This window comes from Oncorhynchus nerka, linkage group LG22 (assembly GCF_034236695.1).
Source record: "Oncorhynchus nerka isolate Pitt River linkage group LG22, Oner_Uvic_2.0, whole genome shotgun sequence".
NCBI lineage: Eukaryota > Metazoa > Chordata > Actinopteri > Salmoniformes > Salmonidae > Oncorhynchus > Oncorhynchus nerka.
Window position 1 is genome coordinate 70,063,654 of NC_088417.1, and position 144,179 is coordinate 70,207,832.

Below are 144,179 nucleotides of genomic sequence, written 5' to 3' on the forward strand. Positions count from 1 at the left end.
CCATGCTGACTGGCGGCTCTGGCTGCTCCATGCTGACTGGCGGCTTCTTACAGACTGGCAGCTCTGGCGGCTCCGTGCAGACTGGCAGCTCCTTGCAGACTGGCAGCTCCTTGCAGACTGGCAGCTCCGTGCAGACTGGCAGCTCCGTGCAGACTGGCAGCTCCGTGCAGACTGGCAGCTCTGGCTGCTCCTTGCAGACTGACAGCTCTGGCTGCTCCATGCAGACTGGCAGCTCTGGCTGCTCCATGCAGACTGACAGCTCTGGCTGCTCCATATAGACTGACAGCTCTGGCTGCTCCATGCAGACTGGCAGCTCTGGCTGCTTCATGCAGACTGACAGCTCTGGCTGCTCCATGCAGGCTGGCAGCTCTGGCTGCTCCATGTAGACTGACAGCTCTGGCTGCTCCATGCAGACTGACAGCTCTGGCTGCTCCATGCAGGCTGGCAGCTCTGGCTGCTCCATGCAGGCTGGCAGCTCTGGCTGCGCTGAACAGGCAGGAGACTCCAGCAGCGCTGTAGAGGAGGAAAGCTCTGGCAGCGCTGAACAGGCGGGAGACTCCAGCAGTGCAGGAGAGGAGAAAGGCTCCGGTAGCACTGAACAGGCGGGAGACTCCGACAGCGCAGGAGAGGAGGAAGGCTCTGGCAGCGCTGAAGAGGCAAGGCGCACTGTAGGCCTGATGCGTGGTGCTGGCACTGGTGGTACTGGACCGAGAACACGCACAGGAAGCCTGGTGCGGGGAGCTGCTACCGGAGGGCTGAGGTGTGGAGGTGGTACTGGATAGACCGGACCGTGCAGGCGCACTGGAGCTATTGAGCACCGAGCCTGCCCAACCTTACCCGGTTGAATGCTCTCGGTCACCCTGCCAGTGCGGCAAGGTGGAATAGCCTGCACTGGGCTATGCAGGTGAACCGGAGACACCGAGCGCAAGGCTGGTGCCATGTAAGCCGGCCCAAGGAGACGCACTGGGGACCAGATGCGTAGTGCCGGCTTCATGGCATTTGGCTCGATGAATATACCGCACCGGGCTATGCACCCGCACTGGGGACACCATGCGCACCACTGCATAACACGGTGCCTGCCTGGTCTCTCTAGCCCCCCGGTAAGCACAGGGAGTTTGCGCAGGTCTCCTACCTGGCATAGCCCTACTCCCTGTGAGCCTCCCCCAATACATTTTTGGGGCTGACTCTCGGGCTTCCATCCGCTTCGCCGTGCTGCCTCCTCATACCTGCGCCTCTCAGCTTTCGCCGCCTCCAGTTCTTCCTTGGGGCGACGATATTCTCCAGGCTGAGCCCAGGGTCCTTTACCGTCCAGTTCGTCCTCCCATGTCCATTTCTCCAAGTAATGCAGCCTCTCCCACTGCAGCTGCTGCTGCTCCTGCTGCTCCTGCTGCTGCTGCCTCGGTTGCCTCTCCTGCGGCTCTTGCCTGTTGACATGCTGCTTGGTCCGTTTGTGGTGGGTGATTCTGTCACGGTTCTCTTGTGGTGAAGGAGAGTTGGACCAAAATGCAGCGTGTAGATTGCGATCCATAATTTAATAAACAAACGTAACACGAATCTAAATACAAACACTACAAAAAACAATAAACGTAACGAAAACCGAAACAGCCTATACTTGTGTACACTAACACATAGACAGGAACAAGGACACTAAGGACAATCACCCACGACAAACTCAAAGAATATGGCTGCCTAAATATGGTTCCCAATCAGAGACAATGATAAACACCTGCCTCTGATTGAGAACCACTCCAGACAGCCATAGACTTTGCTAGATCACCCCACTAGCTACAATCCCAATATATACACACCACATACAAAAACCCATGCCACACCCTGGCCTGACCCAATACATGAAGATAAACACAAAATACTTCGACCAGGGCGTGACAAGAACGCTAAAACTGGTTCCATTATGCAGTTTACGGATAAAAGCTCTGAATAATAAAGGTCATGGATAAAGGCTTGCTCTGAGAAGTGTTTATAGTTTCTCTTTAGAATTATACATGGGTCAGGGTTTTTTAGCCTAGTATCTCTGATACATGCAATAGGGCAGTGGTCACTGATGTCATTAGCAAATAACCCACTAGCTATATATTTGTGAGATGTATTTGTTAAGATAAGGTCTATTAATGTAGATTTTTGGGGGGTTTTGGATTAGGACGGGTAGGTGTAGTTATTAGTTGAGTAAGATTTCGTTACAAATGTCTTTTAATTTAAACGATGCTGGCATCAGCCAGTCCAGATTGAGATCTCCAATAATCAATAATTCAGAGTTTGCATAATTAACTCAAACAATTTGCATAGAGCAGATACCGGAGCTGGGGGTGAGCGATAAACTCCCGCTAGCGTTAATAGTGCATTATGACCAAGGACCAATATTGGCACTCTCTACACTTGAGACAGACTAAGTGAAGGCGAACAAAATTAAACCTTGAATTTGGAGTTTTAAATATATCCCTCTGGTTGCCAGGTTAACCTATCTTAAGAAATGCCATTGGTTTGTGAAGAAAAGGTTTAATATCTTTGATAGGCCGACGCTGAATTTGTTACAGGAAATAATCACTGCCACCTGGTGAGATTGCATAGGGCTAATATGTGCCAGGTTATCTGATGGGACCAGCTACTGTACACAATGTAGCGTTCTATCACGTGCAAGTAAATTGACCATTTTAATTGGCTCAGACGCATTTTGAGACAGAGGTCCAGGTTAAATTTAAACTTTTTCTAATGTACACAAGTATGGCCCCAAAATGTCTAAACAAAATACACTCTAAACTGCCATCTCCTAAGATTAAGATATATTTATGAATCAATTGTACACAAGGTCCAACCCGAAATGTGACTTCTGCTTTATCCCAACCCCTCAGAAAGACACAGATACATGGTTGGAGATGTTTTTTTAATTAATTTTTTTATTTCACCTTTATTTAACCAGGTAGGCTAGTTGAGAACAAGTTCTCATTTGCAACTGCGACCTGGCCAAGATAAAGCATAGCAGTGTGAACAGACAACACAGAGTTACACATGGAGTAAACAATTAACAAGTCAATAACACAGTAGAAAAAAAAAGGGGAGTCTATATACATTGTGCATGAGGAGGTAGGCGAATAATTACAATTTTGCAGATTAACACTGGAGTGATAAATGATCAGATGGTCATGTACAGGTAGAGATATTGGTGTGCAAAAGAGCAGAAAAGTAAATAAATAAAAACAGTATGGGAATGAGGTAGGTAAAAATGGGTGGGCTATTTACCGATAGACTATGTACAGGTGCAGCGATCGGTTAGCTGCTCAGATAGCAGATGTTTGAAATTGGTTAGGGAGATAAAAGTCTCCAACTTCAGCGATTTTTGCAATTCGTTCCAGTCATGTTGGTGCAGGAGGCTGCCACACTGGGCACCCGTGGAGCAGTTGTTCTGGGGGGTTAAGTGCCTTGCTCAAGGGCACAACAGCAGGCAATGGCATCTAAGATTTGATACCAGCAACCCTCCAGTTGCCAGCTCACTTCCAGACAAGTGTTTCTTGTCAGACCCTGCATTCAAACTGGCAACCCTCTGTAACTGCTAGGCTACCTACTGCCTTGTAGGCCTATACTTTATCTCAATGAGAATAACCCGTATTACTTTCAATGAAAGAAAAGTGCTTGTCTTATATATTTGGGGTTCTATACAGTCTCAGAAAAACATTTATGTTAGGTAATTGTGTGCATTGTGTGGAATTCAAATGCCAAGAGTTTGTCAAAACATGTTGAGTGCAATATATTTAACTTGCACAAGATGGCGCCAGAGCACTTTCTTAGAGTGAAAGTTATGCATAGCGCACTGCACCAAAAACCAGCACAACTGTATTCATCACAACTAATTGGGAAGATCCCAACTTTCTTCTGAAGTTATTACCCTGACATATTTTCAACAGTGAATTAACCCTCTGACCCATTTCCGTGTCATTATACCCCTTTATCCACTCATGCCACTGTCACCATAGGTTGTCTTTTAGGGAATTATGCTTGGGCCTTTTGTTCAAAACATTATAAATCACGATGTGTGTCAAAGGCATCACTTAAACACATTTGAATGCATCATCCTATGTGTCATTATACATCCAGTCCCGCCAGCACAAGCACTTGGCGTATTAAAAAAAACACTGCTATCCACTACAGTAATAATCTGCTCTGAACCGTACAGTACGTTGTACGAACAGTACTGCTGCTTTGTCTTGTCTCCAGTAGCACTGACTGGATGTACAGTAGGCCTCAGTGAGCCTGTGAAGGACAGAGACATCTGTATATCCAACTATTCTGTTCCTACAAGCTGCTGCACACAGCGCATGGTAAGAGCACATCAAATGCACACACACACAAGCCACAAGTACGCGGCAAACCGTGTCCATCAAATAAAATAAAATGTTATTCGCCACATGCTTCGTAAACAGGTGTAGACTAACAGTGAAATGCTTACTTATGGGCCCTTCCCAACAATGCAGAGAGAAAGAATGTAGGGAAATATTAGAAAATTAAAACATGTAATATAGAAGTAATAATAAATACACAATGGGTAATGATAAATGTAACATATATTTGACATACAACTAGGAATAAGGGACAGATAATAAACAGTAGCAGCTGGTTACGTGATGAGTCAAAAACGTCAACACAGATAGTCTGACAGATTGTCTGGGTGGCTATTTGGTTAACCTCTATGGGACGGGATGGTTGAGTTAACATGCATTAATGTGATTAGCATGATGTTGTAAGCGACAAGAAAATATCGCAGATCATAGACATATCTTATATGGGCAGAAAGCTTACATTCGTGTTAATCTAACTGCACTATCCAATTTACAGTAGCTATTACAGTGAAACAATGCCATGCTATTGTTTGAGGAGAGTACACAACAACAACCTTTTATCACGGCATTTGGTTAAATCATGTAAATAATGTACTCAAATCATTAATCTTGCTCTGATTTGTCATCCTGAGGGTCCCATAGATAAAATGTAGCATAGTTTTGTTTGATAAAATCAAATTTTATTTTCAAATGTAGGAACTGGGTTCTACAGTTTGATCCCCTGCCAAGCAGTTGCCAATACAAGCGGTGATGCAGCCAGTCAAGATGCTCTCAATAGTGCATCTGTAAAACCTTTTGAGGATCTGGGGGCCCTTGCCAAATCTGTTCAGACTCCTGAAGGGGAAGGGGTGTTGTTGTGCACTCTTTGCAACTATGTTGGTGTGTGTGGACCATGATAGATCCTTAGTGATGTGGACACCGAGGAACTTGAAGCTCTCAACCCGCTCCACTATAACCCTATCGATGTAAATGGGGCTGTGCTCAGCCCTCCGTTTCATGTAGTCCATGATCAACTCCTTTGTCTTGCTGTCATTGAGTTGCAGAGGGAGGTATTCAGTCCCAGGGTCCTTGGCTTAGTGATGAGTTTAAAGGGCACTATGGTGTTGAACACTGAGCTGTAGTCAATGAACAGCATTCTCACATAGGTGTTCCTCTTGTCCAGTTGGGAAAGGGCAGTGTGGAGTGCAATAGAGATTGCATCATCTGTGGATCTGTGGGGCGGTATACGAATTGTAGTCATTTAGACAGATTATCTTTGTGTTCTTGGGCACAGGGACTATGGTGGTCTGCTTAAAACAGTGGAGGATCTTTAGAGGAGGAAGGGAAGGACCATCCTCAGTGAATTTCATAAAAATGTAAACAGTGAAACATTAAAAAAGTTATCCTTTTTAGATAACACTATATTAATATAATCACATCACCAAATAATTGATTAAAGCATACTGTTCAGCAAATAAGGTCTACAGTAGCCAACCTCTCTGGGATATGTGGGACGGTAGCGTCCTACCTTGCCAACAGCCAGTGAAATTGCAGGGCGCCAAATTCAAAACAACAGAAATCCCATAATTAACATTCCTCAAACATACAAGTATTTTACACCATTTTAAAGATAAACCTCTTGTAAATCCAGCCAGTGTCCGATTTCAAAAAGGCTTTATGGTGAAAGCACACCAAACGATTATGTTAGGTCAGCACCTAGTCACAGAAAAACATAAAGCCATTTTCCAGCCAAGGAGAGCCCTCACAGTCAGAAATAGCGACTAAATTAATAACTAACATTTGATGATCTTCATCAGATGGCACTCCCAGGACTCCATGTTACACAATAAATGTGTGTTTTGTTCGATAAAGTTAACAGCACTCTGTAGGGTAGCACCATGGTGTAGCCGGAGGACAGCTAGATTCCATCCTCTTCTGGGTACACTGACTTCAATACAAAACCTAGGAGGCTCATCGTTCTCACCCACATCCATTGACTTACACAGTAATTATGACAACTTCCGGAGGAAGTCCTCCAACCTATGAGAGCTCTTGCAGCCTGAACTGACATGTTGTCCACCCAATCAAAGGATCAGATAGTTAATATAGTACTGAAAGCATAAGCTACAGCTAGCTAGCACTCCAGTGCATAATATTTGGTGAGTATTTGACTCAAAGAGATGAAATACAATAGATGAACAGTTTGGAATAAATTAATCGATTTAAAAATTAAGGAGAAGCAAGAGAGCTAGCCGAGAGTGAGAATATTTTTTTATCTTTAATTTAGCTAGTGAATGCTGCTATCTAGTCCAATGCTCTAACCACCTGATTACATTGCACTCCACGAGGAGACTGCCTGTTACGCGAATGCAGTAAGAAGCCAAGGTAAGTTGCTAGCTAGCATTAAACTTATCTTATAAAAAACAATCAATCAATCATAATCCCTAGTTAACTACACATGGTTGATGATATTCCTAGTTTATCTAGCGAGTCCTGTGTTGCATATAATCGATGCGGTGCGTATTTGCGAAAAAGGACTGTCTTGCTCCAATTTGTACCGAACCATAAACATCAATGCCTTTCTTAAAATCAATACACAAGTATATATTTTTAAATCTGCATATTTAGTTAATATTGCCTGCTAACCTGGCTCGTTGCGAACTGTGTGACCTGGCTCGTTCCTAACAAAGACAGCCAACTTCGCCAAACGGGGGATGATTTAACAAAGCGCATTTGCGAAAAAAGCACAATCGTTGCACGACTGTACCTAACCATAAACATCAATGCCTTTCTTAAAATCAATACACAGAAGTATATATTTTTAAACCTGCATATTTAGCTAAAAGAAATCCAGGTTAGCAGGCAATATTAACCAGGTGAAATTGTGTCACTTCTCTTGTGTTCATTGCACGCCGAGTCAGTGTATATGCAACAGTTTGGGCCGCCTAATTTGCCAGAATTTTAGGTAATTATGACATAACATTGAATGTTGTGCAATGTAACAGGAATATTTAGACTTATGGATGCCACCCGTTAGATAAAATACTGGACGGTTCCGTATTTCACTAAAAGAACAAACGTCTTGTTTTCGAGGTGATAGTTTCCGGATTCGACCATATTAATGACCTACGGCTCGTATTTCTGTGTGTTATTATGGTATAATTAAGTCTATGATTTGATAGAACGGTTTGACTGAGCGATGGTAGGCACCAGCAGGCTCATAAGCATTCATTCAAACAGCACTTTCGTGCGTTTTGCCAGCAGCTCGTCGCTGTGCTTCAGGCATTGAGCTGTTTATGACTTCAAGCCTATCAACTCCCGAGATTAGGCTGGTGTAACCGATGTGAAATGGCTTGCTAGTTAGCGTGGTGCGCGCTAATAGCGTTTTAAATGTCACTCGCTCTGAGACTTGGAGTGGTTGTTCCCCTTGCTCTGCAAGGGCCGCGGCTTTTGTGGAGCGATGGGTAAAGCTGCTTCGAGGGTGGCTGTTGTCGATGTGTTCCTGGTTCGAGCCCAGGTAGGGGCAAGGAGAGGGACGGAAGCTATACTGTTACACTGGCAATAGTATAGTGCCTATAAGAACATCCAATAGTCTAAGGTATATTAAATACAAATCGTATAGAGAGAAATTGTCCTATAATTCCTATAATAACTACAACCTAAAGCTTCTTACCTGGGAATATCGAAGACTCCTGTTAAAAGGAACCACCAGCTTTCATATGTTCTCATGTTCTGAGCAAGGAACTTAAACGTTAGCTTTTTTACATGGCACATACTGCACTTTTACTTTCTTCTCCAACACTTTGTTTTTGCATTATTTAAACCAAATTGAACATGTTTCATTTTATTTGAGGCTAAATTGATATTATTGATGTATTATATTAAGTTAAAATAAATGTTAATTCAGTATTGTTGTAATTGTCATTATTACACATTTTTTTAATTAAATTGGCCGATTACATTTAACATTTACATTTAAGTCATTTAGCAGACGCTCTTATCCAGAGCGACTTACAAATTGGTGCATTCACCTTATGACATCCAGTGGAACAGTAGTGCATCTAAATCTTTTAAGGGGGATGAGAGGGATTACTTTATCCTATCCTAGGTATTCCTTAAAGAGGTGGGGTTTCAGGTGTCTCCGGAAGGTGGTGATTGACTCCGCTGTCCTGGCGTCGTGAGGGAGTTTGTTCCACCATTGGGGGGCCAGAGCAGCGAACAGTTTTGACTGGGCTGAGCGGGAACTGTACTTCCTCAGTGGTAGGGAGGCGAGCAGGCCAGAGGTGGATGAACGCAGTGCCCTTGTTTCGGTGTAGGGCCTGATCAGAGCCTGGAGGTACTGAGGTGCCGTTCCCCTCACAGCTCCGTAGGCAAGCACCATGGTCTTGTAGCGGATGCGAGCTTCAACTGGAAGCCAGTGGAGAGAGCGGAGGAGCGGGGTGACGTGAGAGAACTTGGGAAGGTTGAACACCAGACGGGCTGCGGCGTTCTGGATGAGTTGTAGGGTTTAATGGCACAGGCAGGGAGCCCAGCCAACAGCGAGTTGCAGTAATCCAGACGGGAGATGACAAGTGCCTGGATTAGGACCTGCGCCGCTTCCTGTGTGAGGCAGGGTCGTACTCTGCGGATGTTGTAGAGCATGAACCTACAGGAACGGGCCACCGCCTTGATGTTAGTTGAGAACGACAGGGTGTTGTCCAGGATCACGCCAAGGTTCTTAGCGCTCTGGGAGGAGGACACAATGGAGTTGTCAACCGTGATGGCGAGATCATGGAACGGGCAGTCCTTCCCGGGAGGAAGAGCAGCTCCGTCTTGCCGAGGTTCAGCTTGAGGTGGTGATCCGTCATCCACACTGATATGTCTGCCAGACATGCAGAGATGCGATTCGCCACCTGGTCATCAGAAGGGGAAAGGAGAAGATTAATTGTGTGTCGTCTGCATAGCAATGATAGGAGAGACCATGTGAGGTTATGACAGAGCCAAGTGACTTGGTGTATAGCGAGAATAGGAGAGGGCCTAGAACAGAGCCCTGGGGGACACCAGTGGTGAGAGCACGTGGTGTGGAGACGGATTCTCGCCACGCCACCTGGTAGGAGCGACCTGTCAGGTAGGACGCAATCAAGCGTGGGCCGCGCCGGAGATGCCCAACTCGGAGAGGGTGGAGAGGAGGATCTGATGGTTCACAGTATCGAAGGCAGCCGATAGGTCTAGAAGGATGAGAGCAGAGGAGAGAGAGTTAGCTTTAGCAGTGCGGAGCGCCTCCGTGATACAGAGAAGAGCAGTCTCAGTTGAATGACTAGTCTTGAAACCTGACTGATTTGGATCAAGCAGGTCATTCTGAGAGAGATAGCGGGAGAGCTGGCCAAGGACGGCACGTTCAAGAGTTTTGGAGAGAAAAGAAAGAAGGGATACTGATCTGTAGTTGTTGACATCGGAGGGATCGAGTGTAGGTTTTTTCAGAAGGGGTGCAACTCTCGCTCTCTTGAAGACGGAAGGGACGTAGCCAGCGGTCAGGGATGAGTTGATGAGCGAGGTGAGGTAAAGGAGAAGAGAGGAGGGGATAGAGTCAAGCGGGCAGGTTGTTGGGCAGCCGGCCGTCACAAGACGCAAGATTTCATCTGGAGAGAGAGGGGAGAAAGAGGTCAGAGCACAGGGTAGGGCAGTGTGAGCAGAACCAGCGGTGTCGTTTGACTTAGCAAACGAGGATCGGATGTCGTCGACCTTCTTTTCAAAATGGTTGACGAAGTCATCTGCAGAGAGGGGGAGGGGGGAGGGGGAGGAGGATTCAGGAGGGAGGAGAAGGTGGCAAAGAGCTTCCTAGGGTTAGAGGCAGATGCTTGGAATTTAGAGTGGTAGAGAGTGGCTTTAGCAGCAGAGAGAGAAGAGGAAAATGTAGAGAGGAGGGAGTGAAAGGATGCCAGGTCCGCAGGGAGGCGGAGTTTTCCTCCATTTCCGCTCGGCTGCCCGGAGCCCTGTTCTGTGAGCTCGCAATGAGTCGTCGAGCCACGGAGCGGGAGGGGAGGACCGAGCCGGCCTGGAGGATAGGGGACATAGAGAGTCAAAGGATGCAGAAAGGGAGGAGAGGAGGGTTGAGGAGGCAGAATCAGGAGATAGGTTGGAGAAGGTTTGAGCAGAGGGAAGAGATGATAGGATGGAAGAGGAGAGAGTAGCGGGGGAGAGAGAGCGAAGGTTGGGACGGCGCGATACCATCCGAGTAGGGGCAGTGTGGGAAGTGTTGGATGAGAGCGAGAGGGAAAAGGATACAAGGTAGTGGTCGGAGACTTGGAGGGGAGTTGCAATGAGGTTAGTGGAAGAACAGCATCTAGTAAAGATGAGGTCGAGCGTATTTCCTGCCTTGTGAGTAGGGGGGGAAGGTGAGAGGGTGAGGTCAAAAGAGGAGAGGAGTGGAAAGAAGGAGGCAGAGAGGAATGAGTCAAAGGTAGACGTGGGGAGGTTAAAGTCGCCCAGAACTGTGAGAGGTGAGCCGTCCTCAGGAAAGGAGCTTATCAAGGCATCAAGCTCATTGATGAACTCTCCGAGGGAACCTGGAGGGCGATAAATGATAAGGATGTTTAAGCTTGAAAGGGCTGGTAACTGTGACAGCATGGAATTCAAAGGAGGCGATAGACAGATGGGTAAGGGGAGAAAGAGAGAATGACCACTTGGGAGAGATGAGGATCCCGGTGCCACCACCCCACCCCGCTGACCAGAAGCTGTCGGGGTGTGCGAGAACACGTGGGCAGACGAAGAGAGAGCAGTAGGAGTAGCAGTGTTGTCTGTGGTGATCCATGTTTCCGTCAGTGCCAAGAAGTCGAGGGACTGGAGGCAGGCATAAGCTGAGATGAACTCTGCCTTGTTGGCCGCAGATCGGCAGTTCCAGAGGCTACCGGAGACCTGGAACTCCACGTGGGTCGTGCGCGCTGGGACCACCAGATTAGGGTGGCCGCGGCCACGCGGTGTGGAGCGTTTGTATGGTCTGTGCAGAGAGGAGAGAACAGGGATAGACAGACACATAGTTGACAGGCTACACAAGAGGCTACGCTAATGCAAAGGAGATTGGAATGACAAGTGGACTACACGTCTCGAGTGTTCAGAAAGTTAAGCTTACGTAGCAAGAATCTTATTGACTAAAATGATTAAAATGATACAGTACTGCTGAAGTAGGCTAGCTGGCAGAGGCTGCGTTGTTGACTATGCAGGCTAGCTGGCAGTGGCTGCGTTGTTGACACTACACTAATCAAGTCGTTCCGTTGAGTGTAATAGTTTCTACTGTGCTGCTATTCGGGGCTAGCTGGCTAGCTAGCAGTGTTGATTACGTTACGTTGCGTTAAAAGAACGACAATAGCTGGCTAGCTAACCTAGGAAATCGCTCTAGACTACACAATTATCTTTGATACAAAGACGGCTATGGTCGTCTTTGGTCCTCCAATAATCCTCCAAGTCCTCCAATCCTCCAAGTATGCAAGTATCCTCCAAGTATCGGTATCGGCGTTGAAAAAACATAATCGGTCACCTTCTAATTACCACTACACACAGTCTACATTGTTATCACCATATTAGCTAACGTCAAAGTCAACATAGCTTAAAGAACTAATGTGTTAGTAAACCTGATACAATCATGCAGAATAGTTAGCAAGCAGTTTAGCAGTTACAGAGGCAGGCTCCGGTGGTAGTAAATTAATAAAACCAAAAGCTTACCTTGACTTGGAAGAGTTCCAGTGTTGGATAGCCATCTAGTTAACACAACATCCCTTTATGTTTGAGCTGGTTGTTTGAGTAGGCTTAACTAGCTATTAACTGTAAGGTTGCAAGATTGAACCCCCGAGCTGACAAGGTAAAAATCTGTCATTCTGCCCCTGAACAAGGCAGTTAACCAACCGTTTCTAGGCTGTCATTGAAAATAAGAATGTGTACTTAACTTACTTGCCTTGTTAAATAAAGGATTTTTTAAAAAGGTGTACATTTTTTATTATTTTATTTAAAAAATCGGCCAAATCGGTGTCCAAAAATGTCCGATTGTTATGAAAACTTAAAATCGGCCCTAATTAATCGTCCTTTCCGATTAATCGGTCGACCTCTAGTAGTTATCATATGAATTTCTGGCTTGGAACGTTTCTTTTCCTCCTGGTCACAGACAGCTGTTTTGTTGTGTGCTGAAGTCCACAAGGGAAGGGAAAAGGTGAGAGGAGCAGAGCTCTTAGATGTGAGAAGAAATTATACAATGAGCAAAATGATCATGCTGTTTGTATGTGGCTGCTATGAAAGTGAACTTTGTTTGCGTTTGATCGGGGGTGTATTCATTCCGTTAACTCTGTTGAAAAACGTTTCTTCAACGGAAGCAAACAGAATAAAACAGGGATAAACATACCTGAATTTGTCCAATAGAATCTCTTGTTTACAACTTGTTGGACTAATGATTACCCCCTAGATCAGCTAAATGCATGTTAACCATCATTGTTATGTGAGCTGAGTTGCAGTTTTTTTTTTGTGTGTGAAATAAAGATTAATCGAAATGCTCTGTGTCTATGGCTTTGGTGCAGTTGGGGTACACGATAGAGCACAATATGTTTAATAAAGCCTCCTTTATTTCTTAAGTTGCGTTTTTAGATCATTAAAAGGTTACTTGTCTATGGTTGATGATCTCAGCAACCAAAGGTGTGGGATGCAGGAGGCCCGTTGGCTTAATTGTCCGCAACTTCAACTCCATTGAATTATGGTATGCAAAGTCAAAGGTAAAGTTGAATAGACCAGGGGTTGGTAGTGTTAATGTACTGTACTTTCAAACTGCTTGTTTGTGAGCATGCACACACACACACACACACACACACACGCACGCACGCACACAGACACACACACACACACACACACACACACACACACACACACACACACACACACACACACACACTGATCTTATCCCTCTCACGGTTATTTGCTTTGGCTGAGTTTTTCTTTTTAGCTTCATTTGTAACAGTGAGAAGCTTGTGTTTTGCCATGTGCAGATGATGTCTTGTTGTTTTTTTATGTGAGATCCCTTGTGGCCAAAACTTCAAGAGAACTGTCAGCAGATTCTGATAAAATGTACAAGCACGGTGTTTGCTTTACTCATCAGAAATCAGTCTCCTTTGTGTGGAGCAGGATTTGATTCCCCAGCCTGCTAGTACAGGAGGGTCTTTTGAGTTCAGAACAACATTTTAAAAAACAGACGGCAGAAGCCCTCTGTGAGCTCTCTCTCTCCCACCACGATTCAAAGGAATGAAAGAGCCCACCATCTTCAGTGGAGCGCCTAAACAGCTTGAAGAATAAGAGTTATTTGTTATTTACTGGCTGGTAATACTGTACAACTTCATTATTGTTACATACATACTTTGTAAGGTAGATTATAAAACAGCACCACTTTTCAACCTGTCATTATCTCCAGCACAATACCGTGTCTACATATGTGAAAATGGCACATTTCTATCTTTTGTAGAAAAAATATAAAGTTTAGAAGTTCTACCTGATGAGATAATCAAAGGATTAAACATTTTAAAAACTGATTTTCAAACACTATGAGGTTTATGGGGACGTGGGATCCAAGAAAATACCTGCCCACATCTGTAAATATGAATTAAATTGTTAAATTACGAGCCTAGTTGATTTAGCCAAGGAAAAAACAGGAACCATGATTGGCTGAGATAATGGATGGGCTGGACATGCAGGGAGATTCGTTTGGATTAGTCTGCCATGTAGCATGCTTCTGTTTATAACGTGAGCTGCTCAGTATGTATTGATAATCCTTCCTACCGCAGCTTTTTTTAAAGATGTAACGTTAGCCATCAAGAACTACAAAAGTTTTACAACTTTTCTTAACAACATTGATGCCCTGAATTTAGCAGTGGACGGGTCACAATTGTCTAGACATGTACACATGTTCAGGAAATACAATTAACGGCCATAATCTCCCCCAGACCCACCTGGCTAACTTGATGGGTCATGTAATCATCTGGCGAAGTGGAGTCTTTTGTTTAGACATATAGCTTGCTAGCTAAACACTGAACTTGCATAATTCCAACTCATACTACTACTATGAATCTGCATGTAGCTAAAGCTAACCAGCTGGGTTAGCTAGCTAGCTAACATTGAACCTAGTTGGTTAGCTTTATCTACATTTGGGCAGCCCAATTAAAAATCACATGCACAGCCTACTTATTGCCAATATAGGTCTCACTACACACTCATCCTTTACCCAGATGTAACACATTTGGGTAAACCACTAGGGCAACTTATGAAGCCCAACATTAACCCACATAAATTCCAACATGGCAACCACATGTGGGGCCAATGTGGATGTTGAGCACAAAACTTTGTGGGTCCCTGTTGGGTATCCCTCATAGGGCCCGTGGGACAGCCCTCCATTAACCCATATGGGCACCACATGGAAATGTTGGCTGGGATGTAGACGTTGGTATGGTGCTAGAGATAATGAATATGAGGTTGAAAAGTGACGGAATTGATCTTTAACAGTTCGTTCTGTACAATCAACTTTAGAGATATGCATTTCCTGTTATTCATGACTGATTTGATCACTCATGAAGAATAATTTGTTACCTCACTAGGTGATGTGTTCATGACACATTGAAGCATGTAGCCTATAAATGTGAAGATATGACTGCTTTGTGTCTTGTAATACTTACAAGGTCTTTATTGTTTTGTATGTAGTATATGAATACTTTAGTCAAATTTACTGTGGAACTGTGTATAAAGATGTTCCTCTGTGTATCTTAGAACATATCCACTGTACGCATGATATGAACAAGTAGAAGTTTATGATGCTTGAGATACTGTATATCTAAAGGATGTTTATGACAATTACTTTATATTCTTACTGAGATTCTTCTATAATCTAGGGTTAAAAAACACTCTTATCTTTCACCTCAGTAACAACACAATGCCCAGTGAGGGTGTGATCTGTGAGAAATGGTTAAATATTAGGAGTAATGGAGATGATGCTAGCAGCAGGCTCTGGTGGACTGGCTAAGCTCTGTGCTTTGTTCCCAGATGTATCACCCTGGGTGGCGGCGGAGGAGCGAGTGTTCCGAGCGATCAGAGTTGGAGAATTAGGATGCAGCTCCCATCGTCAGAGCCGAGGAGCTGTCTGCTGCCTTCCCAGCAGCCCCTGGGCCAGTGACAGGGAGATGGATGATATCTGCAGCCTGGCCGCACTGCTCCCTAAGCACAGTCTGGCCATGTGCGCGCACACGCGTGCGCACACACACACGCGTGCGCACACACACACGCACACACACACACACACACACACACACACACACACACACACACACACACACACACACACACACACACACACACACACACACACACACACACACACACACACACAATGAACCTAGGATATGTGTGCCTAATTCACCTCCACCAGGTGTTGCCTAGGCAACCAATGCACGCTCAGGGGATATACAACTTGAAGGGTTTCTTATACACTGAACAAAAAATATAAACGCAACATGTAAAGTGCTGGTCCCATGTTTCGCACAACAACAACAAAAAAAATCACAAATGTCATTAATTTTGTTCACAAATATGTTTACATCCCTGTTAGTGAGAATCTTATCCTTTGTCAAGATAATCCATCCACATGAAAGGTGTGGCATATCAAGAAGCTGATTACTCCATTACTCCAACTCCATGATCATTACAGAGGTGGACCTTATGCTAGGGACAATAAAAGGCCTGTCTAATATGTGCACTTTTGTCACACAACACAATGCCACAGATGTCTCAAGTTTTGAGGGAGCATGCAATTGGCATGCTGACTGCAGGAATGTCCACCAGAGCTGTTGCCAGAGAATTGAATGTTGATTTCTCTACCATAAGCCGCCTCCAGCGAATTTGGCAGTTCGTCCATCCAGCTTCACAACTGCAGACCACATGTAACCAGGCCAGCCCAGGGCCTCCACATCTGGCTTTTTCACCTGCGGGATTGTCAGGGGAAAAACTGTAGGTAAAAATACCTCCCAAGTGGGTGGGTCTACAGTTGAAGTCAGAAGTTTACATACACTTAGATTGGAGTCATTAAAACTCGTTTTTCAACCACTCCACACATTTCTTGTTAACAAACTATAGTTTTGGCAAATCGGGTTAGGACATCTACTTTGTGCACGACACAAGTAATTTTTCCAAAATTGTTTACAGACAGATTATTTAACTTATAATTCAATATATCACAAATCCAGTGGGTCAGAAATGTACATACGCTAAGTTGACTGTGCTTCAAACAGCTTGAAAAATTCCAGAAAGTTATGTCATGGCTTTAGAAGCTTCTGATAGGCTAATTGACATACTTTGAGTCAATTGGAGCTGTACTTGTGAATGTATTTCAAGGCCTACCTTCAAACTCAGTGCCTCTTTGCTTGACATCATTGGAAAATCAAAAGAAACAAGCATACTTCCAAAGTTGTGGCGAAATGGCTTAAGGACAACAAAATCAAGGTATTGGAGTGGCCATCACAAAGCCCTGACCTCAATCCCATAGAAAATTTGTGGGCAGAACTGAAAAAGCATGTACGAGCAAGGAGGCCTGCAAACCTGACTCAGTTACACCAGCTCTGTCAGGAGGAATGGGCCAAAATTCACCCAACTTATTGTGGGAAGCTTGTGGAAGGCTACACTAAATATTTGACACAAGTTAATCAATTTAAACAAACAATTGAGTGTATGTAAACTTCTGACTCACTGGGAATGTGATGAAAGAAATAAAAGCTGAAATAAATCATTCACTCTAATATTACTCTGACATTTCACATTCTTAAAATAAAGTGGTGATCCTAACTGACCTAAAACAGGCAATGTTTACTTGGATTAAATGTCAGGGATTGTGGAAAACTGAGTATAAATGTATTTGGCAAAGGTGTATGTAAACTTCCAACTTCAACTGTATGCCCTCCCAAGCCCACTAATGGCTGCTCCTCTTCCCAGTCATGTGAAATCCATAGATTATGGCCTAATGAATTTATTTCAATTGATGGATAATATAGAGTTGGCTGGGTTTTCCGTGCATGAGCAGGAGAGAACATCTATGTCTGGTAAGACGATGGGTGAGGGTGCGTGTCTACTTTTAAATAATAGCTGGTGCGCGATGTCTAGTTTTAAGGAAGTCTCAAGGTATTGCTCACCTGAGGTAGAGTACCTCACGATAAGTTGTAGACCACACTATCTACCAAGAGAGGTTTCATCAATATTTTTGTAGCTGTCTATTTACCACCACAAACTGATGTTGGCACTAAGACTGCACTCAACGAGCTGTATAAAGCCATAAGCAAGAAAATGCTCATCCAGAAGCAGGGCTCCTAGTGGCCAGGGACTTTAATGCAGGCAAACTTAAATACGTTTTACATCCTTTCTACCAGCATGTCACATATGCAACCAGAGGGAAAAAAACTTGAGAACACCTTTACTCCACACAAAAGAAAAGACGCATACAAAGCTCTCCCTTGACCATCTTTTGGCAAATTTGACCATAATTCTATCCTCCTGATTCCTGCTTACAACCAAAAACTAAAGCAGGAGGTACCACTGACTCGCACAATGCAGAAGTGGTCAGATGACAGGGATACTATGCTACAGGACTGTTTGACCAGCACAGACTGGAATATGTTCTGGGATTCATCCAATGGCATTGACAAGTATACCACCTCAGTCACCGATCATTAATCACATCGACTACATATTCCCCACAGTAACCATACGTACATATGCCAACCAGAAGCCATGGATTACAGGCAATATCCGCACCGAGCTAAAGGCTGGAGCTGCCGATTTCAAGGAGGGGGACACTAAATCCGCATACTTATAGGAAATCCCCATATGCCCTCAGAAGAACCATCGAACAAGCAAGGCGTCAATACAGGACTAAGATTGAATCCTACTACACCGGCTCTGACGCTCGTCGGATGTGACAAGGCTTGCAAACTATTACGGACTACAAAGGGAAACCCAGTCATGAACTGCCCAGTGATGCGAGCCTACCAGACAAGCTAAATTACTTTAATATTCGCTTTGAGACAAGCAACACTGAAGCATGCATGAGAGCGCCAGCTGTTCCGGACGACTGTGTGATCACAATCTCCGTAGCCGATGTAAGCAAGACCATTAAACAGGTCAACATTCACAAGGCCGCGGGGCAAGACGGATTGACAGGATGTGTACTCAGAGCATGCTTGGACCAACTGGCTCGTGTCTTCACTGACATTTTTTTTACCTCTCCCTGACCGAGTCTGTAATACCTAGATGTTTCAAGCAGACCACCATAGTCCCTGTGCCCAAGAAAGCGAAGGTAATCTGCCTAAATGACTACCTCCCCGGAGCACTCACGACGGTAGCCATGAAGTGCTTTGAAAGGCTGGTCATGACTCACATCAACACCATCATCCCGGAAACCCTTTACCCACTCAAATTCACACACCGCCCAAACAGATCCAAAGAGGATGCAATCTCAACTGCACTCCACACTACCCTGGCAAAGACCTGGCAGTGTGGTGCCAGGACAACAACCTCTCCCTCAACATGAGCAAGACAAAGGAGCTGATCATGGACTACAGGAAAAGGAGGGACGAACACGCCCCCATTCACATTGATGGAGCTGTAGTGGAGCGGGTCGAGAGTTTCAAGGTCCTTGGTGTCCACATCACCAACCAACTATCATGGTCCAAACACACCAAGACAGTCGTGAAGAGGGCATGACAACACCTTTTCCCTTTATGGAGACTGAAAAGATTTGGCATGGGTCACCAGATCCTCAAAAAGATTTACAGCTGCACTATCGAGAGCATCCTGACCGGTTGCATCACTGCTTGTTATGTCAACTGCTTGGTATCCGACCGTAAGGCACAACAGAGGAGGCCAAGCGTCCTGCCATCCAGGACCAATATACTAGGCGGTGTCAGAGGAAAGACCAAAAATTGTCGAAGACTCCAGTCACCCAAGTTATAGACAGTTCTCTCTGCTTCCTCTCAGCAAGTGGTACTGGGGTGCCAAGTATAGGTCCAACAGGCTCCTTAACAGCTTCTACTCCAAGCTATAAGACTGCTGAACAATTAATCAAATGGCCACCCGGATTATTTACATTGACCCCCCCCCCCTGTTTTTACACTGCTGCTACTCACTGTTTATTGTCTATGCATAGTCACTTTACCCCCACCTACATGTACAAATTACCTCGACTAACCTGTACCCCCACACATTGACTCAGTACCGGTACCCCCTGTATATAGCCTCATTATTGTTATTTTATTGTGTTATTTCTTAGTTTATTTAGTTAATATTTAGTTAACTCTTTTTCTTGAACTGCATTGCTTGTTAAGAGCTTGTAAGTTAGCAAGTTCATGGTAAGGTTGTATTTGGCGCAAGTGACAAATAATATTTGATTTGTTTTCCGTATATAAACTGTAATTCAGCAAAATCTTTGAAATCGTTGCATGTTACTTTGATATTTTTGTTCAGTATATATGACCAGGGTTGAAAATATACAGTAGGCTATAGAGATCCCTAGAAATACCAAAAGACACAGACAAATGTGTAATATTAATCTGTTTATTTTCACACAATTTGTAATGACATTTTACACTGTTTGCATTCAATCATTTGCTTTCTTTATAACACTATTCTCAAAAATGTAAAACAGTTATTTGAAGAAAAAAAACATGTTTACGTAACAACATAATACAATACAATATATTGGACAAAATCATATGCTGTAAAGCTCAAGATATAATATATGTATCTCAAGAAGCATTACATTATCACTATTTAGTCATAAAGACTCTTACAAAGAAAAAAGCCAAAAGTACCAAACATTACCCAAACTCCCCTTGTGTGTTTGTGAGAGAGAATACATTTGTTCTTGCTTTTTGGATACATGATGTGCGCTTGACATAAAGTGTCTAGTCGGGTGTTTTGGCATTAAAGGCCCAGTGCTCTTTGCGAAGAAGCAATTTTTTTCTTATTGACCATTATACTTAAAAAATAATCACAGTAAGGTACTTAACTGTTACCTACAAATTATATTTGATATTGAGAATAAAACAACTGCATTGGACCTTTAATACATATACAGCGCATTCGGAAAGTATTTCCGTTAGAGTTCCTCTGTGAGAGTTCCTCTGTGAGAGTTCCTCTGTGGAGATGGGAGAACCTTCCAGAAGGAAAACCATCTCTGCAGCACTCCACCAATCAGGCCGTTAGAGTAGCTAGATGGGTGCCACTTCTCAGTAAAAGCAACATAACAGTCCACTTGGAGTTTGCCAAAAGGCACCTAAAGACTATCAGACCATGAGAAACAACATTCTTTGGTCTGATGAAACCAAGATTGAACTCTTTGGCCTGAATGCAAAGAGTCACTTCTGGAGGAAACCTGGCACCAATCCTACGGTGAAGCATGGTGGTGGCAGCATCATTCTGTGGAAATGTTTTTTCAGTGGCAGGGACTGGGAGACTAATCAGGATCGGGGGAAAGATGAACAGAGCAAAGTACAGAGAGATCCTTGATGAAAACCTGCTTCAGAGCTCTCAGGACCTCAGACTGGGGTGAAGGTTCACCTTCCAACAGGACAAAGACCCTAATCACACAGCCAAGACAATGCAGGAGTGGCTTCGGAACAAGTTTCTGAATGTCCTTGAGTGGCCCAACAAGAGTCCAGACTTGAAAGTGATCAAACATTTCTGGAGAGACCTGATAATAGCTGTGCAGCGATGCTCCCCATCCAACCTGACAGAGCTTGAGAGGATCTGCAGAGAAGAATGGGAGAAACACCCCAAATACATGTGTGCCAAGCTTGTAGCGTCATACCCAGGAAGACTCAATGCTGTAATTGCTGCCAAAGGTGCTTCAACAAAGTACTGAATAAAGGGTCTGAATATTTCTGTAAAAGAGATATTTTTTACTCATTGTCTGCAAAAATGTCTAAAACCCTGTTTTTGCTTTGTCATTATGGGGTATTGTGTATAGATTGATAAGGGGAATTTAAAAAAAATGTAATCCATTATAGAATAAGGCTGTAACATAACAAAATGTGGAAAAAGTGAAGAGGTCTGAATACTTTCCGAATGCACTGTATACTTAGAAACAAAAAGCCAATGAACCCATTTAACCCACCTTTTTGTTTCTAAGTATACAGTGCATTCGGAAAGTATTCAGACCTCTTCACTTTTTCCACATTTTGTTATGTTACAGCCTTGATAAACTATTTTTGGTTCCAGGTAGAACCCGTTTGGGTTTCATGTAGAACCCTTTAAAAGAGTTTAGGTGTGTGTGTGTGTGTGTGTGTGTGTGTGTGTGTGTGTGTGTGTGTGTGTGTGTGTGTGTGTGTGTGTGTGTGTGTGTGTGTGTGTGTGTGTGTGTGTGTTAGTGTCTGGACAGTGTACGGAGTGCGAAGGGTCAGGGGGTGCCTCACCCCCAAAGCCCCTTGGGACATCTTGCCCTCCTTTCGCTTGTCCTCTTCTTCCCTCCTTCTCTCTTTCCCCCTTTCCTTTCTCTGCCTGTTCTCATTACCCTTACCTGCTGTCCTCCTCTCCTCTGTGTCGCTGACTTTTCTCTTGCAGTAAGTTCAGCCCGAACCCAGTGGCCCTGTCGCCTGGGGAACAGCCACTGCATACCAATGACAAGGGGAGAGGAGGAGAGAGCGTTCTGCTCTGCTCCGTCTGAGAATGCCGCCCTTCAGCCACCCCGTCCGTCCCTTACACCTTGGCTACCTACTTCTCTTCGTCCTGGGAAACAGAGGGAGACAGAGAACACAAGAGAGAGTGAAATAAAGAGTGAGAGGGAAAGAGAGGTAAATGAAAAAAAAATAGAAACAAGAAAAAAGAAAAAAGAAAAAAGAGAGAGAGGGTGATAGAGGCAGAGAGGGGGGACATACATCAGTGTTTTAAGTGACTGCAGTGGGACGGGGCAGACTAAAAGGTTGTCTGGTGTCTCCCTGTGCACAGTGGGCATCTAGATCTGCAGAGCCACATGCCCCAAACGACTCTGGCTAATTACCCAGCTCCAGGCTGTCTGTCTGGCAGAGCAGCAGCCAACACGCCTGACATTTCTACTGACTCATGGCGAGACAATGCGCAATGTGGACCAAAATGGAGGAAAGTATCATTAAAACACAGAGACTAATATAATTAAAACACAGAGACTAATGTCTCCAAATGTAAAATAATAATATGGCTGAACTGAGGGTAAGGTTCGAGATGTTAATGAAGTAAATAGTGTCCTTATTCTTGGCAGACCAGTCACTGTTTTACAGTGACTGTGATTTGGTCTCTTACCTGTGAGTGAGCATACACTGAGAGAGAAAGAGAGGGGGGGGGCTCCACAGTACCTAAACACGAAAGGATAATGACAGCAATTAGTGGGAGAAGGAAAACCAGGAAAAAAGGATGTTAACAATGACTGGAGGACGAACATTTCAGGACCATTCCGGGGAAAACAGTCATTTGGATTCATATATCTGAGTCACACAAACATTCAGGAAGAGTAATTCACATCATAACCATTCAGTGTGTGAAATATGAGTTTATTTTAAATATATATATGTATATTTTACCTTTATTTATTTAACTAGGAAAGTCAGTTAAAAACAAATTCTTATTTTCAATGACGGCCTAGGAACAGTGAGTTAACTGCCTTGTTCAGAGGCAGAATGACAGATTTTTACATTGTCAGCTAAGGGATTCTATCTTGCAACATTTTGGTTACTAGTCAAACACTCTAACCACTAACCACTAGACTACCTGCCGCCCATGCCGTGAAATATGAGTAAACAGATTGTGTGTCCATGTGACCAACTATGCATGGGTTGGGCAGTGCAGTGCACTCGAGAAAACACAAGGAACTTCCTCTGTCATCATTTCTTTGTAGTGACACAAAGGAAGCCAGAATGCAGGATTTGAGTGTGTGTGTGTGTATGAATGTGTGTTTGTGCAGGTCTGTGTGCAGTATCTCTGGGACTAAGTCTACAGTCTCTTTATTGACCACGTCCTTGCCGGGTAAAAGGTACATTCATTGGCCCAAGTGTCTGGTGGCCAACTAACCAACGGGTTAAAAGCATTTCTCTGTGGCGACACAGCCAAGCCAGCTGTAGGTCACATTCAAGTCCCAGAGTCTAATTATCCCAGCCAGTTGCGGTTCAATAACTCCAGCAAGCCTGCAGCAAGATACCGCGTTTCCGTGGCAACACCTCTGACGAAGTGAGAGGCAGGGAGGCAACCGTGGATGTGGGGAGGAGGGAGGGAATGGGGGGGTACCCAGCTAGAACACCATCATGGGCCGCACTTACATAGATAGAATGCACACATAACACATGCACATAGACATGCACTCAAACATGCACACACAGACACACACTCAGGCAAACGTAAAGTGCCATTGGACATGTTAGTGAACAACATTAGTTGTTAGTGAACAATAACCATATATTCAATACCACTGTCTAGACATCAGTGTCTCTATACTCCATCCCTATGCCTTTGGTTAAAACGATGTCTCAGTGCAGCCAGAGGTAGATACTGTCCATTCGATAGTGTGTTCACACACCAATGTTCAACTTACTGTAATGAACTTTATTCCTGGCCACCGCTGGCCTGAGCATAAAATGGAAAACTTGTCCCTTTGTGTTTTTGTGCCGTTGATTATGGTTATATTGTCTAAAGTGCTAAATGGTATATTGTCTTTAGCACTACATTCCCCCAAATGGATTATAACAGAAAATGACATTTGCTTTCATGGGGACGAACACCGGGGTGTGTGCGGGGAAGTGTCATTTGTGTGTTCAGGTGACTGGCTGGCTTCCTGCCGCAGTGTCTGGAAACTCAGACATAGTGCCCCCCCCACACCCCGTGCCTCAGTGGTCCGTCCCCTCCACCCCCCCTACTCACCATGCAATCATACACACCTGCTGTTCCCCCCCATCTACCTGAGATAAGAGATCCGCTGGGCTCCAGCTCCACAATGCCTGACAATCAAGGGTAGAAAACAAGACGATAATTCCTTTTAATCCATCTGATTTCTGTGTCAACTCTGTCCAATCAAAATGTGCCCTCTTTAGAATAGAATGCAATCTTTTTCTTCAACACACCCTTGGTCTGTCGGCGAACACTCTTTAATTTAGAATAATCTGGAACCAGGGTTTATCCACGGCTGGTCAGGGATGGAATCAATATTTTCTGCTGCAAGAAACTGATGACTAACAGAGACCATGGAACTACATATTGAAAGATATTTATGTAACAAATGCCTTGATGAATGTGGTTCGCAGTATATCACACATTTTTGCTGAGCCAGAGAATCTGAATGCTGTACAAAATGTCACACTGGTTGTTAAATGGAAATAGAAATGGATAGATGGTTGGAGTTTCACTGAATACATTTATTGTGTCAGAGGCATATTTGATCTCCTTTTTGTTAAACTACACTATCCAGGCCTCTTCCGAAATGTCTGAATGCACTAATATGTATCCTATATGTCCAATTCCAATCCATATTACTAGAGATTTATATGGTTTTAATTACTCTAAATCAGTGGTTCCCAACCTTTTTCGGTTACTGTAACACCAACTGAATTTTGCTCTGCCCGGAGTACCCCTGAAGTACCCCCTCATGTGCATTTTACCAGTAAGCCTATGGCGTCATGAGTCTTCGGTTGTCACTAGTTACCACAGCCACATAGTCAAAATTGGCAATATCTACAAAAGAAATGCATGATTTCTTAATTTAAGGTTAATGTTAGGCATAAGGTGTGGTTAGGGTTAGATTTAACATCAGATTTTAAGAAGATAAATTGTAGAAATAGGCAGGATTTAGCCCTATGTATGACTGTGTCTGTGATTGTGGTAACTAGTGATTACCTAACTGTCACGCCCTGATCTGTTTCACCTGTCCTTGTGCTTGTCTCTACCCTCCTCCAGGTGTCGTCCATCTTCCCCAATTATCCCCTGGGTATTTATAACTGTGTTTTCTGTCTGTCTGGGCCAGTTTGTCTTGTTTGTTCAAGTCAACCAGTAGTTTGTTTCAGCACCTGCTTTTCTCCAGTTGCTCTTTTTTGCATCCTGGTTTTGACCCTTGCCTGGCCTGGCCTGACCCTGAGGCTGCCCTGTGCCTTTGCCCTTACTCTGGATTACTGACCTCTGCCTTACCTGACCCTGAGCCTGCCTGCCGTCCTGTACCTTGGCCCCACTACTCTGGATTATCGACCACTGCCTGCCTTGACCTGTCGTTTGCCTGCCCCTGTTGCAATAAACATTGTTACTTCAACACAGTCTGCACTTGGGTCTTACCTGAAACCTGATACTAAGTCTTAGTACCCCTGGTTGGAAACCATTGCTCTATATGGCTAAATGGTAAGAGGGGATTTTGATACATGACATAACATAATGTAGAACTGCTGTTGCTGATGATCAATGGGAGAAATTACAAGACAGTATGTTTACCTCTTTAACTTGAGGACCCACCTCCACAGTGGTTCACGATATCTCATTACATAAAGTCAAAACCAGCTTCAGACAAGAGTTCTGTCCTACTGTACCTTCTGTCTATATTTGCTTCAAAGGAATGAATTAGCATACCTCTTTTTTTTTTTACATAAATAATATAAACAATTGAGAAAATTGCTGATGTCTAATGATACACATAAAATGCCATAAGGTATGAGGTGGTTTCTTATTTGTCAGCACTGATAGTTTTCCCCTGCTCATTTTCAATGTTTTCTTTGTTCATTTTCTTTTTGCAGAGTAAACAAACACTTCTCCATCAGAGGTCATCAACCTTCAACATATCAAAACGAGACGAGGGAGGGAGAGTTCATTGTTTGAATTGTGAATTGTCTAAATTTACAGGGATTTTACACTACATCTCAGAAACCTGCAATGTTTGAGCTATTCATTTATTTCAATGTGTCTGTCTTAAAATTCTATCTTTATCCCTCGTTCTTATTTGATGTTGTAGAATCCACTAAACAGAGGAAGACAATAAAGGAAGACCAAAGATATAATTTGCAACTTGTAGCCTGGAGATGACCAAAAGTCATATCCAGAATTTTATTTTACTCTATTTTTGGATTCTCTTCATGCTGTAGTACAGTATTTTAGCCTTTGAGGCTACTGTACTGCATTTCAATGCCAAATAAATCCATCTAATTTGCACCAGTTTCTAATTGTAAAATAACTTGAAATTTCACAAAAGTTTTCTAGGGCTAGGCTGTTCCCTATTGAACAGTGTTAAATGCTAAAGTCCTGAGGGTTGCTGAGATGATTTCACTGTGTAATATATTTATGTATTGACTCCTTCAGATGAGAATATGGGTTGAGAAGAGCAGGGCAGCCAGCCTGCTTTGTTAGTGTTGTGGGAGCTAGCAGCCTAGCGCTGAGTTGAAGATTTCATCAGTGGGTTTCCGATGAGTGCTAGCTGCCTCCGTGCCTGCCAGGCTTTGCCACGTGTCAGACACATCCTAATAAAACTGTCTAACTGTTTTGTGGGCACCAGCTCTGCACCCGCTGCGTCGTGTCTGACTGCTTGGTATTCATGGGGGCATGGCACTCACTCCTTTAGCTGTTGCTGGGGGCTCTGTGGCACAGACACAGACTGATTAGTTGGCATCAGCACTGTTCACTATGAACACCAAACAGGGAGTAGATAGGGAAAAAACATAATTAGTGAGTGTGTGTGTGAGGAAGAGAGAGAAGAGAGAGAGAGAGAGAGAGGGGGCATAGAGAGAAAATCAATTGTTTTTAAACTGCATTTCTAATGTGGGTAATTTAGCAGAAATTTGTTTTTTATAAAAGCAAGCTGCCTCGGGAAAAGCAGAAAGTTAAAAAATGAGGTCAGCTGTTAGGGTGAATTAATTTACACCTCTTTAACAGTGAGATCAGTGTTAAGGACAGGGGGAATTTGTATGAGTTTGTAATTGGATTGTCTTGGCCAAAAGTTATTTGATTTTGTATAACGACAAACAATGTGTTTGACATCCTAACTGAAATCTTTTCCATCTCCCTGAATTAAGATGAATTCCTGAGGGCCTTTCCTTTATTTCAAGGAAGTCGGTAATTTGACATGGAATAAGTTTAAAAAAAATCCTTTACACATGAATGAAACATGACTGAAATAAGTGAGGGCTCGGAATTCATCAACTATGCAATGCAAAATACTTCTTTTTGTATTTTTTATTATAATATATAGGTAAACTGCTTGAACATCACCTAGTTTCCATAATAATCTTGTAGATCTTTATATATAATGTTGGTAAATAAATAAAACCAATTTAGAAAACAATATGGTAAACTGTTTACATGGATAAACAATGTTATGTGCTGAACAAACATGTATTATAATTCCATATAGTGTATAATTTATAGTGCAAACACAGTCATTCATAAAAACTGTTTATTTAAAAAACAAATGCTTTGTCTCATACAGTTAACATTGATGATAGCAAATGTTTCCATTAGAAGAGTAATTGAAGAGTATTGTTATTCCTAACTTCAGGTTGGCTGGGTTGTGGTTCTTAACATGTAATTGAGTCTTCAGGGGAACTTATTTCTATCAATGTAGTTTCAAATCATAAAGCAGTTACAGGGATGGTCAAATTAAAGCATGCTTTCAGATGACTTCATAGAGCATTGAAAGATGAAGTTGAAGAAATATCTGTCTGCTATATAGTCAGGTCCATAATTATTGGCACAAGAGATAAAGATGAGCAAAAAAGACTGTATGAAATAAATAATACAAATACTGAGCTATAATGCATGCAAAAAAAGGGAAATTATATCATTTTTATACTAATACAACAAATAATAAAATACATCTCAAAAAGATAACGACACAAACTTTTTCAAAAAATGAGTTTTTTTGAACACATTTGGAGGGATCTTAGATCATCATCTTTCCAGATCCTTGATATCCTTCATCTACCCTTATGGACTGCCCTCATTTCACACCACAGGTTTTCAATGGGGTTCAAGTCCAGAGACTTAACATTTGGATTTTGTGGTCAATTAACCATTTCTTTGTGAATTTTGATGTGTGCTTGGGGTTTTTGTCTTGCTGGAATATCTGTCGGAGGCAACCAGGTTTTTGGCTGAAATGTCCTGGTACTTGGTAAAGTTCATGATGCCATTGACCTTAACAAGGGCCAACAGGACCAGTGGAAGCAAAATAGCCCCATAACAAAGATGCACCACCATATTTTACTGTATGTATGAGGTACTTTTCTGCATAATCTTCTGATTTTCGACACCAAACCCACCACTGGTGTGCGTGGCCAAGGGTTCTATTTTCATGTCATCTGACATGGTCAAGATCTTTGGCATCGAAAAACGAAGCATATGCAGAAAAGTTCTTCATGCACCTACGGTCAAATATGGTGGTGGATCTTTGATGTTATAGGACTATTTTGCTTCCACTGGTCCTGGGGCCCTAGTTAAGGTTAATGACGCCATGAACTTTACAAAGTACCAAGACATTTATTGCCTAAATAAACTAGTAATTTCATAAATAAAACAAATATATTGAATAGCTCTTGAAAATATGGGCAACCTTTTTCCCCTCCGTATCCACAATGTGCGTAAATGAGGCCCATACAGATGACTTGCCTGTAGTTTTTTCCTCCCTGTACTCTCTTTCATTCAGTTTCTTCTTCGCATCAGCAAAGAATGACAGTGTTTCAGAAACTCACTTTATATAGATTAGGGGCTATCACTCTTTCCCACTGCAGCATCCTCCTCTCCCGTAACAAGTAGCCTATTTTACTCTGCGTCATTTGCAGTGGCTAGTTTTCATAAAGCGAATACCATTATGCAGTTTTGTCACAAAATTATAATTTATTTTGACACATTATGTTCGATGAAAGGGCAGCCCCTGACAATCATTTAAGATAATAAAATATAGGCTACATTACAGTAGACAAACGGAAAACAAAGACAAAAATCTTTCTTCAATATAATAATTCAGAAGGTTAAACTCAGAAAACTGTCATCAACATGGTTTTATTTTGTAGTCTTACTGTAGGCCCGCCAGGCTGGAGTAGATGTGCTCAAAGATGCCCTCTGATGGTTCGCACAAGCATTAACGGCAACAGTGGCTGACAACAAAATACTATGACGTCACACACTGTAACGTGCAGTACCGTACCGTGGCATACCGCAGTGTATCGCCATATGACGCAACTACTAAGTGAGGACCCACTGTAAGGGCGATCATACATTGTACACATAGGGATGTAAGCGAGGGCTAAATCGTTAGTAATGCTCATCAAGAAAGAAACCTATGTTTTAATTTCACTACCAACAATGATCTCTTTCGGTCCCCCTTCCTCATCCCCCTTTTCGCTCTCTGTCTTCCCCTTCCCCCCTTTCCCCATACATCCTGATGTGTGTAACATTGATGTCAGCAGCTGTTCCGTCCCGACTCCACCCTTGGCAGGCACATTGGGTTGCTACTGTAGTCGCTCGTGCCCTCCGCCAGCGTCCCAAGAGCCTAACCCGTGATTTTTCATGAAGAGAGCTCACAAGTTAGGGTCTCAGGGAGCAGGAGAAGTACAACAGGGTCCTGGCACTGAGGAGCCGCACACAGTCAGTCAGTCGGACAGGGGTGTGAGCAGCATGGCACCCTTCTCTCACTACCACCACCCCTTGGTGCCTCCCTCCTGCCCCAAAACCACCTCCACGTGTATGTCTGGCCAGTGTCCTGTCCGGTCTGACCACTTGGGTAATGTGCTGAAAGGCTTCGTCAAACAACAGTCGCCTGCTGTGGAAGAAAAAAAGTCCCCATTTTTCCCCTCCTTCACTGCAGATAACTTATTCCTTCATTTCAGAGAGCTCGAGTAAAAGATAAGCTGAATGCTCCGCACACAAAGAAAGGCATAGACAGATGTATCAGAACACACAGACGCCACAAACACAATAAATTGTAACACCACAGAAACACGATAATAATAGCAGAGACAAAGATGAAGAAGGAGATATGAGAGAGGTCAAAGAGAGGAAAAGAGAGGAATAAGGTTCGCTGGAGACGATCAGAGTTACATTTTCCAAGTCGCAGGGCAGAGCCAGCCTCAGACAGGCGAGCAAGCACTCTCTGCTCTGCGCTAACTAGCCTTTGTGCTGGCAGAGGAAAGCCCCCCAGCCAGGCAGACAGTCTCGCCTCTTTGTCCTCAGAGCGTCGACATGCACGCGGATCATCAGTCTACATCTCCCTCTCCACCTAGGGATGGATGGCCCCAGTGCTGACCACTGCACCGGACCCTCCAACCCGTCGCCTACAGTGACCCCTGCACCGGACCCTCCAACCCGTCGCCTGCACTGACCACTGCTGATCACCACAGCCACCGCCAGGGAGGAGAGCTGACCACCTGACGGCCCCAGTCTGAGGGCTTCCATTAAGGGGGTGACCCGGAGACTCTAACCCCCCCCTCCATGGATAGCCTCAGTCATAAATGAAATAATGAGAAAATGTATCATTACGTGATGCCGCCACTCTCTTGGCTGACCAGCTTTTGCGGAAGTGGCAGGTAAAAAACTATACTAACCAGAGTAAGATAATAACAAAAGAAACACAGAGCAGCGCATCTTCCAGAACTCGTGCTCCCCCACTCCACGCCTCTAACTGCACCCCCCTCCCCCCTTCACACACACTGCTGTCTCTACTGCTAACAGTCTCCCCCTGCTTTCACCCAATCCCCCTCGCCCCACTGCCATGGTGGCGAGCTCTGCACGGTACAGAAATAAGTTGTCACCACCACAGAGCCGAACAAGAAGCCACATTCAGTCACAGAGCTTTCCTCTCATCACAAATACAGAGTTCAGACACACACAGAGTACAGACACAGGCGGTGGTAACCAGAGCCACACAATCATATTGCCATGAAAGAAACCAAACTGCCCTGTCATGAATCTTAACAAAGCACCGCAACCAAAACATTTACATGTCATTTTCACCCCTTGTTCACCCTATACAAACCCTCCTCACCCCTCCCCTCCCAACTCCTCCCACTAATAGTTAGATAGATGCCTTTCTCAGGGGAACGCGGAGCAAAGCGGACGTTTCCGGAAACGCAAGTGTTCTTTCTTGCGCCTCGCCTCACACACTCCTCCGTGTCTCTGCCGACTACGCCTCTGTCATCTATCTTTAAGCGAGGGATGAGGGGGGAAAGGACAGAAAAAGTAGCAGGGAAAAAATAAAAACAGAAAGGGAGATGCTGAGGAGTCCGGGGCTGAGCCAGACGCAGGTCAGTGAGGTGGGACACCTCTCCTCCCCCTCCTCCACCCCCCTCCCCCCTTCTCCCCCTCCCCTCACCACTTGCATCATCAGCTCCATCTCACCTCCCCCTTAGGCTCCAGGACCACCAGTCGTGTCACGACAGTGATCTACCCTGTTTTTCCCACGTAGGTCCAACACCAACACCACAGTGACAACAAGGCCATCAAAAGAAAATGGTGATGCCAAAACATTTTGTCTCCCAAAACACTGCCCACATGCTATTCCCATCACCCCCTCCTCCCCATCCCCAGGTCTCTACCTGTCTGCTCGTCTCTGTGACTCCCGTCTGTGGCTGCTCACTCGCCCAGAGTGGTACTACGCTACGGCAGCGGGAGTCTGCAGCTATAGCCCTCCCTCTCTCTCTCTCTTTCTCTCTCTCTCACTCCCATACAACCTCGGCTGGCGCACACATTCCACCTGTGCTGATGATCAATTCCAACGCCTGGCTGGTTGGCCAAGGAGCAGGATGCTCTAAGGTGGCTCATGCTGTCACACAACAGACACACAACACAAGGCACTGACATATAACACAGAGTACGGACGCCATCACAGACATGTAAACACAAAACTCAGACACAGTCGTCGACAAAACAGTAGTACACAGACAAATTGACAAGGACAACAGACCAAAAACTCCAAGAGATACTGTCACAGTCCCCCATTACACAAGATACAGACACCGACACACAATGACAGGGTCACCTAACACTGAAAACTGACACTGCCATAATATTATGACCTAAGCGCTGAAGCGTGCACACCGTCAGATGACAGTCTGACAGGACTGTATTTCATCAGTCAGACCATACAAAGTATACCATAATAGCTTTATAAAAATATTCAATAGATACTCAATTAACAGCATACACCTATAGAGATGCTGAATGACACACAAGCAGAGAAAAATCACAGAAATCACAGGACATGATTGTTTGTGAAATTCTCTGCTTGGATAGGTTTTGGACAGAAGTGGCTATCTGTTTCTCTCTTTCTAGAAGCTCGTCTATCTATGCCCTTAAGACTCCACACCACATCCACACTACAGTGCTGCAGTTAATAAAGGAGGACCTTTAGCAAAACCATTCCGTCATACTGTAGACGCCCTGCTGAATACTGATTAGTTAGAGACATATAGTCTCACGTAGGCTATCTGTACGTCTTTGTCCTGCACACTCCAACAGCGTTCAAGCTTCACTGTCCTCCCCATCCCAAACACTAAAATGATGAGACAGCAAATGGAACGAAGTCATAAGACAGAGCAAAACAAAGGAACAGACAACAAGTGTTTGTTTTTTTCTCTATCTGAATGAGATCTGCCCTTGGCGGCTCATCCTAAACTCAGAGCCCCCGATCTATCAACCTCAACACCCTGGATGGATTAGGGTTGTGACTCCGTACGACAAAGAGGGGAAAGGTAAAGGGGGCCTGCAAATATCATCATTGATTGGCTATTTGCTTTTATTCAAAACTGCGAAACCCCCACGTCATGGCTTTGCTGCAATGCAGAGATCCTTCAGAAAAATCACTCTGTTGCCTCACACACAGGCATCTGTATTTGAGCCCAGAACAAGGTCAAGACTAAGAACGTCAACAGTTTAAAAAACTATGGTATGTTACATTATCTTCCTTCTGTAGCCAACGTCACTACCATGGCAAGGTTGAAGTCTATATGCGAGTGGGTAAGGGTTAGCAGGCCTGGTGATGGCAATGGTGATGCTGGGGGTAGGGGTGTATGAGAGAGGGGAGAGAGAACAACGGGTGGGAGGAAGAAGGGGAGAGAGAATGAGGGGAGGAAGGGAGAGGGGAGAGAGGATTGGTGATCAATCAGCTTCATTATAGCCGTGTCACTGTAAAGTCTGGAACTACTGCTGCCCCGCCTCGCAACACACACACACACACATACACACACCACCGTGCTTCCTTAGACGCTCCAATCAGCGAAGAGCTAACCCCCCTCCAACACACACACGGCTAGACATCACGCTTTGACCCTCCTCTCCTTCCCCCTCCTCCTATTCCCTCTCCTCCCGTTTCCCCATATCCTCTCCATTTTTCTAGTCTAGACTGTATAGCGAATCTTGGAATACCACGGTTGGTCATTTTTTAACTGGCTGAGGAAACGTGTACAATGTCATAAACATGAATGACCCTGGGTTGTCTTTAATAAGTTAAAGTAAAAATCTAAAAGATGAAGGAATGAGAGTAGCAGGCTGGTACAATAAATACATCTCCTCATTCCTCTATGATGCAGCACTGATATAAAAGAGAATGTTGTCATGACAGGAGTACAATTATTTACACCACAGAAATAACCAGACTGTTCTATGTCTCAAAGAAACCCAAAAAGAACTTGCAGTGGAAGGCAGTGCAGACAATGACTTTGAGAACCATTATGCACTATCAAAACGCTATGACACCACCCATTTTACAATAAGTCTGAAATCAGATGGCAGTGTCTTAAGACACGCGTCAATCACAAAGGTTTCCAGGCAGGCAGGCAGGCAGGCAGGCGGCACCAGTGGTGGCGAACAGGGAATGTGAGTAGCACAGTGGGGGGCAGGAGAGGCCAGAGATTGAGATGCACAGCGCCTCCCTAGCCTTTCCCTCATATCATCAGCCAGCGGGACATTAATGACGATCATGTCTTGTCACACTAGCTGACTGGCAGTCGAGGCGGGCGGGCTGGTGGGACCCGTCAGAGGACCCTGCCCTTGCCCCTGCTCTTCTCGATCAATACCATTGATCTGTCCCAGGGGTCAAGGGGCAAGAGCATATCGATAGGGGAGAGTGGCTGACGCAGCAGCAGGCCGAGGAGAGAAGAGGAGGAAGAGAGGATAGGAGGGGGGGGCTGACGCAGCAGCAGGCCGAGGAGAGAAGAGGAGGATGAGAGGATAGGAGGGGGGGGGCTGAATGAATCCAGACAGATCAATGACACACCCGTCTGCCATGGATGTGTTATGGTTATTCATTTGCCATTAAACTAACCACATTAAGGGGATATCTCGTCTTAAGGAAAAATACTAGCAGCCATGCAGAGACCTCACCAAATCACAGTCTGCTACAGCCATATGAAGTGGGGAATTTGTAGAGAATTAGTAGCTACCTGTCTGGCCAGTGACACCAGTGGCAGTATCTAGTCCCTCATGTTTTTATTTTCTATCAACGTCTCTGGTGTTTACTGAGGGCAGAACCAGCAGACCAATGGCCTTGTTGAAAGGACCCTCACTCAGACAAAAGCATGAATTAATTTAATTTGCTTATGTATTATGTCCAACAATAGACTTACTGAAAATGCTCAAGATACACTTCTCTTAATAGGGTTGATTTTTTTACACATGCGTAGTGGCTAAAAAATATTCCACAACGATGACATCAAGAGCCTAACATTACTTTTGCTAATGCAGCTGGACCTGGCTTAAGCTAAGAGAGATTTGATATCCACACATTTAATTCCTGTGTACAGATGACATAAAATTGAGATTCCTCGCTATCTCAGTTCCTTGGGATGTCCCTACCACATTGAAGTTTACATTTAAAATCATTAAGGTAAGGATTAGAGCTAAGGTTAGGGTTAAGGTTAGGGCTTAGGGTAGGGACATCCCAAGGATCCCGGGATAGCACAGCAACAACCTTAAATTGATACAGTATGTGGCAAGAAATAAAGATAACTTGTTTTGATGGTAAGTTGCATTTCATTAGAAGACAATTACATGCCTCCTCCCTAATATAATTTGCTTGGAAAACATTTCATCTTTACAATTTTGCCTGGCATAACACAAATTAAGTAAATAAATGTTGCTAGCATGACCTAGGATGCAGGATAAATCCTTAATACAATGAAATCAGTCCAAGGATCTTGGAGCAACAGGCTTGTTTACAGAGCTCTCTCAGTCAGTGTGCTGTTCTGTTATTAAGGAGGCCTTGGTTGGTGCAGTGAAAGAATAATCTCTCTTTCTCCAAGTCTCTCCTCTCCTATCTAATCCCATGATTTATTTGTCCAACCTCCCATAAATGGAGGCGCAGCTGGAACCAATGACTCCTACCCTGCTTGGCCTGGCCGCTGAGCCAGCTGGACCAGGGAGTGCTGAGACAGCAGAATTCTCCAGGACCACGTCCTCTTCGCCTCGGCCCCACTAGTTAGATACATCTGGACGACCCATTCAGTTCAGAGGTGAGGAAAGATGGAGAAAAACTGAACTCTTAAAATAAACTCTGGGCTCCGGCCCAATGCAGCTTGGCTCCTCTAGTCTGTTTAATAACTGTGTGTGGAGGGTTGAGGAGGAACGGTATGAAGCCAACCAAGGCTTTTGAGTACCTGGCTGTAATTTGGAAGGCATATGTGTATAGGACATACTACAACATAATTATATTTGTTTCTGAAAAACTCAAGTGAAAAGTGAGAAGAGAGATCAACAATGTGTCTATAAATTGGGACTGGAATTAAGACATACAGTATTTCACGTTAGGTCTCTTCCAAAAATTCAGACATGGTTAATTGAACGTTCTCCACATCATTCAGAACATGAACCTAGATCCTTTCACTCAGTCTGAGCCCCAGAGGGCTAGACTGACTGAAGTGCAACACTATAGTGGTTGACTGGACAGAGCAGAGCAGTCACCACACAGAGATCCCACCCCAGCAGGAGAGTCAGCTAGGAGGCCCCATGCAGATAAAAGGCCCTTCCTCTTGGGGTTTCCAGGGTTTTAGCAGGATCAAGCTAAACAACACACTGTCAACCTGTTGGCATTGTGAGTCGTCCGGGGCTGAGGGGGGTCGTTGAGCCTACATGGAGAGGCCTCTCACGCTCTGCCATTGAACACCCATTAATATCACTCTACATTTGTTTGGCCCCTAATTGATAGCTGCTAAGTCCCTTTCACTGGGCAGCCTGTGTTGATAAGAGGCTCCATCAGCTGAGAGGCTCTCGGAGGCCCTATAGGCTAGCTGTTGAGATACTGCTGCAGGGTCCTTAGCTTAGTGATGAGCTTTTTGGGCACTAGGGTGTTGAACGCTGAGCAGTAGTCAATGAACAGCATTCTCACATAGGTGTTCCTTTTGTCCAGGTGGAAAAGGGCGGTGTGAAGTGTGATTGAGATTGCATCATCTGTGGATCTGTTGGGGCGGTATGCGAATTGGAGTGGGTCTATGGTATCCGGGATGATGCTGTTGAAGTGAGTCATGACCAGCCTTTCAAAGCACTTCATGGCTAACAACGTGAGTGCTACGGGCGGTAATCATTTAGGCAGGTTACCTTCACTTTCTTAGGCACAGGGACTCTGGTGGTCTGCTTGAAACATGTAGGTATTACTGACTCGGTCAGGGAGAGGTTGAAAATGTCAGTGAAGACACCTACCAGTTGGTTCACGCATGCTTTGAGTACACATCCTGGTAATCCGTCTGGCCCCACAGCTTTGTGAATGTTGACCTTTTAAAGGTCTTGCTCACATTGGCTACCGAGAGCGTTATCACACAGTCGTCCAGAACAGCTGGTGCTCTCATGCATGCTTCAGTGTTGCTTGCCTCGAAGCGAGCATAAAATGTATTTAGCTCGTCTGGTCGGCTCACACCATTGGCAGCTCATGACTGGGTTTCCCTTTGTAGTCCATAATAGTTTTCAAGTCCTGCCACATCCGACGAGCGTCAGAGCCGGTGTAGTAGGATTCAATCTTAATCCTGTATCGACGCTTTTCCTGTTTGATGGTTCGTCTGAGGGCGTAGCAGGATTTCTTATAAGCGTCTGGATTAGTGTCCCGCTTTCAGTACATTTCTAATTCAGTATGAAATGTACTGTAGACAAAGAAAATGGATCCACATATGCATTTTGTTCTCCTTTGTGGTGATCTGACTCATTTTACAAGCTGTGAATGACTGCCAGAAAGAAAGAGAGAGCCAGAATCAGAGCCCTGATCTTAGTAGACAGACCTTCCAAGGCTGGGGCAGGTTTAAACCACAGACCAGACCACATATCACTACTCCTCCCCATCGTCATTGTAGAGGACAAGGGCCCATAGATTATAACTAAGTCTCAGTGCATGGAAACATATAAACATACAGACTGTTCCCTCCCATGCTGAATAGTTTAAACATTACAGCAGTCTGTCTGTCTGCTGAAGCAGTTTGGGGAATGGCCTTGGTTCCAGGCAGGTAGTTAGGTGGGATAATCAAGCCACTAAACCCCTTGAGAAAGGCACTTAACCTGGTTGAACCTGGGAACTATATTCTGCAGTGCAAATGGATATGTAATAAAAGCTGTGGGCGATGTCAGTTGTTTTCTGGAACAAAAGCATCTGCTAAACAGAAAATCTCAGATTTATTATGATTATTACATTTCATACTTGATGTTTATGTCCAACCATCTGGGCCTCAAAGTGTGGCTGGGATTCGCCACTCAGCTCACAGGAGATTGGTTGTGATAATGTCAACCCACATGAACAAATACTTACTATAGAATTCTGTAGTATACTGTAAAATACTATACTACACTGTAGCATCCCTCGATCATGTGTAGTAATTACTATAGAACACTGTAGTATACTGTAGAATACTACAGTTAATACTACAGTATACTACAGTCTGCAAAGAACACTACAGTAATGTCTGAAATAAGTAGTTTTACTATAGTAATACTACAGTATTTAATTTGCATATACCCCCCATATCCCAATTTGTGCCGCCCATAAGTGAAAAACCTACAAGTATAGACCATATTTTGTTCCCTACGGGTTATAGAAAAGAGCAGAAGCTCTGAACTATCCATTCCGACCGCAGTCTTAGAGGTTATGGACAATTTGCTCTTTTAGAATTTGTCCAGTAGGTTCCCTCAAGGAGAAAGCCCCCCACTTATATGTCAAAGATAATAAAACAAAAACACTATGGTAAATAATACCGTTGCCTATACTACAGTCTGCAAAAACACTACAGTAATTATTATAGTATATGCTACAGGTTTTTTTACTATAGTAATACTACAATTATTGTATGCTACAATAATATCTGCAAAACACTAGAGTAAATACTACAGTATACTACAGTCCACAAAACACTACAGCTGCGTTCAAATACCCATACTAACATACTTACTATACTATACTACATACTATATACTGTACTATTATTTAATTTTATTATACTGTAAATGAACAGTCTCCTTTCAGTTGAGTGTACTAGTGCTTTGCCTGTCTACCGGATGCTGTTGCTATACAACTTCTTGCTAGTTTGTTAGCATAGCTAACAAATTACTAGCCAGACATCTTACGACTTATTTGACAGTGTCCATTGAGAACGCACAATGACTATACCACTTAGCTAAGCTAAGAATGACGTGAATAATCAAGTCAATAAACATTGGGTAGTTAGTTAGATAGCATATAGTTAATTTTGGCAAGTTGGATGTACAAGTAGCCAACTAACGTTAGAACTGTAGCTAGCTAACAAACCGGTTGTCACGCCCTGACCTTAGAGATCCTTATTTATTCTCTATGTTTGGTTAGGTCAGGGTGTGACTCGGGTGGGAGAATCTATGTTTTCTATTTCTTTGTTGTTTTTGCCTAGTGTGGTTCCCAATCAGAGGCAGCTGTCTATCGTTGTCTCTGATTGGGGATCGTTGTCTCTGATTGGGGATCATATACAAGTTATAATTTTCCGTTTGGGTTTTGTGGGGTGTTGTTTTCCGTTTTGTATCTGTGCCTGACGGAACTGTTCACTTTAGTTTTTGTATTCGTTATTTTTGTTTGAGTGATTCTTGACAATAAAGATCATGAACACTTTCCACACTGCTCTTTGGTCCACTCTTCCTTGCGACGACGAGCGTTACACCGGTACATAAAAGCAACTGCTGTAATGATATGCGGTTCATAAGGTTAGCGTAGCTAACAAATTGTCAGACAACATAACGTAACTTATTTGAAAAGGCATTACTTTATTACATTGCTGAACATTTTCTTAACAATTGTCATAATTAGTTAAAGCAATGAGTTTGGATCTGCTCGTCGGACTTCGGCTGCATTTTCTTCAAATCTGAAAATGTTGTGAAACCATGCCCATTTTCTGAAGAATTGCATTATGGGCCCCAAAAGCTCAGAAATAGTTTCCACTGCTTGTATACTTCATATTTTGGCGAATTCAGTACGACATTCGGGATCTTTTGGCATACTAAGTATACTATGACCAATAAGCATACTACATACTCAATTTATGTCACAAATAGTACAGATAGTGCTATAGTAAACTATAGTATATTGACCTAAACTATTTTACTGAGTTACAATTCACAAGGAAATCAGTCAATTGAAATACATTCATTGGGCCCTAATCTATGGATTTCACATGACTGGTAATACATATATGCATCTGTTGGTCACAGAAACCTTTATAAAAAAGGTAGGGGAGTGGATCATAAAACCAGTCAGTATTTGGTGTGACCACCATTTGACTCATGCAGCATGACACATCTCCTTCGCATAGAGTTGACCATGCTGTTGATTGTGGCCTGTGGAATATTGTCCCACTACTCTTCAATTGCTGTGCAAGGTTGCTCAATATTGGCGGGAACTGTAACACGCTGTCGTACACGGCGATCCAGCCTTTCCCAAACATGCTCAATGGGTGACATGTCTGGTGAGTATGCAGGCCATGAAAAAACTGGGACATTTTCAGCTTCCAGGAATTGTATACAGATCCTTGCGACATGGGGCCGTCCATTATCATGCTGAAACATGAGGTGATGGTGGCGGATGAGTGGCACGACAATGGCCTCAGGATCTTGTCACGGTATCTGTGTGTATTCAAATAGATTTAGTCCATCCACACCAGACGCAATCAGGACACGCAAGTTGAAATAGCTAAATTAACTCTGAACCAACTATATTAATTTGGGGACAGATCAAAACACATTAAACATTCATGGACATTCAGCTAGCTAGCTTGCTGTTGCTATCTAATTTGTCCTGGGATATAGACATTGGTTAGTTATTTTACCTGAAAAGCACCACGTCCTTTTTTCTTGTTGAATTTTTACCCATTTTGAGTCACCAAAATTGTGTGTTCTCTACTCCGATAATTCATCCACAGATAAGAGGAAACCTAGTTAGTTTCTAGTAATCTCTCCTCCTTCAGTCTTCTTCTGACTTTATATAGCGGTTGGCAACCAACTTTAAGGTGCATTACCGCCACCAACTGGAATGTGTGAACCTCAGATCATCTTTCAATCCCCCACGTGGGTACAGAATATACTGTACTCCTAAAAACCAATGAGGAGATGGGAGAGTCAAGACTTGCAGCGCATCAAGCATCAAAAATAGAACCAAGGTCTATTTTAGCGCCTGCTACGCAGACGCTCGAGCAGTTTGGATTAAATGATTGAATAACATGTATGTGTACATTTATATTGAAACACTCGCGCACGCATCGTGGGTGGTGTGGTCAGCATCTTATGGTAGAGAAATTAACATTAAATTCTCTGGCAACAGCTATGGTGGACATTCCTGCAGTCAGCTTGTCATTTGCACGCTCCCTCAAAACTTGAGACATCTGTGGCATTGTGTTGTGTGACAAAACTGCAGATCTTAGAGTGGCCTTTTATTGTCCCCAGCACAAGGCCCATCTGTGTGATGATCATGCTGTTTAATCAGCTTCTTGATATGCCACACTTGTCAGGTGGATGGATTATCTTGGCAAAGGATAAATGCTCACTAACAGGGATGTAAACAAATGAGTGCACAACATTTTAGAGAAATAAGCTTTTGTGCATATGGAAAATGTCTGGAATATTTTATTTCAGATCATAAAACATGGAACCAACACTTTACATGTTGCATTTATATTTTTGTTCAGTGTATTTTTTCATGTGGGAAGGCCCTGGCCTGCACTGGAGTCGCCTTGACTGACGGAGGCTACGAAAACACAGGAACACTCAAATGACTCAGGGAGCGATATGAAACCAGGGGAAACTGGTTGTGTGAAATAGGTTCCACCACAAAATGATGTCTTGGTGAGAAATTGAAATGGACCTTTAGCAATAACAGAATAGCTTGACAGTATTAGGATGTGAAACGTAACAGATTCCCTTGCTGCGAACTCCATCACCAGCAGTAAATGGTGAATTGCTGTTTTAACAAAATACAAATTATATTAGATCTATTACATAATGGCCTTACAAAAAACACATCCACACGATAGCAAGACACTATAATTAATTTTCAAAAGCATGAAGAATTGGGCATTCACTGTATTCCCTCTGCAGATAAATCAGTAATTCCTTTAATATGCTATATATTCATGGATAGTGAAAGAACAATTTTAAAAATCCTTTGTTTGCTGTGTGCTTTTTTTGTGCTTGGGGAGATACTATACAGTGGATGTCTAACATTACAGATCCCCTGTGTGATTGACGCAGTGTGGTCATTCCTCCCTCCCTACCAGAGTGGATGACAACCACTCTAAAAATACACAACTTTTCAACCTAACACTAACTGAAGGTTTTGTGCCCCTAAAGGCAGACTGACCGTGGGTCTACTGGCATGAAAGGTCAATTAGAAGCCTGTGTAGGGAAAGGAAAGGCTATGACACGATACCCATTGTCACCTCACAAAACACTCCAACAATTCATTCTAATGAGAGCATACAGATAAAACAAAGCAAATCTAATTGTGGATCATCATGAGACTTGATATTTGTGTTTTCTTCAAACAGCTGCACATTTAAAATAAGAAACAGACATAACTCTCTCTTTTCCCATTATGTAATACATTTAGGTAATTTACTTCCTATATTTATCATCTTTTATCATGCACACTTAAATTAAAATAGTGCACAGAGAAAAAACATTGACGGTGAGATTTTGACATCATGGCCCTCAAAAACAGTTGGCTAATGTAAACCAAGCCATGCTATGCTTTGAAAGACATGATGAGGGTCATCTCTTTGCTTGATGTCATGAGTGTGCTCCAAGGAAAGCTAGAAGGTTGTACAGTTAACTCCCAGGGTGTCATTCTAAACCATACAACCTACTACCTCAACCCGGATGCACACATTTTCAGTAGGCCTTCTTCTTGTCTTGTCCTCTACTTCCAAACCAAGAACAATAGTATCTTCTGAATTGTACTGTAGTCTCCTTTTCCATTCTGGAGGATAAGGTTGCGTCCATTAACATCAAAAGTTTGGAATTTGCTATTAAATAAAACTGAAACATTATGGTTCATGCTTTGTTAGAATAATCTAAATGTTCTATTCTGCCTGGAACTCCTTAACACCACATAGAACACCAAATATCTATTACCGAAGGATTAGTCATTTTATAAATTAAGGACATCAAAGAGACAAAAGTTACCATTAAAAAAATATGTTGTTCACACCACAATGACAGAGACCCACAGAGACGAGCTTGTGATGTCAGATTTGCCACAAGATCGGATCTACGGGTTTTTGCCAAGTGGTTAGTTGGAAAGTATCAAAATAAATATGTTAAATTACACAGAAAAATACAACATTACCCTATGCCACAAACCTGGGCCAAGCTGTGTCCAAAGATGTTACTTTATGTATGAGTCTACTGTAACAAGCCGTCAAATCAAAATAATGTTGTCGATAGGTTGATGTCCACCAATACCTCTGGTATGTCATCCTTACACTATCCTAATCAACAATAAAGTGAGTACAATAAACGCTCTCAACCTCTAAGTGGATCAATTCAGATAAATGTGTTGAATCGTATATATAAACATTGAATCTGAAGTGTTTTGAGCAGAGCAGAGAGCTGTTGGCTACAACACAGAATTAAGCTGGAACAGCACAATGGAAAGGACCAGAAAAGACCGCAAGGACGAATCTCCCAGAAACGATTTGAAAACATACTGTACCTGTCTAAACTAAGTAAGATCAAAATGAATATAGCTACAAAACCTAAATAACGTAAATGATATATTGATTGAATGTACAGATGAGACGGCAAAGATAAAGAATGACTCCACAGATTTTCGTCTGGCCTATAGACATGTCACAGAGACCATGTTGAGGAGGGGAACACAACACAATGTCTGTGCCACATCCAAGGCCCACAGTTAAAGAAAGTGCTGTTGGATATTTTGGTAAATCAGGATACACATAACACAATGTATTGCAGAGGATAACTTCTTTCTGAAGGTAACTTACCTTGTTGATTGTGTGCCTTACAGGGTATGGAGTAATCTCACTCTCTTCCCATCTGAAAACACAAAAGAAAATAACAACATTAATAGGCTTGAACAATACCGGCAGTTTCACACCCTACTGCACGGCCTCGTGGTTCCTGAAATGGCAGGATTAAAATCAATAGCAACAGTACAATAAATTACCTAACAAAATATTTGCAACTGAAAATACATGTTGGTGAATAATAAAGCAACGAAAGAAAAAGACAGAATGGCTTCACAAAAACCCTGATAGTACCGACAATTGTATTGCAACAGTCTTCTTTCCATTCTTATACTGGTAATGTCAAATCATATAAAAGCAGATTCCATTTACAGTTTCAGCCGCTCATAAAAGGAGCATCAAATGCTTCAGCAGTTCCCTCCCAGATAGAACATTTGCATGGAATTCCATTTTTCAGTGAGAATAATAATAATGGTGTGGAGGAGATTTATCTCCCCGTCTATAGTCCCCAGAGAGACACGCCAGGGAGTCCTGCTTTCCTCCTGGCCATCATGCAGCACTGAGGCGTAGGCTGTGGCAAGAAGATAGGATAGGTTAGCCCAACTAAGCCTAGATAGCAGCAGCAATCGAGAAAATCATGGCAAGGAGCTGAATAAATCTACCCGGGTGAACAGGATGCCATGGCGAATGGGATGCCAGTGTAATGGAGCATGCCATGGTCACCTAGGGTTAACGGTGCCAACTTCAGAGTTCCAAACACATCAGAATATTCCTGGCCGTGGCTGCATGGCCGCAGTGCGACAAAGCCAGGTATAGAAACGGAACAGTGCGAGTGTGCCAGTGCCAGTGCCACTTACCCCCAGATCTCTACTAACCATTTGGCATTCATCATCTCTATTTGGTTTGGATTGTTCTGACCTCTCTTTTGTACGCGGCCGGAGACAGACAGACAGGAAGCAGGCTTGAGCTTGAATCAAAAATAGATGAAACGTGGATGCTATGCAAAAAAGCATCCGCTTCTGATAAAATAAAAATCAAGCTATGGTTTTGTGCCCATCTCCATTGGCAAGTCGGGTTAATTTCAGCACCGCACCATCCGCCATTTTCTAAGCAAACACAAGAATGAAAGAAAGACAAAAAAAAGAAAGCATAACCCTTTGCTGGCATCGCATTCTCTCTTTCTCTTCCTCCTGGCACCATAACAAAACCTTGGCCGAGGGGGTCACATGGTTTCCTACCAGAAAGCCACAGCATTTCCATAAAGCATTCTGCTGACATTGTGAAGACATCTTTTGTCTAAATCAAAACCTTGGCCAGCCCAGCCTGCCCGAAAATTTGGCACCTTCAAGGGAGAGGGAGTGCAGAGGGAAGGGGTGGTGTTAGGAGTCATGGCAACCCCTACCTGGCAGGCTGCCCATCATCTCGAGGTGGGGAGTAGCCGGGTCTAATGTGGTGTCGAGCAGGAATGCCTGGAGCCTTCCAAAGTCAATTTAATGTTCATGTTGGGACCTTCCATTTCGCCTCATATACGGTACCAGTTGCCTTTTTGATAGAATAAATGAAAAGGGCTCCACAGATGACACCTTCTGTCCCTTGCGCACATGTGCGCAAACACACACACACACACACACACACACACACACACACACACACACACACACACAGCTTGGAATCTACAAGCCTTAACATTCATGTATAATATCATCTGTACTAGGTCTTCTCTGCTGTCTGTCTGGTATGTGTAACCGGGCATTGATCCTTCATACAGCTCTTCTCCTCATGTTCTCAGCTGTAAAATGACATTTCTACCATTTCTACTTCCAGCTATCACGACAAACAGCAAGCCTGCTGCTGTGGCTGGGAATGTACAGGGAATGTACAGATAAAGTCAAAACTATCCTATGTTGCTGTGTCTCTCCTGTAAAAGTTCCATGAATAAATAGCAGTGTGGAAAGTTTCTCCTTTTTTTCTCTCTCTCTCACACACATGCACACAGGGAGGCCTTGGTACAGTAGGAACACACACACAATTTGGCCATGGGGTCCTCCTTCGTACAGTACAGTAGAATTAAACACACACACACGCACACACACACACAAAGTCAGGCGGTTCAAGGCAATAACTCATGCATATGACATCTGACTCACACAGCGCCAGCCATCCACCAGGGAGGAGCTGTAATTTATGCCCCAAAAGCCTATTTTACATGTGTTTCCCTCACATAACGTAGCCTTAAATCAAAAGTGCTGAGCATCTGCCATGTTTCCTCACCTCCGGTAAAAAATAAATAAAACACATACGCTGAGAGCCTGAGACTGTCTGGGACTGACTGACTGACTGACTGACTGGCTGGCTGTGGTGGGAGGGAGAGAGGGAGTGCCAAAACCAAGCCAAAATGTTTTTTTCCCCTTTTATTTCAGGAGGTAAATGTATATGGCTTCATATCTCCCAGCCTGTCTAGAAACATGTAGGTACATGGTGATGATATCTCCCAGCCTGTCTAGTAACATGTAGTAACATGGTGATGATATCTCCCAGCCTGTCTAGTAACATGGTGATGATATCTCCCAGCCTGTCTAGTAACATGTAGTAACATGGTGATGATATCTCCCAGCCTGTCTAGTAACATGTAGTAACATGGTGATGATATCTCCCAGCCTGTCTAGTAACATGTAGTAACATGGTGATGATATCTCCCAGCCTGTCTAGTAACATGTAGTAACATGGTGATGATATCTCCCAGCCTGTCTAGTAACATGTAGTAACATGGTGATGATATCTCCCAGCCTGTCTAGTAACATGTAGTAACATGGTGATGATATCTCCCAGCCTGTCCAGTAACATGTAGTAACATGGTGATGATATCTCCCAGCCTGTCTAGTAACATGTAGTAACATGGTGATGATATATCCCAGCCTGTCTAGTAACATGTAGTAACATGGTGATGATATCTCCCAGCCTGTCCAGTAACATGTAGTAACATGGTGATGATATCTCCCAGCCTGTCTAGTAACATAGTAACATGGTGAGATAACATGGTGATGATATCTCCCAGCCTGTCTAGTAACATGTAGTAACATGGTGATGATATCTCCCAGCCTGTCTAGTAGCATGTAGTAACATGGTGATGATATCTCCCAGCCTGTCTAGTAACATGTAGTAACATGGTGATGATATCTCCCAGCCTGTCTAGTAACATGTAGTCACATGGTGATGATATCTCCCAGCCTGTCTAGTAACATGTAGTAACATGGTGATGATATCTCCCAGCCTGTCTAGTAGCATGTAGTAACATGGTGATGATATCTCCCAGCCTGTCTAGTAGCATGTAGTAACATGGTGATGATATCTCCCAGCCTGTCTAGTAACATGTAGTAACATGGTGATGATGTCTCCCAGCCTGTCTAGTAACATGTAGTAACATGGTGACGATGATTAAAAAAATGAATATCAAATAGGGCCGACACACACAAATGCATGAGTAGTGCCAACTCATAATACTGTTATTATTACCAGTGCTGCCGTATAGGCTAAGTATTTGACACTTAAATGTCAAGCACACAACTTTAACCAATGTATTACAATGGTTTATTACAGATTTAGAAACCATCTATAAACTAATAATTTTATCAATTAAAAAGCCATTGGGTCCAGGCTCTATCATTTCTAATGACTCCAGTCCATCACCTGATGGGTCAGTCAGTGTTGTGGCTGGGACCTTTAATAATAACCTCAGTATTAATAAGAACTGCAAACAAAGGGCCATGCAGGGCCCAGCCAGGGTCTCATCTGCTCTGAGCTCCGTTCCAAACAGACTAAGCTGAAACTGTCCAAAACATACCCCTCACCCCCCCACCATCGTGCCCCTCATCCCCACTGAGGGGGTCACCTCATATCCTGAGAGGCAGGAGGCCAGGATCAAAGTTCAAATGAGACCAGAGAGGAAAAAAAGGTTTCCCTTGGATGGAATATACCATCGCAAACCAGACAGGGGTGAAAAATCCGACGGACAGACAGTAATGTGAAACAGTTGAGCTTCAGGGCAGGGAAGAGGGTTGAAATGTGGGAAAGAGGCAGAGATGTAAAGTACTTAGGTAAAAATACTTCAAAGTACTACTTAAATCGTTTTTGGAGTATCTGTACTTTACTAATTATATTCTTGACAACTTCTACTTTACTACATTTCCCCCCCCCCCCCAAAAAATGACTATTTACTCCATACATTTTCCCTGAAACCCAAAAGTACATGTTACATTTTGAATGCTTAGCAGGACAGGAAATGGTCCAATTCACACACTTATCAAGAGAACATTCCTGGTCATCCCTATTGCCTCTGATCTGGCGGTCTCACTAAACACAAATGCTTTGTTTGTAAATGATGTCTGAGTGTGCCCCTGCTAATCCGTAAATTAAACAAACAAGAAAATTGTGCAGTCTGGTTTGCTTAATTTGAAATGACATACTTTGGATACTTAAGTATATTTTAGCAATTACATTTACTTTTGATACTTAAGTATATTAAAAAATATATATATTTTAGACTTACTCAAATAGTGTTTTACTGGGTGACTTTCCCTTTTACTTGAGTCATTTTCTATTAAGGTATCTTTACTTTTACTCAAGTATGACAATTGAGAACTTGTTCCACCACTGGAGAGAGGAAACCATTAGATGTGGATTTTGACATTCACTGCATTTCTCTAATTGTAATTCATTTGATGTGAACTACCAAAACAATATCACAAGATGACTAAAAGACGACTATGTTGATCAAACCTTATACATTATGTGAGTGAGCTTGTACTTGTACTTGTACAAAAAGCCTCTCTGGTGAAATACTAATTTACCCTTAACATATCAGCACATTTCTGAGGCATGCCATTTGGTGTGAGAGTGAAATGTCAAACATGATTTTTTACACGGTTTGTTAATCTTCACCACAAGCCAGCGCTTACAGGCAGCCTTCTCCAAAGGCTCACCATGGACAGTGTTATTTATGTCTCAAAGCAAAGCACCCTTATCACCACTAATTTAATGATGTCTCCAGCCATGACAGAAAACATACAGCCCACAGGTTAATCCAGATGAAGGTTCACACTGTCCTGTCCTGTACTCTGACTGGGTCAGGCTGAGGAGAGGACTGTACTGTATAATCATTCTCTATACAGAGGTCCACGTTGGTTTATGTGTGGTTAGCATAGGTTACAGCACAGGCAACAGGTCTGTTTTGTGCTCCCTCACCGTTAAAGCAAGAGGGAGAGGCTGCAGTGTAAAAAAACAAAACAAAAACAGCAATCAAATCCGTTCAAGCATTGAAAAAAAACAAATCTTCGGCCTTTCTCTTGAGCCTTTTTAGGGATTGACAGCTTATCAGGCAGAGAGAGAGAGAAAGAGAGAGACTGTCTGAGACAGAGAAAGAGGCTGAGGTTGTTTTCCCTGCAGAGGCCTTGCCTTGCTCTGGCCCCTCTTCTTAAATGCTAACAGAGGTTTGCCAGGCAGTCAGCCAAGACAATGACTTTGCCTGACCTGCCTGTCAGTCGATCCTGCTGCCTAGCGCCAGACTAAACACTGACACTTTCAACAAGCCTCATTGGCTGCAGCTGCCCTCTCTGGGGCCAATCAGCAGGGAGGGGAGGGATGAAGGACACGGACCAGGGTTCTGAGTGGTGGGGAGAGGAAGAGAGTTGTGCAGAGATAACAGACACACAAAAAATCCAACCAACCAACCTAGATAGGTACAGCCTCGAAAGAAGGAAATATCACACGACAGGAACAACAATCAATCTGGACTTTTTCTTCCTGACAGAATGACTTTCTGTTTCCTGCTATCAAGTTTTTTTCACTGAAATGAGACATTAATAATTCAGGGTAGGTTGTCTAACAATGAATTGGTCCGGGGCCACAGGGTGTCTCTAGTGGTAAATGTCCACTGATAGTCCCTATAAAATGACATTCACCTAAAACAAAGCCTAGTCTTTGGGGAAGGGATGGTATCCAATTAAGATACGCTATACAGTAGTAGCTTTGAGTTAAAGTCATTACACGGATGTAGAGATAGTGGATGCTTTTGCAAAGGCAGCAAATGTTGAAGGCAGCCAAACAATAACAAAATGAAAGGGCATCAGTCTTTGAATAGCACTGAATTGATTACCTGGCCTGGGCTGGGCAAGCCTTCAGATACGACCGCTATCAGACCTTGTGCTTTTATACAAGCGTTACTAAAAATGATCAATACCTAATGAATTCCAAACACCAGGAGTTTGGAAATCAAATATGTCCTACACGTGCGTGCACAAAGTCCTCTCAATGGATCGATGGATACGGCATAACACAAAGCTGGAGAAATGCATCGTCTTAATTGACCTGAGCCATTTCAAATTAATTCAAAAGACAATTCAAATTGATTGGATTTCTATTGCCCCTTTCATCCTGGGATCTCTGGGAGCTTTACATTGTGTCGCTGACTCCCCTCATGAACTGGCATTGCGTTTTAATTACCAAGGCTTCATATCACAACTCTCAGGCATTACAACATTAGAACAAGGACACTGGAAAATGCTAATCTTTACACATAGCCATTGGCTTAAAAACCCAGTGCAATCAAAAATATGATTTTCCTGTGTTTTATATATATTTTCATTCTATGAAGTTGGAATAATACTGTGAAATTGTGAAAATTATGAAAATGTCGTTTTGGTGTAAGAGCTTTAGTGTAAGAGCAAATAAATAGACCAATAATACATGAGTTCCAAACCTCTGCAAATAAGAGCATGTTTTTCCTTCCCACTCAGACCACTCCAAGACAGTCCTAGCTAAATTCTTGCTTGAGAAATTGCGCTTTGCTAAGAAGCTATTTGTTTCTTTTTACCATTTTAATGGAAAAAACACTTACAGTAAGGTACTTAATTGTTACACAGAATTGATTTGATATTGAGATAAAAACAGCTGCATTGGGCCTTTAACATTTAAAAAGTGGTAGGCCTGATTGAATTACGAAAGGATTGAGATAAAACTCCAGTATTGCCACCGTATGCAATGTAGTTACAAAGTTCCAGACTGATGGGCCAAAGTCTGCCCGGTAATATGGAGATATGGGAGATGCTGCTGCAGGATAAAGTGATGAAAGATTTACCAAGATGACTACAACTTCTTATGTCACAAAGAAATTGGGGCAGGCAATGTGGGGGGCACTTCCATATGGAACATTGGAAATAATTAATGAAATGGTACAAATCTGAGTTACATTTCTTATCACAAAAAGATTTCATCTTTAAAATCATACACTGTTACTAGAGCTATCCCATATCCTATAAGGTCCTATTGTGGTAGCGTTAAACAGGTGCTGTTTGTAAGAGTATGTCAATTATTTAAACCTATTGACTCCTTTCTGGAGTCCAGAGAAAAATGTTTAAAATATGTTTAAAACATCAAACAACGTTCGCTTCTTTATCCCACCAGATATTTTCCACAGGCCTCTCCAGACAGACAGACAGACAACGTTCGCTTCTTTATCCCACCAGATATTTTCCACAGGCCTCTCCAGACAGACAGACAGACAGACAACGTTCGCTTCTTTATCCCACCAGATATTTTCCACAGGCCTCTCCAGACAGACAGACAGACAGACAACGTTCACTTCTTTATCCCACCAGATATTTTCCACAGGCCTCTCCAGACAGACAGACAGACAGACAGACAGACAGACAGACAGACAGACAACGTTCACTTCTTTATCCCACCAGATATTTTCCACAGGCCTCTCCAGACAGACAGACAACGTTCACTTCTTTATCCCACCAGATATTTTCCACAGGCCTCTCCAGACAGACAGACAGACAACGAACAGGCTGTAATCTACTGTATTAAGGATAACTTTTCATTTGGCAAGCAGAGTAGGCCGTTTCCATAATGATACCTTCTCTCAGCTTGTCCTAACCAAATGCTTTCCCCAAAGATAATCCCCTTCACAACCTATCATTATCAAAGCAATTGACTGACAATGGAAAAAGGAGCACTGGAAATGACACAAATTAGTGTATGCCTTTGGAAAAAAATATTACCCATCTAAGACTGTAATTAGGCTCTTTGCAAAGCAATCAGACACAATTAGGAAGTACCAGTCAATAAGGTAAAACTCACAAGCCGAGGGGAGATTAATTAATATTTTATTGTTTTGAAATGACTATTTGTGCTATGAGATGCCTTTTCCCCAATCCCCTGTAATGCGAAGCCCATTGTTTAGGTAGGGCCTTAGTCTTTCCAGCTGCTGCAGTCAGTTTCTAGGCTAATTCTTCTCCCAAAACAAGTGGTAATGAGCAGCCAGCCAGGTGACTTGCAGGTGAATCAGCTGTATTGCCTCACAATGAGGAAAACCATTAGGCTGTAATTGGCAGTCTTAGTGCCTTCGACTGAGGACGTTCTGTAGGTATGATCAGAATGTTTAACATTACTGTGTTGCTGCTGGCACAATTTCTCAGGTTGCCAAATAACTATTACATGTACATTCCCATAGCCAGGTTTTGGTGTAGTCTACCTCCATAGCTTGATTTGAGAGTTGTTTCATTTCTCCAGGCCCAACACTTTATTTTTTACCGAAACTGTGGTGGGGTGGCAGCTTTGTTATTGTTTAAATTAAGGATTCTAGTTTTTAAATGCAAAAATAATTTGGACACACAAAAACAATAATTCACCGTCTACTGTCAAAAACATTGACCAAAATATGTACACTGTATATCGCAAGCTGCCTGAAAGTCTTACAAAACCCACAAATAATGTAGGTTACAGAGAGGATTGGATTCAGGTTTTTATTTCAGCACCAATCTTTCTGTGCTGTCTGAAAATACCACAATAATGTTGGATGTGAAAATAAAGCTCCTACCTCTAAATGCTCCCTGATTTGAATACTCATGCAATATGCATTACATCTCACAACTACTTCATGTTTTGATGGTCTACGTTAGGTTTCTCAATTCTTACACAACAGAATTTGGTATTTAGACATTTGTCAGATATTGCTGAACGTTTCCTTAACAAATAACTCCACACAACTCTCACTGTATGACAAATTCACATTGTTTCTGCACTGCAAAAAAATATATAATCATTCATGATAATAAAATCACAATGATTTTTATCCGCAAGATAAGTGGGAAATTGTTTTCCATAAGGGACAGGACCAATACTATTTCAGCTAATTGTTCAGGAATATAGTGTGGTAAACCATTGAGTTCAGGAATATAATGTGGTAAACCATAGTGTTCAGGAATATAATGTGGTAAACCATAGTGTTCAGGAATGTTTATCAGGAATGTATAAAGGAGAAATGTTTGTAAAACGAAAATGAGAGTAATTGAACTATTTCGAGAAATGTTGTTGCATCAACCAGCATAAAGTATATAACTTAATTCTACATGACGTGTTGCCGGGTAAAGACTAAACCCTAGGTTAACATGCTGTAGGAGGGGATCCATGCCGAGCATTGGCTTAAAGTTCACGTTTGTCCATTGGAATTAAAAAATGTGTCTTCCATTATCATCATCTCTCTGGCCTGGCTTTAGCCAAGGTGACTGACATCCATGCATGGCCTGGAGCTACTGGTATAGCAGGGGAGCAGTCAGAAATAAGTGTTCCTGCTTAAAACATAACATGTGGCTCCTCACCAAGAAAGCCATATACAGTAGCCTATGCAGGGAAGAAGAGACAGAAGGAGCAGAGCAGAGTAGCACGTGATTTAGTCAGTCAGTCAGTGTAGTCAGCCCAGGTCATGGACGATGATTCCAGGCCATTGAGGTTTAAAATAACTAGAGAATGAGTCCAAGATGGCCGACCGTTGCTTTCAACGTAATCTATTCATGTTCGCAAATGCCAATTCCTGGACCATCTATATCAGGGTTGCATTCGGTTTACTCGGCCCAACTTCACATGTGCACTAGCACTCAGTGCGCACAGGGAGCAGAGCGAGCAGCAATGACATCATCACTTCATCCAAAAGCATGGCAGACATTGGATGAATATAAAATATTTATACAGTATCTTCGGCTGTGAGTAAAAAATTATAATACAAAAATAAAATAAAAAAAGTTTGGCCTCAGCGATAATTAGTTGAATAATTCAATGGATGTTTTGTGCAAAGGTAATTACGATTGTCTTATTCTGAATTTTCTAATCTGACTTCTCTATGGGGCCATCTATGAGAATTGTCTTTCTGAGTCTGACTTTAAACTGCAGTATCGAAGCAAGACTGTAGGTGCAGTCGAAAGCGTGCTTCCAGACCAGAACCTGGCCCCTTGTTGAAGGCAAAGCAAACAGGATGGGACAGAGCAGAGGATTATACTGCAGCCCTGGTGCTTCTACTGGGGCCTCCCCTGCTGCGCAACATGTTCACAGCTCCTTTTGTCTGCTGTTAACCCGTTAAATCCCACGGAAGAGCCCATTCAGGCTGGTGTCACACACCCCGGGGGACCATTTGGCATGGAACAATGATCTTAAAGGGGTTACATAGTATTGCCACTGATTCCCCCCCCTCCTTTTTGTTTCCTGGGAGGCTTGTATATTCACTTGTTATTCTTATGAACTGCCTCAAGTCGTCGTAAATACCTCTTACAACAAACACACCCCTAAAGAAGGGAGTGTTCTCCTGGTAAGACAATAGGCACTCAATCAACACCCACAGTCATTGATAAGAACACACAGAGGGTATTCAGTGGTATCTCACAGTTGTCATGATTGTTCATGATTTGTTTTAGTGTGAGGGTTGGAGCATTGTAAGCTGTGCTCTGGGTAACTATGTACAAAACAGAATTACTGCAGTAGTGCCCTATGGAATTCTGTGTGTGAGTGTATGATCTGTGTATATGTGTGCTCTGCAAGAATGTGTCAACACCGCAGAATTACTCTCCAAGACATGATTGTGTGTGTGTGTGCTTGTAAGCAAAATGATGGACACTACAGGAAAAGTCTAATTTTAAAAGTCTAGTTTACTACTATCAAAGTGTGTGTGTGTGTGTGTGTGTGTGTGCCAAAGACAGAGAGCTGTGCATGGTGTTGTGGGTACAAAGTGACTGGTAGAAAGTGTAATTACTGCAGTAATGCCCTCCATGATTGATGATGTGGGCCCCTGCAACAGCCAAAACCCGTACATTGGGCCAATGGCAGATTTCCCTTTTTAAAAATAGCAGCTGATGTGAACAGGGCTGAGCACAAAATGTCTCCCAATCTGTATTTATATACAGTGTACAGAGCACATACGGGTAACGGCGGCCAATTAGTGCTTCCCCCTCAGCCACACACACCACAACAATATATGTGCTGTAATGTATGTCAATGTGTGGTTCTGTGTGAGTGTGTATATTTGTGTATATGCAAGTGTTTAAATGTCTGACTTATATGAATGTAAGTTAAATGATTGTTATGAGAATATAGCATAATTGAATATATACAAATGAATTTCAAAAGATTTTGGTATGAAGTTCTTCAAATGTGTCAGTCTGGACAAATTTGAGAGTAAAGAAATCTATTTTAATTATTGGAAGAACAATATAATTGTTCAACGATTCAAAACGCTAAGTATTTAAGTGTGAAATGATCTGAAGTGAAATATGATAGACTATTATAATGCAATGGCTGTGCAAATGTATTTGGCAGAACATATTTTAAAAAGTAATTGGTTAGCTCTGACAATTCCTTTGATTTTCACACTATTTTGTCATTTCGAGATAACCCATGTAATATTGTAAAATGGATGTACACAAAGAAACTAACTCTAATTGACCCAATATTTCTCAGTCAGAGGAGAAGAACAGCTTTGGCTTTAGAGGCCAGACTTGGACTACACAATACCATTGTGACTGATGCACTGCACTGCTCTGTGCAGAATTATTTGAAGGTATTTTGAAACATTCTTGAAATAAGTGAAGTTCACATTGCAAGTCAAATACTATTTACATTACTACACTGCAGTATGCATAACCAATTCTCTGCTTTGATCTCTACAATCATCCCCCCACCCACACACCAACCCCATTTTCAGTTGGAGTGCACTTGTCTCCAACCCAATGGCACCTTTTAACTACTATTGAACCAAATGCCTTTTCGCTGGCAACTGTGATGGACCTTTTTTTTGCGCATGGAACCTGGAATAGCAATCAGGGTCCTCTGTCTATCCAAGTCATTTTGTCTTAACTGCAGGGCCAGATCTAGCCATTTGGGAGCCCTAAGCAAGATTTGGTTGAGTCACCCCCCACCTCTCTGGCAAAACATCTTAGTGAACCCCCTTCTTGACGGTGGAGATAATTTTTTGTTCATTATAGTTAACTTTTATTCTAACAGGGAAGACATATCTTTTACAAATGCACCCTTTATTTACAACATAAATATACATATTATACTCAAACTATATTTAAATATACACATTATACCCAAACTATCAATATATATATATATAGTTTGGTACACACACACACACTACCGGTCAAAAATTTTAGAACACCTACTCATTCAAGGGTTTTTCTTTATTTTGACTATTATCTACAATGTATAATAATAGTGAAAACATCAAAATTATGAAATAACACATAGAATCATGTAGTAACCAAAAAAGTGTTAAACAAATCTAAATATATTTTATATTTGAGATTCTTCAAATAGCCACCCTTTGCCTTGAAGACAGCTTTGCACACTCTTGGCATTTTCTCAACCAGCTTCACCTGGAATGCTTTTCAACAGACTTGAAGGAGTTCCCACATATGCTGAGCCCTTGTTGGCTGCTTTTCCTTCACTCTTCACATCCCAAACTGTCTCAATTTAGTTGAGGTCAGGGGATTGTGGAGGCCAGGTCATCTGATGCAGCACTCCATCACTCTCCTTCTTGGTCAAATAGCCCTTGCATAGCCTGGAGGTGTGTTGGGACATTGTCCTGTTGAAAAATAAATTATAGTCCCACTAAGCCCAATCCTGGTGGGATGTCATATAGCTGCAGAATGCTGTGGTAGCCATGCTGGTTAAATGTTCCTTGAATTCTAAATAAATCAAAGACAGTGTTAACAGCAAAGCACCCTCACACCATAACTCCTCCTCCTCCATGCTTTACGGTGGGAAATACACATGCGATCATCTGTTCACCTACACCGTGTCTCACAATGACATCATTGCACGTGTTTCCTGGCCCAAGCAAATCTCTTCTTCTTATTGGTGTCCTTAAGTACTGGTTTCTTTGCAACAATTCGACCATGAAGGCCTGATTCACACAGTCTCCTCTGAATAGTTGATGTTGAGATGTGTCTGTTACTTGAACTCTGAAGCATTTACTTGGGCTGCCATTTCTGAAGCTGGTAACTCTAATGAACTTATCCTCTGTACCTGGGTCTTCCATTCCTGTGTCGATCCTCATGAGAGCCAGTTTCATCATAGTGCTTGATGGTTTTTGCGAATGCACTTGAATAAACTTGAAAAGTTCTTGAAATGTTCCGTATTGACTGATGTATTAAAGTAATGTTGGACTGTCGTTTCTCTTTGCTTATTTGACCGGTTCTTGCCATAATATGAATTTGGTCTTTCACCAAATAGGGCAATATTCTGTATACCTTCCGCCCCATCTTGTCACAACACAACTGATATGTCTCAAACGCATTAAGAAGGAAAGAAATTCCACAAATTAACTTTAAAAAGGCACACCTGTTAATTGAATTGCATTCTAGGTGACTACCTCATGAAGCTGGTTGAGAGAATGTGAGGAGTGTGCAAAGCTGTCATCAAGGCAAAGGGTGGCTATTTGAAGAATCTCAAATATAAAATATATTTTGATTTGTTTAACACTTTTTTGGTTACTACATGATTCCATGTGTTATTTCATAGTTTTGATGTCTTCACTAGTATTCTACAGTATAGAAAATAGTAAAAAATAAAGAAAAACCCTTGAATGAGTAGGTGTGTCCAAACTTTTGACTGGTACTGTATATATAAAAAATACAAAAACAGTAATGGGAAGCACAAATAAATCATCACATATCACCCTACTGGCCCTACAGTTATATTCCTCCACAATAAGTCCCAAATCAATACTTTAAATTGTCCGAATGGCACCAGAACATCAAGATGAAATGTATTTTGAATTTTGTTCCAGCAGTATGGTGCATTAAAACTAAAAGCAGATTTACCTAGCTCAGTGGAGACCCTAGGAACCTTAAGAGTTAACCAGTCATGTGAAGGGTTAGGAAACTCAGATGTCTATACTTCAACAGCAAAGTTAGTTATGAATGACGTTTATGAAGTAGGGCCTTGTAAACAATAAGTAATGTAGAGATCTATGGGTCGTTAGCGAAGTCCAGCCAACGTTTTGATACAGGATGCAGTGATGAGTATAGAAACTGTCACCTGTAACAAAATGAAGGGCACTATGGTAGATGGCATCCAAAGGTTTAAGAGTAGTAGCAGCTGCAGTTTGATAAATAATATCACCATAATCAAGAACAGATAAAAAGGTTGACTGAATAATTTGCTTCCTGCTGAGTAGAGAAAGGCACAATCTGTTTCTGTAGAAAAAGCCTACTTTCAAATCATAGCTTCTTAACCAGCTCATCTATATGTTTTTTAGAGATCATATCCAGATCAATCCAAATTCCTAAGTATTTATAAGCAGGAACATGTTCAATCAGAGAACCATTTAATGAGTGAACATGTAGTTCATCTGAAACATTCTTACGAGAGTTTGAAAACAGCATGTATTTCCTTTTGCTCGTATTAAGCAAAAGTTTTCAAATCAGCAAGGGATTCCTGCATAGCAATAAAATCTGACTGTATTTTTGACACAGTCAGATTAACAGGCGGGGCAATAGCATACATACTCTAATAGGGTCATCTGCATATATATGAAGTTAACAGTTTGGCCAATAGTGTTTATATAAATAGTGAAGAGAATATGTCCCAAAATCGACCCCTGTGGTACACCTTTATGTACATCAAGAAGACTTAACCCCATTAATCATGATGGCCTTAGTTCTGTCACTAAGATAACCAAGAAACCATGAACAGGCGTCAGAGCCCAGGTCTATCAAGGACAACTTGTGCAATAAAATCGCATGATCAACACTATCAAAAGCTTCTGACAAGTCCACAAACAAACAGCACATTTCATTTTAGTGTCTAAAGCATTGACAATATCAATAACAACTAAAGTGGTTGCTGTAATAGAGATAAAGTAATTTTAAATTTAAAGTAAATTTCCTGCAATTCTACATGTTTTGCCACAATATGTAGAGAAAAGGTTGCCATTTCAAAGTACGTTTTCTATAATTCTACACATGTCACCATGGGGCAGAGAGAAAATGTTGCAATTTTATAACACAATTTATGCAATTCTATTCATTTTTCCATGAGTCAGAGAAAAATAAATCTGTTTTACAGCAAATTTTCTGAAATTCTACCCATTTCGCCATGGGATGGAGATAATTTCAGTTTTAAAGAAAATTTTCTGCAATTCTATACAATTTGCTATGACTGATTTCAAGTGCTATCGGAAGCTCCTAGTTCCCAGTGGGAATTATTTTTGTTTTGTGTTTTGGGTCTTGGCCCCATAGCAGCCTGGGGCCCTAAGCGACCGCTTATGCCTGGAGCTGGCCCTGCTTAACCCGACATTTGGATATGAAGCCTGACCCAAAACCAAAGGGCTCAAGTATGCCAGAATATTCTACATGTAATTATTAACAGTGTGTTAACTGTCCAAACTATTTGTTTTAGTTAATGGAATGGATCCTGAAATGCCCAACAATTTTTCCACAAGTTTCCACAAATAGAAAATACCATGGAATGACTTGACAGAAATAGCTGATGTATAGGGCTACATGGAATTTTTAAAGTACTCTAATCATGCTTATTATATAGCACATAATTGTAAAATGTATGATTTTATTTGCCACTATATACCTCAATTAACATCAAATATTTTATTCTTTATGTTAAGATATACTGCTTACATCAACAAAATAAATAATATTTACTTCTCACATCTGTTTACACAGCCCTATCTATGCCCTCACAAACCACAATGTATCATGTCTAATATTTGATAAAGCCAAGTTGGTGTTCTCACGCAACCACTTCCAATGAAGGATTACAAAGAAAACATGCCAGAAGAGAAGTATATTGTACCTACGATAAGAAAAATGTCATGCAGCTCCACACAGTTACCATGCAAATCTAGCAAGTTAAAATATAATAATAATTCCAATATACTTAAATTATTTGTAAAGAAGATTGAGAGAAAATATTTCCCATGGATTACCAACACCACTTTAAGCAGCTCAAAACCAAACGCAGCATTAAGGTGTGCTCAGAGCCTAGCGTTGAGTCCCTTTCTCTACGTTAGTGTTCATTTCTCTCATTGGTATTTAATCCGGTCGCAGCTCCCTGAGCAGGTGAAGTCAGCCAAAGACTTTCCCACGGTCCGGGAGCAAATCCTTCGCCCAGAGCCCTTCCTCAGGGGCGGCCATCTGTCCGTTCTGTTTGGTGTGTGTTAGGGGGCAAGCATCAGCTGCATGACCAAATTCAACGTTCCAACACTCCCCCTGCCTGCCTGCCTGCCTCCCACTCTACCCCTATCCCCCTGCCCTCTAAAAGACATCAAACAAAACAAACTCAATGGTCACAGCCCAGGCCCTAAAAACCTAAAACAAACAAATGTGATTGCTATTTTTTAGGTATGTGACTTATCACTAAAAAATATTTTCACGTAAAAATGTATTTTATTACATAATTAGAGAAGGTTCAAATAAACAACTATACAGTGGCAAGAAAAAGTATGTGAACCCTTTGGAAATACCTGGATTTCTGCACAAATTGGTAGTAAAATTTGATCTGAACTTCATCTAGGTCAAAGCAATAGACAAACACAGTCTTATTAAACTAATAACACAAACAATTTGACATGTTCATGTCTTTTTTGAACACACCGTGTAAACATTCACAGTGCAGGGTGGAAATAGTATGTTAACCCTTGGATTTAATAACTGGTTGACCCTCCTTTGGCAGCAATAACCTCAATCAAACGTTTTCTGTAGTTGCGGATCAGACCTGCACAACGGTCAGGAGGAATTTTGGCCCATTCCTCTTTACAAAACTGTTTCAGTTCAGCAATATTCTTGGGATGTCTGGTGTGAACTGCTCTCTTGAGGTCATGCCACAGCATCTCAATCGGGTTGAGGTCAGTAGTCTGACTGGGCCACTCCAGAAGGCGTATTTTCTTCTGTTGAAGCCATTCTGTTGTTGATTTACTTCTGTGTTTTGGGTTGTTGTCCTGTTGCATCACCCAACTTCTGTTGAGCTTCAATTGGTTAACAGATAGCCTAACATTCTCCTGCAAAATGTCTTGATAAACTTGGGAATTCATTTTTCCATCGATGATAGCAAGCTGTCCAGGCCCTGAGGCAGCAAAGCAGCCCCAAACCACGATGCTCCCTCCACCATACTTTACAGTTGAGATGAGGTTTTGATGTTGGTGTGCTGTACCTTTTTTCCTCCACACATAGTGTTGTGTGTTCCTTCCAATCAACTCAACTGTAGTTTCATCTGTCCACAGAATATTTTGCCAGTAGCGCTGTGGAACATCCAGGTGCACTTTTGCAAACTTCAGACGTGCAGCAATGTTTTTCTGGGACAGCAGTGACTTCTTCCATGGTGTCCTCCCATGAACACTATTCTTGTTTAGTATTTTACGTATCGTAGACTCGTCAACAGAGATGTTAGCATGTTCCAGAGATTTCTGTAAGTCTTTAGCTGACGCTCTAGGATTCTTCTTAACCTCATTGAGCATTCTGCGCTGTGCTCTTGCAGTCATCTTTGCAGGACGGCCACTCCTAGGGAGAGTAGCAACAGTGCTGAACTTTCTCCATTTATAGACAATTTGTCTTACCGTGGACTGATGAACATCAAGGCTTTTAGCAATACTTTTGTAACCCTTTCCAGCTTTATGCAAGTCAACAATTCTTAATCTTAGGTCTTCTGAGATCTCTTTTGTTCTAGGCATGGTTCACATCAGGCAATGCTTCTTGTGAAGAGCAAACTCAAATTTTGTGGGTGTTTTTATAGGGCAAGGCAGCTCTACCCAACATCTCCAATCTCGTCTCATTGATTGGACTCCAGGTTAGCTGACTCCTGACTCCAATTAGCTTTTGAAGAAGTCATTAACCTAGGGGTTCACATACATATTCCAACCTACACTGTGAATGTTTAAATTATGTTTTCAATATAGACAAGAAAAATATAATAATTAATGTGTGTTATTAGTTTAAGCACACTATGTTTGTCTATTGTTGTGACTTAGATGAAGATCAGATCAAATTTGACCAGAAATCCAAGTAATTCCGAAGGGTTCACATACTTTTTCTTGCCATCTGGTTCAATAATACTGTTGTATTATACAATACAAATTTAAATATATATATAAAGTTGGTCATCCATTTTAGACAATAAAAAAATTAAACAATTAAAGAGTACAGCCAGTCCGCAGTCATTTGCTCACATTATGAATCTATTCATTGTATTTGACAAACTGAGGCTAAAACTTTTAAGTTAAAGGCTGGGGTGAATCCTCATTAAGAAGCTATCCCTGCCTTTCAAAAAAAGAGTTCACCACATAAACCTTGACCTTTGTTCTCTGGGAAGATAAATCATCTACGCTGCTGACTTACACAGAACAATACCCTTCCCGCAAACAAAAGCAAAGCCGCTTAAAAGCAATAAAAAAAAAATATTATATCTCACCTCCTCATCACAAAATATTTTACCTTGAATTTTGTTTCGCAGTGATCATGTGACGCACTTTCCTTTCCTCTCTACGACGCACCCCGCCGCCCCCATCCCCAAACGTATCCCCCTATTCCTATTTTTTCCTCAAACATGCCATGTGTTATAATTTTATTTACCACTCTGCTGCTGCTGTGGATATGGTCCTCGCCCCAGCCCGGCCCGCCCGTATTTTAAAATGCGTGACATTGCCTCAGAGGGAGCATGAGAACGGAGCTTCCTCAATAGCGGGGTTCCCATACCCGGCCCGTAACCATGGAAGCAGATGCCTGCCCTCCCGGCCCTCCTTACCTCCTGGCAGCCGTGGGCTTTGAGCTGCTCCGGCACTGAAAAGAAGGGCCCGCCTGGCTTTCTCCTCGCCCTGACCGAACTTGCACCGCTCCTCAAAAGGAGCCATTGAACAGGTCACTGGTCTAGACTTGTTTGCACGGTCCAGGGAGCAGCCTTGATGTAACCCTTGCTCTCCCCTCACTCTTTCTCTCTCCTCTCCTTCCACTCTGCCTGCCACACCAGCCGCCGAGCGACTGCAGACTGTGGAAGGGTGGCGGGGGGACATCGGAGACGTGGATTTGAAAAGGAGCCCGTCCGATTTTGCCATTGTGCCTTTTCATTCATCGATCGAATGAATATCGAACCTTCTGTCCATGCATGTGTGAAACAGATAGCTTAGCAAGCATTTTTTTTCTGCTCAGGTCTGGTTCGTGTTGTGGGCCAGATCAGTGTTTATTTTTCCGTTCTCTCTTATAAGACTAATTTTCCTTTCAATCTCTTTTTACTGATGCTCCAACAGAACCATTATTCAATCATTGACTAACCTTATTTTAGCTTGTAATTATCTAATAATTTCAGTACAACTCACTAGTATAATTTGTCCTCCACTATATCTATTGATCTTGTCAAATTTTGATATTGTGATTTTAATGCATTCCCCCACCATTAATTTAGATGAATAATTATGAATCCATGGTAAATAAAATGACTCATTAGCATCAGTTATTATCACTATGATGAAGTACAGAGAAATAGCTGGAATTGTATGTAGTTACAAAAAATATTTTACTGATAAAAATATATATATTTTTATGTCCTCAGTATTCATTAAAACATCATCATTTCTGAAAATATTTCTAACTTCACATTTTTACTCTTTAGCTTTCTTTCAAAATGGTCACATCAATTTAAAGTGATATTGTATCTCCTTTTCCTCCTTCATATTTTAAAAAGGTGAGTAAGTTAATGATTGCATATTCATACTGTGCATATGAAGATTTTTATTTTATTTTGTTTAATGTTTTATAAGTATTATTTGTTTGCATCATAAAAAATGTGGAAACAACGCTTAAATAATAACTATTTTCAGCTTTCCGCAATCAACAGTAAATCACAAATGGCAGTCTATCCCAACATAAAAGCCCAGACTAAAACAACAAGATAATGATGGTTTCAACACAAACAAAATTACATCTGACATTTATGTAGTTTGTGTTTTCAGTTAGACTAACCTCCTGCTGTGCGTATGTTTATGTGTGTGTTGGTGTCTGTGTGTCTGTGTGTGTGTGTGTGCATTAGGTGGATTAGCTCTCCCAAACTCACCAATAGCCTTAGCAAAAGAGTGAGAAGATCAATGTCAACATTTCACCGTTGCTCACTTGAGGATGTGTTCACAATGATCTGCAGCCCCATCAGCACAAGCTCTGCTTGCACATGTACTACATTTTTGCCACAACTTTTTACCTCTTATTTTTGACTCACTAATGAGTTTGCAGTAAAATGTAAAAAGTAGGAATAGACTTCTAGGCAAGAAAAATTATTGTAAAAGTGTGACTAGGGCCACAAAACCTCCACACATTCACATACAGTATATGCGCGCACGCACACGCACACACCCCCACACACACATACATAATTTGCTGCTGGCACTCTGTTCTTTATTTTTACTCTTTTTGTTGTTCTTCTTCTTATTATTATTATTTATCCTGATGCCTAGTCACTTTACCCTGTCTTCATGTACATACCTACCTCAAATACCTCGTACACCTGCACAGTGATCTGGTACTGGTAGTCCCTGTATATAGCTCCACAGTGATCTGGTACTGGTAATTCCTGTATATAGCTCCACAGTGATCTGGTACTGGTACACCCTGTAAATAGCTCCACAGTGATCTGGTACTGGTACTCCCTGTATATAGCTCCACAGTGATCTGGTACTGGTAATTCCTGTATATAGCTCCACAGTGATCTGGTACTGGTACTCCCTGTATATAGCTCCACAGTGATCTGGTACTGGTACTCCCTGTATATAGCTCCACAGTGATCTGGTACTGGTACTCCCTGTATATAGATCCACAGTGATCTGGTACTGGTACTCCCTGTATATAGCTCCACAGTGATCTGGTACTGGTACTCCCTGTATATAGCTCCACCGTGATCTGGTACTGGTAGTCCCTGTAAATAGCTTCACAGTGATCTGGTACTGGTACTCCCTGTATATAGCTCCACCGTGATCTGGTACTGGTAGTCCCTGTAAATAGCTCTACGGTGATCTGGTACTGGTAATTCCTGTATATAGCTCCACAGTGATCTGGTACTGGTACTCCCTGTATCTAGCTCCACAGTGATCTGGTCCTGGTACTCCCTGTATATAGCTCCATAGTCATCTGGTACTTGTGCTCCCTGTATATAGCTCCACAGTGATCTGGTACTGGTACTCCCTGTATATAGCTCCACCGTGATCTGGTACTGGTACTCCCTGTATATAGCTCCACAGTGATCTGGTACTGGTAACTCCTGTATATAGCTCCACAGTGATCTGGTACTGGTACTCCCTGTATATAGCTCCACAGTGATCTGGTACTGGTACTCCCTGTATATAGCTCCACAGTGATCTGGTACTGGTACTCCCTGTATATAGCTCCACAGTGATCTGGTACTGGTACTCCCTGTATATAGCTCCACAGTGATCTGGTACTGGTACTACCTGTATATAGCTCCACAGTGATCTGGTACTGGTAGTCCCTGTAAATAGCTCCACCGTGATCTGGTACTGGTAGTCCCTGTAAATAGCTCCACGGTGATCTGGTACTGGTAATTCCTGTATATAGCTCCACAATGATCTGGTACTTGTGCTCCCTGTATATAGCTCCACAATGATCTGGTACTGGTACTCCCTGTATATAGCTCCACAGTGATCTGGTACTGGTACTCCCTGTATATAGCTCCACAATGATCTGGTACTGGTAATTCCTGTATATAGCTCCACAGTGATCTGGTACTGGTAATTCCTGTATATAGCTCCACAATGATCTGGTACTGGTACTCCCTGTATATAGCTCCACAATGATCTGGTACTGGTACTCCCTGTATATAGCTCCACAATGATCTGGTACTGGTACTCCCTGTATATAGCTCCACAATGATCTGGTACTGGTACTCCCTGTATATAGCTCTGTATATAGCTCCACAATGATCTGGTACTGGTACTCCCTGTATATAGCTCCACAATGATCTGGTACTGGTACTCCCTGTATATAGCTCCACAGTGATCTGGTACTGGTACTCCCTGTATATAGCTCCACAGTGATCTGGTACTGGTACTCCCTGTATATAGCTCCACAGTGATCTGGTACTGGTACTCCCTGTATATAGCTCCACAGTGATCTGGTACTGGTACTACCTGTATATAGCTCCACAATGATCTGGTACTGGTAACTCCTGTATATAGCTCCACAGTGATCTGGTACTGGTACTTCCTGTATATAGCTCCACAGTGATCTGGTACTGGTAACTCCTGTATATAGCTCCACAGTGATCTGGTACTGGTAACTCCTGTATATAGCTCCACAGTGATCTGGTACTGGTAACTCCTGTATATAGCTCCACAGTGATCTGGTACTGGTAACTCCTGTATATAGCTCCACAGTGATCTGGTACTGGTAACTCCTGTATATAGCTCCACAGTGATCTGGTACTGGTAACTCCTGTATATAGCTCCACAGTGATCTGGTACTGGTAACTCCTGTATATAGCTCCACAGTGATCTGGTACTGGTAACTCCTGTATATAGCTCCATTCTTGTGTATTTTATTTTACTCCTCATGTTACAATTTGATTTATTTTTAGATCTAAATTGTTTAAAAATATTGGTTAATGATTTGTTTTCCTTAATTAATCAGTGACTTATTTTACATAGATTTTGTTTAGAAGCGAATGTGCAACAAAAATATAGATATTTTGCTATGTGAATATAATTGAGGACATTTATTGAGAAGTTCCTATTCCATTTACTCTATTGTCTTGAATATATTGGTATGCTACGCACGTTGTCAGGGATACAACTAAATACGTATGTAAATGTAACATATTTTTTAATGCCGAGTTAAACATACGACCCATGTCTATTGTCACTGGTAATGATGGCTTATTTTACACAACAAAATGTGATTACAATAGAACATAGAAAAATCTAATTCAGGAGAGAAAACATGCTAAACATAATGATGTTGATTTTTGTAGTTCTAAATTCTAGAGCCTTGCAATGAGAAGCAGGCGGAGGCAGGGCGTAAGCGGGACAAAACGGGGCAGAAAATGAGCAAATTCAAAGGCAGAAGAAGGAAAATAATGTGTGGAGTGAGAAGACAAAGGCATTGTGTCCTCAGGATCCCTAAAACAATCAAGGCCTCCATAATGAACACTAGCCTGCCTTGAAACACATTGCTACTGCTGCTGCCACCACTTCTACTGCTGCCACAGCCCACATCCACCACAGAGCAACACACAGTAAAGGAAACAGAGCATAAACACACAACCACATCACTTTAACAGACAGACTGAGAGGGCTGGTGTTGGGGTTATACCACAGAGATAGAAAAGAGAACAGATGCACTTCCTAAGCACTTTGTTCTGAGCTACAGAAAAAAACACACCCAGGCAATTATGTGAAACCTGGGTGAACATAAGCATCTAAATGCATATGATGAATACATGTAAATTGCTAAAATGGCATGTTGTGACAAGGAATAAATGGATGGTAGATTGTGGGTAAAATGGACTAATAGATTAGTATAATTGAAAACTTGAATCAAAATACAAAACGACAGAGCGCATACAACTATGACAATGGATTTAAAATATTAACATATAAATACACCATACTGACACGTACACATAACATCCGTTTAAGTATGATTTTAAATGTTTAGTTCAAATGTTTTTGGAAGCTGAGTTTAAGAAATTATATTATTTGAAGCCAACCTTTTGTATTTCTGTCATATTAATATTGTGATAATAATCTAGGCTACATTAGATATTATATAGTATTATAAACTCACATTGAATCGATTATTATGAATTAGTTGCAAATAATACCAATCAAACTAAAACAATTTAACCATTGTTTCTGTTACTTTTATGATTCAACTTGTGTGAAAACTAAACATCAGGTTATAAATTCATTAAAGTAGGTATTTCTTGGTCAAATAAAACCCCTTCAATATTCAGTATATGAGCTTCAGTCTGTAGGATAATTGCGGTTTGTGAGAATTTATAACCAAAAACTAGTTTGACTTTTATATGAAAATGTATGAATGTAAATAATAGATTTTTAACAAAGAAGTTGTACTTTGCTAATTCAATTTAACTGCTTGAACTAAAGCAAATGACATGCCTTATATGAGAGCATAACAACGTATGAACAATTTAAGTCTGAAGGGTGAAAGAGTGAGTTGTGAAAGATATGGTGAGACATCTGAGGAGACAAATGTGTATTGAAGTCTAGAGAAACTAAAAGAGAGAGTGGGCTGAAGATAGGGAGGTAGATAAGTGTGTGACTGGGGCTCATTGGCCAGGAGAGGACATAAGGACTGCCACACAGACAGTGCCCCTTCGGTGGGAACAATAGCCACCGAAGGGGCACTGGGTCACAGAGCGCGGAGGGTTCGAGTTTAAACCTCTCTGTGAAGATATGTGCCGCACCGACACGGAAAGAATGACAAAATCAGCCACTGTGTAGGGCAACATGAAGACAGGCACACTCAAACATGCTGGCACACACACATAAAACCCAATGATAAAATACAGCAAATACTTTATCTTGCATTCGTTATAGTATTATTAATAACATTGAATTCAGTTATTCTAAAAGCAATTCATGTATTATATTTACTCTCTGCAGTCTCAGTCTATTTAATGCATGGGATCTGCATGGGATAAAGTACTGCCATAATATAAAATATACCATTTTGTATAGAATTAAAAGCTATGAGTATCTTCTCCTAAAATAGTCAAGCCACAGCAAGTGCTGGAACAAATCAGTCATGTCATCATGATAAGACACAATTCAGTTCAATACAATTTTCAACTTAACCTTGGCCACCACTTATATTGAAAAGCTGAGCAGAATTAAAGCAAGCTTTCAGCATTGGACCAAGCGGGTCCAGCCTGATATTGCACATATTGTAAACCATCCATCACATTTGGCTCCTCACATTTGAATGACAGCAGAACAGAAATCGATTAAAAGGTAACGAGACATATTTTGATTTCCTCGGTGCAAGTCACTGTCTCGGGCCCTGTTACACCCCCCCCCCCCCCCCAGCTATCCTCATCAACAAGCCCATCTCTGATGGTCAGCCTGGCCCGTGACCTGAACGCAAAGAAGCAGCTCCGTCACCATGGCCCTGCCTAGAGACAGCAGCAGCATCAGCAAACTACACACTACAATACAATCTAGTGACGCAATGTCAGAGCAGCAGAGAGGTGACCCAAGAATCCTAGCACAGAGCCATTACACATCGTTAAGAGCAGAGAATGTCAATGAGCCACAAGGGAAACTTTAGACATTTTCAAAACTTGGAGAAATGCACAGTCCATTCAGTTGTCAGATAGATAACTCTGTCTGTCCCCTACGTTTTGGTCGTGTCTAGACCATTCTTGCCTTTTTGAACGGCGATTGGATGGGCAGCATACCATGTGACTCATAAGCTAACATGTGACATCTCTGCGTTGAAGTTTTGATCCCAGTACTGTGTGCTTTGGGGAGGGGACGCTCACTGACACTGTTGCTTTCCACCACCATTCCACGTACTATGGCACATACACGCCCCCCACCCCCACCCCACACACAGACTAGTTTAACACCGACACTGTCGCTCTCAATCCCTCTTCCCCTCTCAAACACCCACAAAGGCTTGTCACACCCTCTCTCAGGTCAAGCCTACAGGCACCCACACAAAGCATTGAGTGCATCATAATCTCCCCATCCTACGTAGTTAGGGCCCTCCAACACTAGCCTAAGGCATGCAGGCAGTCAGGCAACAGCAGAAAACATCATTAGTAATCTGGCTCGTGATGGTTGCCCAAAATTACCACAACATTTAAAAGTTCATTTAAAAAGAGAATCACACAAGCTGACAAATTACATTTAAATGGTTCATTTTAAAGCAAATAACATGAGCTGACATTGTCATATGAGTACATTTCCCTAAAATCCACAACTCTGCCAGAATACTGTATTACACACATACCATATTTGGCAGTGCTCAGAAATGTTTTCTATCATTTTATTGTTAACAAATTCTGGAGTTGACTGCAAAATAACATTTTTGTAACGACTCTCTCACAAACACAGAAGCTAGGATAATGACTGCGGTAGATTGGTACAGTTGTGTAGTACATACAAACACAGAAAAGCCTCTCATTTCAACAAATTTAGTTTGACAAATTAAACTGATATAACTCATGTATATCATTTGTAAGAGGATAGGTGAAGCAGTAGACTACTTTAGGATACAGAACCTATGCACCGTGTGAGAGATAATCACAAAAGCAGTGTGAAAGCCAGCCATACCCTGCTTCTGTCACCACAGAAAAACACTAGCTTTAGAAGATGCTGTTGTTGCCTCAGAACAAAGAAGCCAGTCCCATTACCACAACTCAGAAGGCCCTTTAATTAGGTGGAAAGCAACAAATCCTCCCTATTCACAGAGAAGAGGACACTTGTGGTGGTGGAGTGGATTGTCAGTGAAAGACACTCGTCCTCATAACGCCACCGAAGGAGCGTCCCTCTCACTAAGACACACACACCGCGCCGCCTTACAAATAGTCTGTGTGTGTTAACAAGCCCACCGTCTGCTTGTCCTGCTCAATTGTTGTTTAAATTAGGCCTAATGGAGAAACAAAACAGCAGCACACAGTCATTTAGGAGAGTGGTTGCTCTTTTAGTGATCACCACACTATGGTGTCTTTTACCTAATGCACTACACATCACTGCTAATGAGCTGATGACAGTCTTGAAAATGTCATAAAGAAAACGGTAAATATCAAGATCAAAATGATATGATTAAATGGTATACGGTCAGGGAACTGTATACTCCCATATTACTAAATACATCTGGCTAAATAAACATGCAAATTAACTAAATATATAAAAATAATATTACAATTTCATGGAAAAATTACACATGCTTTATCAGCCTATAGATTTCCGAAGGCAACACAAGGCAGACCATTTTCTCTCATTTTCTGAGCAGCCATAATTACTAAAACCTATATAATTTATGTAAACATGTTTTTAAATTAAGTTTCTCAGATGAAAAATAAATCAAAGTTATGTAAAAATGTGTGATTATTCTTTAATATGTAAAGATGATTTAGTTTGACACGTGGGGGGAATAGACTGCCAATTAATGTTTGAATAAAGAACATTTCTTTCAATGTGTGATTCCATATTTTTTAAATAACGAGCTATTAATTATTTTTAAGAAACAAATAAGTATATCTCTTTTTAAAATGTTTAAAATACGTAAGTGCACAAACATAGCACCCTGTCTGTATTTAACAATTTTGCAACACAGAGTAATATTAGCAGCCGATCGGGTGATAGCATTTAATCCTGTAGGACAAAAAACAGCATATCCACTGAGACAAATCTCATTATGGAACCTTGCTGATATAGTTCAGTCTGGAGATTACTATACTTTGTATGACAGGAACACATACAAGGAAATGCAATGTATTAAAGATGGAGGTCCTGAAATATGATTTAAATTCACATATAATAATACAAGGAGATAATCTAAAATGCAAATAAAAACACACTCTTTTGTTTACGAATTACCATGGAATTGAATTAAAGAACATTTGAGGTTATACATTGTGACTCATTCGTCTTTAGTCAGCCACAGTACGTTTTGGCAAGAAGCCTAGGATATTGAATGACCTTTTACACATAAAATATTGCTTAACCAAACTGAGTGCAATACACAATTTAAACAAAGATAATAACTAAAATGAATAACGCAAAATCTGAACAAATGTCAAATTTAATTGATCTAAGAGAAGAAAAAAGAAAGAACTTTGAAATTGGTCAGTATTTAATTGAGTAATATTGTTGGGTATTAAGGCAGAAAAAACTGCCTAGGTGGCTTAACAGTGAAAACTTTAAACCAATCAAAATGTAAATTGAAATGAAGGCCTCTTAGGATAGGGAAATACATCCGCTTAGTCAAGGAGAATCATGGTCATAGAGCCATATTAACAGTTTGGCTGGTCAACACATGAAAGAGAGAGCGTAAGGAGGGGAAAGGATACGAAATGACAGAAGAGGACGAATCTTGGGGCATGACTATCCGTCTACTGTATATTCATGTGTACCTAATTGTGCAAGTGTGTGTACATTATGAGAACGAGTTTCAGTGTCTGTTGGTGAGAGTGTGTGCGCGCACATATGTGTGTGAATGTATGAGTTTGAGTGTGTGTGAGTTCCAGAATGTGTGTGAGTGTGAGTGTGTATAGTGCTGTTGGAATGTGCTTTCCTTTCAGCTCTCTCCTGGTCCGGGAGCCGAAGGCCGCCAGCGGCATTAAAGCTGGAATCCGTAGTGGTGAAACTGCCACGTCCGTTTGCGATATTACACCAACAAAGTCATTACTTCAAACAACGAGCACTGTTTACTTTTCTTCTGATTGCACATCAGTGCATGAGTGATAGAACAGCAGAGGAGATTAGGCTTGGCCGGTATACAGTATACCGGGGTATTTGGAAATAGCCACAGGATGGTTTTTCAATACCGTCAATACCTTTGAAACATTTTATTTTTTTCGTTTTTCAATACATTTTAATATATTTGTAGCTACTTTTTAAGTAAATACATACAGTAAGCTTGTGCAATACATTAGGAGATAAAGCAGATTGCGTTCTTCATTTCACCTGTCACATTATTTTACATTATGAAGCTTACTGTAGTTCCCCAAAACAGTCGAGCCAGTCACATGATTGTTTGTAAATAGCAAAACGGGAGAAAGCGGGAGCAGGTGAGTCTAGCTGTCTATTGACAGGGTCACGTTTTATATTGGAAGTCAGTGTTTTTCTGCTTCAATAGAGTGATCAGGGACGTGCAACTATAGTTTTCCTTCACAGAAAATAAATTAGTGCCACACAATCTGCAGAAAATAGCTTCATTGTCATCCGATGACAACAGAGGTGCAACACTATTTGGCTGGCAGCCACACAACTAAATGAAAAAGCAAGGTATTTTTTTGCAAAAAAACGATGCATGGCCATCAAATTTCTAATGTTTATCATAGAAAGAATGTAACCAGCTACATTTCCTAATGTTTTACTTAAAGTTAATCTTGCATTTTACAGGAGAAAAGTAGGCAGGCTACATAAAGAAAAGAACCAGGGAAAAGTAGGCAGGCTACATAAAGAAAAGAACCAGAGAAAAGTAGGCAGGCTACATAAAGAAAAGAACCAGGGAAAAGTAGGCAGGCTACATAAAGAAAAGAAGCAGAGAAAAGTAGGCAGGCTACATAAAGAAAAGAACCAGGGAAAAGTAGGCAGGCTACATAAAGAAAAGAACCAGGGAAAAGTAGGCAGGCTACATAAAGAAAAGAACCAGAGAAAAGTAGGCAGGCTACATAAAGAAAAGAACCAGAGAAAAGTAGGCAGGCTACATAAAGAAAAGAACCAGGGAAAAGTAGGCAGGCTACATAAAGAAAAGAACCAGAGAAAAGTAGGCAGGCTACATAAAGAAAAGAACCAGAGGAAACTAGGCAGGCTACATAAAGAAAAGAACCAGAGAAAAGTAGGCAGGCTACATAAAGAAAAGAACCAGAGAAAAGTAGGCAGGCTACATAAAGAAAAGAATCAGGGAAAAGTAGGCAGGCTACATAAAGAAAAGAACCAGAGAAAAGTAGGCAGGCTACATAAAGAAAAGAACCAGAGAAAAGTAGGCAGGCTACATAAAGAAAAGAATCAGGGAAAAGTAGGCAGGCTACATAAAGAAAAGAACCAGAGAAAAGTAGGCAGGCTACATAAAGAAAAGAACCAGGGAAAAGTAGGCAGGCTACATAAAGAAAAGAACCAGAGAAAAGTAGGCAGGCTACATAAAGAAAAGAACCAGAGAAAAGTAGGCAGGCTACATAAAGAAAATAACCAGGGAAAAGTAGGCAGGCTACATAAAGAAAAGAACCAGAGAAAAGTAGGCAGGCTACATAAAGAAAAGAACCAGGGAAAAGTAGGCAGGCTACATAAAGAAAAGAACCAGAGGAAACTAGGCAGGCTACATAAAGAAAAGAACCATGGAAAAGTAGGCAGGCTACATAAAGAAAAGAACCATGGAAAAGTAGGCAGGCTACATAAAGAAAAGAACCAGAGAAAAGTAGGCAGGCTACATAAAGAAAATAACCAGGGAAAAGTAGGCAGGCTACATAAAGAAAAGAACCAGAGAAAAGTAGGCAGGCTACATAAAGAAAAGAACCAGGGAAAAGTAGGCATAAAGAAAAGAACCATGGAAAAGTAGGCAGGCTACATAAAGAAAAGAACTTGGGAAAAGTAGGCAGGCTACATAAAGAAAAGAACCAGAGGAAACTAGGCAGGCTACATAAAGAAAAGAACCAGAGAAAAGTAGGCAGGCTACATAAAGAAAATAACCAGGGAAAAGTAGGCAGGCTACATAAAGAAAAGAACCAGAGAAAAGTAGGCAGGCTACATAAAGAAAAGAACCAGAGAAAAGTAGGCAGGCTACATAAAGAAAAGAACCAGGGAAAAGTAGATACACAGCCTGTCTTTTGATAGAATGTCCATTTGTGAATTTTCATTGGAGTGGAGAAGTGCAACTGAAGCACAACATTTGTTTGAGCTGAAATTCAAATAAGAAGCATTTTAGATCTGTGTTTACAAAACACAGCAAGATTATTATTATTTTTATACCTATTTATGTATAACTTTATGAGCTGTATTGCCCGTCTTTGCAATTTTCGTTTGCTCTCGTTAGCATATTTAGCTAGCAGTCTCAATGGAAATGTACTATTACTTGTGCTCATTTTGTTTGCATTCTGGTAATAGACGCCCAATGGCCATTTTTGCATACTTTGTGTGCGCCCCCTTGTGTTCTAAATCGGTAATACCGTAAATCCCGGTGTGAGAGAAGGACGGTATGAGGAAATAACAATCTGGATACGCCCCAACCCTAGAGTAGATTTTTTTAATTTTATTGATGCTCGAGCTCCTCTCCAGGTTTTAAGAAACAAAACAAAAACAATAACAAATGTGCCTGTGGCGGTCAGTGGCACTGTTTCCCCTAATGCAGATCTCAGCTTTAAGCCAGCACTGGCTGCCATTCATTACCACATCAAGTTAATGTGAGAACCTACCCCCCATTTCCATATGAATGCTTAAGAAAACCGCAGGATCCCTAGAACAAGGAGGCGACGCAAGGAGGGAAAACACACATTTTCTCCCCTGGATAATGCATAGCTCACAGACCCCCTGCACCTCCCCAGCTCTCAGATCATGTGGATGACCCTGCCATATGCACGTCGTAAACAGCTAACACAGGCACACACACACGGACAGCCGTGCGTGCACTCACACACACAAAGGTCAACCCATTGTCAGCACAGCAGCTTGTGAATCAAAACACTAATGCATACGCACGTGTAGACTCATACACACACACTTAGAATTCCGCCCAAGCTGCACCCCAGCACCTCAGTAACAGAGTTCATCTAGACAAAGAGTGGAGCCAGAGTGACTCTACAGCGAGGAGCAGTAAGCAGCACTGCGACAACGCTAGCGACTCACACTGATATTTCAAACTGTCACACATGCCGGATAGACACAAACAAACCGAGAAAAAATCAGAACACCTTTGTTCTCACATATGTATACAAAAAAATGATTACGGACATACACTTGCAATAATAAATACATTCACAAACTTGGACTGGCCATAAGAAACGTGTGGTGATGTGCATAGCTCCTCCATGCAGACACAAGAGAGATTAGCCTGTATGGTTTATGACCACCACAGAGCACAGTGCAGAGCCACCGCCAGCCTACCTCCACCACTGGATCAGACCGCACAGTAAGAGTAGAACATCACACAAACACAGACACACACCACCTGATGTAGTGGATGATGAATCCTGGCTGGGAGACTTATTTTAAGTTAAACATCACAGTATCTAAAAGAAAAAAACAACTAATTTATTCAGGTCATCAACCACATTAAAGCTTGTGTGGAAACGACGACACTCTGCTCTCCTTGTCTGATGGAGGGGCTGTAGCGCAAGCCGCAAGCTGGCCTGTACCGCAGTAATCATAAACAATCAACACAGCGCAAAGCAAGCAGCACTCCACTATGATAATATCGCAGTATGATTTGGTTCAACACAAGCTGGGCGCTAGCTAATTGCATTCATATAAAACGGTAAATACTTGGCTGCGCTGAGCGCTTGGCGGGAGTGAAGCTCTCCTCCTCCATCTCTGTTATTTTTCTCTCTCACATCAGTGTTTTCCTGAGGAGGACTCAGAGCAGAGCAGAGCAGGCTTCAATCCACACGTGCCTAAGTCCCACGCACGCGCGCGCCCGAGAGAGAGTATCAGAAATATTTGTTGTTGTGCATCGTTGGCACACAGTGAGCATGGTGTGTGTTTTCTATTTAGAATGAGCCAATCAGGAGGCCAGGATATAGGCTCCTCATCCAGGGAGGACAGACAGCCTCCTTTCCTCTGGTGGTGGAGACACTGGCGTAGTGTGTCACTGATGGTAGGCTTTGTTACTTTGGTCCCAGCTCTCTTATGTCCCCCCCCGTGTGGTTCTGGGATTTTTGCTCACCGTTCTTGTGATAATTTTGACCCCACAGGGTGAGATCTTTCATGGAGCCCCAGATCGAGGGAGATTATCAGTGGTCTTGTATGTCTTCCATTTCCTAATAATTGCTCCCACAGTTGATTTCTTCAAACCAAGCTGCTTACCTATTGCAGATTCAGTCTTCCCAGCCTGGTGCAGTTCTACAATTTTGTTTCTGGTTTCTTTTGACAGCTCTTTGGTCTTGGCCATAGTGGAGTTTGGAGTGTGACTGTTTGAGGTTGTGGACAGGTGTTTTTTATACTGATAACAAGTTCAAACAGGTGCCATTAATACAGGTAACTAGTGGAGGACATAGGAGCCTCTTAAAGAAGAAGTTACAGGTCTGTGAGAGCCAGAAATCTTGCTTGTTTGGAGGTGAACAAATACTTATTTTACACCATCATTTGCAAATAAATTCATTACAAATCCTACAATGTGATTTTCTGGATTTTTTTTCTCATTTTGTCTGTCATAGTTGAAATGTACCTATGATGAGAATTACAGGCCTCTCTCATCTTCTTAAGTGGGAGAACTTGCCCAATTGGTGGCTGAATAAAAATGCTTTTTTGCCCCACTGTATGTAGATTTATTGAAGCACCAGTCAGGAGGTTAAAGCTTGGTCGCAAATGGGTCTTCCAAATGGACAATGACCCCAAGCATACTTTCAAAGTTGTGGCAAAATGGCATCAGGACAACAAAGTCAAGGTATTGGAGTGGCCATCACAAAGCCCTGACCTCAATCATATAGAACATTTGTGGGCAGAACTGAAAAAGCCTGTGCGAGCAAGGAGGACTACAAACCTGACTCAGTTACAAATTATGTCAATTAGCCTATCAGAAGACTCAGTTACACCAGCTCTGTCAGGAGGAATGGGACAAAATTCACCCAACTTATTGTGGGAAGCTTGTGGAAGGCTTCCCTAAGCATTTCACCTAAGTTTAATATTTTAAATGCAATGCTACTAAATACTAATTGAGTGTATGTAAACTTCTGACCCACTGGGAATGTAATAAAATTAATAAAAGCTGAAAAAATTATTCTCTACTGTTATTTAGACATTTCACATTCTTTAAATAAAGTGGTGATCCTAACTGACCTAAGAAGGAATTTTTACTAGGATTAAATGTCAGGAATTGTGAAAAAAAATGAGTTTAAATGTATTTGGCTAAGGTGTATGTAAACTTCCGACTTCAACTGTATTTTCAGGTCTCTCCAGAGATGTTTGATCGGGTTCAAATCCTAGCTCTGGACATTCAGAGACTCCTGCATTGTCTTGACTGTGCTTAGGGTCATTGGAAGGTGAACCCCAGTCTGAGGTCCTGAGCGCTCTGGAGCAGGTTTTCATCAAGGATCTCTTTGTACTTTGCTCCATTCATCTTTCCCTCGATCCCTACGAGTCTCCCAGTCACTGCCGCTGACAAACATACCCTCTTCATGATGCTGCCACCACCATGCTTTACCGTAGGGATGGTGCCAGGTGTCCTCCAGACGTGATGCTTGGCATTCAGCCAAAGAGTTCAATCTTGGTTACATCAGACCATAGAATCTTGTTTCTCATGGTCAGACAGTCCTTTAGGTGCCACGTTTTGGCAAACTCCAAGCGGGCTCTCATGTGCCTTTTACTGAAGAGTGGCTTCAGTCTGGCCACTCTACCATAAAGGTCTGATTGGTGGTGCTGCAGAGATGGTTGTCCTCCTGGAAGGTTCTCCCCTCTCCAAAGAGGAACTCTGGAGCTCTGTAGGAGTAGCCATCGGGTTCTTGGTCAGCTCCCTGACCAAGGCCCTTCTCCCCCTATGGCTCAGTTTGTCTGTGCAGCCAGCTCTCGCAAGAGTCTTGGTGGTTTCAAACTTCATCCATTTAAGAATGATGGGGGACACTGTGTTCTTGGGGACCTTCAATGTTGAAGAAATGTTTTGGTACCCTTCCGCAGATCTGTGCCTCAACACAATCCTGTCTCAGCACTCTATGGATAATTCCTTCGACCTCATGGCTTGCTTTTTGCTCTGACATGCGCTGTCAACTGTGGGACCTTATATAGACAGGTGTGGGCTCACACTGCCCTAACCTGTGCTCTGACCTCTTTCTCCCCTCTCTCTCCAGATGAAATCTCGCGTCTTGTGACGGTTGGCCGCCCAACAACCTGCCCACTTGACCCTATCCCCTCCTCTCTTCTCCAGACCATTTCCGGAGACCTTCTCCCTTACCTCACCTCGCTCATCAACTCATCCCTGACGACTGGCTACGTCCCTTCCGTCTTCAAGAGAGCGAGAGTTGCACCCCTTCTGAAAAAACCTACACTCGATCCCTCCGATGTCAACAACTACAGACCAGTATCCCTTCTTTCTTTTCTCTCCAAAACTCTTGAACGTGCCGTCCTTGGCCAGCTCTCCCGCTATCTCTCTCAGAATGACCTTCTTGATCCAAATCAGTCAGGTTTCAAGACTAGTCATTCAACTGAGACTGCTCTTCTCTGTATCACGGAGGCGCTCCGCACTGCTAAAGCTAACTCTCTCTCCTCTGCTCTCATCCTTCTAGACCTATCGGCTGCCTTCGATACTGTGAACCATCAGATCCTCCTCTCCACCCTCTCCGAGTTGGGCATCTCCGGCGCGGCCCACGCTTGGATTGCGTCCTACCTGACAGGTCGCTCCTACCAGGTGGCGTGGCGAGAATCTGTCTCCTCACCACGCGCTCTCACCACTGGTGTCCCCCAGGGCTCTGTTCTAGGCCCTCTCCTATTCTCGCTATACACCAAGTCACTTGGCTCTGTCATAACCTCACATGGTCTCTCCTATCATTGCTATGCAGACGACACACAATTAATCTTCTCCTTTCCCCCTTCTGATGACCAGGTGGCGAATCGCATCTCTGCATGTCTGGCAGACATATCAGTGTGGATGACAGATCACCACCTCAAGCTGAACCTCGGCAAGACGGAGCTGCTCTTCCTCCCGGGGAAGGACTGCCCGTTCCATGATCTCGCCATCACGGTTGACAACACCATTGTGTCCTCCTCCCAGAGCGCTAAGAACCTTGGCGTGGTCCTGGACAACACCCTGTCGTTCTCAACTAACATCAAGGCGGTGGCCCGTTCCTGTAGGTTCATGCTCTACAACATCCGCAGAGTACGACCCTGCCTCACACAGGAAGCGGCACAGGTCCTAATCCAGGCACTTGTCATCTCCCGTCTGGATTACTGCAACTCGCTGTTGGCTGGGCTCCCTGCCTGTGCCATTAAACCCCTACAACTCATCCAGAACGCCGCAGCCCGTCTGGTGTTCAACCTTCCCAAGTTCTCTCACGTCTCCCCGCTCCTCCGCTCTCTCCACTGGCTTCCAGTTGAAGCTCGCATCCGCTACAAGACCATGGTGCTTGCCTACGGAGCTGTGAGGGGAACGGCACCTCAGTACCTCCAGGCTCTGATCAGGCCCTACACCCAAACAAGGGCACTGCGTTCATCCACCTCTGGCCTGCTCGCCTCCCTACCACTGAGGAAGTACAGTTCCCGCTCAGCCCAGTCAAAACTGTTCGCTGCTCTGGCCCCCCAATGGTGGAACAAACTCCCTCACGACGCCAGGACAGCGGAGTCAATCACCACCTTCCGGAGACACCTGAAACCCCACCTCTTTAAGGAATACCTAGGATAGGATAAAGTAATCCTTCTCACCCCCCCTCCCCCTTAAAAGATTTAGATGCACTATTGTAAAGTGGCTGTTCCACTGGATGTCATAAGGTGAATGCACCAATTTGTAAGTCGCTCTGGATAAGAGCGTCTGCTAAATGAATTAAATGTAAATGTAATGTAAATGTGTGTGCCTTTCCAAATCATGTCCAATCAATTTTATTTTATTTTATTTCACCTTTATTTAACCAGGTAAGCAAGTTGAGAACAAGTTCTCATTTACAATTGCGACCTGGCCAAGATAAAGCAAAGCAGTTCGACACATACAACGACACAGAGTTACACATGGAGTAAAACAAACATACAGTCAATAATACAGTAAAAAAAAACAAGTCTATATACAATGTGAGCAAATTAGGTGAGAAGGGAGGTAAAGGCAAAAAAGGCCATGGTGGCAAAGTAAATACAATATAGCAAGTAAAACACTGTAATGGTAGTTTTGCAATGGAAGAATGTGCAAAGTAGAAATAAAAATAATGGGGTGCAAAGGAGCAAAATAAATAAATAAATTAAATACAGTTGGGAAAGAGGTAGTTGTTTGGGCTAAATTATAGGTGGGCTATGTACAGGTGCAGTAATCTGTAAGATGCTCTGACAGTTGGTGCTTAAAGCTAGTGAGGGAGATAAGTGTTTCCAATTTAAGAGATTTTTGTAGTTCGTTCCAGTCATTGGCAGCAGAGAACTGGAAGGAGAGGCGGCCAAAGAAAGAATTGGTTTTGGGGGTGACTAGAGAGATATACCTGCTGGAGCGTGTGCTACAGGTGGGAGATGCTATGGTGACCAGCGAGCTGAGATAAGGGGGACTTTACCTAGCAGGGTCTTGTAGATGACATGGAGCCAGTGGGTTTGGCGACGAGTATGAAGCGAGGGCCAGCCAACGAGAGCGTACAGGTCGCAATGGTGGGTAGTATATGGGGCTTTGGTGACAAAACGGATTGCACTGTGATAGACTGCATCCAATTTGTTGAGTAGGGTATTGGAGGCTATTTTGTAAATGACATCGCCAAAGTCGAGGATTGGTAGGATGGTCAATTTTACAAGGGTATGTTTGGCAGCATGAGTGAAGGATGCTTTGTTGCGAAATAGGAAGCCAATTCTAGATTTAACTTTGGATTGGAGATGTTTGATATGGGTCTGGAAGGAGAGTTTACAGTCTAACCAGACACCTAAGTATTTGTAGTTGTCCACGTATTCTAAGTCAGAGCCGTCCAGAGTAGTGATGTTGGACAGGCGGGTAGGTGCAGGTAGCGATCGGTTGAAGAGCATGCATTTAGTTTTACTTGTATTTAAGAGCAATTGGAGGCCACGGAAGGAGAGTTGTATGGCATTGAAGCTTGCCTGGAGGGTTGTTAACACAGTGTCCAAAGAAGGGCCGGAAGTATACAGAATGGTGTCGTCTGCGTAGAGGTGGATCAGAGACTCACCAGCAGCAAGAGCGACCTCATTGATGTATACAGAGAAGAGAGTCGGTCCAAGAATTGAACCCTGTGGCACCCCCATAGAGACTGCCAGAGGTCCGGACAGCAGACCCTCCGATTTGACACACTGAACTCTATCAGAGAAGTAGTTGGTGAACCAGGCGAGGCAATCATTTGAGAAACCAAGGCTGTCGAGTCTGCCGATGAGGATGCGGTGGTTGACAGAGTCGAAAGCCTTGGCCAGATCAATGAATACAGCTGCACAGTAATGTTTCTTATCGATGTCGGTTAAGATATCGTTTAGGACCTTGAGCGTGGCTGAGGTGCACCCATGACCAGCTCTGAAACCAGATTGCATAGCAGAGAAGGTATGGTGAGATTCGAAATGGTCGGTAATCTGTTTGTTGACTTGGCTTTCGAAGACCTTAGAAAGGCATGGTAGGATAGATATAGGTCTGTAACAGTTTGGGTCAAGAGTGTCCCCCCTTTGAAGAGGGGATGACCGCAGCTGCTTTCCAATCTTTGGGAATCTCAGATGACACGAAAGAGAGGTTGAACAGGCTAGTAATAGGGGTGGCAACAATTTCGGCAGATACTTTTAGAAAGAAAGGGTCCAGATTGTCTAGCCCGGCTGATTTGTAGGGGTCCAGATTTTTCAGCTCTTTCAGAACTTCAGCTGAATGGATTTGGGAGAAGGAGAAATGGGGAAGGCTTGGGCGAGTTGCTGTTGGGGGTGCAGTGCTGTTGACCGGGGTAGGAGTTGCCAGGTGGAAAGCATGGCCAGCCGTAGAAAAATGCTTATTGAAATTCTCAATTATGGTGGATTTATCAGTGGTGACAGTGTTTCCTATCTTCAGTGCAGTGGGCAGCTGGGAGGAGGTGTTCTTATTCTCCATGGACTTTACAGTGTCCCAGAACTTTTTGAGTTAGTGTTGCAGGAAGCAAATTTCTGCTTGAAAAAGCTAGCCTTGGCTTTTCTAACTGCCTGTGTATAACGGTTTCTAGCTTCCCTGAACAGCTGCATATCACGGGGCTGTTCGATGCTAATGCAGAACGCCATAGGATGTCTTTGTGTTGGTTAAGGGCAGTCAGGTCTGGGGAGAACCAAGGGCTATATCTGTTCCTGGTTCTAATTTTCTTGAATGGGGCATGTTTATTTAAGATTGTTAGGAAGGCATTTAAAAAAATATCCAGGCATCCTCTACTGACGGGATGAGATCAATATCCTTCCAGGACACCCCGGCCAGGTCGATTAGAAAGGCCTGCTCGCTGAAGTGTTTCAGGGAGCGTTTTACAGTGATGAGTGGAGGTCGTTTGACCGCTGACCCATTACGGATGCAGGCAATGAGGCAGTGATCGCTGAGATCTTGGTTGAAGACAGCAGAGGTGTATTTAGAGGGGAAGTTGGTTAGGATGATATCTATGAGGGTGCCCGTGTTTAAGGCTTTGGGGGTACCTGGTAGGTTCATTGATAATTTGTGTGAGATTGAGGGCATCAAGTTTAGATTGTAGGATGGCTGGGGTGTTAAGCATGTTCCAGTTTAGGTCGCCTAGCAGCACGAGCTCTGAAGATAGATGGGGGCAATCAGTTCACATATGGTGTCCAGAGCACAGCTGGGGGCAGAGGGTGGTCTATAGCAGGCGGCAACGGTGAGAGACTTGTTTTTAGAGAGGTGGATTTTTAAAAGTAGAAGTTCAAATTGTTTGGGTACAGACCTGGATAGTAGGACAGAACTCTGCAGGCTATCTTTGCAGTAGATTGCAACACCGCCCCTTTGGCAGTTCTATCTTGTCTGAAAATGTTGTAGTTTGGAATTAAAATTTCTGAATTTTTGGTGGTCTTCCTAAGCCAGGATTCAGACACAGCTAGAACATCCGGGTTGGCAGAGTGTGCTAAAGCAGTGAAAAGAACAAACTTAGGGAGGAGGCTTCTAATGTTAACATGCATGAAACCAAGGCTATTACGGTTACAGAAGTCATCAAAAGAGAGCGCCTGGGGAATAGGAGTGGAGCTAGGCACTGCAGGGCCTGGATTCACCTCTACATCGCCAGAGGAACATAGGAGGAGAAGAATAAGGGTACGGCTAAAAGCAATAAGAATTGGTCGTCTAGAACGTCTGGAACAGAGAGTAAAAGGAGGTTTCTGGGGGCGATAAAATAGCATCAAGGTATAATGTACAGACAAAGGTATGGTAGGATGTGAATACAGTGGAGGTAAACCTAGGTATTGAGTGATGAAGAGAGATATATTGTCTCTAGAAACATCATTGAAACCAGGAGATGTCATTGCATGTGTGGGTGGTGGAACTAATAAGTTGGATAAGGTATAGTGAGCAGGACTAGAGGCTCTACAGTGAAATAAGCCAATAAACACTAACCAGAACAGCAATGGACAAGACATATTGACATTAAGGAGAGGCATCCTTAGTCGAGTGATCAAAAGGGTCCAGGGAGTGGAGAGGTTGGTTTGGGGGTCACGGCGATTTAGACAGCTAGCCAGGACATCGGTAGCAAGCTAGCATAGGATGGAGGTCTGTTGTTAGCCACCTCTTGCGTTCCGTCAGTAGATTAGTGGAGTTCCGTGTTGTAGAGGGGATTAGTCCAAATCACACAACAAAAAAATAAAAACAATAGATATAGTTATAGAGGCCCAAGAAGAAACATAATAATAATAAAAATAAATAAATTGTCCGATTGTCTATTCTGAGAGCAGCCGGTAAGACAGCTAACGGTTAGCAGGCCGCAGATGGGCATTCAGGTAACGTCGCGACGGAGGAGCCAGCTGGATCTCCTTCGGGTAGATAACGTCGGCAGTCCAGTTGTGAAGGCCCGGTGGGGCTCGCGTAGGCAGTAAACGGGTCCGGATAGGTGACTGCAGCCCAGGAGTGATTGACGGAGCTCAGGAGTGATTGACGGAGCTGGCTAGCTCCGGAGTAATTGATGTTTGCTCGGAATCGACGAAAGCAGATAGACACACGGATAGCAGCCAGCTAGCTGTGAGATCCGGGAGTGAATGTCCAGAGAGCAGTTGAAATCCAGGGACATGGAGAGAAAAATCGGTCCGGTATGTTCCGTTCCGAGCCGCGCTGCGCCGTACAAAACTGGCGATAGATTTTCGAGTTAAAGGATAGCTGATGACCACAAACCGTGGTTAGCTGAATACTAACGAGTTGCCAGTAAAGAAGCTAACTAGCTTCTGATTAGCTCCTGGCTAGCTTCTGGCTAGCTTCTTGGAGTTTCTGGCTAGCTTCTGGCTAGCTTCTTGGAGGATTGCAGATTTGAGGTAAATAATACGTATTTATACATATCAATTGGTGAGGCAGGTTGCAGGAGAGTGTATTGAAGATGAGTTGATGGAAAATAAAAATAAAATGTATGTGAAAAAAGTTGTAAATATATATATATACACGACACGACAAGACGAGGACAAAAGACGTCTGAACTGCTATGCCATCTCGGGCAAGAGGGAATTGAATTAACCACAGGTGGACTGCAATCAAGTTGATGATCAATGGAAACAGGATGCACCTGAGCTCAATGTCGAGTCTCATAGCAAAGGGTCTGAATACTTATCTGTTTTTTATTTTATAGAAATTCGCAAAAAAAAAAAGTTTTCCCTTTGTCAGTATGGGATACTGTGTGTAGATTGATGAGGAAAAACATTTCTTTAATCCATTTTAGAAAAAGGCTGTAATGTAACAAAATGTGGAAAAAGTTTAGGGTCTGAATACTTTCCGAATGCACTGTACACTGCAATTATGACAACTTCTGGAGAATGTGTTCCAACCTATAGGAGTTCTTTCAGCATGAACTAACATGTCCACCCAATCAAAGGATCAGAGAAAGCATAAGCTACAGCCAGCTAGCAATGGAGTGCATAAAATGTGGTGAGTAGTTGACTCAAAGAGAAAGACAGACAATTGTTGAACAGTTTTGAACAAATTAATTTCTTCAAAAATGAAGGAGAAGCAAGAGAGAGAGATATTTAGTTGTATTTTTCTCACTTTCACTTTGAATTAGCTAGCGAATGCAGCTAGCTAGTTTAGCCTACTCAAACACGCCACTCAAACAGAGGGAGATGCTATGTTATCTAGCCGGCTATGGCCATCAAACTGGAAGTCTTCCAAGTCAAAGAAAGCTTTTGATTGTATTAATTTATTGGCACCTGGGCACGCCGTTGTAACTGCTAAATTGCTTGCTGTAGACTGTACATAGTACTGCATGATTGTACCGAGTTTACTAATGCTTTATTTCTAGGAGCTATGTTGAATATGACGTTAATATGGTGACAGCCATGTAGGTTGTGTGAAGCGGTTAGCGGTTATGATATGGAGGTTTGGCTTGGAAAGGTTTTTTCGCCTGGTCACAGACATCATGTGTGTTGTACACTGAAGTCCACAAGTGAAGGGAAAATGTGAGCGGAGGAGAGCACATAGATGTGAGAAGTAACTGTGCTTAAGTGTAATCAGCGGTGTATTAATTTAGCAGATTCTGTTGAAAAACGTTTCTTAAACGGAAGTAAACAGAACGAAACGGGAATAAACGTACCTGAATTTGTCCAATCGAAACTTTTGTTTGCAACTGTAAATCAAATCAAATTGTATTTGTCACATCTCTCCGAATGCAACAGATACCTTACCGTGAGAAGCTTACTTCCTTACTTACTTACTTAACCAACAATGCAGTTTCTAAATAAACTAAAGTAAAAAACAACAACAAGTAACACAAGAAATGTACATGCTGTAACAATAACGAGGCTATATACAGGGGGTACCGGTACAGAGTCAATATGCAGGGCTACAGGTTAGTTGAGGTAATTGGTAAAGTGACTATGCACAGATGATAAACAGCGAGTAGCAGCAGTGTAAAATCAAGGGGGGAGGGGTTGTCAATGTAAATAGTCCAGGTGGCCATATTACCATTTGTTCAGCATTCTACGGCTTTGGGGGAGAAGCTGTTCAGGAGCCTTTTTGCTCCTAGACTTGGCGCTCCGGTACCGCTTGCTGTGCGGTAGCAGAGAGAACAGCCTATGACTTGGGTGACTGGAGTTGTAGACAATTTTTAGAGCCTTCCTCTGACACCGCCTAGTATATAGGTCCTGGATGGCAGGAAGCTTGGACCCAGTGATGTACTGGCCAATACACACTACCCTCTGCGGCACCTTACGTTCAGATGCCGAGCAGTTGCCATACCAGGCGGTGATGGCATTGCTCTCAATGGTGCAGCTGTAGAACCTTTTGAGGATCTAGGGACTCATGCCAAATCTTTTCAGTCTCCTGAGGGGGAAAAGGTGTTGTCGTGCCCTCTTCATGGCTGTCTTGATGTGTTTGGATCATGATAGTTTGTTGGTGATGTGGACAACAGGGAACATGAAACTCGACCCGCTCCCATTCAGCCCCGTCGATGTTAATGGGGGACTGTTTGACCATTCTTTTGCAATAGTCCACACACAATCAGCTCCTTAGTCTTGCTCACATTGAGGGATAGGTTACTGTCCTGGCACCACACTGCCAGGTCTCTGACCTCCTCCCTATAGGCTGTCTCATTATTGTTGTTGATCAGGCCTACCACTGATGTGTTGTTAGCAAACTTAATGATGGTGTTGGAGTTGTGCTTGGCTACACAGTCGTGGGTGAAGAGGAAGTACAGGAGGGGACTAAGCACGCACGCTTGACGGGCCCCAGTGTTGAGGATCAGCGAAGCAGATGTGTTGTTGCTGACCCTTACCACCTGGGGGCAGCCCGTCAGGAAGTCCAGGATCCAGTTGCAGAGGGAGGTGTTTAATCCCAGGGTCCTTAGCTTAGTGATGAGCTTCGTGGGTACTATGGTGTTGAATGCTGAGCTGTAGTCAATGAACAACATTCTCACATAGGTGTTCTTTCTGTCCAGGTGGGAAAGGGCAATGTGGAGTGCGATTGAGATTGCATCATCCATGGATCTGTTGGGGCGGTATGCGAATTGGAGTGGGTCTAGGGTTTCTGGGATTATGGTGTTGATGTGAGTGATGACCAGCCTTTCAAAGCACTTCATGGTTACCGACCTGAGTGCTACAAGGCGGTAATAATTTAGGCAGGTAACCTTCGCTTTCTTGGGCACAGGGACTCTGGTGGTCTGTTTGAAACATGTAGGTATTACAGACTCGGTCAGGGAGAGGTTGAAAATGTCATTGAAGACACTTGCCAGTTGGTCTGTGCATTCTTTCAGTACACGTCCTGGGAATCCGTCTGGCGGCTTTGTGAATGTTGACCTGTTTAAAGGTCTTGCTCACATTGGCTACGGAGAGCATGATCACACAGTTGTCCAGAACAGTTGGTGCTCTCATAAATGCTTCAGTATTGCTTGCCTCGAAGCGAGCATAAAAGGCATTTAGCTCGTCTGGTAGGCTCGTGTCACTGGGCAGCTCGCGGCTGGATTTCCCTTTGTAGTCCATAATAGTTTTCAAGCCCTGCCACATTCGACGAGAGTCAGAGCCGGTGTAGTAGGATTCAATCTTAGTCCTTTATTGATGTTTTGCCTACTTGATGGTTCGTCTGAGGGCGTTAGTGTCCCGCTCCTTGAAAGCGGCAGCTCTAGCCTTTAGCTCAGTTGTGGATGTTGGCTGTATTGCATGGCATCTGGTTGGGCTATGTTTGTATGGTCACTCTGGGGACAATGTCGTCGATGCACTTAGTGACTGAGGTAGTATACTCCTCAATGCCATTGGTTGAATCCCGGAACATATTCCAATCTGTGCTAGCAAAACAGTCCTGTAGCGTAGCATCCGCGTCATCTGACCACTTCCATATTGAGTGAGTCACTGGTACTTCCTGCTTTAGTTTTTGCTTGTAAGCAGGAATCAGGTGGATATAATTATGGTCAGATTTGCCAAATTGATGTCGAGGAAGTGCTTTGTATGCATCTCTGTGTTTGGAGTAAAGGTGGTCTTGAGTTTTTCTTCTCCTCTGGTTGCACATTCTGGTATAAATTAAAGTCCCTGTCCACTAGGAGTGTTGCTTCTGGATGATAATTTTCTTGTTTGCTTATGGCCTTATACAGCTCGTTGAGTGTGGTCTTAGTGCCAGCATCGGTTTGTGGTGGTAAATAGACGGCTACGAATAATATAGATGAGAACTTTCTTGGTAGATAGTGTGGTCTACAGCTTATCATGGGGTATTCTACCTCAAGCGAGCAATACTTCGAGACTTCTTTAATTATTAGACATCGTGCACCAGCAGTTATTGACAAATAGACACACACCCCCGACCCTCATCTTACCTGACGTAGCTGATCTGTCCTGTCGATGCACGGAGAAGCCAGCTAGCTCCATATGATCTGTGTCGTTGTTTAGCCACGTCTCAGTGAAACATAAGATATTACAGTTTTTAATGTGCCGTTGGCAGGATATTCTTAATCGTAGATCGTCCAGTTTGTTTTCCAATTATTGCACGTTGGGCAATAATACAGAGGGTATTGGTGGTTTACCTACTCGTCTGCAAATTCTTCCCAGGCACCCCGCCCTCCTCCACCTTTTTCTCTGTCCTTTCTTCACGCGGAGGACGTGGATTTGGGACTTGTCTCGACAAAGCAGAATATCCTTCGCCTCGGACTCATTAAAGAAATAATCCTCTCCAGTTCAAGGTGAGTAATCGCTGTTCTGATGTCTAGAAGATCTTTTCGGTCATAAGAGACGGTAGGAGCAACATTATATAAAAAAGGAGTTACAAACAATGCAAAAAATAAATAAAAAATAACACAGTTGGTTAGGAGCCTGTGAAATAGCATCCATCCCCTCTGACAAATGATTACACCCTAGATCAGCTAGATGCAGGCAAGAGTATGCAAGGCCGTATTCAATGTGTCAGTGTCTGTCACCTTGATTACTTACATTTCTCTCAACCTGTGTACGTAAGTTTCATTCATAGGCTAGGTTGTAGTAACCTGATGATGGGTATAGGGAAAATTAGTATCATGTATTAGCCTAAACCTGTCGTTGCTACATTGAGCCGACTGAATGGAATATGAATGACAGTCATCCAATGTGCTGTAATAGAAATAAGGATGTGCTCATTAAAAAAAAAGTATTCCCTTAAATGGCACTGACCGCCACTGGTAAACACCTTAATCGGCATGTATTTGATTTACGCATGTGATAGCACCAGCTGAGCAGGCCAACAACTGAATGTATGTGCCTTAGAAGTAGGTTTCACATACAAACTTCATGTGTCCGAATGCCATCAGGTAACCTGATTTCAGATGTGTCCATGTAAACAGAATTATTAGGGAAATCGTTCATTTTGCAAAACATGTAAACGTTTTAATCAAACTATTATATTAATCTGACTATCCACAATAAATCGCATTATTGTGTGCACATACTCATTGTGATATTGTTATTTTTCTTTTATGATATTGATATGCTGTAACAAACTGGGATTCATGCCTTCTATTCTTCTAATTGTTCTTCTGTGACACTCATACACCAGAGGACGCTGGTGGGAGGAGCTATAGGAGGACATGCTCATTGTAATGGCTGGAATAGAATAAATGGAATGGAATCAAACACATTAAAATGTATGATACACAGTGATAAAGTCATATTGGATATTTGGGTCTCTGTCTGATTCCCTTCAGGCCCTCCCTGCCTGGCCAACTGTAGGCCAGTCTCTCTGCTGTATTTACACTGGGGTAATCAAACCGGGATCTCAACCAGATTGGGTGTCTTATCTACAAGGGTGCTCACTCTCGCCTGGATCAAAAAGCTGCCTGTCAGAAATATGAGCCAAGTCTGATAAAATCATCCAGTTTAAACAAACTCAGAGTTCAAATCATGTCAAACCCAATCAAAGGAAAAATACGATCCAACAAAGGCAACAAAAAAGTTGTTTGAAGTCATTTTTTTCTTCTTCTAATCGAGCCATAGAGTTTTGTGGTGAGAGAGTTACAAAACCCAAAAGAGAAAAAGGCCTGTGGTTTTTATCTTCTTGTTTGGATAGTGTCCTGATGGCCCAAACTGTGTGTGTCCTAACTGAGTCATAGAGTAAGTAAGGTCATCCACCGCCTCTCCCCAGCTGTACCAGCTAGACAAACACAGAGAGAACATGACATCATTCCTCTGTCATCCCAAAGATATGCTCAAGGCTTACAGTTCAGCAGGCTACGCACAAGAAAGCTAATGTTAACTCACTATGACAGATCCCTCATACTGTACGCACCATTTCTTCAACCAGCCGTCCCGCCACCGTCCCTCTCAAACAGACCTTGGCAGTCATCACAAGGAGATCGTGTTACTGCTTGGTCTGGGGCTTTGACCCCCCTCCCCCTAGCCGCACTCCTGACCCCCCACCACGCCAGACCCCCATATGTCTGGCGACAGAGAGCTTTAGACAGCTCACCCCCGCTGCGGACTGACCGGTCTGGACTGTAAGTGAGCAGCAACCGAGAACAGTCTCTTTTGGTCTCCCTCTTTTCTGCCGTCTGTCTGTCGGTCTGTCTCTAGCTCTCTCTCTCTGTGGGCCCAGTGACTAGGGCAGATGTTCTGTCTGTCTGTCTCGAGCTCTCTCTCTCTGAAAGTGAGACCAATCACAGCAGGAGTTTTATTGAACACACACATTTGAACACATGCACGCAGGCCCGCACAGTTAATGTCGCGCTGTTCATGGCGAACACCAGGAAATGATTTGGAAATAGTCTTCTATGGCAAACATGCGCTTCCCAATGTTTGAAACTTTGACAGTGAGTTTAGGGCAGGGTTCCCAAACTAACGTGCCAAATTTAGCACACGGGTGGTTTTATTTGGCCCCATAAGTTCTGAGCAAAAAAACCCACCCGGAAACCAGCTGCAAGTGATTTGAATTTTAGAAATCTGTTCCCAAATATTCCCCGACATAATAGAAAGTCACATCTGATAGTATACACATGTCAGCAAGGTTTGAAATGATTATGTCAGTCTACAAATTATTTGTAATTATGTTCCAGAAAACAGAATAAAACACTCATGAAAAAAACATCTAGTTGATGATCCCTGGTTTAGGGTGATTCCTCATGAAACTAGAACTAGAAAAATACCAGGATTTGTTGGATTTTCATTACATTTAATCCACATAAAAGTGTCCTATGTAGGAAGAATTGTTGACATATTTCATATTGAAATGAAGTTGGAACATTTGTGACATTTTGTCCTTACCTCATAATTACTCCATAATGTTTAATCTGTAGGTGCTACATAGCATGAATGTGTGTTATATGAAGCACTACAGCTTCCTTTAATATTAGTAGTATTTTGTTTTCTTACATTAATAAAAAACATATTTGGCTAATTTGTCTATATATTATTGAACATAGTATACTCTATGGGTATATCAAAGTTCCAGAGTGGGATCTCTGCTAATTTCAAAGGTATGGCCCATTTTACACAGAGAAATTGGCATAGTAGGCACTGTAACCAATCACAGCCCTCCTTTTACTTGTATCATTGCACATCCTGCAAATAACCAGCATAGGGCGACCATTTAAAAAAATTGGATCCTATCCGATCCTACCAATTTTACAAATTGGATCCTAACTGAAAGTAGCTGAGATCCCACTCTGGAACTTTGATATGCCCGTAGAGTATATTATGTTCAACAATCTATGGAACATATTGCCAAATCAAAAATAGTATTTTTTCAATATTTTCAATATTTATAAATTAATCTAAGATCATTGTTATTGAAATAAAAATAATACTCCTATTATAGAGCAAGCGGTAAAGCTTAATATGACACCAATGTTTGCTTTAGCGTCACAAATAAAACATTATGCTGTCATGAATCATAAAGTAGGCCTGAGTAAGGACAAAATGTCACAAATATTCCACATTTAATTATTTATCAATTATACTAGAAGATACAAATGTCAAACATATGGCAACAATACTTCCTCCAAAGCACCCTTTTGATTAAATGTCGTGAGGAATCACCCTTAACATACTATTATAGAAACACTATTTTAGTTCTCCTTAAAGAATGGTGGTCATAACCACTACATAAACATATCATGACCTATATGTTTTTTATTCACTCATCATAAAAGAATGAGGTTTCACCAGGTTTCTGGTTTTTACAGCTAAATATGTCCGGACAGATGGAGGGAAAAAGTGAGGGGAAAACAGCAGTCCTCCATTTGGCCCACCATCTATTCATTGGCTCTTTTATTTCTTTTGGGTGCGTAATCCTTTCACTTTTAATGGCAAATTTAACAGTCCCCAAGGCCCCCGCACCAGACTGGTCAATAGAAAACCAGACAACTAATTACTGCGCACACCACACTCCCTCACTCTCTTCCGTCTTCCCTCTTTCTATCCAGCAGCTGTAAGGTTCATGTACACAGAGCAACAGCCAAGCAGTGTTAGGTTTCCACTCCCCCAATCTTCTTTAAAAGCTTCTAAACCTGTCTCACTACAGCCCTTTAGTCACACATACGCAGAATAACACACATACACACACCTTCACTTGAAACATTTTAAAAATAGTAAATAGATATTTGTCCTGTACCTGATTTGAGTGGAATGTTCACATTTCTCTCGAATTAAAATGGTTCCTAAAATGTATATTCTTAAAATAAACCCGATTTATAGTAGATTTACATTTAGTAAAAAAATATGAGGAAGAATCTAAAAAAACAACAGCAAGAATGTTTTCTCCTCTAGCTTTACTAGCACATAATAACCACGTCATTGTCATGTTATGGTAAAGCATTTCATGTGGTAAAGTGTGTCGTTACTGAATAAATAGTTACTACCGTTGTTGTAAATGCTCAACTAAACTATCATCATTATGGGACAAACACTGCTGATTAGATCAGTAGATAACTGGATAATAAAACATTTGTTCAACCAAAAGTATGACAGTAATTTATACGTTAGGGTCATTTCTTTATGGTCTGACATAAGCATGATTTTTTTTGTCAGCAAGAATCAAGAATAATATTTTCTGATTTTGAATTTACAGTCAAAGCACCTTTTCTTTAGAGAACTGTATCCTTTAAAACGTGTACTATTCTAATTGTAACTGTGTAATATTATGTTGGCTTCCCTGGTCTGAGTAAATAGCCTGGCTATGATAATACCATAGTGAATATTCAGGCTCTGTGTTAACACAACCCCATGTTGTGTGGTGCTGTGTCTGACTGACTGCTGTCCAAACTACAGCCTTCCTCTCTCTCCCCATCTTCCAGGCTTTGACCATGACCCTACCCTACACCCCAGTGTCTCAGCACTCAGTTGCAGAGTCCCTAATTTGCCAGTGGGGTTTAAAACCTCCCTCAATTAAGATCACTAGTGTCAGACAATGGGACGAGTTAGCCCCCCGGTGACCTGCATAGGGCAGTCCTTTGTCTTACAGCCAATGTTTGCCTTAGCCTTTTGTGCCTGCATTATCCTCCACCTCTACCCCACCCCCTCTACACACACACACACACACACACACACACACACACACACACACACACACACACACACACACACACACACACACCCAAGATGGAGACAGAAAATATAATTATGGAAGCCATTTCCAAATATACCCCCTAAGTACGGCACGTCCACTCCTCCCCCTCTCAGTCCCCTCCCACTCACCCCCACCTTTGTCTGTCTGTCTGTATGACTGGCCCATCAAAAGGCTGGCCTGGAGCAGAGGTGGTTAAAATGGTCCAGAGGCTAGTGTCATGTGGCTCACACCAGTCAGCCCAACACAATACTCACAAGCCAATGAAACAAGCCTCCCTTGCAAGCACAGAGGATGAGCTCCTGTCAGCTCCAAAGGAGAGGAGACAAATTGCCCCATGATCTCTTGACCCTCAAACACAGGGTAACTGCCCAAAATAAACTGCTCTTAAACTGATGAAAAACAAAATTGGACAACTTAGTTCTGCACAATGGAAAATACTGTAAAACTTAAATTAATAGCCCAGGTGTTTATTTGTTTAAATTACTGAACACAACAGGTGCTTATTAGAGACAGGCTTCTATTTGAGCCTAATGTGTTATTTACACACTTTCACATTTCTTTTGTCTTAATATGCCTCCATAAAGAAAAATACAAAAATAACTTTTTCTTGACAGAATAATAATTCTCATCTTTGACTGTGAATGTTCAGCAGTTCACCACTAGAGGGAGATCATCCGATTTCTAGGAGTCTGTACTTCCAAAGTTTTTGACTGTTTTCGTGCTTGCCAGTAAACTAGCAGTTCTCAGCTGTTAGCAGCCAATGTCTAGTAGTTTCTTACTAGTGATAAAAATGGACGATTGACATAATTATTTACAGTCATTACTGAAATATTTAATGTAACAAATCAACACATTAAACCTCGTAAACAATTCATTTATACCTGGCATTTATTTGAAATGGGCATTTATCTGCTGAAATGTGTGCCATTGCCCGGCTATTAAAAGCGACAGGTGGCGATTTAAGAATCTGCATTTATTTGAAATTTTACAATACGTAAATTGGAAAGCAACCAGCCACAGAAGAAACATCAGCAATTTACATAAATAACGTGTTGGAATCGTTCAAGTTTGGGCAGAGTCTCTTAGTCTGGCCCTAATCTCTTTTATTAGTCGTGAATACATTTATCTATGTAAAGCTGGCTAAATAAAAAAGGGATACATTTGCTTGAGAATTGGGAATGGTGGTGGGTGGCATTGAGGGAGAAAATACAACCCCCCCCTTTCATTCTCTGTTTTGTGTCAGTCAGGACAGCTGGATAAGAAACGGATCAGTGGTGGAGGGACACACAGTCGCCATGGCAGACATGACATCATTCTCTGTACAACCAACCCGATGGGAACCAGTAGTGGGAGAGCTCTATCCTATGCAGGTCCAACACTACAAACACACACATGTGTGTCTGCATATGTGCTGAGTGTATTGCATATATTTGATTTGGATGTCCTATCAATTTAATTGACATAGACCTACTAACTGTACCAATTTCTTCCATAAGGAATATGGGCTTGTAACATTTCATATCTGATTTATACAAGGCCACAAATCAATGAGTGTGATAATGATATCAACGTTCACATCTGGTCATTTGTTCAAACCCCTTAACTATGGCTCAGGATCACGTGCGGCAAAAATGACAGAGTAAAAATAAAAATCAGTCCATACACAAAATAATTCATAATACATTCAAACCATGGCAACATACAATACACAACGCAAGCCTCTCTATTTTCCTGCTGTTCTGAGAAAAGCCGTTTCCTGAATCTGAGTCTTGGTTCCTGTTAGGGTCTCTGGGTTGTGTTTTCATCCTGAATGGTACCTCTGTCAGTCACTTAGCAACTAGCAGTTGGCAGCAGGCTAGCAGTTAATAAAACACGAGGGCTAATTGAGCTTTTCCTTCCATTCCCCACTAACAGCAATGAGACTAATATATAGAATGATGAGAGGCTGAGGGAGGGACACACTGAGTAACCTGTCACAGACAGACATACAGACACGGGCTAAACACCATTATAGATAAACAGATGCCTATCCAAGGCATAGAAAAATACATGACCTGGTACAGATACAGACAACTTACTTTTACAGAGGATGCAACATACAGTAGACACACCTGACATAAGCTTAAGGTACAACACAGGTTAATAAGACACTTACCCCAACCGGACACAGGTAAAAGATGTCACCAGACCTCCACCAAAACAGCCAGAAAGAAATCATTCTGGCTTCACAAGTCTGGTGGTTCTTGCCACCGTGTTTCCAGAAATTAGTTGAAGCTACTCTGCTGTATTATAGAAGCGCACATCTCCTAGAAGCCACCTATAGTTCAGTTTGTCTCAGGTTACTTTCACACCAAGAATAGCTGGTGGGATGTGATAGATAGCTGGGATTAAAGGAGGACAGATTGAAAGCAGACAGCCATGTCGTGAGAGAGAGAGAAAGAGAGCGAGAGAGAGAAAGAGAGAGAAAGAGAACGAGAGAGAGAAGTAGGTGTATGACTGAAGGGCCTGTAATGTGGAGCAGCAACCACTTCTATCTGCCCAAAATAAAACCACAATGACTTCATCATCAGGCCTCGTTAGGGAAGGTGTGTGATTCTGCTACTTCAGGAGATAGTGACCTACATGCCCAAAATAGAGAACTAGATTCTGTAGAGGACATACTTTGTGTGTATTTATAAAAGTGCTGGGATGACAGACAGTCAATGCCCTTGATATCTTGCCTCTCTTCATACGAACACATCAAGTTGTGCCCCAGAAAAAGACGTTGGCAGTGACAGCGAGCGGAGCCCAAAATAAAAATCATGCTAGCGTTACTCCACGTTTTTTTGCTTTCCTTTTCCATGCCGGGGGCCATGTTCTGAAATACCAACATTCGCAGGAGAAAGCAGTCCATTAACGCCTGTCAAAACACTTCATTCCTGTGTCACAGGGACATGTGATGGATGGACACTCAGGAAAGAGAGAGGAGGAGAGCAATTGAAATGTCTCTATTCTTTTGAAACTTTTGTGATGAATGTTTACTGTTAATTTCTGATTATTTATTTCATTTTTGTTTATTGCCTATTTCAGTTGTTTTGGCAATGTAATCATACAGTGCATTCGGTAAGTATTCAGACCCCTTGACTTTTTCCACATTTTGTTACGTTACAGCCATATTCGAAAATGGAATAAATTGTGATTTTTTTGCCTTAATCTACACACGATACCCCATAAAGACAAAGCAAAAACATGTTTTTAGAAATGTTTGCCAATTTATAAAAAATAAAAAACAAATATCACATTAACATAAGTATTCAGACCATTTATTCAGTACTTTGTTGAAGCACCTTAGGCAGTGACTACAGCCTCGAGTCTTCTTGGGTATGACGCTACAAGCTTGGCACACCTGTACTCCCATTCATCTCTGCAGATCCTTTCCTCTGTCAGGTTGAATGGGGAGCGTCGCTGCACAGCTATTTCCAGGTCTCTCCATTCACAGTGGGTTGTGCTGTTCACCACAATAGTGTACACTCTTAGATGGTGCCATCTAGAACCTTAAAGGGTTATTTGGCTGTCCCCATAAGAGAACACTTTGAAATAACCCAAAATAGTTCTACCTGGAAACAAAAAGGGTTCTACATGGAACCAAAATAAGCTTCCCCTATGGAGACAGCCAAATATCCTTTTCCGAACCCTTTTTTCTAAAAGAGTGTAGCAGAGAACTCCATCAAGGAGGCTAGATTTTCTGTGTGTAGGCTAAATAGAGTTGCTGCGTCATTCCGAGTAAAATCGACTGTAATTCTCAGAGCATTGCTAGTACCTATTTCACTTTAAAAAGCCTGTGTCTACATGTCAAATGAGAGGGTTCTTGATATAGTCTAATGCGATTTCATATAGTCTAATGAGAAGTGAGAAGAACCAACTCAATCTGTTTCATAGTTCTAATCAGTCAGACAAATCAGATTGATTGATCCCTTTGAGCGAGGATACAGTAGTTAAGCAATAAGGCCCGAGGGGATGTGGTATATGGCCAATATACGACAGCTAAGGGCGTCGTGCCTGGACACAGCCCTTAGCCGTGGTATAGTGGCCATATACCACAAACCCCCAAGGTGCCTTATTACTATTATAAACTGGTCACCAATGTAATTAGAGCAGTAAAAATAAACGTTTTGTCATACCCATGGTATATGGTTTGATATACCACGGCTGTCAGCCAATCGCATCTGACATTCGGAGAATCAAACCCTGTTATAATCCTGGGAAGTTAAACAATGTCACAGTCAATTTATAAAAATATAATGTATAACAATGAGTATGTTTACATGCATACTAATAATTCGATATTAAACTGATTATGGTAGTAGGCCGAGTATGGAAATATTAATGTAAACACACTTACTCTGCTTATCTTAAATCGGAGTAAGGTCAAAACTGAAGTAAGCATACACCGATTAAAAAACCTGGTTTTCTGAACAAATCTTTCGAATTATTAGGGCATGTAAACAGCTTAATCGGCATTCCAGCAGTGTATTTGATCTTCGCATGTGCCAACACCGGTAGTGCAAGCCTCTCTCTTATAAGCAAGTGAAATGAGTTCAGAAAAACTGAAAGTATGTATCTTAGAAAGTTTTCACAGGGGCCTCCTGAGTGGCACAGTGGTCTAAGGCACTGCATTGCAGTGCTAGCTGTGCCACTAGAGACCCTGGTTCAAGTCCAGGCTCTGTCACAGCCAGCCGCAACCGGGAGACCCATGGGGCGGTGCACAATTGGTCTAGCGTTGCCTGGGTTAGGGGAGGGTTTGGCCGGCAAGGATGTTCTTGTCCATCGCATACTAGCAACTCCTGTGGCAGGCTGGGTTGAGTGAGCAGTGTGTCAAGAAGTCTGGCTTGGCTTGGCTTGGCTTGGCTTGGCTTGGCTGGGTTGAGTTTTGGAGGATCTTGACCTTCGCCTCTCCCGAGTCCATACGGGAGTTGCAGCGATGGGACAAGACTAACTACCAATTTGATACCACGAAAAAGGGGTTATGAAATAATTTAATGTCAAAATAGCAATGTTCCTCTGAACAAAAAGCCCTATTTTCCTCATAACCAGTTACGAGACGCTACTTCATAAAGACGAACCCCAAACAAACTGCCAACAAGCAGCCTTTCTATTGAAATCAGGATTCATGAGGCATATAGCAGTCCAGAACCTGACAACGTCAGGATTATGCCTCTGTCTGTGGACAAACAGTGAACCACACAGTGCACATGGCACACTCTAAATTAGCTCAATGAGCTGCAACACAATTTATTTATTTATTCTGCATTTTGCAGGATGAAATCTCTTGAGATGCACCATCTCATTTTCAAGAGTGTCCAAATACAATAAAACAAATCAAAACAATACTTAGTCAAAATAATAATATGCCTGTCTAATAATAATAATAATAACAATGAGATTCTAAGACACAAAAAAATGAGGCCTACAACTAATAACAACTTGTTCAACTACTAATACAAATAATAAAACCAGGGTAATTTCTGTATCAAAATGGGACTTAGGTTGTGGCGCGTGGCGAGGGCGTGGCCAATGGTGCATTCGCTGACCGAATATTTTAGAGGCCCTCCTGCTGGCAGCAGTGACAATTTTTAAAATACATTTTTTAAAGCAAATTTCCTGCAATTTACACATTTTACTGTTTGGACATAGGCATCCCGAAAAAATACTTAGGCTTTTCTATGCAGAAAAATCCTGAATAAAACTAAGAACCTATAAAATATACATGCATATTTACAAATATTTTCACATTGTGATGATTCTATTAGTTAAAAAGACAGTTTGTTCTTAACATTTCAAAAAGTGCTTTCTTAAACTCACTGTGTGATTTTAATACTCAGATTTCCGTAGGTAAATTATTCCAGTGAATTGGGCCTTTGTGTTTGAAAGATCTTACTCCAAATGACATGATGTGCCCTTGGAATTTGTCATTTCTGCCATTGCTATTGTGTGAGTCTTGTAAATTAAGGTGTTCCATAATATATATGGTGAAATTTAAGTTGACACGTTTAAAAAGAAATTGGTACCAATGCAGTCATCTGTGTGACAGGCAATTTATTGATTCATACATTGTGCAATGTGTCTTATAATGGCAAACAAGACTGCATCTGCAAAGATTGTAATAAAATACAGTCTTAGTTGCGTTGTGATAGATGATGTCACCATAGTCTAGGAAGCAGTAGTTGGGTTACTAAGGTCTTTTTAATGGATACAGTAAACAATTATTAGATCTTTATAGTAACCTAAGATTTTAGTAATATAATCAATATGCTTTCCAAAAGATATTCAGAATCTATCCTCTAACCCAGGTATCAACATTTTTCTATCACTTGCAAGAATTTTAAAAATGCCAGTTGTGGAGTTTATTCTTTGCTGTGTACCAAAAAGCATGAAAAATGACTTTTTTATTTAAAACCATCATCTTTGCAAGACACCATTTCTGTTGCGCTAAAATCTGCAAAATATTTGAACTTGATGTATAGAGAGAGCACTGTATCATCAGTGTATAAGTGAACATGTGTATTCTGCCAAATTAGAAGTCATTCATTTATGAATATAGAGAAAAGGGGGGCCAATGCTGAACCTTCAGGTACACCTCTACTGAGTCCAAGAAGTTGTGATTTGTGTTCTATGAAAACATATTTTCTATTGCATGGAACCAGTTTAGTGATCTGTTAGTGAAACCAATGTTTAAGTTTTCCTAGTAAGATAGAATGATAAACTAAATGCTTTTGATAAATCAATGACGATAGCACCAGTAATAATAAAGATAACACCAATGAGCCACAGTTGAGGTTCAGTCCTTTGCCAGTTTAAGGAAGGCATGTTTCACTAGAACAAGCACTAGCACTAGTTGACAAGCACTGTGAGCTGTGATGAGGAAAAAGACAAGCAGCAGTTTTGCTGAGTTTATGCCATAATTATTGACCTGATGTTATGAATCTGGTTTGTTTCAAACACACAACCCCTCACACACATTCCCTTCCCCCATCACCCTACCTTGTACCCCCCCACCTTCTACCTTGACCCTCCAACACGATTCAAAAGCACAAAGCCCTATTTTCACTGTAACACTGCAATTCAAACACATAATACATCAACAGTTCTCTGCCAACTAGAGACCAAGAAAAGTTAGAAATCAAAATAGAAAAAGGAAAAGATTGAAAAGTATGATAAGAAAATAGAAAATGATGATAAGACAATAGAGATAATAAAAATAAACAACAAATAATGAACAACAAGAATATGAAGCATCAGTTTCAGAATCCGCGCATTCCTAAGAGCACAATTAGGTGCTTAAGTAACTGTTCCATAGAGTAAGAAAAAGAAGAAGAAGGAGAGAGAAACAAACACTTACCACTACGCAGAGTAGAGCATGACATCCAACACCAGGAGTGAAAAGATTCCCCTCTCCCTCCTCGGATCCACTCCATGTTTCTGAGCCCCTATATGGCAACCCCCCCGTCCCCCGTCTTCGGAGAGGGAGGATGGCGGTAGTCCCGTTGTTGGGATGGGGAGCTGAAGAGTGAGAATCGGCTTCTGCTTTCTCCGTGCAGCTGTGCATCCCCATCAGTATCTTCACCAATCCTCTACACTATGTGTGGCACAGCAGAAAATGGAAACAAAGTGATCCCCTCACACCAACACACACACACACACACACACACACACACACACACACACACACACACACACACACACACCAGCACAGAGAGGGAAAGAGGGAGGGAAAGAGGGAGCAAGTAGGGCAGTCAGTGAGAAGGCAGTGGCAGCTGGAGAATAGCAGGTTTACGTTTTTGCCGTTTCCTTTAGTTTGCGGGAGAACCGCTCAGCTGGGAGAGAGGGTGGGAGGGTACAAGGCAAGAGATTCCAGGCAAGGAAACAGCACATAATCCCTGCCGGCAGAGACTTCCTTCTCCCCCACACTCCCTCTCGCTCCCCCCTCTCCTTCTCTGTTAATAAGCCTGGCTACGACCCCCTCCTTGGGGCCCTGGAATGTAAAGGCCAGAGTTTCAAGAGGCCCAGTTAGACAAGCCTCAGAGTCACTGCACAGTGACCCAAGGGTCAGACACAGCAAGTGAGCAATGGAGAAGTGGGAATGGAGAAGAGGGGGTTGAAGTGTGTGTGTGTGTGTGTGTGTGTGTGTGTGTGTGTGTGTGTGTGTGTGTGTGTGTGTGTGTGTGTGTGTGTGTGTGTGTGTGTGTGTGTGTGTGTGTGTGTGTGTGTGTGAGAGCGAGTAAGAGTAAGAGTATACTAAAATCTCTGTGGCCAGTTTTGCCTCATGAGATCGCATAACCTGACCTAGAGCCACTTAACAAAGATAAAGCGGTTTCTAGTTACTCTCATAGCAGCAGACGTAAATACTACTAGCATCACTCACATGGTTAAAGCATGGTTATTAGGGCTGTGACGATACCAGTATCGCAGACCAAACTATTTAGTCCTTTAAAAATCTGCTTTATGTAAATATTGTGTGCAATAGCCTGGAAAATAAATGTGACTCTGGATGACAACATAATGATGTTTGTTTCCAACATTAGGACTGTTTTCCTAAAGTTAATCCACTTTGTGTTGCTTCCTTGCCACCAAACTAACACATATTGCGATACTGGCATCGTCCCAGACCTAATTTACTGCAAGACAGTCAGTTTAACATCACTATGATTCACAATTCAACTTTACTACCTAATACTAAGATTTTCACAAACTACAGTGCCTTTAGAAAGTATTCATACACCTTGACTTGTTCCACATTTTGTTGTGTTACAGCCTGTATTCAAAATGTATTAAATATATTCACCAATCTACACACAATACCCCACAATAACAAAATGAAAAAATGTTTTTGAATTGTTTGCAAATTTCTTGAAAATTAAATATAGAAATATCTAATTTAGATAAGTATTCAAACCCGAGGAAATACTTTGTAGAAGCACATTTGGCTGCGATTACAGCTTTGAGTCATTTTGGGTATTGTGCTGCCATCCTGTTAGAAGGTAACAGATTATTTTATTACAATGGTTAAATTGGATTTTCATTGTGTTCAATGGTGTTATTTGCCCCCTAGTGGCGCTTTCTGGTACTTAGAAAGACAACGCAAACGGGAAGTTCAGAATTTGTTTTGCACGCATAGAAGCAGCTACAAACAACGCTACGGTGCAGGTCTTTCAATGTAGTTATTTCTTGTCACGCTTCAGCCTTGGAAAAATATTTGTTTGTAAATTCGATTCAAGCATTTAGCTAATGATGATAATCTTGTTATTGATAGAGTTTCTTACATATCAATGTTGGTTGCATTTACTCACAAATTGCAATGCCTTTAATGTATGTCGTTAGCTGTATTACTTTGCTCATGCGTCATGCAAACGAATTGTAAAATATACAATACTGTAGTTTTGTTACTGTTTCTAGTGTAATATGCTTTGTTATTCTACATAGATGGTTATACATTATTAGAGTAATGAAAGGAGCAATTACCATATGGTTAACAATTAGCTATATGGTTTGGCATCATGCCAGATGCATGGTACCTTAGCGCGTGCTTTGTATTTATGCAACTTCAAATGTTTAATGTACAGCTACAGTATGTCGGTGTGAATTGAACACTAAAGTATATTATTTTCTGTATTTTGCAGTTTCACAACATCAACGTTTGCAATATATTCATTCAAGAAAAGTCACGCCTTGGGAGTTTTATTGAAGACTTAGTTGTTAGCTATCTGTCTAGTTTTGCATGGGAACGCAACTCAAGGGCAGAAAAGGTATGTCTGTATTAACTTTGCACACCTGTATTTGGGGATTGTCTCCAAAAATGGATTTTCCCTAAAATGGCGCCGCAAGAAATGGCAGTAGTTTTACAGGCGACAAACCAATTGTGCTATTATGTGGGGGTTTTCGCTTTATTTGTAACTTATTTTGTACATAATGTTTCTGCAACCGTATTTTACGGCAAAAAGAGCTTCTGGATATCAGGACAGCAATCACTCACCTCGGATTAGACAAATATTTTTTCTATAACAAGGAGGACGCACAAGACTTTCTTCAAACACCCCACAGGGCCGACATCCCCGTTATTTGCAAGAGGAAGCGACGCAGGTACAGAGGACAAAGAGCCAGATGCCTGGTCAGGACACGGAGAAGGCGAGTGGGAAAACGTCCGTTACCGTCAATACTACTCGCCAACGTGCAATCATTGGACAATAAATTAGATGAGGTACGATCACGAATATCCTACATCAAAAACTGTAATAACCTATGTTTCATGGAATCGTGGCTGAATGACGACATGGATATTCAGCTAGCGGAATATACGCTGCACCGGCAAGATAGAACAGCACACTCTGGTAAGACGAGGGGGGGGGCGATCTGTGCATATTTGTAAACAACAGCTGGTGCACGAAATCTAAGGAAGTCTCTAGATTTTGGTCGCCTGAAGTAGAGTATATTGTGATAAATTGCAGGCCACACTACTTTCCTAGAGAGTTTTCAGCTATACTTTTCGTGGCTGTTTATTTACCACCACAGACAGATTAAGACCACACTCAGTCAGCTGTATAAGGAAATAAGCAAACAGGAAACCACTCACCCAGAGGCGGCGTTCCTAGTGGCCGGAGACTTTAATGAAGGGAAACTTAATTCAGTTCAAACAAATTTCTATCAACATGTTAAATGTGCAACCAGAGGGAAAAAAATTCTAGATCACCTGTACTCCACTCACAGAGACGCGTACAAAGCTCTCCCTCGCCCTCCATTTGGTAAATCCGACCACAACTCTATCCTCCTGATTCCTGCTTCCAAGCAAAAATTTAAGCAGGAAGCACCAGTGACTCGGTCTATAAAAAAGTGGTAAGATGAAGCAGATGCTAAACTACAGGACTGTTTTGCTATTACAGACTTGAACATGTTCCGGGATTCTTCGGATGGCATTGAGGAGTACACCAAATTAGTCACTGGCTTTATCAATAAGTGCTTCGAGGACGTTGTCCCCACAGTGACTGTACGTACATACCCCAACCAGAAGCCAAGGATTACAAGCAACATTTGCACTGAGCTGAAGGGTAGAGCTGCCGCTTTCAAGGTGAGGGACTCTAACCCGGAAGCTTACAAGAAATCCTGCTATGCACTGCGACGAACCATCAAACAGGCAAAGCGTTTGATGGCGTCAACAGGGCTAAGATTGAATCATACTACACCGGCTCTGACGCTAGTCTTATGTGCAGGACTTGCAAACTATTACAGACTACAAAGGGAAGCACAGCCGCGAGCTGACTAGTGACACGAGCCTACCAGACGAGCTAAATCACTTCTATGCTCACTTCGAGATAAGCAACACTGAGGCATGCACATCAACATCAGCTGTTCTGGACGACTGTGTGATCAAGCTCTCCATAGCCTTCATGAGTAAAACCTTTAAACAGGTCAACATACACAAGGCTGCAGGGCCAGACGGATTACCAGGACGTGTGCTCTGGGCATGTGCTGACGAACTGGCAGGTGTCTTCACTGACATTTTCAACATGTCCCTGATTGAGTCTGTAGTACCAACATGTTTCAAGTAGACCACCATAGTCCCTGTGCCCAAGAACACAAAGGCAACCTCCTGAAATGACTACAGACCCGTATCACTCACATCTGTAGCTATGAAGTGCTTTGAAAGGTTGGTAATGGCTCACATCAACACCATTATCCCATTATCAAATTTGCATACCGCTCAAACAGATCCACAGATGATGCAATCTCTATTGCACTCCACACTGCCCTTTCCCACCTGGACAAAAGGAACACTTATGTGAGAATGTTATTCATTGACTACAGCTCAGCGTTCAACATTATAGTACCCTCAAAGCTCATCACTAAGCTAAGGATCCTGGGACTAAACACCTCCCTCTGCAACTGGATCCTGGACTTCCTGACGCACCCCCAGGTAGTGAGGGTAGGTAACAACACATCTGCCACGCTGATCCTCAACACTGGAGCTCCCCAGGGGTGCGTGCTCAGTCCCCTCCTGTACTCCCTGTTTACCCACGACTGCATGGCCAGGCACGACTTCAACACCACCATTAAGTTTGCAGACGATGCAACAGTGGTAGGCCTGATCACATGTACAACTACCTCAATCAGCCTAGGGAGGAGGTCAGAGACCTGCCCGGGTGGTGCCAGAATAACAACCTATCCCTCAACTTAACCAAATCTAGTACGGCCCAGTACATCACTGGGGAAAAGCTGCCTGCCATCCAGGACCTCTACACCGGTTGGTGTCAGAGGAAGCCCCTAAAAATTGTCAAAGACCCCAGCCACCCCAGTCATAGACTGTTCTCCCTACTACCGTACATTTGTGTACATACTACCTCAATTGGGCCGACCAACCAGTGCTCCCGCACATTGGCTAACTGGGCTATCTGCACTGTGTCCCGGCACCCACCACCCGCCAACCCCTCTTTTACGCTACTGCTACTCTCTGTTCATCATATATGCATAGTGACTTTAACCATATCTACATGTACACACTACCTCAATCAGCCTGACTAACCGGTGTCTGTATGTAGCCTCGCTACTTTAATAGCCTCGCTATAAATGTTTTCCATTCCCCAATGATGGAGATCACTGTGCTCTTGGATTCTTTCAACACTTTAGAAATAGTTTTATACCCTTCCTTAGATATATGCCTCATCACAATCTCTGAGATATACGGACAGTTCCTTGGACTTCATGGTATAGTTTCTGCTCTGACATGCACTGTCAACTGTGGGAACTTATATACAGTTGTGGCCAAAGGTTTTGAGAATGACACAAATATTAATTTCAACAAAGTTTGCTGCTTCAGTGTCTTAAGATATGTTTTGTCAGATGTTACTATGGAATACTGAAGTAAAATTACAAGCATTTCATAAGTGTCAAAAGCTTTTATTGACAATTACATGAAGTTGATGCAGAGTCAATATTTGCAGTTTTCATATTTCACCTTTATTTAACCAGGTAGGCTAGTTGAGAACAAGTTCTCATTTGCAACTGCGACCTGGCCAAGATAAAGCATAGCAATTCGACACACACAACAACACAGAGTTACACATGGAATAAACAAAACATGCAGTCAACAATATAGTAGAAAAAATAAAACAAAAGGTCTATATACAGGCAATAAATATGCCATGCTGGCGAAGTAATTACAATATAGCAATTAAACACTGGAATGGAAGATGTGCAGAAGATGAATGTGCAAGTAGAGATACTGGGGTGCAAAGATAGCAAGATAGCAAGATAAATAAAAAATACAGTATTGGGATGAGGTAGATAGATGGGCTGTTTACAGATGGGCTATGTACAGGTGCAGTGATCTGTGAGCTGCTCTGACAGCTGGTGCTTAAAGCTAGCGAGGGAGATATGAGTCTCCAGCTTCAGTGATTTTTGCAGTTAGTTCCAGTCATTGGCAGCAGAGAACTGGAAAGAAAGGCGACCAATGGAGGAATTGGCTTTGGGGGTGACCAGTGAGATATACCTGCTGGAGCATCCAATTTGTTGAGTAGAGTGTTGGAGGCTATTTTAAAGGTGACATCGCCGAAGTCGAGGATCGGTAGGATGGTCAGTTTTACGAGGGTATGTTTGGCAGCATGAGTGAAGGATGCTTTGTTTGCGAAATAGGAAGCCGATTCTAGATTTAATTTTGGATTGGAGATGCTTAATGTGAGTCTGGAAGGAGAGTTGTATGGCATTGAAGCCCGTCTGGAGGTTAGTTAGCAGAGTGTCCAAAGAGGGTCCAGAAGTATACAGAATGGTGTCGTATGCGTCAAAGTGGATCAGAGAATCACCAGCAGCAAGAGCGACATCATTGATGTGTACAGAGAAGAGAGTTGGCCCGAGAAATTAACCCTGTGTCACCCCAATAGAGACTGCCAGAGTTCTGGACAACAGGCCCTCCGATTTGACACACTGAACTCTGCCTCGCCTGGTTTACCAACTACTTCTCTGATAATCATTTGAGAAACCAAGGCGGTCGAGTCTGCCAATAAGAATGTTGTGAATGACAGGGTCGAAAGCCTTGGCCAGGTCGATGAATACGGCTGCACAGTAATGTCTCTTATCGATGGCGGTTATGATATCATTTAGGAACTTGAGCGTGGCTGAGGTGCACTCATGACCAGCTCTGAAACCAGATTGCATAGCGGAGAAGGTACGGTAGGATTCGAAAGGGTCGGTAATCTGTTTGTTAATTTGGCTTTCGAAGACCTTAGAAAGACAGGGTAGGATAGATATAGGTCTGTAGCAGTTTGGGTCTAGAGTGTCACCCCCTTTGAAGAGGGGGATGACAATGGCAGCTTTCCAATCTTTGGGGATCTCAGACAATACGAAAGAGAGGTTGAACAGGCTAGTAATAGGGGTTGCAACAATTTCGGCAGATCATTTTAGAAAGAGAGTCCAGATTGTCTAGCCCGGGCTGATTTGTAGAGGTCCAGATTTTGCAGCTCTTTCAGAACATCAGCTATCTGGATTTGGGTAAAGGAAAAATGGTGGGGGCTTGGGCGGGGTGCTGTGGAGGGTGCCGGGCAGTTGACCGGAGTAGGGTTAGCCAGGTGGAAAGCATGGCCAACCGTAGAGAAATGCTTATTGACAATCTCAATTATAGTGGATTAATCGGTGGTAACAGTGTTTCCTAGCTTCAGAGCAGTGGGCAGGTGGAAGGAGGTGCTCTAATTCTCCATGGACTTTACAGTGTCTCAGAACTTTTTTGAGTTTGTACTACAGGATGCAAATTTCTGTTTGAAAAAGCTAGCCTTAGCTTTCCTAACTGCCTGTGTATATTTGATCCTAACTTTCCTGAAAAGTTGCATATCACGGGGGCTATTTGATGCTAATGCAGAACGCCACAGGATGTTTTTGTGCTGGTCAAGGGCAGACAGGTCTGGATTGAACCAAGGACTATATCTATTCCTAGTTCAACATTTTTTGAATGGAGCATGCTTATTTAAGATGGTGAGGAAGGCCCTTTTAAAGAATAACCAGGCATCCTCTACTGACGGGATGAGGTCAATGTCATTCCAGGATACCCTGGCCAGGTAAATTAGAAAGACCTGCGCGCAGAAGTGTTTTAGGGAGCGTTTGACAGTGATGAGGGGTGGTCAATTGATCGCAGACCCATTACGGATGCAGACAATGAGGCAGTGATCACTGAGATCTTGATTGAAAACAGTGTTGACCCTTCTTTTTCAAGACCTCTGCAATCCACCCTGGCATGCTGTCAATTAACTTCTGGGCCACATCCTGACTGATGGCACCCCATTCTTGCATTGTCAATGCTTGAAGTTGGTCAGAATTTGTGGGTTTTTGTTTGTCCACCCTCCTCTTGAGTATTGACCACAAGTTCTCAATGGGATTAAGGTCGGGGGAGTTTCCTGGCCATGGACCGAAAATATCGATGTTTTGTTCCCCGAGCCACTTTATCACTTTTGCCTTATGGCAAGGTGCTCCATCATGCTGGAAAAGGCATTGTTCGTCACCAAACTGTTCCTGGATGGTTGGGAGAAGTTGCTCTCGGAGGATGTGTTGGTACCATTCTTTATTCATGGCTGTGTTCTTAGGCAAAATTGTGAGTGAGCCCACTCCCTTGGCTGAGAAGGAACCCCACACATGAATGGTCTCAGGATTCTTTACTGTTGGCATGACACAGGACTGATGGTAGCGCTCACCTTGTCTTCTCCAGACAAACTTTTTTTCCGGATACCCCAAACAATCGGAAAGGGGATTCATCAGAGAAAATAAAGTCCTTAGGAGTTCAATCCCTGTACCTTTTGCAGAATATCAGTCTGTCCCTGATGTTTTCCTGGAGAGAAGTGGCTTCTTTGCTGCCCTTCTTGACACCAGGCCATCCTCCAAAATTCTTCGCCTCACTGTGCGTGCAGATGCACTCACACCTGCCTGCTGCCATTCCTGAGCAAGCTCTGTACTGGTGGTGCCCCGATCCCGCAGCTGAATCAACTTTAGGAGATGGTCCTGGCGCTTGCTGGACGTTTCCTGGGCGCCCTGAAGCCTTCTTCACAACAATTGAACCGCTCTCCTTGAAGTTCTTGATGATCCGATAAATGGTTGATTTAGGTGCAATTTTACTGGCAGCATTATCCTTGCCTATGAAGCCCTTTTTGTGCAAAGCAATGATGACGGCACGTGCTTCTTTGCAGGTAACCATGATTGATAGAGGAAGAACAATGATTCCAGTACCCTCCTCCTTTTGAAGCTTCCAGTCCGTTATTCGAACTCAATCAGCATGACAGAGTGATCTCCAGCCGTGTCCTCGCACACCTGTGTTAACGAGAGAATCACTGACATGATGTCAGCTGGTCCTTTTTTGGCAGGGCTGAAATGCAGTGGAAATTATTTTTGGGGGATTCAGTTCATTTGCATGGTAAAGAGGGACTTTGCAATTAATTGCAATTCATCTGATCACTCTTCATAACATGCTGGAGTTTATGCAAATTGTCATCATACAAACTGAGGCAGCAAACGTTGTGAAAATTAATATTTGTGTCATTCTCAAAACTTTTGGCCACAACTGTAGACATGGGTGTTTCTTTTTAAATCTTGTCCAAATAATTGAATTGGCCACAGGTTGACTCCAATCAAGTTGTAGTGACATCTCAAGGATGATCAAAGGAAATTGGATGCACCAAAGCTCAATTTGGTGTGTCAAAGCAAAGAGGTGTGAATACTAAATGAGATATTTCTGTATTTTCAATACATTTGCAAAAATGTCTAATAACATGTTTTCACTTTGTCATTATGGTGTTTTGTGTGTAGAAGGGTGAGAGGAAAAATTATATTTAATCCATTTTGAATTCAGGCTGTAACAAAACAAAATGGAATAAGTCAAAGGGTATGAATACTTTCTGAAGACACAGTACTTACGCCCATTGCTTTCCATTGAGTAGTTTACAGAGGGTGCATAGATAAAACAAAACAGAGTCGTCTACCAAACTAGGTATTTACTTTGCGAACTCCCTGCAATGGGGGAGGGGGATGGCTCCTCAGTCCTGTCTTTATTCAGTCTGACCTATCAAAGTTATAAACAAGGCAAAAACACGCATGCTTCCAGCCAAAGAGAAATGTGCTGCTGATAGATTAATGACACAGCTCACTGGGTATGAGTGGATGACGCAGACACAGGGCTCAGGCTGCATCCAAACCTTCGGATGAAAATGAGGGACAATTACAACCGGCTGCTTGAATGAACTCAGCTAACTCACTAACCCCATAGTCTCTGTGGTTTTTGGATGACATGTCAACTGCAAATTAGGGAGAGGAATGATGGCAAACGTTGCTCTCCATTTGGCCACGACCAGTTTCTTTGCCGTTGAAGCTGGCAGTACTACAGTATGTAGAGTTCTTTAATGATATAAATCACACATCTGATTAGCAAATGCTTTAATTATAAGCAGCTTAAAAGACAAACTACTACCAATATATACAATTAAGAACATGAAACAAATAAGTAATGATATACAGTATGTCTATGTTACAAATAATAGGATTTTCCAAAGGGAATTTGACAGTGAACACGTTAATATGCATCATTCACTTTCAAATCTTTCCCCCTTCCAGTGTAAAGTTTAGAAGTCACTCAACCACAGTAAAGTTCTTATCCATACTCTGCTCTGAATTCTATCACATCCAGTGTAAAGTTATGCTCCAGGTAAGGGTGAGGATCAAATAGAACATATATTTTGATTTAATCCAAAAACTGTTGGAAATTGTAATACATAAGAGTGTGGGCAAAGAAGGAGACGCCAAATATGCAAACGTTCTGTCGTGGAGAGCGCCTGTGTTTGTCAACGTATCATAATGAATACATTTAGGTTTGGCAAGGACACGTCAGACATTACTCACTGTAGAAAGGGGTTTTCAAAACCTTCTCAGAAAGTAAGTTCACTGTCATCTAGATCAGTCAAACTGCTGATATAAAGAAAGGTTTCTTGAGGACAATCTCATAAATACCTGTAATGCAAGTTATTCGCTCCTCCTGCCAAATATTTCACGGGTTATACATAAAACTAGATATGCCAAGGGATTTGGCAGGGGAAACAATGCTCTTAGTGAGTCCCTCTGATCTGAGACGGGAGCTAGGGGAGGGCAAATTAATGGAGTTGAAAAAACTAACTGAAGGGGCTTGAGATAACGATTTATAACCCTGCGGTTTCTTCATACGTTAAATACATTTCTCGTTTGCTGGCTTGACATGAAGAAGCAGATCGAGGCATTTTCTGCTGAATATAACTCTGGCTTTGGCTGCATGGTTAATGGCATGCCTGAGGTCTGAAGCCTGCTCTGCCTGCAACCTACCCATGACAGGGCCTCTCTCTGTCATTCCCTTTCCCCGTCCTTCACTCTCTTTACCTCAGTCTCTGTCAATACTCATGAGCAGGGCGAATGCTGAGGACACTCGGCACATAAAGAGACCAGTGCCCACTTATCGTCACAAGGTTGGGATTGAAATATGCATGTCAAAAAAAATATGGTTCAGATGGTGCCTCGAAATGCCTGAACCACAATGACTGCCAGTATAATGGTCCTAGTCTCTTAGAATATCTGTTATCGGAGGCAAGTACAAACAGTGTATTCTTTAACATTGGCCCAAACTCTTCACATAGATGCCTAACATGTTTCTATGAGATAAAATAGATAGAAGTTACGACACAAAGCATGTGGAAAGTATTTAACTAACTGAAATGCAAAGGTGGCTGACTATCATAAACATAGGAACCCCTGACTGTGACCATCCTCTGGTGTCAGTGCTGCATCTTGTTGAAGTCCTGTCTATGGGCGACCACCCACTGGCCCGCTTTCTACATAGACTGATTGCATGGAGCGCATGAACAGTGTGTAGGCAGGCAAACCTGGAGGCACTTTTATACTCTTTCTTTTCAAGTAAGTTCCCATAGTCCAGACTGAGGCACATTATTACAGAAAGAAAGGATACACACAGAGAGAGAAAGAGAGAGAGAAAGAGCGAGAGAGAGAGAAAGAGAGAGAGAGCATATCAATCAAATGTATTTATAGAGCCCTTTTTACAACAGCAGTTGTAACAAAGTGCTTATACAGATACCGAGCCTAAAACCCCAGAGAGCATGCAATGCAGATGTAGAGGCACGGTGGCTAGGAAAAAAAACACCTAGAAAGGCAGGAACCTAGGAAGAAACATAGAGAGGAACCAGGTTCTAAGGGGTGGACAGTCCTCTCCTGGCTGTTCCCGGGTGGAGATTATAAGAGTACATTGCCATTAAGGCCAGATCGTTCTTCAAGATATTCAAACGGTCATAAACTCAGCAACAACAAAAAACGTCCTCTCACTGTCAACTGCATTCATTTTCAGCTCACTTAACATGTGTAAATATTTGTATGAACCTAACAAGATTCAACAACTGAGACATAAGCTGAACAAGTTCCACAGACATGTGACTAACAGAAATGGAATAATGTGTCCCTGAACAAAGAGGGGGTCAAAATCAAAAGTAACAGTCAGAATCTGGTGTGGCCAGATACTCCTCCTCATGGACTGCACCGGATTTGCCTGTTCTTGTTGTGAGTTACCCCACTCTTCCACCAAGGCACCTGCAAGTTCCCGGACATTCCTGGGGGGAATGGCCCTAGCCCTCACCCTCCGATCAAAAAGGTCCCAGAAGTGATCAATGGGACTGAGATCCGGGCTCTTCGCTGGCCATGGCAGAACACTGACATTCCTGTCTTGCAGGAAATCACGCACAGAATAAGCAGTATGGCTGGTGGCATTGTCATGCCAGGATGAGCCTGCAGGAAGGGTACCACATGAAGGAGGAGGATGTCTTCCCTGTAACACACAGCATTGAGATTGCCAGCAATGACAACAAGCTCAGTCCGATGATGCTGTGACACACCGCCCCAGACCATGATGGACCCTCCACCTCCAAATCGATCCCGCTCCAGAGTACAGGCCTCGGTGTAACGGTCATTCCATTCGACGATAAACACAAATGCGACCATCACCCCTGGTGAGACAAAACCGCGACTCGTCAGTAAAGAGCACTTTTTGCCAGTCCTGTCTGGTCCAGTGACGGTGGGTTTGTGCCGACAGGTGACGTTGTTGCTGGTGATGTCTGGTGAGGACCTGCCTTACAACAGGCCTACAAGCCCTCAGTCCAGCCTCTCTCAGCCTATATGCAGACAGTCTGAGCACTGATGGAGGGATTGTGTGTTCCTGGTGTAACTCGGGCAGTTGTTGTTGCCATCCTGTACATGTCCCGCAGGTGTGATATTTGGATGTACCAATCCTGTGCAGGTGTTGTTACACGTGGTCTGCCACTGCAAGGACGATCAGCTGTCCGTCCTGTCTCCCTGTAGTGCTGTCTTAGGCATCTCACAGCACGGGCATTGCAATATTTTGCCCTGGCCACATCTGCAGTCCTCATGCCTCCTTGCAGCATGCCTAAGGCACATTCACACAGATGACCAGGGACCCTGGGCATCTTTCTTTTGGCGTTTTTCCAGAGTCAGTAGAAAGGCCTCTTTAGTGTCCTAAGTTTTCATAACTGTGACCTTAATTGCCTACCGTCTGTAAGCTGTTAGTGTCTTAATGACTGTTCCACAGGTGCATTTAAATTAATTGTTTATGGGTCATTGAACAAGCATGGGAAACAGTGATTAAACCCTTAATAATGAAGATCTGTGAAGTTATTTGGATTTTGTCATGAAAAAGGGACGTTTCTTTTTTTGCTAAGTTTAGAATACCAACAGTGTCAAATAATAATCGTAGTGGTTGTAGAGAATACATAAATAGAGAGAGGGGAAGACAGGATACACAGAGAGAGAGCGAGAGAGAGAGCAGGGGAAGAGATAATGCAGAAAAAGAGAAGGGGGAGAGAGGATACACAGAGTGAAATACGAGGATAGTCATCCCACCAGCAGTGAACACACTCAGCTCCCACAACTGCACTGCTCCTCCATCATTGAGAGGGAAAAATTCATAGAGCTGGAGAGAGACATGGTAGAGTTCAGAGAGCTAGTCCACACAATACAGAGACAGAACAAACCCACAAAACAGACCAGCACAACAACACCACCCCCAACAAGACCCAGAGGGCAGACGGCTGTCTGAGAGAGCTGGCTGCTCTACGGACTGAGGTGATGGAGAGAGATGAGGTCATGAGAGAGAGAGAGGTCATGAGCAGATGAGCTCCTGCATTTTTCAGCATGTTTTTACAAAAAGATAGATTTAGAGATAGATAAACTTGAGACCCCAATAACTACTGTGGGATATGCGTCAACAACAACCTTGGGAAAATCCTCTGCATTATTATTAACAGCAGACTAGTTAATTTCCTAAGTGAAAATAATGTACTAAGCAGATGTCAATGCTTTTTACTAAATTACTGTATGACAGACCATTAATTTTGGCATGAGGGTCTGCTATATAAATTGATGGAAAGTGGTGTTGGGGGAAAAACATACAACATTCTAAAATCAGGTGTACACAAACAACAAGTGTGCGGTTAAAATATTTCCATGGGGCTGTGGGGTGAGACAAGGATGCAGCTCAAGCCCCACCCTCTTCAACATATATATCAACAAATTGACAAGGGCACTAGAACAGTCTGCAGCACCCGGCCTCACCCTAGCAGAATCTGAAGTCAAATGTCTACTGTTTGCTGATGGTCTGGTACTTCTGTCACCAACCAAGCAGGGCCTACAGCAGCACCTAGATCTTCTGCACAAATTCTGTCAGACCTGGGCACTGTCAGGGAATCTCAGTAAGACAAAAATAATGGTGTTCCAAAAAATGTCCAGTTGCCAGGACCACAAATACAAATTCAATCTAGACTCCGTTGCCCTAGAGCACACAGAAACGATACATACCTCGGTCTAAACATCAGTGCCCCAGGCAACATCCACAAAGCTGTGAATGATCTGAGACAAGGCAAGAAGGGCCTTCTATGCAATCAAAAGGAACATAAAATTTGACATACCAATTAGGATCTGGCAAAAAAATATTTGAATTAGTTATAGAACCCATTGCACTCTATGGGTTGTGAGGTCTGAGGTCAGCTCACCAACCAAGAATTCACAAAATGGGACAAACACAAAATTGAGATGCTGATTACCCCGACCAGCTGGACAACTAATAGACACAGTGTAATCTATGTGAGAAAGGCAATATGCTAAACATAATTTATTACCGCATGATGTAAATGAGCTTCCTCCTCAGTGAAGTCAGTGATTGGCTGGGATTGACGTGGAGCTGACCGATGGGTTGGAGCAGGGTGCCGGGCCAGGTAGCTCGATTTTCTGCTGACAGCGCTGCCTCGCTTTTGTCCACTGATGGGAGTCTTGTTCAGCCCAGCTGTGTCTCCATGGTAGTGGTACCTTAGGAGGGTCAACTGCTCCCCCTGTCTACCCGCCATCATTCCCTTCCTCGCCTCCCTGTCCCTTAACCCCATCCCCTCTTCACCCAGATTCCCAGCACACCCTGGTGCGAGGCAGAGGCTGCCATGAAACACCAGCCCCTGGCACCGGGCCCAGATGGCATTTTACCCCCTGGTAACTTTTATCAGACTGTAAAACAGAGTCCTATGAGAGAAAGCTCGTAGAAAGCATCATTAAACGCTAAGTGAACAGACAGCAATTTGAGCTCTAGTTTTCTTTTCTTCCATCCAAGTCTTTTTTGGGGGGGGGGGCTGAGTAATATTCTCAAGCTTTATACCGACTATAAAGAGGTGTCGGTTGATTGATATTCAGTTCATGGAAGAAAAAGACGTCAGTGAACAAAAAAGAGAAAATATCTGCGCTGAATGGCTTTGAAAAGAATGTCCTCTGCTGCTTTCTATTCTGCAGATTGCCAGCGGCGTGAACACAAAGCTGCCAATATTTAAATAGTCTTTTGCTCCCACAAAAGAGGCCGGCACCTCTGGTGCTACGGCTAGATTCATAAATCTCATTCTTTGCAAATTTTTCAGCCAGTCGAGGCCAAGATGGAAGGTGACTCGTGCAAAAAGAAATGGTTTAATAAAAAAACATGTAGCATCCTTGTTGAGTGGTTTAGTTTTTTTGGAACTTCAGCTTGAATAGGTAGAAGTGGTATCAAATGTATCAGACAAACAGAATAGACCACTGTTTTCTCCTGCCATCTATCATGAACTGTCTGCCTATGTGCTTCCTACCTTCTCTGGACAATCAGTGCTTGGCTCACTGTGGCAGGGACCAGCACAATAGCTAGGCTAGGTGCCAGTCATGATGCAGCCTGTCTGGTAGCCAGTGTTTTGGCGCAGGCGGGCGGGCAACAGACTAGGGCTTATTTACTGCTCATTTATTCAAACGCGATGTGGTCATAAAACCATAGCTGCCGAGTCACTGTCTGTTTTACGGAGGGTCCTGTTTCATTGCATCAGATTACAACGTGAATGCATGCTCTCTCGAAAACAAACAGAAAAACAGGTGGCAGCCAGGCAGCGTGCACTCTCCTCCTCTTCCCCCTACACAGTAGGTGTTATTATGCAAAAGCTCAGCCAGTAGGCCTAATGCAAACCAAATGGGTAAAGGATAACAAAACCCTCCACAACAGGAAGTGTTCCAGGAAGTGTGATTAATCCCAGACCCCATAAATGCGACACACAATTACTAGTGGCAAGAGTGCATTAATTCTCTATAGAAAATAGCGTAATGCTAATGTCAATGTTTAACCACACACCTAAAAGCCCAACTGTTTTATTAATGGATTTAGATTTTTTTAAAGCAGAAATAATAAGGCATCATATTAATGCTTTTCACTGAAATTAATTATCAGCAAATTCACAAAAGGAAAAATGCAACACCAGCTCAAATTTTGTATTTGTATTTATTATGGATTCCCATTAGCTGCTGCCAAAGCAGCAAAACTAAGGCAGTTTGTACTGTAATGTTTAAAAAATTCTACATTCACAGGTTTCACAACACACTGTGTGCCCTCAGGCAACCTACTCCACCACTACCACATATCTACAGTACTAAATCCATGTGTATGTATAGTGCGTATGTTATCGTGTGTGAGTGTATGCATGTGTCTGTGCCAATGTTAGTGTTGCTTCATAGTCCCCGCTGTTCCATAAAGTGTTTTTTTAATCTGTTTTTTTTTTTAAATCAAATTTTACTGCTTGCGTCAGTTACTTGGTGTGGAATAAAGTTCCGTGTAGTCATGGCTCTAGGTAGTACTGTGTGCCTCCCATAGCCTGTTCTGGACTTGGGGATTGTGAAGAGACCTCTTGTGGCATGTCTTGTGGGGTATGCATGGGTGTCCGAGCTATGTGCCAGTAGTTAAGACAGACAGCTCGGTGCATTCAACATGTCAACCTCTCACAAATAAAAGTAGTGATGAAGTCAATCTCTCTTCCACTTTCAGACAGGAGAGATTGACATGCATATTATTAATATTAGCTCTCTGTGTACTTTTTTATTTTATTTTTTTATTTCACCTTTATTTAACCAGGTAGGCTAGTTGAGAACAAGTTCTCATTTGCAACTGCGACCTGGCCAAGATAAAGCATAGCAGTGTGAACAGACAACACAGAGTTACACATGGAGTAAACAATTAACAAGTCAATAACACAGTAGAAAAAAAAGGGGGAGTCTATATACAATGTGTGCAAAAGGCATGAGGAGGTAGGCAAATAATTACAATTTTGCAGATTAACACTGGAGTGATAAATGATCAGATGGTCATGTACAGGTAGAGATATTGGTGTGCAAAAGAGCAGAAAAGTAAATAAATAAAAACAGTATGGGGATGAGGTAGGTGAAAATGGGTGGGCTATTTACCAATAGACTATGTACAGCTGCAGCGATCGGTTAGCTGCTCAGATAGCTGATGTTTGAAGTTGGTGAGGGATAAAAGTCTCCAACTTCAGCGATTTTTGCAGTTCGTTCCAGTCACAGGCAGCAGAGTACTGGAACGAAAGGCGGCCAAATGAGGTGTTGGCTTTAGGGATGATCAGTGAGATACACCTGCTGGAGCGCGTGCTACGGATGGGTGTTGCCATCGTGACCAGTGAACTGAGATAAGGCGGAGCTTTACCTAGCATGGACTTGTAGATGACCTGGAGCCAGTGGGTCTGGCGACGAATATGTAGCGAGGGCCAGCCGACTAGAGCATACAAGTCGCAGTGGTGAGTGGTATAAGGTGCTTTAGTGACAAAACGGATGGCACTGTGATAGACTGCATCCAGTTTGCTGAGTAGAGTGTTGGAAGCCATTTTGTAGATGACATCGCCGAAGTCGAGGATCGGTAGGATAGTCAGTTTTACTAGGGTAAGCTTGGCGGCGTGACTGAAGGAGGCTTTGTTGCGGAATAGAAAGCCGACTCTTGATTTGATTTTCGATTGGAGATGTTTGATATGAGTCTGGAAGGAGAGTTTGCAGTCTAGCCAGACACCTAGGTACTTATAGATGTCCACATATTCAAGGTCGGAACCATCCAGGGTGGTGATGCTAGTCGGGCATGCGGGTGCAGACAGCGATCGGTTGAAAAGCATGCATTTGGTTTTACTAGCGTTTAAGAGCAGTTGGAGGCCACGGAAGGAGTGTTGTATGGCATTGAAGCTCGTTTGGAGGTTAGATAGCACAGTGTCCAATGACGGGCCGAAAGTATATAGAATGGTGTCGTCTGCGTAGAGGTGGATCAGGGAATTGCCCGCAGCAAGAGCAACATCATTGATATATACAGAGAAAAGAGTCGGCCCGAGAATTGAACCATGTGGCACCCCCATAGAGACTGCCAGAGGACCGGACAGCATGCCCTCCGATTTGACACACTGAACTCTGTCTGCAAAGTATTTGGTGAACCAGGCAAGGCAGTCATCCGAAAAACCGAGGCTACTGAGTCTGCCGATAAGAATATGGTGATTGACAGAGTCGAAAGCCTTGGCAAGGTCGATGAAGACGGCTGCACAGTACTGTCTTTTATCGATGGCGGTTATGATATCGTTTAGTACCTTGAGTGTGGCTGAGGTGCACCCGTGACCGGCTCGGAAACCAGATTGCACAGCGGAGAAGGTACGGTGGGATTCGAGATGGTCAGTGACCTGTTTGTTGACATGGCTTTCGAAGACCTTAGATAGGCAGGGCAGGACTGTACAGTTTGGGTCCAGGGTGTCTCCCCCTTTGAAGAGGGGGATGACTGCGGCAGCTTTCCAATCCTTGGGGATCTCAGACGATATGAAAGAGAGGTTGAACAGGCTGGTAATAGGGGTTGCGACAATGGCGGCGGATAGTTTCAGAAATAGAGGGTCCAGATTGTCAAGCCCAGCTGATTTGTACGGGTCCAGGTTTTGCAGCTCTTTCAGAACATCTGCTATCTGGATTTGGTTAAAGGAGAACCTGGAGAGGCTTGGGCGAGGAGCTGCTGGGGGGGCGGAGCTGTTGGCCGAGGTTGGAGTAGCCAGGCGGAAGGCATGGCCAGCCGTTGAGAAATGCTTATTGAAGTTTTCGATAATCATGGATTTATCGGTGGTGACCGTGTTACCTAGCCTCAGTGCAGTGGGCAGCTGGGAGGAGGTGCTCTTGTTCTCCATGGACTTCACAGTGTCCCAGAACTTTTTGGAGTTGGAGCTACAGGATGCAAACTTCTGCCTGAAGAAGCTGGCCTTAGCTTTCCTGACTGACTGCGTGTATTGGTTCCTGACTTCCTGAACAGTTGCATATCACGGGGACTATTCGATGCTATTGCAGTCCGCCACAGAGGGTTAGAAAGCCGTGGGCACAGTGATGTTTTTGTGCTGGTCGAGGGCAGTCAGGTCTGGAGTGAACCAAGGGCTGTATCTGTTCTTAGTTCTGCATTTTTTGAACGGAGCATGCTTATCTAAAATGGTGAGGAAGTTACTTTTAAAGAATGACCAGGCATCCTCAACTGACGGGATGAGGTCAATGTCCTTCCAGGATACCCGGGCCAGGTCGATTAGAAAGGCCTGCTCACAGAAGTGTTTTAGGGAGCATTTGACAGTGATGAGGGTGGTCGTTTGACTGCGGCTCCGTGGCGGATACAGGCAATGAGGCAGTGATCGCTGAGATCCTGGTTGAAGACAGCGGAGGTGTATTTGGAGGGCCAGTTGGTCAGGATGAGCGTCTATGAGGGTGCCCTTGTTTACAGAGTTAGGGTTGTACCTGGTGGGTTCCTTGATGATTTGTGTGAGATTGAGGGCATCTAGCTTAGATTGTAGGACTGCCGGGGTGTTAAGCATATCCCAGTTTAGGTCACCTAACAGAACAAACTCTGAAGCTAGATGGAGGGCGATCAATTCACAAATGGTGTCCAGGGCACAGCTGGGAGCTGAGGGGGGTCGGTAGCAGGCGGCAACAGTGAGAGACTTATTTCTGGAGAGAGTCATTTTCAAAATTAGTAGTTCGAACTGTTTGGGTATGGACCTGGAAAGTATGACATTACTTTGCAGGCTGTCTCTGCAGTAGACTGCAACTCCTCCCCCTTTGGCAGTTCTATCTTGACGGAAGATGTTATAGTTGGGTATGGAAATCTCTGAATTTTTGGTGGCCTTCCTGAGCCAGGATTCAGACACGGCAAGGACATCAGGGTTAGCAGAGTGTGCTAAAGCAGTGAGTAAAACAAACTTAGGGAGGAGGCATCACCCACGGTACAGAGAAGGAGTAGTATGAGGGTGCGGCTAAAGGCTATCAAAACTGGTCGCCTAGAGCGTTGGGGACAGAGAATAAGAGGAGCAGGTTTCTGGGCATGGTAGAATATATTCAGGGCATAATGCGCAGACAGGGGTATGGTGGGGTGCGGGTACAGCGGAGGTAAGCCCAGGCACTGGGTGATGATGAGAGAGGTTGTATCTCTGGACATGCTGGTTGTAATGGGTGAGGTCACCGCATGTGTGGGAGGTGGGACAAGGGAGGTAACAGGGGTATGAAGAGTGGAACTAGGGGCTCCATTGTGAACTAAAACAATGATGACTAACCTGAACAACAGTATACAAGGCATATTGACATTTGAGAGAGACATACAGCGAGGCATACAGTAATCACAGGTGTTGAATTGGGAAAGCTAGCTACAGTAATCACAGGTGTTGAATTGGGAAAGCTAGCTAAAACAGTAAGTGAGACAACAACAGCTAATCAGCTAGCACAACAAACAGCAGGTAAAATGGCGTTGACTAGGCAACGGGGCCGACAGATAAAACAAACAAGCAGAATGGAGTACCGTGATTAATGGACAGTCCAGCGTGCATCAGCTATGTAGCCAAGAGATCAGTGTCCAGGGGGCAGCGGTGGATGGGCAGGGAAGCTGGACTGGCGAGTGTTATCCAGGTTAAAAAAGAACTAACAATGACTAAATAGCTTGTAGCTAGTTAGCTGGTTAGCGTCTGGAGGTTCTTGAGTGTGTTCTAAAATTATTTTTTTAAATTATAGCGATTCCGTGTCACATTGGGTGAGGCAGGTTTCCGGAAGGTATAAACAAATTAAAAATCAAAAAGAGATAGAAAGTACATATGGGTCCAGTAAGTGTTTGGGACGCGGCGATTCAGACGGTTAGCAGGCCTGTGCTAACAAGCTAACAGTTCGTAGGCCCGGGCTAGACAAGGTAGCAGTTAGCGGACCGGAGCTAGACAAGCTAGCAGTTAGCAGGCCGAATTAGCAAGCAGGGAGATAGCGAGGGCTAGAGAGTTAGCCTTTGGGGGACGTCGCGATGGGGTGAGTCTGTTTATTCCTCTTCATGCGGTGACATCGATAGACCGGTCGTGGGCCCGGGTATTGTAGACCAGGAGTATGCTACAGGTGCTCTGGCCGGGCTAGCTAGGTTGCGGTTTAGCTAGATAGCTAGCTGTGAAGATCCAGCTGAAAAATGTTCCGTTTGCGGTGGGAATCCGGGGATGAATCCGGGGATGAAAAATAGATAGGTCCGTTATGCTCTGGTTAGAGTCGCGTTGTTCGAACTGGCGAGAGCTTTCCGGGCTAAAGGTTAGCTGATGACCGGTTAGCTGAAGACCGCTAGCATAGCTGGTGATTAGCTGGCTAGCTTCAGTTGAGGGGTTCCGGTTCCGAAGTAAATATAAATACTTTAGGAAAAATAGCTACATTGGGTGAGGCGGGTTGCAGGAGAGTATTTGGAAGCTTAGGTTTAGCAAAATGTTTTTAAAGAGGTATGCGAAGAAAAATATGTAAAAAACGAAAAATAAACGATATATACACGGGACAGGACGACAGGACGACTTACTGCTACGCCATCTTGGTATGGACCTCCAAGGGCCAGTTGTGCTGCCCTGTTCTGAGCCAATTGCAACTTTTTTGTGGCACCTGACCACACGACTGAACAGTACTCAAGGTGCGACAAAAATAAGGGCTGTAGAACCCGCCTTCTTGATAGTATTGTTAAGAAGGCGGAGCATCGCTTTATTATAGACAGACTTCTCCCCATCTTAGCTACAACTGCATCAATATGTTTTGATCATGACAGTTAACAATCTAGGGTTCCTCCAAGCAGTTTAGTCATCTCAACTTGCTAAATTTCCACATTATTTATTACAAGATTTAGTTGAGGTTTAGGATTTAGTGAGTGTTTTGTTCCAAATACAATGCTTTTAGTTTTAGAAATATTCAGGACAAACTTATTCCTTGCCACCCACTCTGAAACTAACTGCAGCTCTTTGTTGAGTGTTGCAGTCATTTCAGTCGCTGTAGTAGCTGACATGTATAGCGTTTAGTCATCTGCATACAAAGACACTATGGCTTTACTCAAAGTCAGTGGCATGTCGTTGGTAAAGAATTTTAAAATCAAGGGGCCTAAACAGCTACCCTGGGGAATTTCTGATTCTAACTGGATTAAATTTGAGAGGCTTCCATTAAAGAACACCCTCTGTGTTCTGTTAGACAAGTAACTCTTTATCCACATTATAACAGGGGGTATAAAGCCATAACACATAAGTTTTTCCAGCAGACTATGATCGATAATGTCAAAAGCTGCACTGAAGTCTAACAAGACAGCCCCCACAATCATTTTATCATTAATTTCTCTGTCAATCATCAGTCATTTGTGTAAGTTGCTTGTTGAGTGTCCTTCCCTTTAAGCATGCTGAAATTCTGTTGTCAATTTGTTTACTGTGAAATAGCACTGTATCTTTCAAACACACATTTTTTCCAGAAGTTTACTAAGGGTTGGTAACAGGCTGATTGGTCAGCTATTGAGCCAGTAAAGGGTGCTTTACTATTCTTGGGTAGCAGAATGACTTTAGCTTCCCTCCAGGCCTGAGGGCACACGCTCTCTAGTAGACTTAAATTGAAGATGTGGCAAATAGGAGTGCCAATATTGTCTGCTATTATCCTCAGTAATATTCTATCCACATTGTCAGACCCCAGTGGCTTGTCATTGTTGATAGACAACAATACATTTTTTACCTCTTCTACACTGACTTTACGGAATTCAAAAGTAAAATTCTTGTCTTTCATAATTTAGTCCGATATACTTGGATGTGTAGTGTCAGCATTTGTTGCTGGCATGTATTCCCTATGTTTGCTTATCTTGCCAATGAAAAGTCATTCAAGTAGTTTGCAATATCAGTGGGCTTTGTGATGAATGAGCCATCTGATTCAATGAATGAAGGAGCGAAGTTGGCTTTTTTTCCCAAAATTTAATTTAAGGTGCCCCAAAGCTTTTTACTATAATTCTTTATATAATTTATATTTGATTCATAGTGTAGTTTCTTTTTCTTTAATTTAGTCACATGATTTTTTAACTTGCAGTACGTTTGCCATCAGTTGGGCTGCCAGACTTAATTGCCATACCTTTTGCCTCATCCCTTTCAACCATACAATTTTTCAATTCCTCTTCAATCCAAGGGGATTTATCAGTTTTTACAGTCATTTTCTAAATGGGTGCATGCTTATTAGTAGATGGAATAAGTAGTTTCATAAATGCGTCAAGTGCAGCATCATGTTGCTCATCATTACACACCATAGAACAGCAAATATTCTTTACAATGCATTGCAAAACTATTCATCCTCAATGGCGTTTTTCCTATTTTGTTGCATTACAACCTGTAATTTAAATAGATTTTTATTTGGATTTCATGTAATGGACATACACAAAATAGTCCAAATTGGTGAAGTGAGATGAAAAAAATTAATTGTTTATACTTTTTAAAATTAAATAAACGGAAAAGTGGCGAGTGCATATGTATTCACCCCCTTTGCTGGAAAGCCCCTAAATAAGGTCTGGTGCAACCAATTACCTTCAGAAGTCACATAATTATGTTAAATAAAGTCCACATATGTGCAATCTAAGTGTCACATGATCTGTCACCTGATCTCAGCATATATACTGTGCACCTGTTCTGAAAAGCCCCAGAGTCTGCAACACCACTAAGCAAGGGGCACCACCAAGCAAGCGGCACCATGAAGAACAGAGAGCTCTCCAAACAGGTCAGGGACAAAGTTGTGGAGAAGTACAGATCAGGGTTGGGTATTAAAAAAAAATCTGAATCTTTAAACATCGGAGCACCATTAAATCCATTATTACAAAATGGAAAGAATATGGCACCACAACAAACCTGCCAAGAGAGGGCCACCCACCAAAACTCACGGACCAGGCAAGGAGGGCATTAATCAGAGGCAACAAAGAGACCAAAGATAACCCTGAAGGAGCTGCAAAACTCCACAGCGGAGATGGGACTAACTGTCCATAGGACCATTTTAAACCGTACACCACACAGAGCTGGGCTTTATGGAAGACTGGCCAGAAGAAAAGCCATTGCTTAAAGAAAAATATAAGCAAACACATTTGCTGTTCGCCAAAAGGCATGTGGGAGACTCCCCAAACACATGAAAGAAGGTACTCTGGACAGATGAGACAAATATTTAGCTTTTTGCCATCAAGGAAAACGCTATATCTGGTGCAAACCCAACTCCTCTCATCACCCCGAGAACAGCATCCCCACAGTGAAGCATGGTGGTGGCAGCATCATGCTGTGGGGATGTTTTTCCTCAGCAGGGACTGGGAAACTGGTCAGAATTGAAGGAATGATGGATGGCGCTAAATACAGGGAACTTCTTGAGGGAATCCTGTTTCAGTCTTTCAGAGATTTGAGACCGGGACAGAAGTTCACCTTCCAGCAGGACAATTACCCTAAGCATACTGCTAAAGCAACACTCGGCTGGTTTAAGGGGAAACATTTAAATGTCTTGGAAAGGCCTAGTCAAAGCCCAGACCTCAGTCCAATTGAGAATCTGTGGTATGACTTAAAGATTGCTGTACACCAGCAGAACCCATCCAACTTGAAGGAAGGAGCTGGAGCAGTTTTGCCTTGAAGAATGGGCAAAACTCCCAGTGTCTAGATGTGCCAAGCTTTTTAGACATACCCCAAGAGACTTGCAGCTGTAATTGCTGCAAAAGGTGGCTCTACAAAGTATTGACTTGGGGGGAGGTGTGAATAGTTATGTATGCTCAAGTTTTTTGTTTTCTTGTCTTATTTCTTGTTATTTTGCATCTTCAAAGTGGTAGGCATGTCGTGTACATCAAATGATACAAACCCCCCAAAAATCAATTTTAATTCCAGGTTGTAAGGCTACAACCTTGGTTTTCCTGGAAATGGCTATTATATTGTGATCACTATATCCTATGGATTTGGATACTGCTTTAAAGCAAATATCTGCAGCGTTAGTAAAGATGTGATCAATATATGTTAATGATTTAATTTCTGTGCTGTTTGTAACTACCCTGGTAGGTTGACTGACAGCCTGATCCAGATTGCAGGCACTGGTTACAGTTTAAAGTTTTTTCCTGAGTGGGCAGCTTGATGATAGCCAGTCAATATTTAAATCACCCAGAAAATATACTTCTCTGTTGATATCACATACATTATCAAGCATTTCACCCATATTATCCAGATACTGACTGTTAGCACTTAGTGGTCTATAGCAGCTTCCCGCAAGAATGGGCTTTAGGTGAGACAGATGAACCTGTAGCCATATTACTTACTTTATTTAACATTAGATAGTCTCTAAGCTTTATAGGAATGGGGTTCTGAATATAGACCGCAACACCACCTCCGTTGGCATTTCTGTCTTTTCAGTAGATGTTATAACCATGTATTGCTACCACTGTATCATCAAAGGTATTATGTAAGTGAGTTTCAGAGATATAATATTAATGGCATATGTTACAAGCAAGTTATTGACTTCATGGACCTTGTTTGCTACATATGTTAATATGGTCTATTTTTTAGCACTTTTCTGGGTTGCTTGATTGTTTTTAATGCTTTACTGGTAAGCTTATCAGAGGTAGACTTACTCATGTTATTTACATTGGAGCTGATAGTGCAGGGTGAGTTGCATAAAGTGTTCTTCCTACTATTGCACACCGTGCCAGTGCTAACAGTGTAACTCTGGTTTATAGGCTCATGATTACTGCTTACAATAGCTGGAGGATAAACAGATGTATACGGTGCAATTAGGGGTACATCAATTAAATTACTTACATTGTGTTTGTCAATGCCCCTAAGATCATGTACATTTGATGCAGCATAATGACGACTCATTGTCACAATGGTAGGGATTAACTGAGCTGGTCTTGGATCATTTACCAGTCATTGTTTCAACACAGCCTTGAAATGCGTGGACAGAGTCCAGGAGCCAAGATGATTTGGATGGACTCCGTCATTCCTGTAGAGTATCTTCTGTTTCCAGAAGGTGTCAAAGTTATCAATAAAAGTGACTATCCCCAATCAATGCCCTGGGGTATTAGAACATTTCTTAGACCAGAGGAAAGAGTGCCTCCTACTGGCCCTCCAACACCAATTCCAGCAGCATCTGGTCTTCCATCCAGGGACCAACCCTGCTTAGCTTCAGAAGCAAGCCAGTGGGATACAGGGTGGTATGCTGCTGGCATGATGTGTAATGTCAGCAGTCTGCTGAATCTTTCACACCCGTGGCCCAACAATGGTACTGGACCTGAAATGATTGGCCATTTTTTAAGGCTGTTCAGAGAGCAGATAACAAAATGCCTTTCTTAGGTGGTCACTCACATACAGTCCTAGTGTAGACAGTCAATCACCAGCTAATTCTGTAAAACAACATGAGCGCTTGGATGAGAGTAGCCTATAGATCCAATATTCTTAGGATCAAGACAAGAATGTGTGATGCATGCTGAAATAAGGTGAATGATGATTTCACCACTATGTTCCTAAATGACTTAAATGTAAATGTAAATTAATGGCCTGAAATAAGGTGAATGATGATTTCACCACTATGTTCCTCATCAAGTATTAATGGCCTTGAGAAGTCACACACACATACGGTGGCATGGGGTAACGCTTCACATCTAACCTGACAGAGCTTGAGGGGATCTGCGGAGAAGAATGGGAAAACCTTCCCAAATACAGGTGTGCCAAGTTTATAGCGTAATACCCAAGAGGCTGTTATCGCTGCCAAAGGTGCTTCAACAAAGTACTGAGTAAAGGATCTCAAAACTTACAGTACTAGGCAAAAGTTGGACACATATTCAGTCAAGTGTTTTTCTTTATTTTTACTATTTTCTACATAGAAGAAAAAAAAAGATTCTTCAAAGTAGCCACCCTTTGCACACACTTGGCATTCTCTCAACCAGCTTCATGAGGAATGCTTTTCTAACAGTCTTGAAGGAGTTCCCACATATGCTGAGCACTTGTTGGCTGCTTCACCTTCACGTTGCGGTCCAGCTCATCCCAAACCATCTCAATTGGGTTGAGGTCTGATGATTGTGGAGGCCAGGTCATCTGATGCAGGACTCAATCCCTCTCCTTCTTGGTCAAATAGTCCTTACACAGCCTGGAAGTGTGTTGGGTCATTGACCTGTTGAAAAACAAATGATAGTCCCACTAAGTGCAAACCAGATGGGATGGCGTATCGCTGCAGAATGCTGTGGTAGCCATGCTGGTTAAGTGTGCCTTGAATTCTAAATAAATCACTGACGGTGTGGGGTTGCTTTGGTGACACTATCACACCTCCTCCTCCATGCTTCACGATGGGAACCACACATGAGGAGATCATCCGTTCACCTACTCTGCGTCTCACAAAGACACAGCGGTTTAAAGCAGAGCCCAAACCAACCAGAGAAATATCAGCCATGTTGGGTAGTCAACATTAGTCAGAAATAGCATTATAAATATTCACTTACCTTTGATGATCTTCATCAGAATGCACTCCCAGGAATCACAGTTCCACAATAAATGCTTGTTTTGTTCGATAATGTCCATCATTTATGTCCATTTATGTCCAATAGCTTCTTTTGTTAGGGCGTTTGGTAAACAAATCAAAAAGCGCGATCTGATCCAGTCGGACGAAACATTCAAAAGGTTATATTACAGGTCGAAGAAACTCGTCAAACTAAGTATAGAATCAATCTTTAGGAGGTTTTTATCATAAAAGTTAAATAATGGTCCAACAGGAGAATTCCATTGTCTGTAGAAAAGCCATGGAACGCAGGTCGCCCTCATGTGGAAGTGCATGACTGAGGACGAGACTGCAGGCAGACCCCTTAGTCAAACAGCTCCCATCCGGCCCCCCTTCACATGAGAAGCCTGAAACAAAGTTCTAAAGACGGATGACATCTAGTGGAAGCCGCAGTGCAAAATAACCCATATCCCACTGGGTATTCGATAGGGGTGAGTTCAAAAACTACAAACCTCAGATTTCCCACTTCCTGTTTGGATTTTATCTCAGGTTTTTGCCTGCCATATGAGTTCTGTTACACTCACAGACATCATTCAAAAAGTTTTAGAAACTTCAGAGTGTTTTCTATCCAATACTACTAATAATATGCATATATTAGCATCTGGGACTGAGTAGGAGGCAGTTCACTCTGGGTACGCTATTCATCCAAATGTGAAAATGCTGCCCCCTATCCCAAAGAAGTTTTAACACGAGAAGCTTATTCCCTAAAATGACAAATTGAAAGTGTGTGTTCACAGATCCAATCCAGATGTGTTGGTCATTACCGAGACGTGGTTAAGGAAGAGTGTTTTGAATACTGATGTTAATCTCTCTGGTTATAACCTTTTTCGGCAAGACAGATCTTCCAAAGGTGGGGGAGTGGCAATCTTTACCAAGGATCACCTCCAGTGCTCGCTTGTCTCCACCAAGTCTGTCCCCAGACAATTTGATTTGATGGCTTTAAGCATTAAACTTTCAAATAGCTCTTTGTTGAATGTTGCTGGGTGCTATCGTCCTCCATCAGCATCGGCCTGTACCTGTTCCCATTGCTTGGAAGGAAGCCACGGTTCATCCTTTATTTAAAGGGGAGATCAAGCTGATCCTAACTCTTATAGGCCTATTTCTATTTTGCCCTGTTTATCAAAAGTGTTGGAAAAACTTGTCAATAATCAACTGACTGGCTTTCTTGATGTCTGTAGTATTCTCTCTCTTTTTATTGACTTGGCCAAAGCTTTTGATACGGTAGACCATTCCATTCTTGTGGGCAGGCTCAGGAATATTGGTGTCTCTTGAGGGGTCTTTGGCATGGTTTGCTAACTATCTCTCTCAAAGAGTTCAGTGTATAAAGTCAGAAAATTTGCTGCCACTGCCTGTCACCAAGACCCACTAGGTGATGCTTATTTATAAAACCCTCTTAGGCCTCACTCCCCCCTATCTGAGATATCTACTGCAGCCCTCATCCTCCACACACAACACCCATTCTGCCAGTCACATTCTGTTAAAGGTCCCCAAAGCACACACATCCCTGGGTCGCTCCTCTTTTCAGTTCACTGCAGCTAGCGACTGGAATGAGCTGCAACAAACACACAAACTGGACAGTTGTATCTCAATCTCTTCATTCAAAGACTCAATCATGGACACGCTTACTGACAGTTGTGGCTGCTTTGCGTGATGTATTGTTGTCTCTACCTTCTTGCCCTTTGTACTGTTGTCTGTGCCAAATAATGTTTGTATAATATTTTGTGCTGCTACCATGTTGTTGTCATGTTGATGTTGAGATGTGTCTGTTACTTGAACTCTGTGAAGCATTTATTTGGGCTGCAATCTAAGATCCAGTTAACTCTGGGTCTTCATTTCCTGTGGCGGTCCTCTTGAGAGCCAATTTCATCATAGCGCTTGATGGTTTTTGCAACCAAACTTGAAGAAATGTTCTAAGTTCTTGAAATGTTCCGCATTGACTGACCTTCATGTCTTAAAGTAATGATGGACTGTCGTTTCTCTTTGCTTAGCTCAGCTGTTCTTGACATAATATGGACTTGGTCTTTTACCAAATAGGGCTATCTTCTGTATACTACCCCTACCTTGTCACAACACAACTCAAATGCATTAAGGAAAGCAATTTCCATTTTTTTTTTTTTTAACAAGGCACACCTGTTAATTGAAATGCATTCCAGGTGACTACCTCATGAAGCTGGTTGAAAGAAAGCCAAGAGTGTGAAAAGCTATCATCAAGGCAAAGGGTGGCTACTTTGAAGAATCTCAAATATTAAATATTTCGATTTGTTTAACACTGTTTTGTTTACTACATGATTCCATACGTTATTTCATAGTTTTGATGTCTTCAAGTTTATTCTACAATGTAGAAAAGAGTAAAAATAAAGAAAAACCCTTGAATGAGTAGGTGTGTCCAAATTTTTGACTGGTACTGTATATATTTCTTATTGACCTCCCGAGTGTCGCAGGGGTCTAAGGCACTGCATCTCAGTGCTAGAGGGGTCACTACAGACCCTGGTTCGATTCCAGGGTGGATCACAACCAGCCATGGCTGGGAGTCCCATAGGGCGGCGCACAATTGGCCCAGCGTCGGCTGGGGTAGGCTGTCATTGTAAATAATATTTCTTTATGAACTGACTTGCCTAGTTAAAGGCTAAATCCCCACCTCAAAAAAAAAAAAAATATGGTTTATTTTTTACTGTTCTTTTTGCCATTTATGAATGTGTTATTCAACGCGTGTCTATGGGCTTTAGAAGGCCAAATTCTATTTGGATTTTTTATACCTAAAGGTCCTAAAATTAAAACGAAATAGCTAAATAATCCATAGTATGACCATCTTATAACAATTCCATTTGTCAGTTTAGCACCCCCAACATCTTAGACTCTGAAGAATGAATAGCTACTAAGTAGTGTGGTAACTATGCAATTGTGTTCATGCTATGTAATATTGTTTAATTGATATCCCAATATGTGTTTCATTTTATTTATAAACTATAGCCGCAATCATTTTTGAAGCCACAACAGACTGCTGCTGGAGAATTCTAGTTAATTAATTGAGCTATGGATCAACCATCAGGACAGTCAATGAGATCAACATGATACGTTTTTTAAACGAAGACTCAGTGACAACAATCAAACAAGCAAGCGAAAAAAAAACTATTTTAGGTTACACATACAGTAGTACTGAGCGATTAAACTGAAATGGTTGATATTTTTTTGTTTTTTTAAACAACCAATTGACCCGACATCAGTTCAGTTACTGGAATTCCATTTATTTCGAGGGTTTTCTGTGAGCACAATGTGCATTTTCTGTACAGATAAATCAGATGAAGCCTGAACTGTGCGATGTAGATGGGAGTTGTAGTTTCCAAAAGGCCAATGTTCTACAATGTTTAGTACAGAAAACATGGTACTTAACTACATTGACCATAATCCATTGCGAGCCCGCTTAAATTTGTCTGGTCGGTGCGGAGCATACAGACTAAGAGTAGAGAGAATGCTCAATCGAAGATAGAAAGCAGTTGCTTCGTGAGCCTGAAAATACATGATCTAAGTGATTGATAGTTGGTATTCAACAATCATAAAAGTATTCCTCATTTACTTTGAAGAACAACATAGGCAGCAGCTCTAAAGAGATGAGATGACTTGGAATGAAATAACGAAGTTATCAAAATATTTTTTTTATACATTATTTTACATGTGAATAACGATCGTTAATAAGTGATAGCCAGTAAATCGGCAGCCACTACCATCATGGGCCTTTTATGAATTGTTTTATTCAGTGTTGTTACAGCATTCAACCCACATAATGCATAGCGCATTTAATGTATATTTATTATCTGACTAAAACCGAACCAACCTCAAAAAGCACTAATTGCTCAGCACTAGTGACAGACCAAAATGTTATGTTTAACCATTTGCAACAATCTAAAAAAGGTCCATGTCAATACAATTAATTGAAGAGGAGCGAGAGAGGGGAAGAGAGAAGGATGTTCAGATGTATTCTTGACATTGTATATAAAGTATAACAGGTGGCAGTCTGAACAGTAGATCAGAGGGATGAGACTATGCAACAAGCTGTTTAGCTAATAGTCATAATGGTTGAAAGACTTTGAAAGCAAATGGTGGATGAAGGCGAGAATAGAGTGTGGACATTGGAAAGATCAACTTCACCGCTCACCTGATAGATCCTTCAGACCTTTCTCTCTCTGAATACATTCTTCTTCTTTTTTATCCATGTCAATAAAGTTAATACATTTATACTAGAGTGTGCTCACAAAAGTCCAAGCTCAACCTTTAATCTTCAGAAGCTGCTAAACTTGATTATACATTCTATGGACTTTGAGGTCTGCCTCTGCAACTACCTTTTCCATTTCTTAATGCAGGAGTTCTATGTCCTTTTCCAGGCGTCTCTTTCTTTCATGTCTTTGTTCTTCCTCTTTTCTTTTCTCTGCCATCATGTGGTTCTGCTGTGCATCTAGGTAGTCTTGATATTTCTGCCTTGGAGGAGGATGTAATTGGTGAGGTCTACCCAAATTCTCTAGTGTCATACACCAGTCTCTGTGCTGTGTAGCACTGCTCCTTTTTGTTGACAACAGTGAGAGCGGAGTTGACTGCAAACCCCGTTTCTACTGAGGCCTGTCCGTGGAAGATCACAAAGACAATTTGACAATTTACTTGTCACAGGTCTCCGTAGTTCTCCTTACCCTTCAGATGCTCTAAAAAATAAGGAGCTGAGCAGTCCTCTGCAGATCATACTCGCGATGTCTGTGATGTCTCAACACCTGCTGTATGAAACACTCCACCTGCATTTGGGCATCGTGACATCATGTCTGAGGAAAACGCTTCAGGTCAATGAAGCGTGTGAAAAGATGTTTGAATTTGCTCTGAAAATGAAAGATTCCATGCCATCTGTTGTGGGTCGGGACAAGCAGCCTGTCTCACAAAACTGGTCTTGATTGTGGTTTTGAGCCTCAACAACTGAAAGAGGTACTTTGTGTCACTTAAACAAAAAAAGTCATCCTCTCACTTTGCTAGCTACTTGTTTTAGCAACTTACATGTAGAAATCCCAATGTCCACGACATCAACCTCTGTCACAGAGCATTTTGAGAGTTTTGGGGGCTGTGTCAATGTGTCTCACCTCTTTCTTCAAGACTCTACTCATGACATTGGTCAATAATTTGTAAGTCGCTCTGGATAAGAGCGTCTGCTAAATGACTTAAATGTAAATGTAAATAAGTCTGCCCAGTCTCCTGTCAGGAATGTGATTATGGGACTCTCAGTTTGGTAGCTTTTAAGGTACCAAACTGGTTGCTGGGAGAAGTTGGTCTGCTATTGCTTCTTTTACAGCTGTGAATGTAATGCATGTCGGTGTTCTGTAGGATTTATCGCTTTCGACCATTTGTACAATTGTTACTGGGTTTGGCAAATCCTCTCAGGCTCTAGTTGCAACTTCTGTTTTCTACCCAGCAATGTCAACAAAACTTTAGGGAAAACTAAGGAACCTGAGATTGTCATAATATCATCCCGTCTTGATGGAACGTCATGCATCATCAGTCTATAGAAAGTATTTAAAGTGCCCTTTACACCCCAGTTTATGAAGTCAAATGCATTTCGAAACGCTTTATGGACACTGCAAGGAACATGTTCCAGTGTCAATTAGCTCTAAATCTGTGGCTTCTGCAAGGACAGATGTGAATTCTCGTAAAACTTGTGATTAACATTTGGTCCATCAATCAAATTTGTAGAGTAATGGGACATGTTAAGTTTCTCTCTCAACTCTGTGAAGTGAGAAAGACAGTCCTTAGCTGTGTCATGTCCCATGAAGGGTGAGTCCAGATAGTGCATGGTAACCTTGTTGGTTGTGGGGTCAAAAAATCTTATGTGGACATCCATTTGTTTAAGCTGATGTGGTTTGTTGAGCGATTCGTCAAAAAGCAGCATATAACCTTCATTCTTCTGCAACTTGTCCAGGAGGTGGGGCCGAAAGTAATGTACAAGACCATGACTGATCATGTAGGCTGTCTTCTCCCCACAGGCATATGACTTGGATATAGCACTGTCCGGAAACATCCAGGTGAAAATTGTGGCATTGTCCTCCGCACTTTTGCAGGAGTAGTGGGAGAAGACACATCATTGCCCATAGGATCTCTGCACGCTATGAATCATTGTTTCGGACCCATGAAGAGAGGTTTGAAGAGGACTCAGGTTGAGGATTCTGCAATCAAGAAAACAAATAACAATTATTAACTTGTCAGTATTACCGTACTTACATATTGCAAGTATTTTAATATTCCCTTCAAACCCATGCCTGTAGCTTTATAATCACTGAACAGACATAATAAACATACATACCATATTATAGACATTAAACAAACAAATAGAACAATGGTAATTAAAACTATGGTTTCACAAGAAATGTATTAGATGCCTAAACGTTATTGCTTGCCATAAAGAGCAGATGTAGAAACTACTTTCAACAATGGTGCTGAATGATGCCTAGTTCCTAACTTAGAAGATCTTCACTGGCTTTGATGGAAAAATTTAACATCAGTGTTCTGTATACAGAAATTAACAGTGCTAGCTAACTAGCCAAATGTTAGCTAACTAACACTGTAGTGGCTTGCTATCTATTTTAGCCAAGTTGGCTAACGTTTGCTGGCTAGCATAATTTCGCCCAACTCACTCACTGTCCCATATCAACTTCCTTGAAGGAGGCATAGATAAAGTGCTATAGTTTAATAGTTCAGCTTCAGTTCCTTGGCTAAGAAAACTAGCTCGCTAATTGGCTAGCTTAAGCTAGCTGGTAAACTCTGGCTTGCTAACAGGCTAGCTAGCTCTATTCATCATTCAAAATGTAGCTTGTTTGAAATGTTTATTTGCCTGTTGGTCTGGTTGTGCTGCTGGTTGTTTTGTTGCTGCTGAAGCTCTGGAGGTTACTGCAGAGAAAAGGTCATGCAATGTAGAACCTGCACTAGCCCCTGCTGCAACTTTGTCTCTCCCCCTTCGTGCGGCTCTTCAGGGCTGATTCACCCAAGCTCACAATGTCAGTATTTTACGCATTTTTTGCACTTTGGGGGTTGGTTGGGTCTGGTAAAACCCATTCATAAACATTAATATCCTGCCAGGCAGGCTTAAATCTACATTTGCAGGGCATTTTTGCTGATGTGATACTAGGCAGTGACTCAGTCAGTTCTGTACCAGCCTGGCTGAATTGAAGTGTGGGTGGAATGAGCGTGCTCGCCTTACAACCAGAGCTCGAAAAACTTGAGGGGGAAAAAAACACTTTCGGTAGTCAGCCTGGAAATTCATTCGCAAGACCAATATATTTACATATTAACATTACATATTAAATATTAACATTTTATCATTCTGTTCTCCTCTCATTTAAATTCCGATACTTTCAAAGTAGGCTACCTATTTAAGAAAATATAGGATTTAAGATAAAGATATTTAAGATATTCCAGTAATTTCAGTTTGCCACATTCAACTACTTCAAGCAACATGTGCAAACCCTGTTTTGAAAACCAGACCAAATTTAAAGAAAGCCCCCAGAAGGGATTACAAATCAATTATTCACTGAATGAAGTTAAGGATGCTTCTGTTGACCTAATAGAGGTTTGGCAAGGTTAGCCTTTCAGGATTATTTATGCCTATAGTTTAACTAACTATAGCTATCTGATTAGATGTTTAGGAGTCTTATGGCTTGGGGGTAGCAGCCGTTTAGAAGCCTCTTGGACCTAGACTTTGTGCTCCGGTACCGCTTGCCGTGCAGTAGCAGAGAGTACAGTATATGACTAGAGTGGCTTTAGTCTTTGACAATTTTTAGGGCCTTCCTCTGACACCGCCTGGTATAGACGTCCTGGATGGCAGGAAGCTTGGCCCCAGTGATGTTCTGGGCAGTACGCACTACCCTCTGTATTGCCTTGCGGTCGGGGGCCCGAGCAGTTGCCATACCAGGCACTGATGGAACACGTCAGCTGTAGAACCTTTTGAGGATCTGAGGACCCATGATAAATCTTTTCAGTCTCCTGAGGGGTAATAGGTTTTGTCGTTCCCTCTTCACGACTGTCTTGGTGTGCTTGGACCATGTTAGTTTGTTGGTGATGTGGACACCAAGGAACTTGAAGCTCTCAACCTGCTCCACTACAGCCCCGTCGATGAGAATGGGGGCGTGCTCGGTCCTTCTTTTCCTGTAGTCCACAATCATCATCTTTGTCTTGATCACGTTGAGGGAGAGGTTGTTTTCTTTGCACCACACGGTCAGGTCTCGGATCTCCTCCCTATAGGCTGTCTCGTCGTTGTCGGTGATCGGGCCAACACTGTTGTGTCATCTGCAAACTTAAGTGATGGTGTTGGAGTCATGCCTGGCTGTGCAGACATGATTGAACATGGAGTACAGGAGGGGACTGAGCACATACCTCTGAGGGGCCCCCGTGTTGAGGATCAGCGTGGCAGACGTGTTGTTACCTAACCTTACCACCCGGGGGTGGCCCATCAGGAAGTCCAGGATCCAGTTGCAGAGGGAAGTGTTTAGTCCCAGGGTCTAGCTTAGTGATGAGCTGTGAAAGGGCAGAGTGGAGTGCAATAGAGATTGCATCATCTGTGGATATGTTGGGGCGGTATGCAAATTGGAGTGGGTCTAGGGTTTCTGGGACAATGGCGTTGATGTGAGCCGTGAACAGCATTTCAAAGCACTTCATGGCTACAGACATGAGTGCTACGGGTCAGTAGTCATTAAGGCAGGTTACCTTAGTGTTCTTGGGCACAGGGACTATGGTGGTCTGCTTGAAACATGTTGGTATTACAGACTCAGACAGGGAGAGGTAGAAAATGTCAGTGAAGACACTTGCCAGCTGGTCCGCGCATGCTCAGAGTACACGTCCTGGTAAACCGTCTGGCCCTGCGGCCTTGTGAATGTTGACCTGTTTAAAGGTCTTGCTCACATTGGCTGCCGAGAGCGTGATCACACAGTCATCCGGAACAGCGGATGCTCTCATGCATGTTTCAGTGTTACTTGCCTCGAAGCGAGCATAAAGGTAATTTAGCTCGTCTGGTAGGCTCGTGTCACAGGGCAGCTCTCAGCTGTGCTTCCCTTTGTAGTCTGTAATAGTTTGCAAGCCCTGCCATATCCGATGAGCATCAGATCCGGTGTAGTAAGATTCGATATTTGTCCTGTACTGACCCTTTGCCTGTTTGATGGTTCATTGGAGGGCATAGCGGGATTTCTTTTAAGCTTATGGGTTAGAGTGCCATTCCTTGAAAGTGGCAGCTCTAGCCTTTAGCTCAGTGCAGATGTTGCCTGTAATCCATGGCTTCTGGTTGGGGTATGTACGTATGGTCACTGTGGGGACGATGTCATCAATGCACTGCCAGTCACTGCCAGTGACTGATGTGGTGTACTCCTCAATGCCATCAGAAGAATCCCAGAACATATTCCAGTCTGTGCTAGAAAAACAGTCCTGTAGCTCAGCTTCTGCTCCATCTTGACCACTTTTTTATTGACCGAGTCACTGGTGCTTCCTGCTTTAATATTTGCTTGTAAGCAGGAATCAGGAGAAAATAATTATGGTCAGATTTGCCAAATGGATGTTGAGGGAGAGCTTTGTACACTTCTCTGTGTGTGGAGTAAAGGTGATCTAGAGTTTTTTCCCCTCTGGTTGCACATTTAACATGCTGGTAGAAATGAGATAAAACGGATTTAAGTTTCCCTGCATTAAAATGCCCGGCCACCAGGAGCGCTGCCCCTGGATGAGTGTTTTCCTGTTTGCTTATGGTGTTATACAGGTCATTGAGTGCGGTTTTAGTGCCAGCATCCGTCTGTGGTGGTATGTAGACAGCTATGAAAAATACATATGAAATCTCTCTAGGTAGTGTGGTCTACAGCTTATCATGAGATACTCTACGTCAGGCGAGCAAAACCTCGAGACTTCCTTAGATATCGTGCACCAGCTGTTGTTTACAAATATACATAGATAGCCACCCCTTGTCTTACCAGAGGCTGCTGTTTTATCCTGCCGATACAGTGTTTAACCCGCCAGCTGTATGTTATTCATGTCGTTGTTCAGCCACGACTCTGTGAAACATAAGATATTACAGTTTTTAACTTCTGGCTGAGATCCCGTAACCGGCAGCGATATAACAACAACCAGTGATAGTACAGAGCGCCATATTCAAAAGAACAGAAATCTCATAATTAAAATTCCTCAAACATATAGTTTCTTAGATCGTCTTGTTGTTAATCCCACCACAGTGTCCGATTTCAAATAGGATTTACGGGGAAAGCACCACAAACGATTATGTTAGGTCACCAACAACTCACTAAAATACACAGCCAATTTTACCAGCCAAAGAGAGAGAGAGAAAAAGCACATATAAAGATAAAATGAATCACTAACCTTTGATAATCTTCATCAGATGACACTCATAGGACTTCATGTTACACAATACATGCATGTTTTGTTTGATAAAGTTCATATTTATATCAGAAAATCTGAATTTACATTGGCGTATTAGATTCACTAGATCCAAAAACATCCAGTGATTTTGCATAGCCACATCATTCAACAGAAATACTCATCATAAATGTAGATGATAATACAAGTTATTTACATGGAATTATAGATATACCTCTCCTTAATGCAACCGCTGTGTCAGATATAAAAAAGAAAAAAAAGGAAAAAGAAACGCATGCAATAATCTGAGACGGCGCTCAAAAGTAAAAACACCACAGCCGCAAAGATGGCGTGAACATAAACAAGAAATTACATGATAAATATTCCCTTACCTTTGATGATCTACATCAGAAAGCACTCCAGGAATCCCAGGTCCACAATAAATGTTTGTTTTGTTCGAAAATGTCCGTTATTCATGTGCAAATACCTTCTTTTGTTAGCTCGTTTGGTATACATATCCAAACGCTAATTCTGGTCAGCGTTATATCGGACGAAAACTTCAAAAAGTGATATTACCGGTCGAAGAAACATTTCAAACTAAGTACAGAATCAATCATTAGGATGTTTTTAACATATAGCTTCAATAAAGTTCCAACCGGAGTACTCCTTCTAGTCTTCGTGAGCAATGGAACGCAAGTGACTACCACGAGGAATAAACATGATCAGAAAATGGCTGACTGCCAGACACCTGACTGATTCTGCTATCACATTTACATTTAAGTCATTTAGCAGACGCTCTTATCCAGAGCGACTTACAAATTGGTGCTTTCACCTTATGACATCCAGTGGAACAGCCACTTTACAATAGTGCATCTAAGTATTTTAAGGGAGGGGGGGGGGGGGGGGGAGAAGGATTACTTTATCCTATCCTAGGTATTCCTTAAAGAGGTGGGGTTTCAGGTGTCTCCGGAAGGTGGTGATTGACTCCGCTGTCCTGGCGTCGTGAGGGAGTTTGTTCCACCATTGGGGGGCCAGAGCAGCGAACAGTTTTGACTGGGCTGAGCGGGAACTGTACTTCCTCAGTGGTAGGGAGGCGAGCAGGCCAGAGGTGGATGAACGCAGTGCCCTTGTTTGGGTGTAGGGCCTGATCAGAGCCTGGAGGTACTGAGGTGCCGTTCCCCTCACAGCTCCGTAGGCAAGCACCATGGTCTTGTAGCGGATGCGAGCTTCAACTGGAAGCCAGTGGAGAGAGCGGAGGAGCGGGGTGACGTGAGAGAACTTGGGAAGGTTGAACACCAGACGGGCTGCGGCGTTCTGGATGAGTTGTAGGGGTTTAATGGCACAGGCAGGGAGCCCAGCCAACAGCGAGTTGCAGTAATCCAGACGGGAGATGACAAGTGCCTGGATTAGGACCTGCGCCGCTTCCTGTGTGAGGCAGGGTCGTACTCTGCGGATGTTGTAGAGCATGAACCTACAGGAACGGGCCACCGCCTTGATGTTAGTTGAGAACGACAGGGTGTTGTCCAGGATCACGCCAAGGTTCTTAGCGCTCTGGGAGGAGGACACGATGGAGTTGTCAACCGTGATGGCGAGATCATGGAACGGGCAGTCCTTCCCCGGGAGGAAGAGCAGCTCCGTCTTGCCGAGGTTCAGCTTGAGGTGGTGATCCGTCATCCACACTGATATGTCTGCCAGACATGCAGAGATGCGATTCGCCACCTGGTCATCAGAGGGGGGAAAGGAGAAGATTAATTGTGTGTCGTCTGCATAGCAATGATAGGAGAGACAATGTGAGGTTATGACAGAGCCAAGTGACTTGGTGTATAGCGAGAATAGGAGAGGGCCTAGAACAGAGCCCTGGGGGACACCAGTGGTGAGAGCGCGTGGTGAGGAGACAGATTCTCGCCACGCCACCTGGTAGGAGCGACCTGTCAGGTAGGACGCAATCCAAGCGTGGGCCGCGCCGGAGATGCCCAACTCGGAGAGGGTGGAGAGGAGGATCTGATGGTTCACAGTATCGAAAGCAGCCGATAGGTCTAGAAGGATGAGAGCAGAGGAGAGAGAGTTAGCTTTAGCAGTGCGGAGTGCCTCCGTGATACAGAGAAGAGCAGTCTCAGTTGAATGACTAGTCTTGAAACCTGACTGATTTGGATCAAGAAGGTCATTCTGAGAGAGATAGCGGGAGAGCTGGCCAAGGACGGCACGTTCAAGAGTTTTGGAGAGAAAAGAAAGAAGGGATACTGGTCTGTAGTTGTTGACATCGGAGGGATCGAGTGTAGGTTTTTTCAGAAGGGGTGCAACTCTCGCTCTCTTGAAGACGGGAGGGACGTAGCCAGCGGTCAGGGATGAGTTGATGAGCGAGGTGAGGTAAGGGAGAAGTTCACCGGAAATGGTCTGGAGAAGAGAGGAGGGGATAGGGTCAAGCGGGCAGGTTGTTGGGCGGCCGGCCGTCACAAGACGCGAGATGTCATCTGGAGAGAGAGGGGAGAAAGAGGTCAGAGCACAGGGTAGGGCAGTGTGAGCAGAACCAGCGGTGTCGTTTGACTTAGCAAACGAGGATCGGATGTCGTCGACCTTCTTTTCAAAATGGTTGACGAAGTCATCTGCAGAGAGGGAGGAGGAGGGGGAGGAGGATTCAGGAGGGAGGAGAAGGTGGCAAAGAGCTTCCTAGGGTTAGAGGCAGATGCTTGGAATTTAGAGTGGTAGAAAGTGGCTTTAGCAGCAGAGACAGAGGAGGAAAATGTAGAGAGGAGGGAGTGAAAGGATGCCAGGTCCGCAGGGAGGCGAGTTTTCCTCCATTTCCGCTCGGCTGCCCGGAGCCCTGTTCTGTGAGCTCGCAATGAGTCGTCGAGCCACGGAGCGGGAGGGAGGACCGAGCCGGCCTGGAGGATAGGGGACATAGAGAGTCAAAGGATGCAGAAAGGGAGGAGAGGAGGGTTGAGGAGGCAGAATCAGGAGATAGGTTGGAGAAGGTTTGAGCAGAGGGAAGAGATGATAGGATGGAAGAGGAGAGAGAAGCGGGGAAAGAGAGCGAAGGTTGGGACGGCGCGATACCATCCGAGTAGGGGCAGTGTGGGAAGTGTTGGATGAGAGCGAGAGGGAAAAGGATACAAGGTAGTGGTCGGAGACTTGGAGGGGAGTTGCAATGAGGTTAGTGGAAGAACAGCATCTAGTAAAGATGAGGTCGAGCGTATTGCCTGCCTTGTGAGTAGGGGGAAGGTGAGAGGGTGAGGTCAAAAGAGGAGAGGAGTGGAAAGAAGGAGGCAGAGAGGAATGAGTCAAAGGTAGACGTGGGGAGGTTAAAGTCGCCCAGAACTGTGAGAGGTGAGCCGTCCTCAGGAAAGGAGCTTATCAAGGCATCAAGCTCATTGATGAACTCTCCGAGGGAACCTGGAGGGCGATAAATGATAAGGATGTTAAGCTTGAAAGGGCTGGTAACTGTGACAGCATGGAATTCAAAGGAGGCGATAGACAGATGGGTAAGGGGAGAAAGAGAGAATGACCACTTGGGAGAGATGAGGATCCCGGTGCCACCACCCCGCTGACCAGAAGCTCTCGGGGTGTGCGAGAACACGTGGGCGGACGAAGAGAGAGCAGTAGGAGTAGCGGCGTTGTCTGTGGTGATCCATGTTTCCGTCAGTGCCAAGAAGTCGAGGGACTGGAGGGAGGCATAGGCTGAGATGAACTCTGCCTTGTTGGCCGCAGATCGGCAGTTCCAGAGGCTACCGGAGACCTGGAACTCCACGTGGGTCGTGCGCGCCGGGACCACCAGATTAGGGTGGCCGCGGCCACGCGGTGTGGAGCGTTTGTATGGTCTGTGCAGAGAGGAGAGAACAGGGATAGACAGACACATAGTTGACAGGCTAGAGAAGAGGCTACGCTAATGCAAAGGAGATTGGAATGACAAGTGGACTACACGTCTCGAATGTTCAGAAAGTTAAGCTTACGTAGCAAGAATCTAATTGACTAAAATGATTAAAATGATACAGTACTGCTGAGGTAGGCTAGCTGGCAGTGGCTGCGTTGTTGACTTTGTAGGCTAGCTGGCAGTGGCTGCGTTGTTGACACTACACTAATCAAGTCGTTCCGTTGAGTGTAAAGTTTCTACAATGCTGCTATTCGGGGGCTAGCTGGCTAGCTAGCAGTGTTGATTACGTTACGTTGCGTTAAAAGAACGACAATAGCTGGCTAGCTAACCTAGGACATCGCTCTAGACTACACAATTATCTTTGAAACAAAGACGGCTATGTAGCTAGCTATGTAGCTAGCTACGATCAAACAAATCACACCGTTGGGACTGTAATGAAATGAAATGAAAATGTGATACTACCTGTGGAGCGAAGCGGAATGCGACC

At 42.8% G+C, this 144,179-nt stretch overlaps 3 long non-coding RNA genes and 1 other non-coding gene across 9 annotated transcripts; 1 reads left to right on the plus strand and 3 right to left on the minus strand.

Annotated features, from left to right (window-relative positions):
• Positions 1-19,905: 19,905 nt before the first annotated feature.
• Positions 19,906-101,722, minus strand: LOC115105574 (uncharacterized). 6 transcript variants are annotated; one of them, XR_003859884.2, is made up of 5 exons: positions 101,618-101,722; positions 43,769-43,820; positions 24,266-24,325; positions 22,641-22,693; positions 19,906-22,091 (listed from the first exon to the last, which is right to left on the minus strand). It is a non-coding gene; the product is annotated as an uncharacterized LOC115105574 (long non-coding RNA). The 6 variants fall into 6 exon arrangements; XR_003859886.2 differs by lacking the exon at positions 101,618-101,722 and adding an exon at positions 96,395-96,726; XR_003859887.2 differs by lacking the exon at positions 101,618-101,722 and adding an exon at positions 62,837-63,062.
• LOC115106052 (U7 small nuclear RNA) lies at positions 38,404-38,458 on the plus strand. The gene has a single exon (XR_003859969.1). It is a non-coding gene; the product is annotated as a U7 small nuclear RNA (small nuclear RNA).
• Positions 39,516-42,730, minus strand: LOC135563813 (uncharacterized). Its single transcript, XR_010460550.1, has 2 exons — positions 40,598-42,730; positions 39,516-40,394 (listed from the first exon to the last, which is right to left on the minus strand). It is a non-coding gene; the product is annotated as an uncharacterized LOC135563813 (long non-coding RNA).
• Positions 101,723-132,680: 30,958 nt separating the features above from the next.
• Positions 132,681-140,725, minus strand: LOC135563814 (uncharacterized). Its single transcript, XR_010460551.1, has 2 exons — positions 139,425-140,725; positions 132,681-135,647 (listed from the first exon to the last, which is right to left on the minus strand). It is a non-coding gene; the product is annotated as an uncharacterized LOC135563814 (long non-coding RNA).
• Positions 140,726-144,179: the final 3,454 nt, after the last annotated feature.